The sequence below is a fragment of the Pristiophorus japonicus genome, chromosome 15 (assembly GCF_044704955.1).
Source record: "Pristiophorus japonicus isolate sPriJap1 chromosome 15, sPriJap1.hap1, whole genome shotgun sequence".
Classification (NCBI taxonomy): Eukaryota; Metazoa; Chordata; class Chondrichthyes; family Pristiophoridae; genus Pristiophorus; species Pristiophorus japonicus.
In genome coordinates, this window is record NC_091991.1 from 12,051,004 (window position 1) to 12,184,144 (window position 133,141).

The 133,141-nt window shown below is 48.9% G+C and overlaps 1 protein-coding gene across 2 annotated transcripts; it reads right to left on the reverse strand.

The window, feature by feature from the left end:
• Window positions 1-4,536: 4,536 nt before the first annotated feature.
• Window positions 4,537-91,820, reverse strand: LOC139280605 (plakophilin-2-like). Of its 2 annotated transcripts, none has more exons than XM_070900154.1 (13): window positions 91,504-91,820; window positions 74,237-74,337; window positions 63,122-63,927; window positions 39,605-39,743; window positions 38,236-38,443; window positions 30,947-31,118; window positions 18,360-18,477; window positions 17,117-17,275; window positions 13,690-13,866; window positions 12,562-12,715; window positions 11,798-11,987; window positions 8,335-8,422; window positions 4,537-6,656 (listed from the first exon to the last, which is right to left on the reverse strand). In XM_070900154.1, exons 1-13 carry the CDS (start codon window positions 91,811-91,813, stop codon window positions 6,573-6,575), a joined length of 2,706 nt encoding a protein of 901 aa, XP_070756255.1. In that variant the 5' UTR covers window positions 91,814-91,820; the 3' UTR covers window positions 4,537-6,572. The 2 variants fall into 2 exon arrangements, with proteins under 2 accessions (XP_070756255.1, XP_070756254.1); XM_070900153.1 differs by having other exon boundaries at window positions 13,690-13,869.
• Between the last annotated feature and the right edge of the window lie 41,321 nt (window positions 91,821-133,141).

Genomic DNA, 133,141 nt, shown 5'->3' on the forward strand with positions numbered 1-133,141 from the left:
TCTCCACAGGTGCTGCCTGACCCGCTGAGAGTTTGCGGCATTTTTGTTTCTATTCCAGATTCTAACCCCGACAGTACGTGTGTTTATGGTTAGTTTGACATTTGCAGTCGGGTTACTCTGGGTCATGGATTGAGAAGGTTGAGAAGGTAAAAAAAGGGATGAGGTCCTACGAAACGAATTTAAGGAGCTAGGAGCTAAATTAAAAAGTAGGACCTCAAAAGTAGTAATCTCGGGATTGCTACCAGTGCCACGTGATAGTCAGAGTAGGAATCGCAGGATAGCGCAGATGAATACGTGGCTTGAGCAGTGGTGCAACAGGGAGGGATTCAAATTCCTGGGGCATTGGAACCGGTTCTGGAGGAGGTGGGACCAGTACAAACCGGACGGTCTGCACCTGGGCAGGACCGGAACCAATGTCCTAGGGGGAGTGTTTGCTAGTGCTGTTGGGGAGGATTTAAACTGATATGGCAGGGGGATGGGAACCAATGCAGGGAGACAGAGGGAAACAAAAAGGAGGCAAAAGCAAAAGACAGAAAGGAGATGAGGAAAAGTGGAGGGCAGAGAAACCCAAGGCAAAGAACAAAAAGGGCCACTGTACAGCAAAATTCTAAAAGGACAAAGGGTGTTAAAAGAACAAGCCTGAAGGCTTTGTGTCTTAATGCAAGGAGTATCCGCAATAAAGTGGATGAATTAACTGTGCAAATAGATGTTAACAAATATGATGTGATTGGGATTACGGAGACGTGACTCCAGGATGATCAGGGATGGGAACTCAACATCCAGGGGTATTCAACATTCAGGAAAGATAGAATAAAAGGAAAAGGAGGTGGGGTAGCATTGCTGGTTAAGGAGCAAATTAAGGCAATAGTTCGGAAGGACATTAGCTTGGATGATGTGGAATCTATATGGGTAGAGCTGCAGAATACCAAAGGACAAAAAACGTTAGTGGGAGTTGTGTACAGACCTCCAAACAGTAGTAGTGATGTTGGGGAGGGCATCAAACATGAAATTAGGGGTGCGTGCAATAAAGGTGCAGCAGTTATAATGGGTGACTTTAATATGCACATAGATTGGGTTAACCAAACTGGAAGCAATACGGTAGAGGAGGATTTCCTGGAATGCATAAGGGATGGTTTTTTAGACCAATATGTCGAGGAACCAACTAGGGGGGAGGCCATCTTAGACTGGGTGTTGTGTAATGAGAGAGGATTAATTAGCAATCTCATTGTGCGAGGCCCCTTGGGGAAGAGTGACCATAATATGGTGGAATTCTGCATTAGGATGGAGAATGAAACAGTTAATTCAGAGACCATGGTCCAGAACTTAAAGAAGGGTAACTTTGAAGGTATGAGGCGTGAATTGGCTAGGATAGATTGGCTAATGATACTTAAGGGGTTGACTGTGGATGGGCAATGGCAGACATTTAGAGACCGCATGGATGAACTACAACAATTGTACATTCCTGTCTGTCGTAAAAATAAAAAAGGGAAGGTGGCTCAACCGTGGCTATCAAGGGAAATCAGGGATAGCATTAAAGCCAAGGAAGTGGCATACAAATTGGCCAGAAATAGCAGCGAACCCGGGGACTGGGAAAAATTTAGAACTCAGCAGAGGAGGACAAAGGGTTTGATTAGGGCAGGGAAAATGGAGTACGAGAAGAAGCTTGCAGGGAACATTAAGACGGATTGCAAAAGTTTCTATAGATATGTAAAGAGAAAAAGGTTAGTAAAGACAAACGTAGGTCCCCTGCAGTCAGAATCAGGGGAAGTCATAACGGGGAACAAAGAAATGGCGGACCAATTGAACAAGTACTTTGGTTCGGTATTCACTGAGGAGGACACAAACAACCTTCCGGATATAAAAGGGGTCGGAGGGTCTAGTAAGGAGGAGGAATTGAGGGAAATCCTTATTAGTCGGGAAATTGTGTTGGGGAAATTGATGGGATTGAAGGCCGATAAATCCCCAGGGCCTGATGGACTGCATCCCAGAGTACTTAAGGAGGTGGCCTTGGAAATAGTGGATGCATTGACAGTCATTTTCCAACATTCCATTGACTCTGGATCAGTTCCTATGGAGTGGAGGGTAGCCAATGTAACCCCACTTTTTAAAAAAGGAGGGAGAGAGAAAACAGGGAATTACAGACCGGTCAGCCTGACATCGGTAGTGGGTAAAATAATGGAATCAATTATTAAGGATGTCATAGCAGTGCATTTGGAAAGAGGTAATATGATAGGTCCAAGTCAGCATGGATTTGTGAAAGGGAAATCATGCTTGACAAATCTTCTGGAATTTTTTGAGGATGTTTCCAGTAGAGTGGACAATGGAGAACCAGTTGATGTGGTATATTTGGACTTTCAGAAGGCTTTCGACAAGATCCCACACAAGAGATTAATGTGAAAAGTTAAAGCACATGGGATTGGGGGTAGTGTGCTGACATGGATTGAGAACTGGTTGTCAGACAGGAAGCAAAGAGTAGGAGTAAATGGGTACTTTTCAGAATGGCAGGCAGTGACTAGTGGGGTACCGCAAGGTTCTGTGCTGGGGCCCCAGCTGTTTACACTGTACATTAATGATTTAGACGAGGGGATTAAATGTAGTATCTCCAAATTTGCGGATGACACTAAGTTGGGTGGCAGTGTGAGCTGCAAGGAGGATTCTATGAGGCTGCAGAGCGACTTGGATAGGTTAGATGAGTGGGCAAATGCATGGCAGATGAAGTATAATGTGGATAAATGTGAGGTTATCCACTTTGGTGGTAAAAACAGAGAGACAGACTATTATCTGAATGGTGACAGATTAGGAAAAGGGGAGGTGCAAAGAGACCTGGGTGTCATGGTACATCAGTCATTGAAGGTTGGCATGCAGGTACAGCAGGCGGTTAAGAAAGCAAATGGCATGTTGGCCTTCATAGCGAGGGGATTTGAGTACAAGGGCAGGGAGGTGTTGCTACAATTGTACAGGGCCTTGGTGAGGCCACACCTGGAGTATTGTGTACAGTTTTTGTCTCCTAACCTGAGGAAGGACATTCTTGCTATTGAGGGAGTGCAGCGAAGGTTCACCAGACTGATTCCCGGGATGGTGGGACTGACCTATCAAGAAAGACTGGATCAACTGGGCTTGTATTCACTGGAGTTCAGAAGAATGAGAGGGGACCTCATAGAAACGTTTAAAATTCTGACAGGGTTAGACAGGTTAGATGCAGGAAGAATGTTCCCAATGTTGGGGAAGTCCAGAACCAGGGGACACAGTCTAAGGATAAGGGGGAAGCCATTTAGGACCGAGATGAGGAGGAATTTCTTCACCCAGAGAGAGTGGTGAACCTGTGGAATTCTCTACCACAGAAAGTTGTTGAGGCCAATTCACTAAATATATTCAAAAAGGAGTTAGATGAAGTCCTTACTACTAGGGGAATCAAGGGGTATGGTGAGAAAGCAGGAATGGGGTACTGAAGTTGCATGTTCAGCCATGAACTCATTGAATGGCGGTGCAGGCTAGAAGGGCCGAATGGCCTACTCCTGCACCTATTTTCTATGTTTCTATTTTCCAGTTTTTCCAGTGAGATTTCCGTCAATCTGCTCACTTTTTGAAACCTGCTTTACAAGTTTTGTGAGGTTTGGAGAAACGCCTCAGTCTGAACCCTCGGGGACAATGTGACGAATTTAGCCCCACTCGCCCAGCCTGAGCCGGGACAGTGACTCGGCCTTGGCCCTCGCTGGACCATGCACAGCCGCTCACTGAAAGTGAAAATACACCGCCAGCTTTTGCCTGTTGCCTTGTTGTGATTAAGCCGCTTGCAACGATGTGGCGTGAAGCAGTTTCGAATACAGCTCATTGCGAAAACATGGTGGCTTCCTAGAATGATTGAGACGCGTCATTGGGGAAAATTCCCCAAGGGGTCACTTTCCACCTCGAATAGAATGATAGAATCTCACAGTGCAGGAGGAGGCCATTCGGCCTATCGTGCCCGTGCTGGTTCTGTGAAAGAGCGATCCGATTAATCCCACTCCCCCTGCTCTTTCCCCACAGCCCCTACACATGTTTCCTTTCCAAGTATTTATCCAATTCCCTTCTGAAAGTTACTATTGAATCTGCTCCCACCGCCCTTTCAGGCAGCGCGTTCCAGATCATAACAACTCGCTGCGTAAAAACATTCTCCTCATTTCCTCCTCTGGTTCTTTTGCCAGTCACCTTCAATCAGTGTCCCCTGGTTACCGACCCTCCTGCCAGTGGGAACAGTTTCTCCTTAGTTACTCTGATCAAAACCCTTTTTGATTTTGAGCACCTCAAATAAATCGCCCCAATCGAACCACCGCATAATTTTGCAGGCCTCGATTGGGTGATCCCTCTGCGTCTCTGTCAGAGTGAGGAGGCCAATCCTGCTCCCCTCCGCTCCAAACGACACACACGTATATAACATCAACCCATGAGTCACGATCGCCGTGGGCCAGAGCGAGTCTCAGCATGTGGTGGTGTGTGCTCAGGTAATGCGGGACAAGCTCACTGTGTACATTTACAGATCGGGGACACCTGCAGCATTACCCAACCGTGAAGGAGGCGTTGTTTATTAAGCCTGTGCAACTCTGACAGACTGTACAGGATACAACTGCAAAAATGCCTATTCATCTCTTAACACCAAAAACAAACACCCAACTCCAGCTTTGGAGGCTCGGAAAATACATCGACTTAAATATTATTCCCCGCTTATACAACCCCTCTTGCAACCCCCCCCCAAAATAATCCCATCGGAAAAAAAACGCAAGCTTAAAAAAAATAGGAAATGTCTCGTTGAACGAGAGTGGGGATGTCAGCGATCTTTACACAGTGTCAGAGGGAAGGGTCTCGGCACCAACCCCTCCTGCTCAGAATTGCTACTGTCACCCGTCAGCCTGCCGCCAGACACGGGGGCCAGGAATTGGATCGCGTTGTGCCTGTTTTACAAGCGTCCGAGAGGCCAATATTGATGTTGCGGGATTTGTCACAGATGCTGTACTTGGTTCGGGGATTCCTAACGCAACTATTGTAGTCGTGGACATTGATCATAATATTACAACGGGCAACTTTGGTGATACCCACCGATTGCTTGTACCAGGGGCCGACAACATAACGGTTGTTGCACAAGGTTACGTGCCTGAGACATTGAGGTGGTTGAGAGCCCAGCCACGCAATGTAATTTCACGCTTCAACCTCTGATATGTGCGCCGCCCGCCATATTGGCCAAGGCTCCTCCGGGGCGCGCAGCCGAGCGAGGCGATTGGCGCCTTTCATGTTTGCGAATTGGCGGCCTAACGCCCGCTGAGGCACCCTTTGCGAAATGCGTTGGCGGCTGATCTCACAATCCTCAGCCGTTCAGCAACCGATCCAGCGGTCAGTCCTTACAGGTTCATCGGACACCGTCACTGGAAAGAGCTGGATCACTTTTTTTTTTTAATACTTATCTTGTTGGGATTAACTTATGTTTGCCAGCCCCCACATGTCCCCTCCCCTCCCGCCTGAATCGTGGCACGATCCACTTTCGCGGCCGTCGACACTTACAGTACAGGAGGCCATTCGGCCCATCCTGCTTGAACCGGCTCAGTGAAAGAGCAATCCCATTGTTCCCACTCCCCACATCTTATAGTTTTCTATTTCAAATGGCAGCACCTCCCAAACCCGCGACCTCCACCACCTAGAAGGACAAGGGCAGCAGGCGCATGGGAACACCACCACCTTCACGTTCCCCTCCCAGTCACACACCATCCCGACTTGGAAATATATCGTCTGTTCCTTCATCGTCGCTGGGTCAAAATCCTGGAACTCCCGCCCTGACAGCACCTTCACCGCACGGACTGCAGCGGTTCAAGAAGGCGGCTCACCACCACCTTCTCAAGGGGCAATTAGGGATGGGCAATAAATGCCGGCCTTGCCAGCGACGCCCACATTCCGAGAATGAAAGACAACTTCCTCATTGAAGACTAATTGCTAAAAAATGTAAATACAGTAAATTTGCATATTCTAAAAGGCATAGGCATTCGCGAAAATTCTAACTCGGTCGATGCTAGCTGAGTATCACTAACAGTTTGACAAGACATGTTCTAAATCGCTACATCATGCCTCCAAAGCAGGGTGAGGACAGACACTGCTGGAGCCATGGATACTCTTCGTATACAATGTCCTGTACAATAATGGTCCTTGCTCTCCTCCTCCCGGAAGGTGTTGACCAGTTGCTGGAGTGCCAATCCATTGTCACTGGTTGCCTAGATGGCGAGTGTTAGCAGGATATGCGACAGTAGGGCCATGCACGCAGTCAGGATTTACTGAGCTGTGGCTGATTTTCTAGTCCAAGGGGCGTGAAGACCAGGACAGTGGGAGGTCAGCTCACTCAGCGCAGACCAGAACTTGGGATCATCCTGGTCGGTGTGGCCCTGAGACTCAGTGTGGATAAAGCTACCGAGCCATTGCGGGAATTCCACAGAATGGAGATTTATACACCCGACATCCAACTTCCTCATTAAAGCCTCCTTGTGTCCATTTGGATGGCATAGTCTATCTGGGCAGAGTCTAACTGGGCACAGTCTATCTGGGCAGAGTCCGTCTCAGATAGATACGATCCGCTCGCGGGCCGCATGGTATGCCTTGGTCGTCCGGTTATTGATGAAATCTGTCTTTGTGAATCCAGCCTTCAAATAAAACAGAAAAAACATTTCACAATAACCGATGGACAGCGCCTTTCACGACCACTGGACGTCCCAAAGCGCTTTACGGCCAATTATACTTTTTGGAATGAGTCACGGTTGGAATGTAGGAAATGCAGCAGCCAATTTGTGCACAGCAAGCTCCCACAAACAACAACATGATAATGACCAGATCATCTGTTTTAATGATGTTGGTTGAGGGATAAATATTGGGCAGGACACTGGGGAGAATGCCCCTGCTCTTCTTCGAAATAGTGCCACGGGATCTTGGACATCCCCCCCCCGAGAGGGCAGACGAGGCCTCGGTTTAACGTCTCATCCAAAAGACTGCACGACCGACAGTGCGGCACTCCCTCAGTACTGCCCCTCCGACAGTGCAGTGCTCCCTCAGTACTGCGCTCCCTCAGTACTGCGCTCCCTCAGTACTGGGACAATTTTCCCCTTTGGTGCAGAGAGGAAAGGTGGGAGGGAGAAATTTAGCTGGGGGCGGGTTTGTCAGCCAGGAATCGATGGGGATAGGGCGGTAAAGTCTTTACGTAGCTATTTTATCTGCGCGCCCGTCCCATGCCCTTGGGCGGGGTGGGTTAAAACTCCCCCCACAACAGAGCCATTAACCTATAGGGAAGGAGAATGTGCTCGGTTATTGTAGTTGGCCTTGTTTGTGAGGCGGAGGGTTGGCGAGGCAGTGCCGAGGGATATTAAGAGTCAATCGCACAGAGTGGGACTGGAGTCACGTGTAGGCCCAGCCTGGGTAAGGACGGCAGGATTTTCTTCTCTCAAGGCCATTCGGGAACCAGTTGGGTTTTTACGACAATCCAGCAGCTTTCATGGTCACTTTCCCCGGAGCTAAGCCGCAAATCACCCGGTTTATTGAATTCAATGGCATGGTGAGATTTTAACCTGCTGGCCCCGACATTCCCCCGGAGTGGGTCGGGGGGGGGGGGTCCGCTGATCTCTTGCTGTAATTTTGGGGTGCCCCCTCCCAGGAAAACAAGGGAGACCTGGTCCAGCTGGACTTTCCTGGTTCACTCCGAACCTCTGTCTTCCCCTCACAAGGCAAAGGACAGCCACGGGTTGGGGTAGAGAGGCGGAGAGGTTTAGGGAGGGAATTTAACCGATAAGGAGTTAAAGGGAGCGGGGCAGGGAAGTGGACCCGAGTCCATGATCGGATCAGACATGATCGTATTAAACGGCGGAGCTGGCTCGAGGGGCCATACGGCCTACTCCTGCTCCTATTTCTTATTCATTCCGGAGTTTGGGGCCCCGGTGGCTGAAGACACTGCTGCCAATGGCTGGGTGATGAAATCGGGGGATGCACAAGAGGCCAGAATTGGAGGAGCGCAGAGATCTCCGTGGGAGAGAGGGGGGAGGAGGGGCTGGTGGAGATGACAGAAATAGGGAGGGGCGCGTCCATGGAGGAATTTGAACCCAAGGATGAGAATGATTTAAATTGACACTCACAAGCGCAATGGGTTCCCTGAGCCCAAGAGTTGCTGTGTAACGGGGCACCCGACTGGATCCGACTAGCGGTGTGACACGACCTTGGGGTCTTCCCTTAGAGGTCAGCTCAGGGTTGGCCGCTGGATTGGGACAACGCAACATTAGCACCTCACCCCAACACTCGGCGCTACCCAAATAATCCCAGGACAGTTGGACAATGCACCTTTTTATAAGCACCATGAAGTTCCCGGTGCAGCCACAAACTGTACAGCATGTTGGAGGCAGCCTTCGCGGCACTGTTGGGAACAGTACTGGAAAACAAGAGCACAGAATTATCGTCTCCGCGCATTTGTTACAGCCTGACTAACAGACACAGAATTTACAGCACAGAAACTGCCTATTCGGCCCAACTGGACTATCCCGGTGTGTGTGCTCCAGACGCGCCTCCTCCCACTCCCACCCTGACCCCCCCCCCCCCCCACTCTTCGTCTCACCCCATCAACATTTCGCCGCACCATGTGCCTTCTCTCGCCTCCATCTCTGCAACCTTCCCTTCCTCTCTAAAGTTCCTATTTGACCGAGTTCTTTGATGAAGTAACGGAGAGGGTCGATGAGGGTAGTGCGGTGGATGTTGTGTTCATGGACTTTCAAAAGGCTTTTTGACAAAGTATCACATAATAGACCCCAGCATCGAAGCACTGACCACACTCGACCAGCTCAGTTGGGCGAGCCACATTGTTCGCATGCCCAACACGAGACTCCCAAAGCAAGCACTCTACTCGGAACTCGTACACGGCAGGCGAGCTCCAGTTGGGCAGAGGAAATGTTTCAAGGACACCCTTAAAGCCTCCCTGATAAAATGCAACATCCCCACCGACACCTGGGAGTCCTTGGCCAAAGGTTGCCCTAAGTGGAGGAAGTGCATCCGGGAGGGCGCTGAGCACCTCGAGTCTCGTCGCCGAGAGCATGCAGAAATCAAGCGCAGGCAGCGGAAGGAGCATGCAGCAAACCAGACTCACCACCCACCCTTTCCTCCAATGACTGTCACAGGTGGGACAGACAGAGATTGTAATTCCCGTATTGGACTGTACAGCCACCTGAGAACTCACTTTTAGAGTGGAAACAAGGCTTCCTCGATTCCAAGGGACAGCCTATGATGATGATGACATAATAGAATGATTTAAGAAAGAAAGACTTGCAATTATACACCAGACGTCTCAAAGCGCTTTACAGCCAATGACGTACTTTTGGAGTGTAGTCACTGTTGTAATGTGGGAAACGCGGCACACAGTAAGCTCCCAGAAATAGCAATGTGATAATCACCAGATAATCTCTTTTTGTTAAGTTGATTGAGGGATAAATAATGGCCCCAGGTCACCGGGGAGCACTCCCGTGTTCTTGTTCAAAATAGTGCCCTGGGATCTTTTACGTCCATCTGAGAGAGGAGACGGGATTAAAGCCCATGGGATTAAAAAGACAGTGGCAGTGTGGATATAAATTTGGCTAAGGGACAGAAAGCTGAGAGTAGTGGTGAACAATTGTTTTCCAGACTGGAGGGAGGGATACAGTGCTGTCCCCCAGGGGTCACTATTAGGACCATCATCTTTTTGATATATATTAATGACCTGGACTTGGGTACACAGGGCATAATTTCAGAGTTTGTTGATGATACAAAACTCGGAAATGTAATAAATAATGAGGATAGTAACAGACTTGAGGAGGACATCGACAGTCTGGTGACATGGGCAGGCACATGGCAGATGCAATTTAACGCAGAGAAATGTGAAGTGATACTTAAGGGGGTGCAGGAACAGAGACCTGAGGGTGTATGTACACAAATCTTTGAAGGTGGCAGGGTAAGTTGAGAAGGCGGTTAAAATAGCATCCGGGATCCTGGGCTTTATTAAGAATGGCACAGAGTACAAAAGCAAGGAAGTTATGCTTTTCCGTATATATTAATGACCCGGATTTGCGTATATTTTCAAAGTTTGCAGATGCCACAAAGCTTGGAGTGTTCAAAATGACGAGGGGCTTTGATCGAGTAACTAAGGAGAAACTGTTTCCAGTGGCAGGAGGGTCGGTAACCAGAGGACGCAGATTGAAGGCGATTCGCAAAAGAACCAGAGGGCGAGAGGAGAATGTGTTTACGCAGCGAGTTGTGATCTGGAACGCGCTGCCTGAAAGGTCGGTGGGAGCAGATTCAATAGTAACTTTCAAAAGTGAATTGGATAAATACTTGAAACAGAAACATTTGCAGGGCTGTGGGGAAAGGGGGAGTGGGGGGGAGGGGGAGTGGGACTAATTGGATCGCTCTTTCAAAGAGCCGGCACAGGCATGATGGGCCGAATGGTCTCCTGCGCTGTTTGATTCTACGATTCCATCGCTGAGAGTTTTTTTATACCTTGGACTGGGTGCAGCGCCCACTGATCGGGGGATGGGCTTTAATCGGCTATCCCGCCCGTTGCCTGCATTCGGGGTGTGGGGAGGGATGGCGGGGTTTCATAGAAACATAGAAAATAGGAGCAGTAGTAGGCCATTCAGCATTTCGAGTATGATCATGGCTGATCCTCTATTTCAACACCATATTCCCGCTATTTCCCCATACCCCTTGATGCCTTTTGTTTCTAGAAATCTATCTATCTCCCTCTTAAATATATTCAGTGACTTGGCCTCCACAGCCTTCTGTGGTAGAGAATTCCACAGGTTCACCACCCTCTGAGTGAAAAAATTTCTCCTCATCTCAGTCCTAAATTTCCTACCCTGTATCCTGAGACTGTGACCCCTTGTTCTAGACTTCCCAGCCAGGAGAAACATCCTCCCCGCATCCAGTCTGTCCAACCCCGTCAGAGTTTTATTCGTTTCAATGAGATCCCCTCTCATTCTTCTAAACTCTAGTGAATACAGGCCGAGTCAACCAATCTCTCCTCATACGACAGTCCTGCCATCCCAGGAATCAGTCTGGTTGCTAGTCAAAAAAGACCCAGGTCCATTGAGCTCACCTTGTCTCAGCCTGGGAGTCACATGATACAACGATAATGGGGTTGTTGACCAATCACAGCGATCACTCTCTATCGAGGAGTCTACAACAGACCCAGACATGAGGCGAGGAAAACCCCCAGTGGGGGAGAGCTTCGGGAACCACAGGTCCAACGTCCCCTGTTCTCCCCGAGCTCGCTGCACTCACCACGCGGCACGTCACAAAATTCTCGTTTAACTGTGTCCCAAAGAGCCGGCACAGGCACGATGGGCCGAATGGCCTCCTGTGTGATGTTGTTCTATGACTCTAGTAGGCCAAGAGTTTCCAGCAGGAATGGCCCCACGTGGGGCTCTGGAGAGGCCGTCTCTCCCGGCCAATTCAGCCCAGCACCAACCTGCTGGAGAACTCGGCCCTGACCAGGGCATTCAGCGAGTCTCGGTAAACCAATAGCCGGCGATTCCCGTTAGTAGCTGGCGGGAATCCTGCCGGAAGCTCATTGCAGGCAACGGGAATGAAGATCAAAAGAGATGTAAAAACAGTTGAACTGCCAATTGGCTATGGCTGGCTTTACACCATCGGACCAGGCAAAGTGACCCCAAGTGTCGGGGGGGTGTGGGACACACGTTCAACGTTAGGACCTGTGTAGGCCCCTGTGCCACGCCGGATCACCGTCTCTCACCCCGCGCCGTCTCCCATTACCGCCACTCACCGCTCACTGTTGCTGATGCCGACAACTTTACTCAAGCCTCCATTCTGCACGAAATTGCGGGCACTTTGCACGTTGCTTTGGATCAGGTTGTTGAGCACGTGGCAGTTGTAAGTGACCGCCTCATTGGGCAGCGGACTATCCTTGTTGGTCTCGGGGAGGATCGCGATCAGATCAGGCATGATCAGGGTAGCTGGGGGCAGGAAAAGAGAAAAAGTTAACTATCCCAGCAATAAAACACCATGGCCGGGAAATTCCTTCTCCCCTTCCCGCTCCCGTTCCTGCTCCACTCTAGCTCCCAGTCCCCTTCACGTTCCTGCTCCCGCTCCTAGTACCGGTCCCTTCCCTCTCCTGGTCCTTCTCCCGCTCCCAGTACCGGTCCCCTTCCCATTCCCGTGCCTGATCCCGTTCCCCTTCCCAGTCCTGCTCCCGCTCACGGTCCTGTACCCGCTCCAGTTTCTGCTCCTAGTCCTTCTCGTGGTCCCCTTCCCGCTCCCGTTCCCAGTCAGGCAACTTCTGACTCATTGGCCGAGCAACTGGATCCCATCGTGCGCCTCGGGGTCCAACATGATGGGCGACGCACGCCGGTTCATTGCGTGCCGGGAGCGCGTCGGCCGCCATTTTGGTTAGGGCTCCTCGGTAGGCGCCCGGGACACCCGCCTGAATCTGGCCCTTGGCATGGGCGCCAGGCAGGGGGGGGGGCCCCACCCTTGGCTCAGACCCCTCGGCGAGGTCGGACTGCCCGAACCGACAGCGGTCCCACTCACCAAGCTCATCGTGCACCTTGGTGTTCCGCGACATGTTCCTCACCAACGAGACCGCGGCTTTCTGCACGGCAACTTCTTTGGAGTACAGCATCCGCCGGATGTGCTGCAGCCCGTTCTCCTTCGACGTGATGGTCTCGGAAATGGTGTGTCCCATCTATTAACCAAACACCCTGCATTAAACCCCCAGACCTCGGGCACATCGCTTAACAAAATGCTTCACCTGGGAAAACATCCACAGCTCTCTGCCAGGGTAGGTACAAACTTCCGGAAATCACAGAGTAAAATAAATAAAACATTTCGGGGTAAGTTTCACCTGACGACAACTTGCTCGATAATAATATCTGTAATGTAACAGTATTTAATATCAGAACTGTATAAGACACTAGTTAGCTCACAGCTGGAGTACTGCGCGCAGTTCTGGTCACCACATTACAGGAAGGATGTGAGTGCACGAGAGAGGGTGCAGAGGAGATTTACGAGGATGTTGCCAGGACTGGAGAATTTTGGCAATGAGGAAAGATTGGATAGGCTGGGGTTGTGTTCCTTGGAACAGAGGAGGCTGAGGGGAGATTTAATTGAGATGTATAAAATTGAGGGGCCTAGATATCCATCGCATGCCCAGGAACAGTTCGGTCTGCTCTCCCCACCCACAGTGTAAAACGTGTATGTGTTGTGTGATGTGTGATGTGCTGACGCCGATCCTCCTTATTCTTGCTCGACAGGGTCGATTCAGAGAGGATGTTTCCCCTCGTGGAGGAATCTAGCACTAGGGGCATAGTTTCAGAATAAGGGGCCGCCCATTTAAAACGGGGATGAGGAGGAATTTCTTCTCTCAGAGGGTTGTAAATCTTTGGAATTCTCTGCCCCAGAGAGCTGTGGAGGCTGGGTACTTCAATATGTTTAAGGTGGAGCTAGACTGATTTTTGAATGATAAGGGAGTCAAAGGTTATGGGGAGCGAGCAGGGAAGTGGAGTTGAGGCCAAGATCAGAACAGCCATGATCTTATTGAATGGCGGAGCAGGCCCGAGGGGCCAAATGATCTACTCCTGCTCCTATTTATTATATTCTCATGTTCCAGCTACTCTTGCTGTTCCTTATCCCAGCCACCATTGCAGGGTTTGATCTTACAGGGCCATTGCTGGCGGTGAGGTTTTGCAGGGCCCCGAGGGAGGCCTCCTGGGTGTAGTTCCTGGTGCTCCGTGCGACAAGCGAGAGATACATCCTGACGACCAAGCTGTGCCACAGCCACTCCACACCCCGGGGGTTCCTCTTCTCCTCGATACACGGAATGTTGATCGCTCCCTGCTGCTGGAGGAAGATAGAGAAGCACTCAATTAGTCCGCCAGGAATCCCCTCCCCCCCCACACACCATTGCAAATGGTGGAAACACAATCGACGAATCGAGGTTCAATATCAGGAAGCAAATGAGCGAAGTGGGTGGTTTTAACGCTCCCCGATTGGTGGGAAAGGAGGAGTCATGTTTAACAAATTTGCTGGAATTTTTTGAGGATGTAATGAACAGGGTGGATAAAGGGGAACCAGTGGATGTGGTGTATTTAGATTTCCAGAAGGCATTTGGTACGGCGCCACATAAAAGGTTACTGCACAAGATAAAAGCTCACGGGGTTGGGGGTAATATATTAGCATGGATAGAGGATTGGCTAACTAACAGAAAACAGAGAGTCGGGATAAATGGTTCATTCTCTGGTTGGCAACCAGTAACTAGTGGGGTGCCGCAGGGATCAGTGCTGGGACCCCAACTATTTACAATCTATATTAACGACTTGGAAGAAGGGACTGAGTGTAACGTAGCCAAGTTTGCTGACGATACAAAGATGGGAGGAAAAGCAATGTGTGAGGAGAACACAAAAAATCTGCAAAAGGACACAGGCTAAGTGAGTGGGTAAAAATTTGGCAGATGGGAGTCTAATGTTGGAAAGTGTGGGGTCATGCACTTTGGCAGAAAAAAATCAAAGAGTAAGTTATTATTTAAATGGAGAAAAAATGCAAAGTGCTGCAGTACAGCGGGACCTGGGGGGGTACTTGTGCATGAAACACAAAAGGATAGTATGCAGGTACAGCAAGTGATCAGGAAGGCCAATGGAATCTTGGCCTTTATTGCAAAGGGGATGGAAGATAAAAGCAGGGAAGCCTTGCTACAGTTATACAGGGTATTGGTGAGGCCACACCTGGAATACTGCGTGCAGTTTTGGTTTCCATATTTACGAAAGGATATACTTGCTTTGGAGGCAATTCAGAGAAGGTTCAAAAGGTTGATTCCGGAGATGAGGGGGTTGACTTATGAGGAAAGGTTGAGTAGGTTGGGCCTCTACTCATTGGAAATCTGAAAAATGAGAGGTGATCTTATCGAAACGTATAAGATTATGAGGGGGCTTGACAAGGTGGATGCAGAGAGGATGTTTCCACTGATGGGGGAGACTAGAACTAGAGGGCATGATCTTAGAATAAGTGGCCGCCCATTTAAAACAGAGATGAGGAGAAATTTCTTCTCTCAGAGGGATTCACTGCCTCAGAGAGCTGTGGAAGCTGGGTCATTGAATATATTTAAGACAGAAATAGACGGTTTCTTAACCGATAAGGGATTAAGGGGTTATGGAGAGCGGGCAGGGAAGTGGAGCTGAGTCCATGATCTGATCAGTCATGATCGTATTAAATGGCGGAGCAGGCTCGAGGGGCTGTATGGTCTACTCCTGCTCCTATTTCTTATGTTCTTATTAAACTAGGCGGGTTTTCCGCTCCCACTCCCCATTTTAACCGGTGGATCGGGGTAGCCCCTGGCGGGAGCCTTATTAATAAATGCAAATTGGGGGGGTGGGGTCCTGTGACATTTGTGGTTTAACCCGTGCACGAGTGAGGTGCCCCCCCCCCCCCCCCCCAATGACCCCCCCCACCACACCACATCCCTCCCACCACCCCGCCCCATCCGAGCAGCCAGCTGGCGGTATTTCCAGTGAGGATGGCTTTGCCGGGGATTCCCGCGCAGGAGTGCGGTCCGCTTGCCATCGGGAGGTTATACTGCCTGCGTGGACTGCCTGTGGGATCCCGTGCTTCCTGTGCACAAGCTCCGATTCCCCTGAAGGTGCTGACCCCCACGAAGGCAAAGCTAGCTCGCACCCAGTGGGGTGGTGGTGGGGGGTGGGTGCGGCAAGCCATGCCTGAGCGAGGAGGGGGAGTCGGAGAATTGACGCTAGTCTCGTAGGCCTACCTGGGACCTGTGCTGAGAACCCTCGCCTGGTGCACTAGGTACGTTTACCCGCGTTATCATGCCACACAGACCTGTGGCCCTCTGGAAACTCACTCCGAGTGGTCACGGAGCACAGGAGCCATCACAACCCAGCCCGGTACGGTCCTCATCGTTGTGTTCTCATTCCCAGGATGTGGGCGTCGCCAGGGAGACTGGCATTTATTACCCATCGCCCAGCTGCCCCGAGAAGGTGGTGGTGAACTGTCTTCACAAACTTCTGGTGCGATGGAATGGAAGGACTCTGTGAGGGCAGTTAAATCGACAACCAAATTGTTGTCCCATAAAGGCAGACGGGGCAAGGACGACATTACTGAACTGGTTGGGTTTTTAAACAACAATTCGACTGCTTCATGGTCATTTTCACCGATACCAGATTTTTAATCTGCAACATCTTCCGGTTCTGACGGAAGGGTCGCCGACCTGAAACGTTAACTCGGTTCCTCTCTCGCCACACATGCTGCCCGCCAGCCTGAGTGTTTCCAGCATTTTCTGTTTATATTCCAGATTTTTAAAATTGAATGCAAATTCTCAAACTGCCAACAGTGGGATGTGAACTCACGTTCCTTGAATCACGAATCCAGTCACATAACCACCACACTCCTGAACCCGTACCCGACGTCAACGTGCTTGGATTTGGTCAATGTTGCTCTCCCTGTCTGGGGCTGCCAAACTCTCCCACAGTTGGCAGGAATCTGGCACCTCATGGCTCGGTCAATATTCACTGCCACTGTACCAAACCGCAAGGCGAGAGTTCTGCGTGTTTCTTTAATCACAAAATTTAATGCATCTACTGTATCCTGTCTTTCGGATGAGACGTTAAACCGAGGCCCTGTCTGCTCTCTCTCAGGTGGATGTAAAAGAGTCCATGGCACTATTTCGAAGAAGAGCAGGGGAGTTATCCCCGCTGTCCTGGGGCCAATATTTATCCCTCAATCAACATCACTAAAAACTGATTATCTGGCCATTATCTCTTTTCTATTCCTGGAACCTTGCTGTGTGCAAATTTTCTGCCGCGTTTCCTACATTACAACAGTGACCGCACTTCAAAAATACTTCATTGGCTGTAAAACGCTTTGGGACATCCTGAGGTTGTGAAAGGCGCTACAGAAATGCAAATCCTATTCCGTGACCTGACTGATTTTGCCGATTTAATCTCGTGCTGCCGCCACACTCATGAATATATTTCCCTGCAATTAAAAGTTTAGAGATTGTGTGTGAAGCCACTTCACGAGATCTTCTCAAATTCGAAAACAGGCGATGAGTAGGTTGAGAGTGAGAGTCCCGGCCTACCTCTTTCAGCCTTGAACTGCGAGCTCCAAAGCAGCCTGCCGACTTCTTGTGTGCCGACGAGCTGTTTTTCCAGGCAAGGTTCTGGGAATGGTCGCCGGGCAGCTCATTTTCCAGCTGGAAGGAGAGGTTGTGCAGGATGCACATGCAGTTCTCCGTGGACTGAGAAGAAAGGAAGAAGATTTATTCCCGCCCAGTGAGGAGGACGAAGCCATTCGGGGGAGGTGATCCCCATCGCAAGTGGGTTTAACCCCCAAAAACCGGGGGCCCCTGAGGTTTCTGTCTTTATGCCACGGGTGGGGGGGGGGAGTGGAATGGGGGGACCCGATAGGGCCACCTGTCGGGTAGATCTCTGCCTCCGTTGCCTCTCTAACCTGGGCGCAGAGGTGGTGTGACAGACCAGGAGGTCCGTCGGCACGGAGTTCCACCGGACCCGTGTCTTTTTATTTCGATTCATTTACAGGGATGTGGGCGTTGCTGGCAAAGCCGGCGTTTATTGCCCATCCCTAGTCGCCCTGGTGAACCGCCGCCTTGAACCGCTGCAGTCCGTGTGGTGAAGGTGCTCCCACAGTGTTGACTTTGCCGTAGCGGTTTGGTACAACTGAGTGTCTCGCTGGGCCATTTCAGAGGCCAGTTAAGAGGCGACCACACTGCTGTGGGTCTGGAGTCACATATAGGCCCAGACCGGGTAAGGGCGGCAGATTCCTTCTCTGAAGGACATCAGTGAACCAGATGGGTTTTTAGCCATAATCTGATCCACTTTTACTGAGGCTGGCTTTTTATCTCTAGATTTTTAAAACAGTGTTCCAATTCTCAAACTGCCCTGGTGGGATTTGAGCTCACGTTCTCTGGATTATTAGTCCAGGAACCACTGACCCTTTCGGCGGGAGACCCTACCGAAGGTCCTCCAGGGGGCGAGTGTTTCGAGTGTGGTTCTGGGCCACCGTTGCAAGGTTTGGTGGTTTATTTACTGCGGACACGTTGGTTTGAAGGAACCTTTGCGCCGGTTGTTTGCCAATTGTTTATTTTGGGGCCTCCGGAGCCCGTGACCTGCCCGGGTGGAAACGCCAGGCGGAGTGTCCGGAGGAGCAGGAGGATTTGGGGAGACGGTAAACGGGGGTTCCCGAGGCATTCCCGGCGAGGGAAAGTCCGCGGGGTGGGGGGGGGGGCGAGCGACTCGCCGGAATCTCCGGGCTCGGTAACGTTCCACATCGCGCCGTGGTTCCACTGCACGTGTTGCGTTTACCTTGTCATCCTCCTGATTGTTGGCGATGGTGAACTGAATGTAGTGCACAAGCGAGTCGATCAGCCCCTCGCATTCTCTCATTTGCTTCCGACCCTCGGGACTGGCTGAACTTAGGTTCCTGTTAAAAGAGGGGGAAGTGAGCAGGAGGAGGAGGCTCAGGATACTCACAACACCCAGGAGCACACAAAGAAATCTGCACAAGACGCAATCGATTCAGGGCAGTGCCGACTCGACGCTGGACTGCTTTACCACCTGGGCCTGACCGAGAGCGAGCGGGCGGGCGCCGGGGAGTCTGAGCCCACACTGGGGGGGAGCAGTCGCTGCACATCAGTTATGATGAGGTGTGAGGGGGGCGGGTGAGGGATTAACGGGAGAGCTCGTGCAACATGTGGGGGAGGGGGTCCGAGCATTTCTGCTCCTCCTGGCCCCACAACAAACATTAAAGGGCTCACCTTCCATCCCCTTCGGCCACGCAACAACAATGTGCATTTAAATAGCGCCTTTAACATAGTAAAATATCCCAAGGTGCTTCACAGGTGAGATTAGCAAACAAAACAAGATTCTAGAACTAAGGGACATAATCTAAAAATTAGAGCCAGACCTTTTAGGAGTGATAGTTGGAAACACGTCCACACACAAAAGGTGGTAGAAGTTTGGAACTCTCTTCTGCAAACAGCTATTGATGTTAGGTCAATTGTTAATTGTAAATCTGAGATTGATTGTTAACCAAAGGTATTAAGGGTTATGGGCCAAAGGCGGGTAGATGGAGTTAGTCGCAGATCAGCCATGATCTCACGGATTGGCGGAACTGGCTCGAGGGGCTCAATGGCCTCCTGCTGTCCCCATGTTCCTAGCTCAGGAGATCCCAAAGCACTTTACAGCCAATGAAGGGCATTTGAAGTGAAGGGGAGCAGCTTAAATATCAAACTGACGGGATCGGAGAGGTACGGTGCCGGGTAAGTCACCCGGCCGCAATTAACCGGCTGCCTGATTTCCGCCAAAGCGTTTGGGTTAAAATGGCCCTCACATATTGTCCAGTGATGTCATTCTGACTACAGTGATGCCTGCACATCAGTTATGAGCCGCCACGTTCGATAAACCACAGGGGGGGGGGGGATACATCACGGGGGGGGGTGGGATACATCACGGGGTGCGGGGGGGGGGGACGATTAAAATAATTGCGTGTTTTTTTTTCATTTTCTTTGGACACTTTTGTTTATTAGTTATAAAAATATTGGAGATTGGGGAAAAGTGACAATTTACGAACTATATGCCGAGGAAGAAGTGACTGTGGTAGATGTGACCTTTATAAGTTTGTAACAAATTTAACGTTGAGAGCCAAGAGTCATCCAATCGAGTAACGAAGCGTCTTTTTACTTTCCAATTGGATATGAAATGCGGGAGGGGGCGGGGCACCGCAATGATGGACATGTCGGGCGACCAATGGCGGGAGAGGGGGCGGAGCACCGCAAGGATGGACATGTCGGGCGATCAATGGCGGGAGAGCGGGCGGGGCACTGCGATGATGGACATGTCGGGTGACCAATGGTGGGAGAGGGCGCGGAGCACCGCGATGATGGACATGTCAGGTGACCAATGGCGGGAGAGGGGGCGGGATCGGTTGGAGGCCATCGAATGAAACGTTCAGGAATACATCCACAGAGTTGGTGACAACAACAACCTGTATTTATATAGCACCTTTATTGTAGTGAAACGTCCCACGGCGCTTCACGGGAATATTATGCGATAAAGATTTGACCTGAGACCAGAGCGGGTCGGGTGCAGGGACCAAACACTGGTTTTTGGTGAATTTTGTTCCCAGTGGGTTTGCTGCTCACTAATTTTAGTCTCTCAGTTTGACAACGAGGATTGCACAGCAAGAGGGAAACAAGATCATTTAAAATGTTAGTGGCTGGGATCCAGCATTTAGCAGATAGGAATGTTGAAATGAAGCCAATTGGATTAATAATTGAGAGAGAGTGAGGAGCAGAGGTTAGCCTGCGGGGCAGAGGAACACCCAACCTTGCCACACCATCTGTGCAATGATTCCATGGAGACGGATGGAGGGGGAGGACATTTAAACAACAGCACAATACAATGGCTCTATTCTCAGACTATTTCAACAGATGGGATTGTTCAATTATTGACACAGTGAAATGCCAGGCATTTTTACATTGTCATTCACCAGCTCAGCATGGCCCAAGTCAGTGAATTTGTTTCAAACTGCAGTCCTTGGGACAGATCCTGATGGTGTGCGATAGTATGAAACTGGTGAGAGCAAAGTCAGCGGAGAGAGAGATGGGGAGAGACGGAGATTCCCCATCATCGCACAAAGTCAAAATCTACCCCAGAGTTCTTTAAATGTAGGGACGCAGAGCAGCCAATGAGATGAATGACCAATTAAACTGTTTTCACGACAGATAAACATTGGTCAACACACCGGGAGACTCTTAAACCCACCCGAGAGGGTAGTACTACCCTCCGACAGTGCAGTGCTTACTGCCCCTCCGACAGTGCAGCGCTCCCTCAGTACCGTCCCTCCGACAGTGCAGCGCTCCCTCAGTACTGCCCTTCCGACAGTGCGGTGCTCCCTCAGTACTGCCCCTCCGACAGTGCGGCGCTCCCTCAGTACTGCCCCTCCGACAACGCGGCGCTCCCTCAGTACTGTCCCTCCGACAGTGCAGCGTTCCCTCAGTACTGCCCCTCCGACAGTGCGGCGCTCCCTCAGTACTGCCCCTCCGACAGTGCGGCGCTGCCTCAGTACTGCCCCTCCGACATTGCTGCGCTCCCTCAGTACTGCCCCTCCGACAGTGCGGTGCTCCCTCAGTACTGCCCCTCCGACAGTGCGGCGCTCCCTCAGTACTGCCCCTCCGACAGTGCGGCGCTCCCTCAGTACTGCCCCTCCGACAGTGCAGCGCCCCCTCAGTACTGCCCCTCCGACAGTGCAGCGCCCCCTCAGTACTGCCCCTCCGACAGTGCAGCGCTCCCTCAGTACTGCCCCTCCGACAGTGCAGCGCCCCCTCAGTACTGCCCCTCCGACAGTGCAGCGCCCCCTCAGTACTGCCCCTCCGACAGTGCAGCGCTCCCTCAGTACTGCCCCTCCGACAGTGCAGCGCCCCCTCAGTACTGCCCCTCCGACAGTGCAGCGCTCCCTCAGTACTGCCCCTCCGACAGTGCAGCGCTCCCTCAGTACTGCCCCTCCGACAGTGCAGCGCTCTCTCAGTACTGCCCCTCCGACAGTGCTGCGCTCCCTTAGTACTGCCCCTCCGACAGTGCTGCACTCCCTCGGTGTATCTGGCTGGATTACATGTTGGAGTGGCTCAGCGTTCTGACTCAGAGGCAAGGGTGCTGCCCACTGAGCCATGGCGGACACCAGATAATAGTTGGTTGTGCACAATGGATTGCAATTGGACAACCTATCCCCTCGTCTACACAGCAGTTTGAAAATCTGTCGGTTCTGTACCCTGGTGCACACGTGACCCTGGTGTAGTGTAAGGAACACACCAGGAAATCTCCTGATCTTTGCAGATGATCAAATCTCAGCGTAGCCCATTACATAAATGACTGAATGTGATCAGGCATGTGGTGTGCATGTCTGGCTCTTTGTAATGTTTTATCCGTTGCCAATATTTATCCCTCACCGAACATCACTAAATCAGATTATCTGGGTCATTATCGCATTGCTGTTTGTGGGAGCTTGCTGTGCACAAATTGGCTGCCGCGTTTCCCACATTACAACAGTGACTACACTCCAAAAGTATTTAATTGGCTATAAAGCGTTTTCGGACAGCCTGAGGTGGTGAAAGGCGGTGTATAAATTCAAACTCTTTCTTCCTTGCCTCTCGCTGTGCTAGACTGGACGACATTGTCCTGGAGGGCAGACCGATGAGTAGGAACGAGAGTTCTCGCCCAGCAGCGGGGAGCTGTGTCTGCCTGCAGTGTGTGCTGACCTCAGCCGGTGGGGCACCTCGGGCAACAGGACTCTCTGCCTCCTCAAACCAAGCGTCTCCATGCTGGCTGAGCCAGCTTTGGTCCATCCACCCACCCCGACACCCAGCAGGGCCCCCCAACCGCCCCCGACACCCAGCAGGCCCCCCCACCCACCCACCCAGAGGCCACCCACCTACTCACCCACCCAGTGGACCCCCCCTCCCACCCCACCCACCCCCGACACCCAGCAGGCCCCCCCACCCACCCACCCAGAGGCCACCCACCTACTCACCCACCCAGTGGGCCTCCCCTCCCACCCCACCCACCCCCGACACCCAGCAGGCCCCCCCACCCACCCACCCAGAGGCCACCCACCAACTCACCCACCCAGTGGGCCCCCCTCCCACCCCACCCACCCCGACACCCAGCAGGCCCCCCCACCCACCCACCCAGAGGCCACCCACCCACTCACCCACCCAGTGGGCCCCCCTCCCACCCCACCCACCCTGACACCCAGCGGGCCTCGCACCCACCAGCTGCCCACCCACAGTCAGGAGTGCCTACAACCTGTAGTAACAGGTCCAGCAGCACTATGGTTACAGCATCGCCACAGTTACAGTGACAGAGCAGCAACACGTGGGTTTTCATCCCAGAGACGCTTTGCAACTACTAAAAACTTAATTGGAGGTGGGCGTCACTGGCAAGGCCGGCATTTATTGCCCGTCCCTAATTGCCCCTTGAGAAGATGGTGGTGAGCTGCCTTCTTGAACCGCTGCAGTCCGTGTGGTGAAGGTGCTCCCACAGTGCTGTTAGGGAGGGAGTTCCAGGATTGTGTCCCAGCGACGATGAAGGAACGGCCGATATATTTCCAAATCAGGATGGTGTGTGACTTGGAGGGGAACGTGGAGGTGGTGGTGTTCCCATGTGCCTGCTGCCCTTGTCCTTCTAGGTGGTAGAGGTCGTGGGTTTGGGAGGTGCTGCCGAAGAAGCCTTGGCGAGTTGCTGCAGTGCATCTTGTAGATGGTACACACTGCAGCCACGGTGCGCCGGTGGTGGAGGGAGTGAGTGTTGAAGGTGGTGGATGGGTTGCCAATCAAGCGGCTGCTTTGTCCTGGATGGTGTCGAGTTTCTCGAGTGTTGTTGGAGCTGCACTCACCCAGGCAAGTGGGGAGTGTTCCATCACACTCCTGACCTGTGCAATGCGGTATAGCCACAGATCGCAATGCAAATAAATAGTTACGTTCTTCGAATGCCTTAATCCAGGGGCGACTGTAGGATTTGATGATAGGAATCATAGATTTCCATGAAGGTGATGGATTAAATGAGACCATGTAACTGCTTATCTTTGAGATAACTAAACAGCAGGCAGAATATAACCATGTTAACATTCTTTTATCTCCTAGTGCGGGAGTGTGGAATTCACATCACTTTCTGATGATTAGATAATTGCTCAACCACAATTCGAAGAGATATCAGTTTATGAAAACAAAATGTTATCACTCAGCACTCCAGTGACCTGGAGCTTACGTTGCAATTATCTTCAGCTTCACTTTCCGTGTATCTCGCATTCTCTTTTTCCCCTGATGTATCCAGCTTGCTAGGAACCATCAAACCCACGACCTGTCGATTCCACTGGAATGGCAAGTCGGAATCGCGGCGACCAGCAGTGCGTTTACCATATGGGACACGCAGCTTTCACAGAATCATGGAACGATGAGCACGGGGAGCCATTCGGCCCATCGAGCCTGTGCCGGCTCTGCGAAAGAGCGATCCAGTTGCATTCCGCCCTGCCCTTTCCCCGCAGTCCGACACATTTTTCCTCTCCAAGTATTTATCCAATTGCCTTTTCAAAAAGTTGCAATCGAATCTGTTCCCACTGCCCTTTCAGGCAGCGCGTTCCAGATCATCACCGCGTAAAAATATCCTCCATCTCACCCCTCTGGTACTTTTGCCAATTACCTTAAATCGGTGTCCTCTGGTTACCGATTCTCCTGCCACTGGAATAAAAACAGAAAATGCTGGAAGTACTCAGTGGCTCGGGCAGCATCTGTGGAGCGAGAATCAGAGTTAACGTTTCAGCTCGACGACCTTTCTGTGTTCTGACGATAGGTCACCGACCTGAAACGTTAACTCTCTCTCTCTCTCTCCACAGATGCTGCCCGACCTGCTGAGTGTTTCCAGCTCTGCCTGTTTTTATATCAGATTTCCAGCATCCGCAGTGTTTGGCTTTTGTACTTCAGCTTATTGGAAACAGTTTCTTCTTCATTAATATATCAAAACCACTCATGATTCTGAACACCTCTATTAAAATCTCCCCTTATTCTTCTCGGCTCTATCCATGTCTCTCCATGTATGAGTGGTTTGCCGGAAGGTATTCCTCTAACGGAAGCAGCAATCAACCACTTTTTGCTCGATTTAAAAAGCACTCACTTCCCACAACTGCCGTTCTGACAGCCCTGCCCCTACTGCTCTGCTTTGCATTTCACTAAACAGGAACCGGCTCTACTCGTGCAGGAAAGTTGCTGATCGCTGATCATAAGCCCTGTCAGGACATGCCGACAGTGAGGGAGAGTCCCTCGTAACTGGGAATCAGTGAGGCCAGGCACAGACTGGGGACGGATAAAACACTAGGTCCGCTGGGGCCGCCCTGGGGGGGGACCCCGCCCCCGAGGGGCAGCTGTGGGGGGGTCTCCGCCCCCGAGGGGCAGCTGCGTGGAGGGTCTCCGCCCCGGGGGACGGTGAGGAACTTCGCTCCAGGGCTCGGTGCAGACTCGCGGCACCAGCAGCGACTACAAGACCTTTGGGCTGACACTGTGCAGTGCAATCTTCGCAAGGAGGGTCACCTCGCCACAACTCCGTTAAAACACAATCGTTAAGTTAGCAGACAAAGGAGTTTGGAACAAATGCACTGGCCCAGAATTTGCTGCCAAACTCACGGTGCGTTTAATGGCGCTCGACGCTTTCGACATGTAAATCGCCCGGCACCTTGTGGCGAGGGAGAGATTCCCCGCGAGCTATGAATCACCACAAATCGCTGGACGATTTGCGCCTTTAGCCTCGTGAAATGGGCAGCTCGCCCTCAGCCTCCCTCCACAGACGCTGCCGCACCTGCTCAGTTGTTCCGGCATTTTTCTGGTTTTTTTGGTTATCGGACAGCCAATTTGCGCACAGCAAGCTCCCACAAACTAAATTGGCTATTTCCTGACCAGTCCAAATATCCAAACGCGCGCATGGGGTTCACGCCGGCCTGTCCCTTTCAGGAGGCGAGAGCAGGTGTGCCGCTCAGGGCAGGCAGGCAGATGGTTGTCCGGATTCACAGACCCACACTCTGCGGCAACTCAACCGTTCAACCACGGCACAACGGCAGCTACCGTTGTTGCTACAACCAGTGACTCCCACGGGCATGGTCTGTGTCTGAACGAAAATCCGCATAATTGCTGTTTACTTAATTCACCTGTGGCTATGCATTCATATCGCTAACTCCCCGACACAAGGAAGAAAAAAAGACTTGCATTTATATAGCGTCTTTTACGACCATCAGATGTCTCAAAACGCTTTACAGCTAATGAAGTACTTTTGGAGTGTAGTCACTGTTGTAATGTTGGAAACGTGGCAGCCAATTTGCACACAACAAGCTCCCACATACAGCAATGACCCAGATAATCTGTTTTGTTATATTGATTGAGGGATAAATATTGGTCCCAGGACACTGATGATAAAATTCTGCTCTTCTTCGAAATAGTGCCGTGGGAACTTTTACCTCCACCCGAGAGGGCAGACAGGGCCTAGGTTTAACGCCTCATCCAAAAGACGGCAACTCTGACAGTGCAGCGCTCCCTCAGTACTGCCCCTCCGACAGTACAGCGCTCCCTCAGTACTGCCCCTCCGACAGTGCAGCGCTCCCTCAGTACTGCCCCTCCGACAGTGCAGCGCTCCCTCAGTACTGCTCCTCCAACAGTGCAGTGCTCCCTCAGTACTGCCCCTCCAACAGTGCAGCGCTCCCTCAGTACTGCTCCTCCAACAGTGCAGTGCTCCCTCAGTACTGCACTGGGAGTGTCAGCCTAGATTCAAGTCCCTGAAGTGAGACTTGAACCCACAATCTTCTGGCTCAGGGATAAGAGACCTATGCACTGAGCCACAGCTGACACCTCTCTGTATAGAATCCAAACCCCTGGTGAGAACCGAGAGATTCTACCCATCAGGAAAGACTGAATGGGTTGAGGCTCTTTATTCTGGTAAATAGGAGGCCGAGGGTAGACCTGATATACGCCTTTAAAATTTTGATGGGATTCGATAGGATAGGCGTAGAGAACATTACATGGAATCATTTAAATATTTAGAAAGGGAGGGGGAAGCTGTACTCTTTAAGTATTTAAATTGAGGCTAGGTGGAGTTAGAATCACACAGCATGGAAGGAGGCCATTCAGCCCATCGTGCCTGTGCCGGCTCTGTGAAAGAGCGATCTAATTAGTCCCACTCCCCCCTGCTATTCCCTGTAGCTCTGTATTTTTTTTCCTTCCAAGCATTTATCCAATTCCTTTTTGAAAGCCACAATTGAATCTGTTCCCACCGCCCTTTCAGGCAGCGGGTTCCAGATCACAACAACTCGCTGCGTAAACAAAAGATTCCTCATCTCCCCTTCTCGTTCTTTGGTTCATCACTTTAAATCTGTGACCTCTGGTTACTGACCCTCCCAGCCAGTGGAAACAGTCTGTTTATTTACTCTATCAAAACACTTCATGATTTTGAGCACCCCTATTAATTCTCCCCTAAACCTTCTCTGCATCTTCAGTCTCTCCATGTAACTGAGGTCCCTCACCCCCGGAGCCGTTCTGGTAAATCTCCGTGCCCTCTCCAAGGCCGCGACATCCTTCTTATCGTGTGGTGCCCAGAATTAATCCAGCTGAGGTCTAACCAGTGTTTCAGAAAAGTTTAGCATAACGTCCTTGTGTTTGTACTCTACGCCTCTTTTAATAAGGCCCTTGCTGAACAAAAATCTACCAATCTCAGTTTTGAAATTTCAATTGACCCCCGGCCTCAACAACATTTTTGGGGGGGGGTGTTCCAGATTCCCACCACCCTTTGTGTGAAGGCGTGCTTCTTGACATCACCCCTGAACGGCCTGGCTCTAATTTTAAGGTGATGCCCCCTTGTTCTGGATTCCCCCCCCACCAGAGGGAATAGTTTCTGTCTCTCTACCCCATCAAACACTTTCGTTGTCTTCAGCATCTTGACTCATCATCATAGGCAGTCCCTCGGAATCGAGGAAGACTTGCTTCCACTCTAAAAGTGAGTTCTCAGGTGACTGAACAGTCCAATATGGGAATTACAGTCTCTGTCACAGGTGGAACAGACAGTGGTTGAAGGAAAGGGAGGGTGGGACAGGTTTGCCACATGCTCCTTCCGCTGCCTAAACTTGTTTTCTGCATGCTCTCGGCGACGAGACTCAAGGTGCTCAGCGCCCTCCCGGATGCACTTCCTCCACTTAGGGTGATCTTTGGCCAAGAACTCCCAGGTGTCGGTGGGGATGTTGCATTTTATCAAGGAGGCTTTGCGGGTGTCCTTGAAACGTTTCCTCTGCCCACCTGGGGCTTGCCGTGTAAGAGTTCCGAGTAGAGGGCTTGCTTTGGGAGTCCTCGACTAAATGACCCCGAATCTTCTGCATTTACAGGAACACACGGCAATGTGTTGAAAGCATTGCAGCTCCATAGTCATCAATGGCCCAAAACAAGCCAAGCCATGCGTTGCAGATTCGAATAAAGTCTTGGCTTTCAACTAACCCATAATGATGCTTCAAGGCAGAGCGGTGTTGCTGGGCAACCCAGCCCCACAGATCCAGATAAACTGCCTTGCGATTGGCACTGGGTCAATTCTTCAAATGAAAAGCGAGAATGACTCCAGTGTTGCCAATGTCAAAATAAACCCACTGCCAAGACAACACCTTCTAATGCGGTTATCAGTGAACCACAAAGTTAATTTGTTCACTTGGAAAAACATTCATTAACAATGTTTGATTTTGGTTTGTCTTGTGCTTCAGGACTAAAGTTATAACAAACAGTGACGTAGAATCTCACAGTACAGGAGGAGGCCATTCGGCCCATTGTGCCTGTGGAAGTGCTGTCCGATTAATCCCACTGCCCCTGCCCGCCACCCCGCTCACACTATGGAGGACAGGTTGCAGGTTTTAAGACACACAGGGGAATTGGGAAGTGAACCCGATGGGATGTCAGTCAGATCTCAACAGTGGCACTAATAACGTCTTGCAAACAAACCACGCAAGTGCAGCCTAGTGCTGGTTTAACTGGAACACAAATTAGAGGGAGTTATGCTGCAGTTGCATTTTAAAAAAAAACGCATGTAGAGTAACTGGGTTCAATTCTGGCCCCGCACCTCAGGGAGGATATATCGGCCTGGGAGGGAGAGCAGCAGATTCACCATGTTATGTATGTAAACACTACCAATATGTAAAACTGCTGGGTGTGTCTTATCCCCCAATCAGCAATCAGGTCATGTGATCATAGAGACCCAATTAGAGCATTTCTCTAGTGCAAATAACTATATCTCCGACACAAACTCTCTGACAACTGTCTGAGGCCAAACCAGACATTCACAACCGTGGTGGTAATTCTTACCCCGAGGTGAGCTTCCGACCACTTCACTGGGTCCACATATTTTATCTCCGTATCGCCCGACTGCGTCCCTCCCTCAGCTCATCTGCTGCTGGAGCCCTCACCCATGCCTTTGTTACTTCTAGACTTGACTATTCCAATACTCTCCTGGCCAGCCTCCCATCTTCCACTCCCCATAAACTTGAGTTCATCCAAATCTCTCTTGTCCATATCCTAATTCGCATCAAGTCTGGACCTGCATGTTTCATGTTCAGCCATGAACTCATTGAATGGCGGTGTAGGCTAGAAGGGCTGAATGGCCTGCTCCTGCACCTATTTTCTATGTTTTTCTATGTTTCTAAGACTTGCCACAAGGGGGAGCACACCCTGGGCAAGCAGGTATAAAAGGCAGTCTACCATGCTGTCTCCTCACTCTGGAGTTACATTAAAGAGACCAAGGTCACAACAGTTTGAGCTTAAGATGTACAATCGTGTGGAGTTATTCTAAATGCAACACAACGGATGATAAAAGGGTTAAATTATGAGGACAGTTTGCACAGACTGGGCTTGTATTCCCTCGAGTGTAGATTAAGGGGTGATCTAGTCAAGATGTTTAAGATGATTACAGGATTCGATAGGGTAGAGAGAGAGAGAGAGAGAGAGAGACTATTCCCTCTCGTGGGGGGAGTCCAGAACAAGGGACAGAACCTTAAAATTAGAGCCAGGCCGTTCAGGGGTGATGGCAGGAAGCACTGGGTGTGGTCACACCGAATTCTCCTGACTGTATGTTACGGAGAGCGGTGTACTGTGGGAGTACCGAGCGTGGGCAGCCGACAGCTCTTCCCTGACTCATAGATGGTTCAATTAATCCAGCACTATCGAGAACTAAAAATCACACTGGAACCCCAAGATTTGCGAGAGATAGAAACCAGCCTGAAGGGTAAATAGAAGCTTGTACGTTTACAAGAAAAAGACTTGCATTTTCTACAGTTGCTTTCATGACCTCTTGACCTTCCCAGCACTTTACCAATGAAGTGCTTTATGAAATGTGGTCACTGTTGTAATGTAGGAAGTACGACGGCCAATTAGCGCACAGCAAGCTCCCACAAACAGCAACGTGATAATGACCAGATCATCTGTTTTTAGTGATGTTGATTGAGGGATAACTATTGAGCCAGGACACCGGGGAGAACTCCCCTGCTTTTCTTTAAAATAGTGACATGAGATCTATGATGTCCACCTGAGAGAGCAGACGGGGCCTCGGTTAAACAAGTCATCTGAAAGACGGCACCTCCGACAGTGCAGCGCTCCCTCATTACTGCCGCTCCGACAGTGCAGCCTTCAATACTGCCCCTCCGACAGTGCAGCCTTCAATACTGTCCCTCTGACAATGCGGCGCTCCCTCAGTACTGCCCCCCCGACAGTGCGGCGCTCCCTCAGTACTGCCCCTCTGACAGTGCGGCACTTCCTCAGTACTGCCCCTCCGACAGTGCAGCACTCCCTCAGTACTGCCCGTCCGACAGTGCAGTGCTCCCTCAGTACTGCCCCTCCGACAGTGCGGCGCTGCCTCAGTACTGCCCCTCCGACAGTGCAGCACTCCCTCAGTACTGCCCCTCCGACAGTGCAGCACTCCCTCAGTACTGCCCCTCCGACAGTGCAACACTTCCTCAGTACTGTCCCTCCGACAGTGCGGCGCTCCCTCAGTACTGCCCCTCCGAGAGTGCGGCGCTCCCTCAGTACTGCCCCTCCGAGAGTGCGGCGCTCCCTCAGTACTGCCCCTCCGAGAGTGCGGCGCTCCCTCAGTACTGCCCCTCCGACAGTGCGGCGCTCCCTCAGTACTGCCCCTCCGACAGTGCAGCACTCCCTCAGCACTGCACTGGGAGTGTCAGCCTAGATTTTGTGCTCTAGTCTCCGGAGTGGGACTTGAACCCTGTGATTGAAGGGCGAGTGCTTGACTCACTGAGCCATGGCTAAGACGGTTATGACAACTTTGTAGGTCTTGCTTTCCACAGCTATGTAAACTGTGTCCGAGAATCAGAAGCAGCTCACCTCATGCAGCCAGTGGTGTTGTAGAAGATGTCGGGATCCACATCTAAGTGCTTGACATCGCCATCAGGCCAGCCGGCGAACGGAATGATGATTGATGTGGTCAAGGGATTGAGAGCACTCTCGATCAGATCAGCTTTCAGATGCTCATTGGACGACAGGTTCCACAGTAATCCTGACATGTGCACAAAGGAAGAGTGAAACATCAGTCAGACGCAGACAGCCTTTCACTCTGAACAACGGACCTGCATTAACTGCTTAAACTTTCCTCACTGGAACTGTCCAGCTTCACAACAACTTAAATTCTATTTTACCAGAAGGCACAGTGGTGTGACCAGATAATCAAATCTTCAACTGCAAGAAAGGATATCGAGGCACTGGAGCAGGTGCAAAAAAGATTTACAAGGAGGATACCTGAACTGAGTATCAGAAAAGATTGAACAGGCCGGGGCTCTTTTCTCTAGAAAAGAGTAAGCTGAGGGGTGAACTGGTAGAGGTCTTTAAGATGATGAAAGGGTTTGAGAGGGTAGACGTAGGGAAGATGTTTCTACTTGTGGGAGGCCAGAACCATAGAGCATAAATATGATAGTCACTAATAAATCCAATGGGGAATTCAGGAGAAACTTCTTAACCCCGAGAGTGGGGAGAATGTGGAACTCGCTATCACCGGGAGTGGTTGAGGCGAATAGTATCGATGCATTTAAGGGGAAGCTGGATAAACACATGAGGGAAAAGGAATAGAAGGATATGGTGATGGGGTGAGATGAAGAGGGGTGGGAGGAGGCTGGTGTGGAGCGTAGACGCCGGAATCGACCAGTTGGGCCGAATGGCCTGTTTCTGTGCTGTAAATTCTCTGCTTCCAGATGATTATGTACATAAAACAGGATGCGAGGGATTCGGAGAATTTATCTCTGCAGAGGCTCGAACGCTTTGCACAAAGCAATAGGTGAGGCAGAGACCATTGCATCTTTTGGGGGGGGAAAGTGGATTAATATTTGAAGCAAGGAAGATACAGGGCTCTGGGGAGATCGCAGTGAAAGGGAACTAGTGTTAGATTGTTCTCGCAAAGAGCATGCACAGATAAATGGGCCGATTGGCCTCCTTCTGTGCTGTAAAATATAGTTCCATGGCTGTTCTTAAAAGCAAGCAGTGACAGTGACACAAGTCAGCAACCCCAATAACCATTTCATTTCCCGCTCTCTCTCAGGTCTCCACCGAACCTTCGCAGCTATTTTTTCCACCCTCCGTAAACTTGAGCTCATCCAAAACTCTGCTGCCCCGTGTCCCAACTTGCACCTAGTCCCGCTCACCCATCACCCCCCGTGCTCGCTGACCTACATTGGCTCCCGGTACAGCAACGCTTTGATTTTAAAATTCTCATCCTTGTTTTCAAATCCCTCCATGGCCCTCGCTCCCTCTCCATCTCTGTAATCTCCTCCAGCCCCACAACCCCTCTGCGATCTCTGCACTCCTCCAGTTCTGCCCTCTTGAGCATCCCTGACTCCCTTCACTCCAACATTGATGGCCGTGCCTTCAGCTGCCGGGGCTCCAAGCTCTGGAACTCCCTCCCTAAACCTCTCCACCTCTCTCTCCCCCTAAACCTCGCCACCTCTCTCTCTTCCCTTATGATGCTCCTTAAAGCCTACCTCTTTGACCAAACTTTTGGTCGCCTGTCCCAATATCTTTATGTGGATCGGAAATATTGTTTGATAACATTCCTGTGAAGCGCCTTCGGATGTTTTACTGAACTCTACTCGGAACTCCTTCACGGCAAGCAAGCCCCAGGTGGGCAGAGTAAACGTTTCAAGGACACCCTCAAAGCCTCCCTGATAAAGTGCAACATCCCCCACCGACACCTGGGAGTCCCTGGCCAAAGACCGCCCTAAATGGAGGAAAAGCATCTGGGAGGGCGCTGAACACCTCGAGTCTCGTCGCCGAGAGCAAGCAGAAAACAAGCGCAGGCAGCGGAGGGAGCGTGTGGCAAACCAGTCCCACCCACCTTTTCCCTCAACGGCTGTCTGTCCCACCTGTGACAGTCTGTAATTCCCGTATTGGACTGTTCAGTCACCTGAGAACTCACTTTTAGAGCGGAAGCCAGTCTTCCTCGATTTCGAGGGACTGCCCATGATGATGTTAAAAGATGCTATATAAATGCAAGGTTTTGTGTTGTACATCCAACTTCCTCCTCCCTTCCCCCTGGGTGGGAGAATCCATAAGACCCCCATTCATAGAAACATAGAAACAAAGAAAATAGGTACAGGAGTAGGCCATTTGGCCCTTCGAGCCTGCACCACCATTCAATAAGATCATGGCTGATCATTCACCTCAGTACCCCTTTCCTGCTTTCTCTCCATACCCCTTGATCCCTTTAGCCATAAGGGCCATATCCAACTCCCTCTTGAATATATCTAACGAACTGGCATCAACAACTCTCTGCGTTAGGGAATTCCACAGGTTAACAACTCTGAGTGAAGAAGTTTCTCCTCATCTCGGTCCTAAATGGCTTACACCTTATCCTTAGCCTGTGACCCCTGGTTCTGGACTTCCCCAACATCAGGAAAATTTTTCCTGCATCTAATGTGTCCAATCCCATCAGAATTTTATATGTTTCTATGAGATCCCCTCTCATTCTTCGAAACTCTAGTGAATACAGGCCCAGTCTATCCAGTCTCTCCTCATATGTCAGTCCTGTCATCCTGGGAATCAGTCTGGTGAACCTTTACTGCACTCCCTCAATAGCAAGAATGTCCTTCTTCAGAGTAGGGGTTCCAAAACTGAACACAATATTCCAGATGAGGCCTCACCAAGGCCCGGTACAGCTGCAGCAAGACCTCCCTGCTCCTATACTCAAATCCCCTAGCTATCAAGGCCAACATGCCATTGCCTTCTTCACCACCTGCTGCACCTGCATGCCAACCTTCAATGACTGATGTACCATGACACCATGATGTACCAGGTCTCGTTGCACCTCCCCTTTTCCTAATCTGCCACCATTCAGATAATATTCTACCTTCATGTTTTTACACCAAAGTGGATAACCTCATATTTAGCCATATTATACTGCATTTGCCATGCATTTGCCCACTCACCTAACCTACCCAAGTAACCCTGCAGCCTCTTAGCATCCTCCTCACAGCTCACACTGCCACCCAGCTTAGTATCATCTGCAAACTTGGAGATATTACTCTCAATTCCTTCATCTAAATCATTGATGTATATTGTAAATAGCTGGGGTCCCAGCACTGAGCCTTGCGACACCCCACTAGTCACTGCCTGCCATTCTGAAAAGGGCCCGTTTATCCCGACTCTCTGCTTCCTGTCTGCCAACCAGTTCTCTATCCACGTCAGTACATTACCCCCAGTGCCATGGGTTTTAATTTTGCACACCAATCTCTTGTGTGGGACCTTGTCAAAAGCCTTTTGAAAATCCAAATACACCACATCCATGGGTTCTCCCTTGTCCACTCTGTTAGTTACATCCTCAAAAAATTCCAGAAGATTTGTCAAGCATGATTTCCCTTTCATAAATCCACGCTGACTTGGACCGATCCCGTCACTGCTTTCCAAATGCGCTGCTATTTCATCCTTCGTGATTGATTCCAACATTTTCCCCACTACTGATGTCAGGCTAACCGGTCTATAATTACCCATTTTCTCTTTCCCCCCTTTCTTAAAAAGTGGTGTTACATTAGCTACCCTTCAGTCCATAGGAACTGATCCAGAGTCGATAGACTGTTGGAAGATGGCCACCAATGCATCCACTATTTCTAGGGCCACTTCCTTAAGTACTCTGAGATGCAGACTATCAGGCCCCAGGGATTTATCGGCCTTCAATCCCATCAATTTCCCTAACACAATTTCCTGACTGATAAGGATTTCCTTCAGTTCCTCCTTCTCGCTAGACCCGCCGTCCCCTAGTATTTCCGGAACGTTATTTGTGTCTTCCTGCGTGAAGACAGAACCAAAGTATTTGTTCAATTGGTCTGCCATTTCTTTGTTCCCCATTATAAATTCACCTGATTCTGACAGCAAGGGACCCACATTTGTCTTCACTAATCTTTTTCTCTTCACATATCTATAGAAGCTTTTGCAGTCAGTTTTTATATTCCCAGCAAGCTTCCTCCCATACTCTATTTCCCCCCTCCTAATTAAACCCTTTGTCCTCCTCTGCTGAATTCTAAATTTCTCCCAGTCCTCGGGTTTGCTGCTTTTTCTGACCAATTTATATGCCTCTTCCTTGGATTTAACACTATCCTTAATTTCCCTTGTTAGCCACGGTTGAGCCACCTTCCCCGTTTTATTTTTACTCCAGACAGGGATGTACAATTGTTGAAGTTCATCCATGTGATCTTTAAATGTTTGCCATTGTCAACCCTTTAAGTATCATTCGCCAGTCTATTCTAGCCAATTCACGTCTCATACCATCAAAGTTATCTTTCCCCAAGTTCAGGACACTAGTCTCTGAATTAACTGTGTCACTCTCCATCTTAATAAAGAATTCTACCATAGTTGGGCCTTGCACAATTAGATTGTTAATTAGTCCTTTCTCATTACACATCACCCAGTCTAGGATGGCCAGCCCTCTAGTTGGTTCCTCGACATATTGGTTTAGAAAACCATCCCTATATACACTCCAGGAAATCCTCCTATACAGTACTGCTACCAGTTTGGTTAGCCCAATCAATATGTAGATTAAAGTCACGCATGATAACTGCTGTACCTTTATTGCACGCATCCCTAATTTCTTGTTTGATGCTGTCCCCAACCTCACTACTACTGTTTGGTGGTCTGTACACAACTCCCACTAGCGTTTTCTGCCCGTTGGTATTCCGCAGCTCTACCCATACAGATTCCACATCATCCAGGCTAATGTCCTTCCTTACCATTGCGTTAATTTCTTCTCTAACCAGTAACGCTACTCCACCTCCTTTTTCTTTCTGTCTATCCTTCCTGAATGTTGAATACCCCTGGATGTTGAGTTCCCAGCCTTGGTCACCCTGGAGCCATGTCTCTGTAATCCCAATTGTATTGTATTCGTTAATAGCTGCCTGCGCAATTAATTCGTCCGCCTTATTACGAATACTCCTCGCATTGAAGCACAGAGCCTTCAGGCTGGGAACAATGAGTACTATTTTCTGATTGGCACTGTTTAAATGATTAATGTGCCCATCATAAATTATTCATTTGGTCATCTTTAAATGTTAATTTTGACAGTAAAAATACAGAGAAGGATTTAGAAGATGCCATTTGACAGTCAATGACTATATCCCATAGAGAAAATCAACAAAGGTCCAAATATTCCCAACGTAGTCTACGATTGATGAGAAAAAAGACTTGCATTTCTATAGCTCCGTTCACCACCTCAGGACGCCCCAAAGCGCTTTACAACCAACAAAGTACTTTTGAAGTGTAGTCACCGTTGTAATGTAGGAAACACAGCAGCCAATTTGTGCACAGCAAGGTCCCACAAATTTACAGCACAGAAGGAGGCCATTCGACCCAGTGTGTCTGTGCCCGCCGAAAAACAGCTATCCAAACTAATTGCACTTTGTATAGGTGCAGTAGCTTGGTTGTGTAGGTTACAATACTTCAAGTGCATATCCAAGTATTAAATGTACTTGCAATGTGTTAAATGACCAAATGATCTGTTTTAGTGATGTTGATTGAGCGATAAATATTGGCTACGAGAACTCCCCTGCTCTCAAAATACTGCCATGGGATCTTTTACATTCACTCGAGAGACCACTCGATTTAATGTCTCATCCAAAAGACGGCCCTCCAACAGTGCAGCACTCCCTCAGTACTGACCCTCCGACAGGGCAGCACTCCCTCAGTACTGCCCCTCCGACAGGGCAGCACTCCCTCAGTACTGACCCTCCGACAGGGCAGCGCATCCTCAGTACTGCCCCTCCGACAGTGCGGCACTCCCTCAGTGCTGCCCCTCCGACAGTGCAGCACATCCTCAGTACTGCCCCTCTGACAGGGCAGCACTCCCTCAGTACTGCCCCTCTGACAGGGCAGCACTCCCTCAGTACTGCCCCTCCGACAGTGCGGCGTTCCCTCAGTACTGCTCCTCCGACAGTGCGCCGCTCCCTCAGTACTGCCCCTCCGACAGGGCAGCACTCCCTCAGTACTGCCCCTCTGACAGTGCAGCGCTCCCTCAGTACTGCCCCTCCGACAGTGCAGCGCTCCCTCAGTACTGCCCCTCTGACAGTGCAGCGCTCCCTCAGTACTGCCCCTCTGACAGTGCAGCGCTCCCTCAGCCTGTATTATGGGCTCAAGTTCCTGGAGTGGGACGATGAACCTACAACCTTCTGTCTCAGAGCTGAGCCATTAACCAGAGCTGGATTCCCCCCTGGTGGTCACTGTTTATTTCGGTGGTCCGTGAGATCCCCTGTTCTGACCAGCCTATACTAACCGTACGCAGAGAGTACAGGGGCTCCCGATACAGGGGGACCCCACCCCCATCATTACATCGATGGCAGGTTGAGGCTCCGTTCCCCCCCACCAGGTCATCGCGGGTAGCTTCATGCAAGGCATGGACTCAGCCTGTACAGCCCCTTGCCTAACCTTTGAACGTTACGATCGATTCACGCCCAAGTCACGGTGGGAGTGTGTCGCAATGGCCACAGAATTTTGAAATTTGGGGTTTTATATTTAAGTTTGGCAGTGGGGGCAAAATGGGTAGGAATGTATCAGCCGCTTGTTATCCACCACCTTCAACACTCACTCCCTCCACCACCGGCGCACCGTGGCTGCAGTGTGCACCATCTACAAGATGCACTGCAGCAACTCGCCAAGGCTTCTTCGGCAGCACCTCCCAAACCCACGACCTCTACCACCTAGAAGGACAAGGGCAGCAGGCGCATGGGAACACCACCACCTCCACGTTCTCCTCCGAGTCAGACATCATCTTAACTTGGAAATATATCGGCCGTTCCTTCATCGTCGCTGGGTCACAATCCTGGAACTCCCTCCCTAACAGCACTGTGAGAGCACCTTCGCCACACGGACTGCAGCGGTTCAAGAAGGCGGCTCACCACCACCTTCTCAAGGGCAGTTAGGGATAGGCAATAAATGCCGGCCTTGCCAGCGACGCCACATCCCAAGAATGAATTAAAATAAATATACACCCTGAATCAGGCAAGAGGAAATCGGGTGGTGTGTATAAAGGAGGGATGCCAGGCCTCACTGCTCTACCCCCTCCTCCCTGATGTTAGGTTTAAGCCCCCTTAACGTTGAAAGTTGGAAAATGTTGTTCAGAAAGCGAGAGTAAATGCTGATGAACAGACCGGTGATCTGTTTCTTTGTATCGATGTCGCTGGATTGCCCGAGGAGCTGCACCAGTTTCTGGAGTCCGTTGTGCTCCTTCACTTCAAGCTTGCTATCATTCTCCTCAAACACGCCGTTCCGGATTGCCCCACAGGCCGCCCTTTGAACCTCGACATCCTCGTTGCTCAGCAGAGCGATGAGTTTCTCAATTCCATCCAAAGCGTAAAGCTGTGTAAAGTAGGCAATTTTGAAACACTCAGCAGTGGGTCACAGTACATGGTAGACAACACACAACACGCATTCATATAGCGCCTATAACGTAGGGAAAAGTCCCAAGGCGCTTCACAGGAGTGCAACCAGATAAAATTTGATACTGAGCCACAAAAGGGGACATTAGGACAGGTGACCAAAAAGCTTGGTCAGTGAGACAACTTTTAAGGAGCATTTTAAAGGAGGGACAGAGGCAGAGAGGTTTAGGGAGGGAATTCCAGAGCTTGGGGCCCTGGCTGCATGGGGAAACGTCTCTTTAAATATCTCTCCTCCTTAAAAATTTCCTCTTTGACCAGGCTTTCAGTCACCTGCCCCAATCTCATCTTCTGTGACTCGGTGTCAATTTCTGTCTGATTACGTTCCAGCAAAGTATTTTGGGACATTTTATTACGCAACCAGCGCTACATAAATTCTCAGGAAGGCAAATTCCATGTTGGCCTTTATTGCAAGGGAGTTGGAGTACAAGACTAAGGAAGTTTTGCTGCAACTGTACAGGGCCTTGGTGAGACCATACCTGGAGTACTGTACACAGTTTGAGGAAGGATATAGTTGCCTTAGAGGCGGTGCAACAAAGGTTCACTGCATTGATCCCTGGGATGAGAGGGTTGTCCTACGAGGAGAGACTGAATAGATTGGGCCTATACTCTCTGGTATTTAGATGAATCAGAGGTGATCTCATTGAAACATAAGATTCTGAAGGGGATTGACAGGGTAGCTGCAGGGAGGATGTTTCCTCTGGCTGGGGAGTCCAGAACCAGGGGGCACAGTCTCGGGATAAAGGGTCGGCCATTTAGGACCAAGATGAGGAGACACTTCTTGACTCAGAGGGCTGTGAATCTTTGGAATTCTCTACCCCAGAGGTCTGTGGATGCTCAGTTGTTGAGTATATTCAAAGCGGAGACAGATAGATTTTTGGACTCTAGGGGAATCAAGCGATATGGAGATTGGGCGGGAAAGTGGAGTTGAGGTGGAAGATCAGCCATGATCTTATTGAATGGCAGAGCAGGCTCGAGGGGCCCAATGGCCGACTCTTGCTCCCAATTCTTATGTTCATTAGTTCAGTCCTTTTGAACGCCATGAAACTCTACCCATTACTTTAAAAGATGAACTCTGACTTACTTCTTTCTTTGCGTCAGGTCTGTGGAAGCATTCGTGTTGGATGAAATTCGCCCCGTACACCGCGTAGTCGATGTTGTCATGTGACAGGGCGGCAACTGCAGTTTCCATTGTCCACTCGACATCTACTTCCCCATAGATACTAAAACACAACACATGCACCGAATCAGAACAATCCCATAGACACTGACACAACACATGCACCGAATCAGAACATCCCCATCGACACTGACACACAACACAGGCACCAACATCAGAACATCCCCACAGACACTGACACAACACATGCACCGAATCAGAACATCCCCATCGACACTGACATACAACACAGGCACCAACATCAGAACATCCCCATAGACACTGACATACAGCACATGCACCGAATCAGAACATTCCCATAGACACTGACACAACACATGCACCGAATCAGAACATCCCCATCGACACTGACACAACACAGGCACCGAATCAGAACATCCCCATAGACACTGACACAACACATGCACCGAATCAGAACATCCCCATAGACACTGACACAACACATGCACCGAATCAGAACATCCCCATAGACACTGACACAACACATGCACCGAATCAGAACATCCCCATAGACACTGACACACAACACATGCACCGAATCAGAACATCCCCATAGACACTGACACACAACACAGGCACCGAATCAGAACATCCCCATAGACACTGACATACAGCACATGCACCGAATCAGAACATCCCCATAGACACTGACACAACACATGCACCGAATCAGAACATCCCCATAGACACTGACACAACACATGCACCGAATCAGAACATCCCCATAGACACTGACACACAACACATGCACCGAATCAGAACATCCCCATAGACACTGACACACAACACAGGCACCGAATCAGAACATCCCCATAGACACTGACATACAGCACATGCACCGAATCAGAACATCCCCATAGACACTGACATACAACACAGGCACCGAATCAGAACATTCCCATAGACACTGACATACAGCACATGCACCGAATCAGAACATCCCCATAGACACTGACATACAACACAGGCACCGAATCAGAACATTCCCATAGACACTGACATACAACACATGCACCGAATCAGAACATCCCCATAGACACTGACACAACACATGCACCGAATCAGAACATCCCCATAGACACTGACACAACACATGCACCGAATCAGAACATCCCCATAGACACTGACACAACACATGCACCGAATCAGAACATCCCCATAGACACTGACATACAACACATGCACCGAATCAGAACATCCCCATAGACACTGACACACAACACAGGCACCGAATCAGAACATCCCCATAGACACTGACATACAACACAGGCACCGAATCAGCACATTCCCATAGACACTGACATACAGCACATGCACCGAATCAGAACATCCCCATAGACACTGACATACAACACATGCACCGAATCAGAACATCCCCATAGACACTGACATACAGCACATGCACCAAATCAGCACATTCCCATAGACACTGACACAACACAGGCACCGAATCAGCACATTCCCATAGACACTGACACAACACATGCACCGAATCACAACATCCCCATAGACACTGACATACAACACATGCACCGAATCAGAACATCCCCATAGACACTGACACAACACATGCAACGAATCAGCACATCCCCATAGACACTGACACACAACACAGGCACCGAATCAGCACATCCCCATAGACACTGACACACAACACAGGCACCGAATCAGCACATCCCCATAGACACTGACACAACACATGCACCGAATCAGCACATCCCCATAGACACTGACACAACACATGCACCGAATCAGCACATCCCCATAGACACTGACACAACACATGCACCGAATCAGCACATCCCCATAGACACTGACACAACACATGCACCGAATCAGAACATCCCCATAGACACTGACACAACACAGGCACCGAATCAGAACATTCCCATAGACACTGACACAACACATGCACCGAATCAGCACATCCCCATCGACACTGACATACAACACAGGCACCGAATCAGAACATTCCCATAGACACTGACACAACACATGCACCGAATCAGCACATCCCCATAGACACTGACACACAACACATGCACCGAATCAGCACATCCCCATCGACACTGACATACAACACATGCACCGAATCAGAACATCCCCATTGACACTGACATACAACACAGGCACCGAATCAGCACATTCCCATAGACACTGACACAACACATGCACCGAATCAGCACATCCCCATAGACACTGACACAACACAGGCACCGAATCAGAACATCCCCATAGACACTGACATACAACACAGGCACCGAATCAGAACATTCCCATAGACACTGACACAACACAGGCACCGAATCAGCACATCCCCATAGACACTGACACACAACACAGGCACCGAATCAGAACATTCCCATAGACACTGACACACAACACATGCACCGAATCAGAACATTCCCATAGACACTGACATACAACACAGGCACCGAATCAGAACATTCCCATAGACACTGACACACAACACAGGCACCGAATCAGCACATCCCCATAGACACAGACACACAACACATGCACCAACATCAGAACATCCCCATAGACACTGACATACAACACATGCACCAAATCAAAACATTCCCATAGACACTGACACACAACACATGCACCGAATCAGAACATTCCCATAGGCACTGACACACAACACATGCACCGAATCAGCACAGCCCCATAGACACTGACATACAACACATGCACCGAATCAGAACATCCCCATAGACACTGACACAACACAGGCACCGAATCACAACATCCCCATAGACACTGACACACAACACATGCACCGAATCAGCACATTCCCATAGACACTGACATACAACATAGGCACCGAATCAGAACATCCCCATAGACACTGACATACAACACATGCACCGAATCAGAACATTCCCATAGACACTGACATACAACACATGCACCGAATCAGCACATCCCCATAGACACTGACATACAACATAGGTACCGAATCAGAACATCCCCATAGACACTGACATACAACACATGCACTGAATCAGAACATCCCCATAGACACTGAAACAACACATGCACCGAATCAGAACATTCCCATAGACACTGACATACAACATAGGTACCGAATCAGAACATCCCCATAGACACTGACATACAACACATGCACTGAATCAGAACATCCCCATAGACACTGAAACAACACATGCACCAAATCAGAACATTCCCATAGACACTGACATACAACATAGGTACCGAATCAGAACATCCCCATAGACACTGACATACAACACATGCACCGAATCAGAACATCCCCATAGACACTGACATACAACACATGCACTGAATCAGAACATCCCCATAGACACTGACACAACACAGGCACCGAATCAGAACATCCCCATAGACACTGACACACAACACATGCACCGAATCAGCAAATCCCCATAGACACTGACATACAACACAGGCACCGAATCAAAACATTCCCATAGACACTGACACAACACAGGCACCGAATCAGAACATCCCCATAGACACTGACATACAACACAGGCACCGAATCAGAACATCCCCATAGACACTGACATACAACACAGGCACCGAATCAGAACATTCCCATAGACACTGACATACAACATAGGCACCGAATCAGAACATCCCCAGACACTGAAACAACACATGCACCAAATCAGAACATCCCCATCGACAATGACATACAACACAGGCACCGAATCAGAACATCCCCATAGACACTGACACACAACACATGCACCGAATCAGCACATCCCCATAGACACTGACATACAACACAGGCACCGAATCAGAACATTCCCATAGACACTGACACAACACATGCACCGAATCAGAACATCCCCATAGACACTGACACAACACAGGCACCGAATCAGAACATCCCCATAGACACTGACACACAACACATGCACCGAATCAGCACATTCCCATAGACATTGACACACAACACATGCACCGAATCAGCACATCCCCATAGACACTGACATACAACACAGGCACCGAATCAGCACATCCCCATAGACATTGACACACAACACATGCACCGAATCAGCACATCCCCATAGACACTGACATACAACACAGGCACCGAATCAGCACATCCCCATAGACACTGACACACAACACAGGCACCGAATCAGCACATCCCCATAGACACTGACATACAACACATGCACCGAATCAGAACATCCCCATAGACACAGGCACAACACAGGCACCGAATCAGAACATCCCATAGACACTGACACAACACAGGCACCAACATCAGAACATCCCCATAGACACTGACATACAACACATGCACCGAATCAGAACATCCCACAGACACTGACACAACACAGGCACCGAATCAGCACATTCCCATAGACACTGACATACAACACTTGCACCAAATCAGAACATTCCCATAGACACTGACACACAACACAGGCACCGAATCAGAACATCCCCATAGACACTGACACACAACACATGCACCGAATCAGCACATTCCCATAGACACTGACACAACACATGCACCGAATCAGCACATCCCCATAGACACTGACATACAACACATGCACCGAATCAGCACATTCCCATAGACACTGACATACAACACAGGCACCGAATCAGCACATCCCCATAGACACTGACACAACACAGGCACCGAATCAGCACATCCTCATAGACACTGACATACAACACATGCACCGAATCAGAACATCCCCATAGACACAGACACAACACAGGCACCGAATCAGAACATCCCATAGACACTGACACAACACAGGCACCAACATCAGAACATCCCCATAGACACTGACATACAACACATGCACCAAATCAGAACATTCCCATAGACACTGACACACAACACAGGCACCGAATCAGAACATTCCCATAGACACTGACACAACACAGGCACCGAATCAGAACATCCCCATAGACACTGACACAACACATGCACTGAATCAGAACATCCCCATAGACACTGAAACAACACATGCACCAAATCAGAACATCCCCATAGACACTGACACAACACAGGCACCAAATCAGAACATTCCCATAGACACTGACACAACACATGCACTGAATCAGAACATCCCCATCGACACTGACACACAACACATGCACCGAATCAGAACATCCCCATAGACACTGACATACAACACATGCACTGAATCAGAACATTCCCATAGACACTGACACAACACAGGCACCGAATCAGCACATCCCCATAGACACTGACACACAACACATGCACCGAATCAGCACATCCCCATAGACACTGACATACAACACATGCACTGAATCAGAACATTCCCATAGACACTGACACAACACAGGCACCGAATCAGCACATCCCCATAGACACTGACATACAACACATGCACCGAATCAGAACATCCCCATAGACACTGACATACAACACATGCACTGAATCAGAACATTCCCATAGACACTGACACACAACACATGCACTGAATCAGAACATCCCCATAGACACTGACACACAACACAGGCACCGAATCAGAACATCCCCATAGACACTGACACACAACACATGCACCGAATCAGAACATCCCCATAGACACTGACATACAACACATGCACTGAATCAGAACATTCCCATAGACACTGACACAACACAGGCACTGAATCAGAACATCCCCATAGACACTGACACAACACAGGCACCGAATCAGAACATTCCCATAGACACTGAAACAACACATGCACCAAATCAGAACATCCCCATAGACACTGACACAACACAGGCACCAAATCAGAACATTCCCATAGACACTGACACAACACAGGCACCGAATCAGAACATTCCCATAGACACTGACATACAACACAGGCACCGAATCAGAACATTCCCATAGACACTGACACAACACAGGCACCGAATCAGAACATCCCCATAGACACTGACATACAACACATGCACCGAATCAGCACATCCCCATAGACACTGACATACAACACAGGCACCGAATCAGAACATCCCCATAGACACTGACATACAACACATGCACTGAATCAGCACATCCCCATAGACACTGACACAACACATGCACCGAATCAGAACATTCCCATAGACACTGACACAACACAGGCACCGAATCAGAACATCCCCATAGACACTGACATACAACACATGCACCGAATCAGCACATCCCCATAGACACTGACATACAACACATGCACCGAATCAGCACATCCCCATAGACACTGACATACAACACAGGCACCGAATCAGAACATCCCCATAGACACTGACACACAACACATGCACCGAATCAGCACATTCCCATAGACACTGACATACAACATAGGCACCGAATCAGAACATCCCCATAGACACTGACATACAACACATGCACCGAATCAGAACATTCCCATAGACACTGACATACAACATAGGTACCGAATCAGAACATCCCCATAGACACTGACATACAACACATGCACTGAATCAGAACATCCCCATAGACACTGAAACAACACATGCACCAAATCAGAACATCCCCATAGACACTGACATACAACACATGCACTGAATCAGAACATCCCCATAGACACTGACACAACACAGGCACCGAATCAGAACATCCCCATAGACACTGACACACAACATAGGCACCGAATCAGAACATCCCCAGACACTGAAACAACACATGCACCAAATCAGAACATCCCCATCGACAATGACATACAACACAGGCACCGAATCAGAACATCCCCATAGACACTGACATATAACACATGCACCGAATCAGCACATTCCCATAGACACTGACATACAACACATGCACCGAATCAGAACATCCCCATAGACACTGACACAACACAGGCACCGAATCAGAACATCCCCATAGACACTGACACACAACACATGCACCGAATCAGAACATCCCCATAGACACTGACATACAACACAGGCACCGAATCAGCACATTCCCATAGACACTGACACAACACATGCACCGAATCAGCACATCCCCATGGACACTGACACACAACACATGCACCGAATCAGCACATCCCCATAGACACTGACATACAACACAGGCACCGAATCAGCACATCCCCATAGACACTGACACACAACACAGGCACCGAATCAGAACATCCCCATAGACACTGACACACAACACAGGCACCGAATCAGCACATCCCCATAGACACTGACATACAACACATGCACCGAATCAGAACATCCCCATAGACACAGGCACAACACAGGCACCGAATCAGAACATCCCATAGACACTGACACAACACAGGCACCAACATCAGAACATCCCCATAGACACTGACATACAACACATGCACCGAATCAGAACATCCCATAGACACTGACACAACACAGGCACCGAATCAGCACATCCCCATAGACACTGACACAACACAGGCACCGAATCAGAACATCCCCATAGACACTGACACACAACACATGCACCGAATCAGCACATCCCCATAGACACTGACACACAACACATGCACCGAATCAGCACATCCCCATAGACACTGACATACAACACAGGCACCGAATCAGCACATCCCCATAGACACTGACACACAACACATGCACCGAATCAGCACATCCCCATAGACACTGACATACAACACATGCACTGAATCAGAACATCCCCATAGACACAGACACAACACAGGCACCGAATCAGCACATCCCCATAGACACTGACACAACACAGGCACCGAATCAGCACATCCCCATAGACACTGACATACAACACATGCACCAAATCAGAACATCCCCATAGACACTGACACACAACACATGCACCAAATCAGAACATCCCCATAGACACTGACATACAACACATGCACCAAATCAGAACATCCCCATAGACACTGACATACAACACATGCACTGAATCAGAACATCCCCATTGACACTGACATACAACACAGGCACCGAATCAGAACATTCCCATAGACACTGACACAACACAGGCACCGAATCAGAACATTCCCATAGACACTGACACAACACAGGCACCGAATCAGAACATTCCCATAGACACTGACACAACACAGGCACCGAATCAGAACATTCCCATAGACACTGACACAACACAGGCACCGAATCAGAACATTCCCATAGACACTGACACAACACAAGCACCGAATCAGAACATCCCCATAGACACTGACATACAACACAGGCACCGAATCAGCACATCCCCATAGACACTGACATACAACACATGCACTGAATCAGAACATCCCCATAGACACTGACACAACACAGGCACCGAATCAGAACATCCCCATAGACACTGACACACAACACATGCACCGAATCAGCACATCCCCATAGACACTGACATACAACACAGGCACCGAATCAGAACATCCCCATAGACACTGACATACAGCACATGCACCAAATCAGAACATCCCCATAGACACTGACACACAACACAGGCACCAACATCAGAACATCCCCATTGACACTGATGCACAACATAGGCATCCCCGTCATCATCATAGGCGGTCCCTCGAACGAGGATGACTTGCTTCCACAAGAGTTCACAGATGTTTCAATGAAGGACCCGATGTTCCCGTCCTGAACTCCAATTGAGGGGGTGGAAGATGCCTGTGTGTGGATTTTTTTAACGTGTGGTGACCGTTGCACACCAGCCACCACACCGGCTCGACAGCTCGGCCTTTTATCCAGTGGCAAGGGTTAACCAGGACCACTGTAGACCTGCTCTGCTGCACAGACCTAGTGCACACACATATCGCAGTGTGGGCTGGCCCGTGCTGCCCCTGGCCTTCGCCTCTTCTGGGCCCCGTACCCTCATTCGCCGCACCTTCACCCACGATGTTCCATGGCCCGGCGCTCCAGCTCTATAGCTCTGACCTGCAGTGGTGTTCTCACAGGCATGGACATTAGAACATCCCCATAGACACTGACACACAACGCTCAAAAGACATTAACGACAAATCTTAGACTGGCAGCGTGTAACGACCAGTAGCTATAGTATCTCCAACATCGCTCCACGCTACAAATATATCGTTAAACCATCCTGGCGGCATGGGGCCGTGCTCCTCCCAATACCCGAGTGACGATACAGGGGCCTGACTCTGTGACTCCAACGTGCAGAGGTGCTGCCAGAGGGAGCAGGTCAGGACGTCACAGGGCTACGATTTCCCAACCTATGCTCTCTGGGATCGACGCCGCACTGGAATCACATGGAGACACACAGAATCACAACACACTCACAACAATAAAAACTGGCATTTTTGTTGTTTTATTCATTCCTGGGATGTCGCTGGCAAGGCCGGCATTTATTGCCCGATCCTAATGGCCCCTCGAGAAGGTGGTGGTGAGCCGCCTTCTCAAACCACTGCCGTCTGCATCGTTTATTCTGATTATTGTTTCTTGTAGCGGTTTGGTACAACTGAGTGTCTCGCTGGGCCATTTCAGAGTCAACCACACTGCTGTGGGTCTGGAATCACATATCGGCCCAGACCGGGTAAGGGCGGCAGATTTCCTTCCCTAAAGGACATCAGTGAACCAGATGGGTTTTTACAACAATCCGATGGTTTCATGGTCACCATTATTGATGCTAGCTTTTTATTCCAGATTTATTTAATTCACTGAATTTCGTGGTGGGATTTGAACTCGCTTCTCCAGATCATCGGTCCAGGTCTCTGGGTTACTCAGCCCAGGAACATAATCACTAAGCTAGCATACCCCAGTAGGCTGGCCGAGTGATTATGGCAATGGACTGCTAATGCGTTGTGTATTTATGCAGCGCCTTTAATGCTGTAAAAACACACCAAGGAGCTTCACAGGAGCGATATGGGACAGAAATTGACACCGAGCCACAGAAGGATATATTAGGACAGGTGAAAGAGGTAAGGTTTTAAGGAGCGTCTCAAAGGAGGAGAGAGAGAGATAGAAAGGTGGAGGGGTTTAGGGAAGGAATTTCAGAGATTAGGGCCCAGGCAACTGAAGGCACGGCCGCCAATGGTAGAGTGATGGAAATCAGGGATGTGCAAGAGGCCAGAGTTGGAGGAACGCAGTGTCTATGCTCCACACGAGCCTCCTCCCAGTGTCCTTCATCTCACCTCATCAACATATCCTACGAAAAATCATCGACAACGTTGGTATTCACACACATACGCGCAATGCATTAGCAGTCCATCGCCAGAATCAGTTGGCCACCTCGTCTCGTGGGCTGAGGGGCTGGAGGAGGTTACAGAGATAGGGAGGGGTACAGGGCTGGAGGAGGTTACAGAGATAGGAAGGGGTGTAGTGCTTGAGGAGGTTACAGAGATAGGGAGGGGTGTAGGGCTGGAGGAGGTTACAGAGATAGGGAGGGGTGTAGGGTCTGGAGGAGGTTACAGAGATAGGGAGGGGTGAAGGGGCTGGAGGAGGTTTCAGAGATAGGGAGGGGTGTAGGGGCTGGAGGAGGTTACAGAGATAAGGAAGGGGTGTAGGGCTGGAGGAAGTTAAGAGAGAGAGGGAGGGGTGTAGGGAAGGAGAAGGTTACAGAGATAGGGAGGGGTGTAGGGCTGGAGGAGGTTACAGAGATAGGGAGGGGTGTAGGGCTGGAGGAGGTTACAGAGATAGGGAGGGGTGTAGGGCTGGAGGAGGTTAGAGAGATAGGGAGGGGTGTAGGGCTGGAGGAGGTTAGAGAGATAGGGAGGGGTGTATGGGCTGGAGGAGGTTACAGAGATAGGGAGGGGTGTAGGGCTGGAGGAGATAACAGAGATAGGGAGGGGTGTAGGGCTGGAGGAAGTTAAGAGAGAGAGGGAGGGGTGTAGGGCAGGAGGAGGTTACAGAGATAGGGAGGGGTGTAGGGCTGGAGGAGATTACAGAGATAGGGAGGGGGCTAGGCCACGGGGGGTGGGGGGGGAGGGGGGAGGATTTGAACACGAGGCCCAGATAGACTGTGTTAATGTTTACCCTCCAGCGAGCAAACAGTTCTAATCACACGCCCTGCTCCTGTGTCCATACAATGCCTTCCCCCTTCACTCACTGATGCAATCTAATCTGCAATGTTTACATGGCTTCTGCCTCAAACAGTGAGCCCGGAAACCGATCCCATGGCCTCACAGCTCTCTGTGTGTGAAGCGGTTTCCCTTGCCCTCTGATCCAAATCTTAACCTTGTATCTCTGTCGCCTCGTTCCTGACCCCTCAACTATAGGAAACTGCCTGTTGCTATCTCCCCTGCCCCATCCTTTCATAACTTAAAAACCTTGATCAAATATCCCCATAATCTGCACTGTTTTGGTGAAAAAGGCCCCATCGTTTAATTCAAAAGCAAAATACTGCGGATGCTGGAATAAAAACAGAAAATGCTGGAAATCTCAGCAGGTCAGGCAGCATCTGTGGAGAGGAAGCAGAGTTAACGTTTCAGGTCGATGATCCTTCGTCAGCACTGGTGTTTGGAAAGAACAGATTCTTATCAAGCACTGAAAGGGGGAGGGGAGGAAAGGACAAAAAGGAAGGTCTGTGATAGGGTGGAAGACAGGAGAGATTAGAGAGACAAAAGGGATGATGGGCCAAATTCAAATGGTAATGGCAAGAATTAGAAAATCATTAGTCAAGATAGGGTGTGACCAACTGCCATTAGAGACAAGGGGTAGGAAGCCAAAGATTGGCAGCGGTTATGCTCTGAAATTGTTGAACTCGATTTTGAGTCCAGAAGGCTATAAAGTGCCTAAACGAAAGATGAGGTGCTGTTCCTCGAGCTTGCGTTGAGCTTTGTTGGAACAGTATAGGAGACCGAGGACGGAGAGGTCAGAGTGGGAGTGGAGAATTAAAGTGACAGGTGACCGGAAGCTCAGGGTCACACTCGCGGACTGAACAGAGGTGTTCCGCAAAGTGGTCACCCAATCTACGCTCGGTCTCCCCAATGTAGAGGAGACTACATCGTAAGCAGTGAATACAGAATACTAACTTGAAAGAAGTACAAATAAATCGCTGTTTCACTTGGATGGAATATTTGGGGCCCTGGACAGTGGGAAGGGAGGAGGTAAAAGGGCAGGTTTTGCATCTCCTGCGCTTGCACGGGAAGGTGCTGTGGGAAGGGGAGGGGGTGCTGGGGGTGACTGCGGAATGGACCAGGGTGTCACGGAGGGAGCGGTCCCTTCGGATTGCTGAGAGGGAAGGGGAGGGGAAGATGTGATTAGTGGTGGGATCACGCTGGAGGTGGCGGAAATGGCGGAGGATGATCCATTGAACATGGAGGCTGGTGGGGTGAAAGGTAAGGACAAGGGGAACCCTGTCATGGTTCTGAGAGGGAGGGGAAGGGGAGAGCAGCAGTCCGGGAAATAGAACGGACACGGTCGAGGGCCATGTTAACCACGGCGGAGGGAAATCCTCTGTTGAGGAAAAAGGAAGGCATGTCAGAGGCACTAGTGTGAAAGGTAGCGTCGTCAGAGCAGATGCGACAGAGATGGAGAAACTGGGAGAATGGAATGGAGTCCTTACAGGGTGCGGGATGGGAGGACGTGTCGTCCAGGTAGCTGTGGGAGTCAGTGGGCTTATAGTGGATACTGGTCGATAGCCTATCCCCAGAGATGGAGACGGAGAAGTCAAGGAAGGGAAGGGAAGAGTCGGAGATGGACCATGTGAAGGTGAGGGAAGGGTGGAAATTGGATGCAAAGTGAATGAAATTTTCTAGTTCAGGGCGAGAGCAGGAAACGGCACCGATACAATCATCAATGTACCAGAAAAAGAGGTGAGGGAGGGGACCCGAGTAGGACTGGAACAAAGAATGGTCCAAATATCCCACGAGAAGGCAGGCATAGCTAGGACCCATGCGGGTTCCCATAGCAACACCTTTAATTTGGAGGAAGTGAGTGGAGTTAAAGGAGAAGTTGTTCAATGTGAGAACAAGTTCAGCCAGGTGGAGGAGGGTGGGGTTGGGGACTGGTTGGGCCTCTGCTCGAGGAAGAAGCGGAGTGCCCTCAGACCATCCTGATGGGGGATGGAAGTGTAGAGGGATTGGACGTCCATGATGGAAAGGAGACGGTTGGGACCGGGAAACTGTTAAAGTGATGGAGGGCGTCGGCGGAGTCGCGGATGCAGGTGGGGAGAGAGTGGACAAGGGGAGAAAGAAGAGTCGAGATAGGAAGAAATAAGTTCCGTGGGGTGTTGGAGCGGATTTTTGGACATATACTGGACTAGTATACGGGACCAAACATTTGTTTTATTTTCCCTTTTAATGAATTTTGTAAGGGACAATTTAATGCATTATATAAAAAAACCAGTTAGACTTTAAGGTATGCTGGCCTTGAGTTAATGATGAAGATAGGAAAGTGAGATAATGAACACTGGAGAGTTAAGTGCTGTGTATGTTTGTTTATACCGGTGTCAAAAGCCTGCATTTGTTTATACTGCCCTGTCACAATGCAGGATGGGTTATATCAAAAGCTTAGCCTTCGATAGTAAAAGCTTTATAGTGCTAAAGCATGTGTTGTAAAGTGACGTAATTTGTAAGATAAAAGGACTTCACTGCAGATACCAATTTGAGAAGATGGTTCAAAGACAGGGGTCTTTAACACTTCTCCCAAAGCTTTGTCTCTGATTTAATAAACCTCTCTTTATATATTATACAGTCTCGGAAATATTTTTCCACAACAAAATGGCGTCACGACAGGATACTGTCTGATCAGACGTGATCACTTAAGACAGTATCTGGAATCTGGTGTTAGAGACTGAAAAGAGAGGTGTACGGGCACGACGGGATAGTGTATAAGATACGAGTAAACAGATAGCTGGAAGAGGCTGACTAACCAGTTTGAGTTGTCCCTTTAGTAAATAAGGTTGGTGCGGAAGGGAACTGATCGATCCAACCTAGAGCCGAAAACTCCGGTGGTAAGGAAACACGCTAGCTTTGTTGCGAAGACAAAGGGTCTCCACAGAGTAGTCATGGCCGTGAGTATTACAGAAACAAAGGGAAACGTCCGAGACTGGCGAACATGGAAGGTAAGGAAGGGAATGTAAAACGCGGGCTGCCCGGGTCATTAATTAATTCCTATCATTAATTGTAACTTGCGTAATTACGTAATAATAAAAGCTGATAGTGACTATCTTAAGTGACATATGGATCCAGACATAAGCTTTGTTGAATGAAGAGAGACTTTTGTGAGTGTCTATTTTGAATGAAGAGAGTACTCGAGTAATTTTGACTGTGGAATGACTGAAAGCCTGTTTTAAGAAGGTGTGGAGTTGCCTGCCTGTTTTAGCTCCACCCACTCTTTCCAAACAGAGTGAAATGTTTTTTTTTAAACCCTTCGTAGTGTTGTGCTGTATGTGGGAAGTTTAAGAAACTGTGAACCTTATGGTATTACATTTTAAGTTAGAAACGAAGGGTGTGGATATATTCGGATGATAAGTTACGGAGCTAGGAAATGCACAAAGGATAGGTTTGTTGAGTAAAAGATAAAAATACATGGTCCCGGTAGTAAAAAAAAAAGAATTTGACACGCTCACTTACTTGTCGAAAGAAAACATGCAATTGGGTTGAAAGACATAAATTTAGTCTAGGAATGAGATAAAGAATGCCTTTTAAAACACTCCCATTTTCCTTCGTGTAAAACCTTGACACGAAAGCTTCTAGCTCAGTAAAAAAAAAAGTTTTAAATTTAGAAATACCTTCAGGGATCAGGTCAAACTCCTGGGCAAGTGGTGAGCTATCTGTGAAGGTGTAAAAGGGACTTTTGAAAAAGGCTAAAACAGTAAGCTTTAGCAGTTTAGAAAAGAAAAAGATAAAGCAGGAAACGGTCTCTGCCACGGGAACAGGAGGAGGGCAGAAAAGGGGGACTTGCCATAATTGTGGAAAACCGGGCCATTTTGCCAGGAAATGCAAAGGGAAAGGCAGTGAAAAGCAATGTACGTATTGTGGTAAGAAAGGGCACCTGGAAGCGACATGCTATGGTAAAAATGGCTATCCTGATAAGGCAAGGACCCTGTCAGAACAGGAATACCAGCAGTGGCAGGCGTACAAAGCCACCCGGTGATGTCCGGCGGCCCCTGTACAAAGTAAAAAGGAGGGGAGGATATATGTGTCTGCACTAGTAGGGGGCCGACAGTGTGAGATGCTAGTGGACACGGGAGCCTCAATATCCATTACCAATCCAGATGTATAGCTGCGCTAGATTGCGCAGCTTGGGTGGTAAAAAAATTAAGCGAGTCTGTGGTGATGACTGGAAACATCATTCTCCACACTAAACACACATTGATAGAAATGTTAAACACAGGAAAACTGAGAACCGTATCTAATATGAGATGGGCAAAGTGGGAAGCAGTCCTCTTAACACCTAACAAAGCGGTAGCCATAATTAGGGATGTAGGAAACAACCCCGCAGAAGGTATGATAGGTGAGGGGGAACCCCACTTTTGCGAAGAGGTATGTGAGGATATGGAAGAGGATAGAATAAAAGACGCCCCCCTTCAAACCGCAGAACAAACCTTGTTTGTGGACGGCTCACGAAAATACGTAGAGGGACTATCTCGTACCGGATGGGCTGTAGTTAACCAGGATCTAGAGACAGTTGAATCAGGGCGAATTAATGGGGGGTCGTCAGCTCAAGTGGCAGAACTGGTAGCCCTCACCCGGGCACTGGAATTATCGGAAAATTATATGACAGCATGGGGGAGAAGGGGTGTTTGCGATGGATAAAGACATAACTTACTAAATACCAGTTGATATCAGCTGTGAAAAAGATATTGGTTTAATTGAAAAAAAAAAGAATTTGAAGAGGTAAAAAACACTGTCCATTGATAATGATTTTAAATTATTAAAATTAAGTCAGTGCTGCTGGGGCCCGAGACCAACAGGTAAGTATTGAGAAACTACACCAGGACACTTCTGAGGAAGAAATAGGTATGTGGACAAAGCAGGGCGCAACGCAAGGGAAGGATAACGTTTGGAGACGAAACGACAAGGTAATGGTGCCTGAATGCTTACAGAATACCTTATTGGAGTTGCATCATGGCCTGTCTCATTCAGGATGAGAGGCCATGACCGGGAGTCTTGGGAGAGATTGGTGGTGGAAAGGGATGGAGAGAGATATCGCCAAATATTGCCATCGATGCGTTACGTGCGCACAATATAATCCAGGCAGGCCCATTAAAATTAAAATGGGACACCAGCCCTGTCCACGGGGGCCATGGGAACACGTACAAATGGATTTCACAGGACCTTTGCCCCCATCCCATGGAAAAAGATATTGCCTAGTGATTATAGATCAATTTACCCGATGGGTGGAAGCTTTCCCCACACCTGATTGCACTGCCTCAACAGTGGCAAGGATATTGACCGAGCAGGTGATTCCCCGATGGGGAGTGCCTCTTCAAATAGATTCCGACCAAGGCACCCACTTCACCGGAAAAACTGTAAAAGCAATATGCCAGCTGATGGGCATAAAACAAAAACTCCACATCCCCTACCACCCGCAGAGTTCTGGGATGGTAGAGCGCATGAACCGTACCCTTAAGAACGCCCTGGCAAAGGCCATGCAAACATCAGGAAAAACGTGGACAGAAATATTACCCATTATATTGATGAAGTTAAGAGCCACGACAAACCGACAACCGGATTAACTCCTTATGAACTAATGACAGGAAGGGCGATGCGATTACCAGAGAACATCATAACAGGGAGGGGCCGATGTAGGCCCATTAAAAGACAAAATAAAACGGTATGTTTTGGAACTAAGTACTCAATTAAAAGGGATGCGTAAATTAGTTAGGGACAATCAGGAAGAAAGAGACGCGGAAGCAGGGCTTACAAAGCTCCCTGAAGTCCCGTTGGCGGGAAGTCGCGTTATGGTAAGGGTCCTCCCGGGAAAACCGGGGTTTGCCTCAAAAATGGATAGGACCATATGAGGTTATAATCAGCAGGGACACTTGTGCCTGCATCGATGTTAAAGGGAACGGACAATGGAAGCATTGAACCCAGCTGAAGGTTTTTGAACCAGCCGTTTAGCACACGTATTAGTTGTTGTTGTTTGTCTATTTACAGATTGACAGCGAGAGATTCTTCAAGCAAGCCATACGGCCATTTTGCCTTTGACTATTTGTTAATTATAGAGTAATAAGATGAAACTATATATTGCGATCGGTGCGATTATCATAGTTCGTGTTAGGTCCGGCCTGCTAGCTAGACCGAAACGAGAGTTACATGTGAATACCTTTTTGTACATGTCTTATGTTTATGCGCAAAATGAGAACTTTTCCAGTTGCTGGGTATGTTCGCACATCCCCATACATAGCAAAGGAGGCATCCCCTTGAGGTCAATCTCCCTTAACATTTCGGAAGTAGCGGAGTGGGTAAGGCGACAAAATGATACAGGGGAAGCAAATGATACTTGGAACCAGAGTGGGTAATAAAGAAACGTGGAGATCGGGGGGTTACCTTTTGGATGCATTTGACGGATGGTACCAGCCGGAATACAATAGGTCGGTACGACCCCCGTTCCTGGTTTTGACCAACACCTCAGGAGTTGGAAGGCCCACCGCTGACATTTGTTTCACTAGAGACCTGACTGGTGAGGAAACAGGTTTTGTAGCAGGATATAGCAATTGTACGCAATACTTTAACCTCACCAGGTGGAACATAATAGCCAGCGAAACAACAAGACAGGGGTTCTTTGAAATAGAGGGTTTGAAGAATCAGACAAGTAGCCAGGACTGGGACCCTAAGATTAGGTGGTGACGGGGGCTGAGAGAGAGATTGGGATCGAATCTAACAGCATACAATGGCACTTATTTTGTGTGCGGGCATAAGGCCTACCCCTGGTTGCCTCAGAACTGGAGGGGGTCCTGTTATTTGGGATATGTGGTCCCTTTTGTCAGACGGGTACGTACTTTAGCAGAAGTACAGACACCAGGTCGACTAAGACGAGATCTTACCCTGGTAGAGAGGCTATTTGGGGTCATGATGCTCCCATTCGGGATAGGACGCACCATGGATGAATTACATAACCTAGAGAGGGTACTGGAACAGATAGTTAATGACACTGCTGAAGCAATAGAGGGCATAACGGCTGAAATGGTAGCCATACTCACAATGTGCCTTAATTGGAGCTGAATGTTGCACTTACATTCCTGATAATTCAGAAAACATAACCAACCTCGCTGATCACATAAGAAGGGAGGTAAAGAAGTTATCCATAACAGCAGGAGTATCTGGCTGGTTTGACTGGCTGTTAGGGGGATCCTGGGGGTCCTATCTTATGCATGGAGTAATTATTCTGGTTGTAATAATAATTACTTGCTGTCTGATTATCGGGTGTTTGAATATCTGCTGTAAAGTTATGATGGCTCGACTGATGCCAGTAGCCAGTGTAATCGCCGAAGAAGAAGCACACCTGATGGAAATACCTGAAGACACCAAGGATGAAGAAACAGACGGCAATGACACCGACCACTATCTTTGAAAGGTAGCCTAGAGCTACAGGCAAGGTGGACATATGGAACATCAGGGAAGTAACATACCCCAAAGGACGAATATATGCTACTATCATTGTGGTCATCTGGATTTCGTAAACATCCTCCAGGACCAAAAGGGGGAATATTGTTGGAGCGGATTTTTGGACATATACTGGACTAGTATACGGGACCAAACATTTGTTTTATTTTCCCCTTTAATGAATTTTGTAAGGGACAATTTAATGCATTATATAAAAAAACCAGTTAGACTTTAAGGTATGCTGGCCTTGAGTTAATGATGAAGATAGGAAAGTGAGATAATGAACACTGGAGAGTTAAGTGCTGTGTATGTTTGTTTATACCGGTGTCAAAAGCCTGCATTTGTTTATACTGCCCTGTCACAATGCAGGATGGGTTATATCAAAAGCTTAGCCTTCGATAGTAAAAGCTTTATAGTGCTAAAGCATGTGTTGTAAAGTGACGTAATTTGTAAGATAAAAGGACTTCACTGCAGATACCAATTTGAGAAGATGGTTCAAAGACAGGGGTCTTTAACACTTCTCCCAAAGCTTTGTCTCTGATTTAATAAACCTCTCTTTATATATTATACAGTCTTGGAAATATTTTTCCACAACAGGGGCAAGAACAGGCTGAAACGATGGGTCTACTGGGGCAGTCCTGTTTGTGGATCTTGGGAGGGAGGTAGAAGCGGACTGTGCAGGGTTGGGGAATAATGAGTTTGGTGACTGTGGAGGGAAGATCTCCAGAGGAGATGAGGTCAGTGACAATCTGGGAAATGATGGCTTGATGTTCAGTGGTGGGGTCATGGTTCAGGGGGAGGTAGGAGGAGGTGTCAGAGAACTGGTGGTCAGCCTCTGCAAGGTAGAGGTCGGTGAACGCTGAATATCTCGGAGATATCTGTAATGCTGGGTGGATCCAAAACTGATGGGTGGAATTTCTGTTGGAATCCAGGCGGATTAAGTCCGAGGCGGAGACCGTTACTGAGGAAAGAGATGTGGCCATGAAAGCGAGTCTTGGCAGAAACTGGATCAAATACAAGAAGGGAAACAGAAAGCAAAGATGAACAAAGTGAAAGAGACAAACGGAAATCCCGTCTGAGGGACGAGCAGAACTTCTTCAAGGTGGACAATCCTGGAAGAGAAGTGGTGGTGAATTACACACTAATATAAAAGCAAAATACCGCGGATGCTGGAATCTGGAATAAAAACAGGAAATGCTGGAAATCTCAGCGAGTCAGGCAGCATCTGTGGAGAGAGAGCAGAGTTAACGTTTCAGGTCGATGACCCTTCGTCAGAACTGGAGAGTGTTCGGAAAGAGCAGATTCTTAACAAGCACTGAAAGGGGGAGGGCACATTTCCTTCCCTTAAAGGGTATTTGTGAACCAGTCGGGTACTTAACGATAATCCGACAGCTTTATGGTTTCTTTTACCGAGCTTTTTATTTCTAGATTTTTTAAAAAGGAATTTGAATTCTCAAACTGCCCGCGCTGGGATTTGAAGTCACATTCTTGGGATCATGACTGCAGACCTCTGATTAAACCATTGTCAAACTTTCCACCGACACCAACTCCAGAGACTGCAGCATAGCTGGCAGTAACATATCCACAAGGCCACCATACCGATTGGGTCTCTGCTCCACCAGGAGAGGTTCTGCACCCAACTGATGCAGAGGAAAGTCTGCCCCAATGTAACTTCACTCTGATATAAACTGGGGAACAGTTAGGCCTGTACTCATTGGAGTTTAGAAGAATGAGAGGTGATCTTGTTGAAATGTGCAAGATTCTGAGGGGGCTGGACAGGGATGCAGAGAGGATGTTTTCCCTCGTGGGGGAATCTAGAACCAGGGGGCATAGTTTCAGAATAAGGGGTCGCCCATTTAAGATGGAGATGAGGAGGAATTTCTTCGCTCAGAGGGTTGTAAATCTGTGGAATTCTCTGTCCCAGAGAGCTGTGGAGGCTGGGTCATTGAATATATTTAAGCCGGAGATAGACAAATTTTTGAATGATACGGGAGTGAAGGGTTATGGGGAGCGGGCAGGGAAGTGGAGTTGCGCCCAAGATCAGATCAGAGATGATCTTATTGAATGGCGGAGCAGGCTCGAGGGACCAATGGCCAACTCGTGCTCCGATTTCTAATGTTCTTATGTTACGTTCCTGACCGGCACTGCTCCAGTTTACCCCGCACTCCATCGCTCTTTGCTCGGTTTGTTTCGCGGACATTAACCTTTTGTAAAATACGGAATCGTCCTCCAGCCTCAGGCGGCATATTGACGGAGTGGGGAAATGTCCTATTTACAGAGTGCCCCAAACTTAAAAACATTCGTAGGATGAAGTAACATTGGCATTCCTGTGGGAAACACCTGAAAATAATCCAACCCCTAATCAGTCAGAGAATGTAAAAGCTTCAAAGTCAAAGAAAGATTCCCCTCAGCAGTTCAGTCCTTCACTCCATAAAAGACCAAACCTCCTTTAATGTGGTATTCCCAGCCCCGGCTGAACTATTTGAAGTTGGGATTCACCCTTATCCATGCACACAGGGACCAAATGTACAAAGGTCAGCTGTGGCTCAGTGGGTAGCACTTTCGCCCGAATCAGACGGTTCATAGTCTCACTCCAGAGAATTGAACACAAAATCCAGGCCGATAGGCCAGTGCAGTACTGAGGGAGCGCGGCACTGTCGGAGGGGCAGTACGGAGGGAGCGCCGCACTGTCGGAAGGGCAGTACTGAGGGAGCGCCGCACTGTCGGAGGGGCAGTACTGAGGGAGCGCTGCACTGTCGGAGGGGCAGTACTGAGGGAGTGTTGCACTGTCGGAGGGGCAGTACTGAGGGAGTGCTGCACTGTCGGAGGGGCAGTACTGAGGGAGCACCGCACTGTTGGAGGGGCAGTACTGAGGGAGCGCCGCACTGTCGGAGGGGCAGTACTGAGGGAGCGCCGCACTGTCGGAGGGGCAGTACTGAGGGAGTGTTGCACTGTCGGAGGGGCAGTACTGAGGGAGCGCTGCACTGTCGGAGGGGCAGTACTGAGGGAGCGCCGCACTGTCGGAGGGGCAGTACTGAGGGGACGCTGCACTGTCGGGTGTGCCATCTTTTTGATGAGATGTTAAACCGAGACCCCATCTGCTCTCTCAGGTGGACGTAAAAGATCCCACGGCACTTTATAAGAACATAAGAAATAGGGACAGGAGTAGGCCATACAGCCCCTCGAGCCTGCTCCGCCATTCAATAAGATTATGGCTGATCTGATCATGGACTCAGCTCCACTTCCCCACCCGCTCCCCATAACCCCTTATCATTTAAGAAACTGTCTATTTCTGTCTTAAATTTATTCAATGTCCCAGCTTCCACAGCTCTCTGAGGCAGCGAATTCCACAGATTTACAACCCTCAGAGAAGAAATTTCTCATCATTTCAGTTTTAAATGGGCGGCCCCTTATTCTAAGATCATGCTCTCTAGTTCTAGTCTACCCCATCAGTGGAAACATCCTCTCTGCATCCACCTTGTCAAGCCCCCTCATAATCTTATATGTCTCGATAAGATCACGTCTCATTCTTCTGAATTCCAATGAGTAGATGCCCAACCTACTCAACCTTTCCTCATAAGTCAACCCCCTCATCTCCGGAATGAACCTTCTCTGAATTGCCTCCAAAGCAAGTATATCCTTTCGTAATATGGAAACCAAAACTGCATGCAGTTTTGGTCTCCTAACTTGAGATGGGACATTCTTGCTATTGGGGGAGTGCAATGAGACTGATTCCTGGGATGGCAGGACTGACGTGTCAAGAGGGACTGGATCAACTGGGCTTGTATTCGCTGGAGTTCGGAAGAATGAGAGGGGATCTCATTGAAACGTTTAAAATTCTGATGAGTTCAGACAGGTTAGATGCAGGAAGAATGTTCCCGATGTTGGGGAAGTCCAGAACCAGGGGTCACAGTCTAAGGATAAGGGGTAAGCCATTTAGGACCGAGATGAGGAGAAACTTCTTCACCCAGAGAGTGGTGAACCTGTGGAATTCTCTACCACAGAAAGTTGTTGAGGCCAATTCACTAAATATATTCAAAAAGTAGATAAGATGTAGTCCTTACTACTAGGGGGATCAAGGGGTATGGCGAGAAAGCAGGAATGGGGTACTGAAGTTGCATGTTCAGCCATGAACTCATGGAATGGCAGTGCAGGCTCGAAGGGCCGAATGGCCTACTCCTGCACCTATTTCAATGTTTATGTTTCTAGTCCAGGTGTGGCCTCACCAATACTCTGTATAGCTGTAGCAAGACTTCCCTGTTTTTATACTCCAACCCCTTTGCAATAAAGGCCAAGATACCTTTTTCATACCTGTGCCGGCTCTATGAAAGAGCGACCCAATCAGTCCCACTCCCCCCGCTCTTTCCCCACAGCCCTGCACATTTTTCACCTTCAAGTATTTATCCAATTCCCTTTTGAAAGTTATTATTGAATCTGCTCCCACCGCCCTTTCAGGCAGCGCGTTCCCGATCACAACAACTCACTGCGTAAAAAAAAAATTCTCCTCATCTCCCCCCTCTGGTTGATTTGCCAATCACCTTCAATCTGTGTCCTCTCGTTACCGACCCTCCTGCCACTGGAAACAGTTCCTCCTTACTTACTCTAACAAAACCCCTCGTAATTTTGAACACTTTTATTGAATCTCCACTTAGCCTTCTCTGCTCTAAGGTGAACAACCCCAGCTTCTGCAATCTCTCCACACAACTAAAGTCCGTGATCACTAATATATCATTCCAGGATTATAGCTCCCATTTAGATTCAGGAATGCTAGTCACAGTATTCAGAAACACGGGACAATTCAGTCAGAATTCTTCCCCTCCGATATTGGTGCACAAAATAACCGACACTGCGGCAGCTACCCTGCTTTAGCGGAAAGTATCATTGTGAGTCATGTCAGGTGATTAAATGGTCTTCCTGGCTAGCTTTCTCCCTCACCGCTGGCGTTAGTTAACACTTTACCTTTCCGTGAAGTTTGAACGCGATGTTTGTTTTCCAATGCTTTCTTGGGAAGCAGACGTCTGCTGGCTGCTTTGGGCCTGAGCCTGGGCCTGAGCCTGGGCCTCGATTATCGAACATTCCACCGGCACGATCTCTTGAGTGACTGCAGCGTTGCCGGCAGTAGAATAATTCGTCTGGTAAGTGGTTTGCTTCCAGTTGGTCGCCACGTGGGCCTGCTTTCTGCGAGACATACCGTGGAAACTTGAGGACTCTTCGGCCGGCTGCAGGTGCAAGGCCCCGATCTGGTCCCGCTCGTAGAGTTGCGACGTGCTTTGACTGAGGCCCGGGTGCAGCTTCACGGCGGGGCTGGTCGGAAAAACCTCGACAAAGACGCCGTCGGGGGTTATTGGCTCTCGGCCCCGGGCCACCGCGTGCCTCTGGGCGCTGTGGGAAGCGGCCCTGCTGAGCAGCACTGGGCGGGGAGCGGTGGCCACCAACTCCGATCGGGCGTAGCGTGAGCTGCTGCGCAAAGCGGGCCTGGCGCCGATCAGACGAGCGCCGGTGTTCGCCTCGCCGTAGCTGACCCGGCGGCTGAAGACCATTGTCGTGTCTCGCCCCCTCAGCCCCCTCCCCGCGTATCCGGATTCCATCCGCAGAAGGCTGCGGAGCAGGACGGGGCTGCTATCGGGGGAAATCTCGATCCGGCGGGTTGGTTTGATCGTCTGGCTCTGCAAACCCTCAGACAGGAAGCGGCTGGTCCCCGATGAATACCGAGCACCTCCATTCATTAGTCCTTGTTTCGTTGTGTAGCTCGTCAGTTTGGTGCTCTGGCAAAAGAAAAATGGAACCCAATTTAGGAACAAAATCAAGAACAACTAGTATTTCTACTGCAGCTTGAAGTTAGTAACACGTTCCAAGGCACTTCACAGGAGGGGGTTCTCAAAGAAAATTTCACACCGAGCCGCGTAAGGAGGTATTGGGACAGGCGACCAAGAGCTTGGTCAAAGAGTTAGGTTTTAAAGGAAGAGAGAGAGGTAGAGAGGCGGAGAGGTTCAGGCAGGGAGTTCCAGAGCTTAGGGCTCAGACAGCTGAAGGCATGGCCACCGATGGTTGAGCGATTATAATCAGGGATGCTCGAGAGGGCAGAATTAGAGAAGCGCAGGCATCTCGGGGGGATTGTGGGGTTGGAGGAGATTAGAGAGATCGGGAGTGGCGAGGCCATGGAGGGATTTGAACACAAGGATGAGAATTTTAAAATCGAGGCGTTGCCGAAACAAAAGACATAAATAACAGATTGGCTAAAAGCCACAAAATAATATGAAGGCAAGGGAGGGCATTTGGAGATCATTCCACAGGAAGCTGCACCTTCCAGTTTCAGGTGGTCTTTACTCCCCATGCCCCGATTCCCCGTTCCCCGGCCTGTTACCCCATTCCCCGGCCTGTTCCCCCATTCCTCGTTCCCTGTTCCCCCATTCCTCGTTCCCTGTTCCCCCATTCCTCGTTCCCTGTTCCCCCATTCCCCGGCCTGTTCCCCCATTCCTCGTTCCCTGTTCCCCCATTCCCCGGCCTGTTCCCCCATTCCTCGTTCCCTGTTCCCCCATTCCCCGGCCCGTTCCCCCATTCCTCGTTCCCTGTTCCCCCATTCCCCGGCCCGTTCCCCCATTCCTCGTTCCCTGTTCCCCCATTCGCCGGCCTGTTCCCCCATTCCTCGTTCCCTGTTCTCCCATTCCCCGGCCTGTTCCCCCATTCCTCGTTCCCTGTTCCCCCATTCCCCGGCCCGTTCCCCCATTCCCCGGCCCGTTCCCCCATTCCTCATTCCCTGTTCCCCCATTCCCCGGCCCGTTCCCCGTTCCCATCCCATCCCCAACCCATTCCCCGGCCCTCCCCCGTCCCCGGTTCCCTACCCGTCCCCCGGCCTGTTCCCCATTCCGGATCACTCAACGTGAGCAAGGGCTTTCTGACGTCGGTTCTGCAGCTCCCTTTGACCATTCTGGTATCTATGCTCCCTTGTCCTCCAGTCACGGGTTAACCTGTAATTCTACTTATTATGGACAATTTTAACTCCCCCGCTGCTCCCGCCCCACCCCACCTCACTGGGGAAGGGGCAAATAAATTGCAGCTGGGGCCGACACTCTCAGTGCAGTACTGAGGGAGTGCCACACTGTGGGAGGGGCAGTACTGAGGGAGTGCCGCACTGTCGGAGGGGCAGTACTGAGGGAGTGCCGCACTGTCGGAGGGGCAGTACTGAGGGAGTGCCGCACTGTCGGAGGGGCAGTACTGAGGGAGTGCCGCACTGTCGGAGGGGCAGTACTGAGGGAGTGCCGCACTGTCGGAGGGGCAGTACTGAGGGAGCGCTGCATTGTCGGAGGGGCAGTGCTGAGGGAGCTTTGCACTGTTGGAGGGGCAGTACTGAGGGAGCACTGCACTGTCGGAGGGGCAGTGCTGAGGGACCATTGCACTGTCGGTGGAACAGTACTGAGGGAACGCCGCACTGTTGGAGGTGCAGTCTTTTGAATCAAACATTAAACCGAGGCTCCGTCTGTCCCCTCAGTAGGATTAAAAAGATCGCACAGCCACTATTGGAAGAAGAGCAGGGGAGTTATCACCAGGTGTCCTGGGGTCAATATTTATCCCTCAACCAACATCACTAAAACATATTACGTGGTCATCGCATTGTTGTTTGTGGGAGCTTGCTGTGCGCAAATTGGCTGTCGCGTTTCCCACATTACAAAAGCGGCCACACTTCAAAAGTACTTCATTGGCTGTAAAGCGCTTTGGGATCTCCTGAGATTGTGAAAGGCGCTTTAGAAATGCAACTTCTTGCTTGGACTGTGCGAAGATCCCAGGCGGGACTGTCCGTTCAATCGCTATCTGCTTGGGGTCCTTTCTCAGTGTTTGGCCCCCATTTTATGGGTCGACTGAATGAATCAGATGGGCACTTCAACATCCCAGGAAAACACTGACGTATCAAAGTAAATTGAGCACTAACCGGACTGCTTTATTTAATGCCTGTTCCTCCTGGTTTCCGCCAGTCAAGAGGGGAATTATAATCCTCCTTGTGATTTCACACGTAGAATCACAGAATGGTTACAGCACGAAGGAGGCCATTCGGCTAGTCGAGCCTGTGCCGGCTCTCTGCAAGAGCACCTCAGCCAGTCCCACTCCCCCACCCTTTCCCTGAAGTCTGACAAATTTTTTCCCTTCAGATACTTATTCAATTCTCTCTTGAAAGCCACGATTGAGTCTGCCTCCACCACCCTCTCAGGTCGTACATTCCAGATCCTAACTCCTCGCTGCGTAAAAAAGTTTTCCTCATGTCGCCTTTGGTTCTTTTATCAATCACCTTAAATCTGTGTCCTCTGGTTCTCAACCCTTCCGCCAATGGGAACAGTTTCTCTCTCTCTATTCTGTCCAGACCCCTCATGATTTTGAACACCTTGATCAAATCTCCTCTCAACCTTCTCTGCTCCAAGGAGAACAACCCCAGCTTCTCCAGTCTATCCACGTAACTGAAGTCCCTCATCCCTGGAATCATTCTCGTAAATCTTTTCTGCACCCTCTCTAAGGCCTTCACATCCTTCCTAAAGTGCGGTGCCCAGAATTGGACACAATACTCCGGTTGAGGCCGAACTAGTGTTTTATAAAAGTTCACAACTTCCTTGCTTTTGTGCTCTATGCCTCTGTATATGAAGCCCAGGATCCCGTATGCTTTTTTAGCCGCTTTCTCAACCTGCCCTGCCACCTTCAAGGATTTGTGCACATATACCCCCAGGTCTCTCTGTTCATGCACCCCCTTTAGGATTGTACTCTTTAGTTTATATTGCCTCTCCTCATTCTTCCTACCAAAATATATCACTTCGCACTTTTCTGCGTTAAACATCATCTGCCACGTGTCCGCCCATTTCACCAGCCTGTCTATGTCTTCTTGAAGTCTATCGAACGGCAGTAGTTATAGGGGATTTTAACCGACATATCGATTGATCAAATCAAATCACAGGGGGTAGCCTGGAGAATGCATATGGGATTGTTTCTTAGAACAGTATGTAACAGAGCCTACAAGGGAGCAAGCCATTTTGGATCTGGTCCTGTGTAACGAGACAGGAAAAATAAACGATCTCCTCGTAAAAGATCCTCTCGGAATGAGTGATCACAATATGGTTGAATTTGTAATACAGATTGACGATGAGGAAGTTGTGTCAGAAACGAGCGTACTATGCTTAAACAAAGGGGACTACAGTGGGATGAGGGCAGAGTTGGCTAAAGTAGACTGGAAACAAGGACTAAACGGTGGCACAATTGAGGAACAGTGGAGGACTTTTAAGGAGCTCTTTCATAATGCGCAACAAAAATATATTCCAGTGAAAAAGAAGGGCGGCAAGAGAAGAGATAACCAGCCGTGGATAACCAAGGAAATAAAGGAAAGTATCAAATCAAAGACCAATGCGTATAAGGTGGCCAAGGTCAGTGGGAAACTAGAGGATTGGGAAGATTTTAAGCAACAGCAAAGAATGACTAAAAAAGCAATAAAGAAAGGGAAGATAGATTACGAAGGTAAACTTGCGCAAAACATAAAAACAGATAGTAAAAGCTTTTACAGATATATAAAACGGAAAAGAGTGACTAAAGTAAATGTTGGTCCCTTAGAAGATGAAAAGGGGGATTTAATAATGGGAAATGTGGAAATGGCTGAGACCTTAAACAATTATTTTGCTTCCGTCTTCACAGTGTAAGACACAAAAACCATGCCAAAAATTGCTGGTCATAGGAATGTGGGAAGGGAGGACCTTGAAATGATCACTATCACTAGGGAGGTAGTGCTGGACAGACTAATGGGACTGAAGGTAGACAAGTCCCCTGGTCCTGATGAAATGCATCCCAGGGTATTAAAAGAGATGGTGGAAGTTATAGCAGATGCATTTGTTATAATCTACCAAAATTCTCTGGACTCTGGGGAGGTACCAGCGGATTGGAGAGCAGCTAATGTAACGCCTCTGTTTAAAAAAGGGGGCAGGCAAAAGGCAGGTAACTATAGGCAGGCAAAAGGCAGGTAACTATAGGCCGGTTAGTTTAACATCTGTAGTGGGGAAAATGCTTGAAACTATCATTAAGGAAGAAATAGCGGGACATCTGGATAGGAATAGTGCAATCAAGCAGACGCAGCATGGATTCATGAAAGGGAAATCATGTTTGACTAACTTACTGGAATTCTTTGAGGATATAACGAGCATGGTGGATAGAGGTGTACCGATGGATGTGGTGTATTTAGATTTCCAAAAGGCATTCGATAAGGTGCCACACAAAAGGTTACTGCAGAAGATAAAGGTACGCGGAGTCAGAGGAAATGTATTAGCATGGAAAGAGAATTGGCTGGCGAACAGAAAGCAGAGAGTCGGGATAAATGGGTCCTTTTCCTGTTGGAAATCAGTGGTTAGTGGTATGCCACAGGGATCAGTGCTGGGACCACAACTGTTTACAATATACATAGATGACCTAGAGGAGGGGACAGAGTGTAGTGCAACAAAATTTGCAGATGACACTAAGATTAGTGGGAAAGCGGGTTGTGTAGAGGACTCAGAGAGGCTGCAAGGAGATTTGGATAGGTTAAGCGAATGGGCTAAGGTTTGGCAGATGGAATACAATGTCGGAAAGCGTGAGGTCATCCACCTTGGGGAAAAAAAAAAATAGTAAAAGGGAATATTATTTGAATGGGGAGAAATTACAACATGCTGTGGTGCAGAGGGACCTGGGGGTCCTTGTGCATGAAACTCTTTTTGATCCTTGTGCATGAATCCCAAAAGGTTAGTTTGCAGGTGCAGCAGGTAATCAGGAAGGCAAATGGAATGTTGGCCTTCATTGCGAAAGGGATGGAGTACAAAAGCAGGGAGGTCTTGCTGCAACTGTATAAGGTATTGGTAAGGCCGCACCTGGAGTACTTCGTGCAGTTTTGGTCACCTTACTTAAGGAAGGATATACTAGCTTTGGAGGGGGTACAGAGACGATTCACTAGGCTGATTCGAGAAATGAGGGGGTCAACTTATGATGATAGATTGAGTAGACTGGGTCTTTACTCGTTGGAGTTCAGAAGGATGAGGAGTGATCTTATAGAAACATTTAAAATAATGAAAGGGATAGACAAGATAGAGGCAGAGAGATTGTTTCCACTAGTCGGGGAGACTAGAACTAGGGGGCACAGCCTCAAAATACAGAGGAGCCAATTTAAAACCGAGTTGAGAAGGAATTTCTTCTCCCAGAGGGTTGTGAATCTGTGGAATTCTCTGCCCAAGGAAGCAGTTGAGGCTGGCTCATTGAATGTTTTCAAGTCACAGATAGATAGATTTTTAAGCAATAAGGGAATTAAGGGTTACGGGGAGAGGGCGGGTAAGTGGAGCTGAGTCCACGGCCAGATCAGCCATGATCTTGTTGAATGGCGGAGCAGGCTCGAGGGGCAAGATGGCCTACTCCTGTTCCTAATTCTTATGTTCTTATGTTCTATCACTCTCCTCCTCACTGTTCACTATACTTCCAAGTTTTGTGTCATTGCAAATTTTGAAATTGTGCCCTGTACACCCACATCCAAGTTATTTATATATGCCAAGAAAAGCAGTGGTCCTAGAACCGACCCCTGGGGAACACCACTGTATACCTTCCTCCAGTCCGAAAAACAACCGTTCACCACTACTCTCTGTTTCCTGTCACTGAGCCAGTTCCCCATCCATGCTGCCACTGTCCCTTTCATTCCATGGGCTTCAACTTTGCTGGCAAGCCTATTATGTGGCACTTTACCAAACACATTTTGGAAATCCATGTATACTACATCAACCGCATTACCCTCATCAACCCTCTCTGTTACCTCATCAAAAAACTCGATCAAGTTGGTTAAACATGATTTGCCTTTAACAAATCCACGCCGACTTTCCTTAATTAATCCGCACTTGTCCACGTGACTGTTAATTTTGTCCCTGATTACGGTTTCTAAAAGCTTCCCCACGACCGAGGTTAAACTGACCGGCCTGTAGTTACTGGGTTTATCCTTACACCCCATTTTTTGAAAAAGGGTGTAACATTTGCAATTCTCCAGTCCTCTGGCACCCCCCCTGTATCTAAGGAGGATTGGAAGATTATGGCCAGTACCTCTGCAAATTCCACCTTTGCTTCCTTCAGCATCCTGGGATGCATCCCATCCAGTCCTGGTGACTTATCTACATTAAGTACAGCCAGCCTTTCTAGTACCTGCTCATCATCCATTTTTATCCCTTCCAGTATCTCCTCTACCTCCTCTTTCACTAAGACTTTGGCAGCATCCTCTTCCTTGGTGAAGTCAGATGCAAAGTACTCATTTAATACCTCAGCACACCCTCTGCCTCCATGCGCAGGTCTCCCTTTTGGTCGCTAATTGGCCCAAACCCCTCTTACTACCCGTTTATTATTCATATGCTATATTAGACTTTTGGATTCCTTTTTGTGTTAGTTGCCAGACTATTCTCATACTATCTTATTTCCTTTTTCACTCCTCCTCTGAACTGTCTATAATCAGCCTTGTTCTCACGTGTATTCCCAACCCGACATCTGGCAAATGCCCTATTTTCTGCTTTAACTTACTCTCTATTTATTTCGTCATCCAGGGAGCTCTGGCTTTGATTGCCATACCTTTTCTCCTTGTGGGAATGAACCTCGACTGTACCCGAACCATCTCCTCTTTAAAGGCAGCCCATTGTTTGATTACAGTTTTACCTGCCAATTTTCGATTCCAATTTACCCAGGCCAGGTCTGTTCTCAACCCACTGAAATTGGCCCTCCTCCAATTAAGTATTTTTAATCTAGATTGCTCCCAGTCCTTTTCCATAGCTAATCTAAACCTTGTGATACTGTGATCACTGTTCCCTAAATGATCCCCTACTGAATATGACCCATCTCATTCCCCAGAACCAGATCCAGCAATGCCTCAATTCCTAAAATAAAGCGCGGAAACTACAAGGGACTCCCGTGCAATTATTCTCTCTGCGCAGGAGCTGAGCTGCCCAAATACTTGACTCCAGGTCCAGCTCAGAGCTCCGAGCAATATTCGCACAGTCTCTTCCGTCAAGCTCGCTGTTTCATGTGGACAGATCAACAGGCCAGGCCCATCATCGGAAGCAAATTCACACGCACAAACTGAGAGACTGGCTGTCAGAAAACTTGGTTACACCCAAAGGCGAATTACAAACATTTCTTTGATTGATATCTAATTCAAACTGGCTCACTTGTGTGTGTCACAAAACTGCCCCAGGGTGGGAGCAGTGTTAAAACAAGTTGGATCTGTATTCAGGCACGGACGCATCGAAAGTTCGCACAGGACTTAGATTTTAGTGACCCATTGTCTGTGTGTGAAGCGGTCTGATATTAGATTACAATCTGGTGGAGGTTTTTCATTCAAAAAGACCAGGACTCGGTAAAAGAGGCCAATCCCTCTGGCCAATCCCTCTTAAAAGGCGTGACTCTATGATTCAATGCTCCCGGGGCAGATTCACACAAGGGGCCTTTGGAACCCGGGCAAATATGGGGCACCCAGTAAAACCCACCATAATGCAGATAATCGGTGTACAACTAACTGCTGGCTCAAAATATTGTAGTATTTTAAAATACTTATATAGAATTACAAATAACGTAACGGACAGCACAGAAACAGGCCATTCGGCCCAACCGGTCCGTGCCGGTGTTTATGCCCCACACGAGCCTCCTCCCACCTCTCTTCATCTCACCCCATCAACATATCCTTCTATTCCTTCGCCAGAAGGGACCGAGACGCAAAGGGTTTAAAGGGTTAAATTATGAAGTTGAATTACAACGGACAGGCTGCCTAGCCTTGTCGTGTATCGCGTTGTGTTTAGAAGGTTTAGGGGTGATCTGATCGAGTGTTATAAAATGTTAAAAAGATTCGATAGGGTAGATAGAGAGAAACGACGTGTGAAAATCAGTCCTTATATCGATGAGGCCCATATCCTTCCATATCAATAAGGTGTGTAACATTTTTAAACCTTGTGTTAGTCATGTGATATATTTGTTTCAGTATTCAGTCGGCCATGACTCAGTGGGTCGCACTCTAGCCTCTGAGTTAGAAGGTTGTGGGTTCAGAGTCCCACAGACTTGAGCACAGCATTCGAACTGACACACCCAGTGCAGTCAGAGGGGCAGTACTGAGGGAGCGTCACACTGTCGGAGGGGCAGTACTGAGGGAGCGCTGCACTGTCGGAGGGGCAGTACTGAGGGAGCGCTGCACTGTCGGAGGAGCAGTACTGAGGGAGCGCTGCACTGTCGGAGGGGCAGTACTGAGGGAGCGCTGCACTGTCGGAGGGGCAGTACTGAGGGAGTTCCACACTGTCGGAGGGGCAGTACTGAGGGAGCTCCACACTGTCGGAGGGGCAGTACTGAGGGAGCGCCGCACTGTCGGAGGGGTAGTACTGAGGGAGCGCTGCACTGTCGGAGGGGCAGTACTGAGGGAGCGCTGCACTGTCGGAGGGGCAGTACTGAGGGAGCGCTGCACTGTCGGAGGGCAGTACTGAGGAACGCCGCACTGTCGGAGGGGCAGTACTGAGGGAGCGGCGCACTGTCGGAGGGGCAGTACTGAGGGAGCGCTGCGCTGTCGGAGGGGCAGTACTGAGGGAGCGCTGTGCTGTCGGAGGGGCAGTACTGAGGGAGCGCCGCACTGTCGGAGGGGCAGTACTGAGGGAGCGCCGCACTGTCGGAGGGGCAGTACTGAGGGAGCGCCGCACTGTCGGAGGGGCAGTACTGAGGGAGTGCCGCACTGTCGGAGGGGCAGTACTGAGGGAGTGCCGCATTGTCGGAGGGGCAGTACTGAGGGAGCGCTGCACTGTCGGAGGGGCAGTACTGAGGGAGCTCCGTACTGTCGGAGGGGCAGTACTGAGGGAGCACTGCACTGTCGGAGGGGCAGTACTGAGGGAGCGCTGCACTGTCGGAGGGGCAGTACTGAGGGAGCGCTGCACTGTCGGAGGGGCAGTACTGAGGGAGCGCAGCACTGTCGGAGGGGCAGTACTGAGGGAGCGCTGCACTGTCGGAGGGGCAGTACTGAGGGAGCTCCACACTGTCGGAGGAGCAGTACTGAGGGAGTGCCGCACTGTCGGAGGGGCAGTACTGAGGGAGCGCGGCACTGTCGGAGGGGCAGTACTGAGGGAGCGGCGCACTGTCGGAGGGGCCCTACTGAGGGAGCGCCGCACTGTCGGAGGGGCCCTACTGAGGGAGCGCCGCACTGTCGGAGGGGCCCTACTGAGGGAGCACTGCACTGTCAGAGGGGCAGTACTGAGGGAGCGCTGCACTGAGGGAGTGCCGCACTGTTGGAGGGGCAGTACTGAGGGAGCGCTGCACTGTTGGAGGGGCCGTCTTTCGGATGAAACATTAAACCGAGGTCTCATCTGCTCTCTCAGGTGGACCTAAAAGATCTCATGGCTACCATTCGAAGAAGAGCGGGGGAGTTATCCCCGGTATCCTGGCCAATATTTAACCCTCAGCCAACATTAAAAAAAACATTAGCACATTGCTATTTATGGGAGCTTGCTACATAGGGTTCCTACATTGCTACAGTGACTACATTTCAAAAAAAGTACTTCATTGGCGGTGAAGTGCTTGTGACGTTCTGAGGTCCCATTACAGCCACTAGTGAACCAAGTTAGATTGCTGAGGTTACCATGGTAAGTAACAGAGATAGCGCTCTGTATCCCGGACTAGCCATGCCTGATGCATGGCAAGGAACAACCAGTCTTTTTTAAGTCACTGAAGATGTATATTTAACAGAACATATTGTAACTGCAGTGTTAGGAACACAGGAACAGGAGGAAGCCATTCAGCCTCTTAAGCCTCTACCGCCATTAAATGAAATCATGGCTGATCTGTATCCTAACTCTATCCACCAGCCTTGGTTCTAGATACCCTTTTCTACCGAAAATCGATCTCAGATTTAAAATTATTAATTGAGTTGGCATCGACTGCTTTGTGTGGCAGAGAGTTGTGTGGAAGAAATGTTTCCTGACTTCTCTCCTGAACGGACTGGCTCTGATTTTAAGGTGATGTTCCCTTGTCCTAGACTCCCGCCACCAGCAGCAAAGGTTTCTCTCCATGTAGCACGTTCATTCGCCAATGACCTACCTTGGAGTAACCACCCAGCAGTGGAATTGTGGGATAGTCAAAGAGACTCCTCGCTGTGGGGCTGACATAGTTGGGGGCACTGAATGTTCGCTGCACACGATCTGGAAATAAAATGGAACGCTTAGCAATTCTGTAAGAATATCATGCAGACCACACACAGGGGGTCGGGTTTTGTAAACTCCATAGAGTGTAACATATGCAACTGGCAAAATATTGCTCTGGAGTTCAAGCTTTGCAATGGAAGGGAACAGTGATTTTACGCACAATAACTTGCATTCATATAGCGCCTTTAACATAGTAAAACATCCCAAAGCGCTTCAAGCGATTATGGAGAACTACCACCAACGATGTCTCCGCAAGAAACATAGAAACAAAGAAAATAGGTGCAGAAGTAGGCTATTCGGGCCTTCGAGCCTGCACCACCAGTCAATAAGATCATGGCTGATCATTCCCCCAGTACCCCTTTCCTGCTTTCCTTTGATCCCCTTAACGGTAAGGGCCATATCTAACTCCCTCTTGATATATCCAATGAACTGGCATCAATAACTCTCTGCGGCAGGAAATTCCATAGGTTAACAACTCTCTGAGTGAAGAAGTTTCTCCGCATCTCAGTCCTAAATGGCCTACCCCTTATCCTAAGACTATGTCCCCTGGTTCTGGACTTCCCTAACATCGGGAACATTCTACCCGCATCTAACCTGTCCCGTCCCGTCAGAATCTTATATGTTTCTATGAGATCCCCTCTCATCCTTCTAAACTCCAGTGTATAAAGGCCCAGTTGATCCAGTCTCTCCTCATACGTCAGTCCAGCCATCCCTAGAATCAGTCAGGTGAACCTTCGCTGCACTTCCTCAATAGCAAGAACGTCCTTCCTCAGATTAGGAGACCAAAACTGAACACAATATTCAAGGTGAGGCCTCACCAAGGCCCTGTACAACTGCAGTAAGACCTCCCTGCTCCTATACTCAAATCCCCTAGCTATCAAGGCCAACATACCATTTGCCTTCTTCAACGCCTGCTGTACCTGTATGCCAACTTTCAATGACTGATGAACCTTGACACCCAGGTCTCGTTGCACCTCCCCTTTTCCTAATCTGCCGCCATTCAGATAATATTCTGTCTTCGCGTTTTTGCCCCCCAGAGTGGATAACCTCACATTTATCCACACTATACTGCATCTGCCATGCATTTGCCCACTCACCTAACCTGTCCAAGTCACCCTGCAACCTCCTAGCGTTCCCCTCACAGCTCACACTGCCACCCAGTTTAGTGTCATTTGCAAACTTAGAGATATTACACTCAGTTCCTTCATCCAAATCATTGATATATATTGTAAAGAGCTGGGGTCCCAGCACTGAGCCCTGCGGCACACCACTAGTCACTGCCTGCCATTCTGAAAAGGATCCGTTTAACCTGACTCTCTGCTTCCTGTCTGCCAACCAGTTCTCTATCCACATCAGTATATTATCCCCAATACCATGTGCTTTGATTTTGCACACCAATCTCTTGTGTGGGACCTTGTCAAAAGCCTTTTGAAAGTCTAAATACACTACATCCACTGGTTCTCCCTTGTCCACTCTACTAGTTAGATCCTCAAAAAATTCCAGAAGATTTGTCAAGTCCCTTTCATAAATCCATGCTGACTTGGGCCGATCCTGTCACTGCTTTCCAAATGCGCTGCTATTTCATCTTTAATAATAGATTCCAACATTTTCCCCACTACTGATGTCAGGCTTACCAGTCTATAATTACCCACTTACTCTCTCCCTCCCTTTTTAAAAAGTGGTGTTACATTAGCTACCCTCCAGTCCATAGGAACTGATCCAGATTCGATAGACTGTTGGAAAATGATCACCAATGCATCCACTATTTCTAGGGCCACTTCCTTAAATACTCTGGGATGCAGACTATCAGGCTCCAGGGATTTATCGGTCTTCAATCCCATTAATTTCCCTAAAACAATTTCCCATCGAATAAGGATATCCTTCAGTTCCTCCTTCTCACTAGCCCCTTGGTCCCCTAGTACATCCGGAAGGTTATTTATGTTTTCCTTCGTGAAGACAGAACCAAAGTATTTGTTCAATTGGTCTGCCATTTCTTTGTTCCCCATTATAAATTCACCTGAATCCGACTGCAAGGAACCTACGTTTGTCTTCACTAATCTTTTTCTCTTCACATATCTATAGAAGCTTTTGCAGTCAGTTTTTATGTTCCGGCAAGCTTCTTCTCGTACTCTATTTTCCCCCTCTTAATTAAACCCTTTGTCCTCCTCTGCTGAATTCTAAATTTCTCCCAGTCCTCAGCTTTGTAGCTTTTTCTGGCCAATTTATATGCCTCTTCCTTGGATTTAACACTATCTCTAATTTCCCTTGTTAGCCACGGTTGAGCTATCTTCCCCGTTTTATTTTTACTCCAGACAGGGATGTACAATTGCTGAAGTTCATCCATGTGATATTATATGTTTGCCATTGCCTATCCACCGTCAACCCTTTAAGTATCATTTGCCAGTCTATTCTAGCTAATTCACGCCTCAAACCATCGAAGTTACCTTTCCTTAAGTTCAGGGCCCTAGTTTCTGAATTAACTGTGTCACTCTCCATCTTAATAAAGAATTCTACCATGTTATGGTCACTCTTCCCCAAGGAGCCTCCCACAACAAGATTGCTAATTAGTCCTTTCTCATTACACATCACCCAGTCTAGGATGGCCAGCTCCCTAGTTGGTTCCTTGACATATTGGTCAAGAAAACCATCTCTAATATATTCCAGGAAATTCTCCTCCACTGTATTGCTACCAGTTTGGTTAGCCCAATCAATATGTAGATTAAAGTCACCCATGATAACTGCTGTACATTTATTGCATGCATCCCTAATTTCTTGTTTGATGCTGTCCCCAACCTTACTACTACTGTTTGGTGGTCTGTACACAACTCCCACTAGCGTTTTCAGCCCCTCAGTATTCCGTAGCTCCACCCATACCGATTCCACATCATCCAAGCTAATGTCCTTTCTTACTATTGCAGTAATTTCTTCTTTAACCAGCAATGACATGCCACCTCCTTTTCCTTTCTGTCTATCCTTCCTAAATGTTTAATACCCATGGATGTTGAGTTCCCAGCCTTGGTCACCCTGGAGCCATGTCTCCGTGATGCCAATCAAATCATATCCGTTAACTGCTGTCTGCGCAGTTAATTCGTCCACCTTATTCCGAATGCTCCTCGCATTGAGGTACAGAGCCCTCAGGTTTGTCTTTCTAACACACTTTGCCGCTTTAGAATTTTGCTGTAATGTGGCTCTTTTTGCTTTTTGCCTTAGGTTTCTCTGCCCTCCACTTTTACTTTTCTTCTTTCTATCTTTTGCTTCTACCCCCATTCTACTTCCCTCTGTCTCCCTGCATAGGTTCCCATCCCTCTGCCATATTAGTTTAACTCCTCCCCAACAGCACTAGCAAACACTCCCCCTAGGACATTGGTTCCGGTCCTGCCCAGGTGCAGACAGTCCGGTTTGTACTGGTCCCACCTCCCCCAGAACCGGTTCCAATGCCCCGGAATTTGAATCCCTCCCTTCTGCACCACTCCTCAAGCCACGTATTCATCTGAGCTATCCTGTGATTCCTACTCTGACTAGCACGTGGCACTGGTAGCAATCCTGAGATTACTACTTTTGAGGTCTTACTTTTTAATTTAACTCCGAGCTCCCTAAATTCATCTTGTAGGACCTCATCCCGTTTTTTACCTATATCGTTTGTACCTATATGCACCACGACAACTGGCTGTTCTCCCTCCCTTTTCAGAATGCCCTGCACCCGTTCGGAGACATCCTTGACCCTTGCACCAGGGAGGCAACATACCATCCTGGAGTCTCGGTTGCGGCCGCAGAAACGCCTATCTATTCCCCTTACAATTGAATCCCCTATCACTATAGCTCTCCCATTCTTTTTACTGTCCTCCTGTGCAGCAGAGCCACCCACGGTGCCATGAACTTGGCTGCTGCTGCCCCCGCCCCCCCGATGAGTCATCCCCCTCAACAGTACCCAAAGCGATGTATCTGTTTTGCAGGGGATGACCGCAGGGGACCCCTGCACTACCTTCCTTGCACTGCTCTTCCTGTTGGTCATCCATTCCCTATCTGGCTGTGTGCCCTTTACCTGCGGTAAGACCAACTCACTAAACTTACTATTCACATCATTCTCAGCATCGTGGATGCTCCAGAGTTCATCCACCCACAGCTCCAGTGCTGCAATGCAGTCCGTCAGGAGCTGCAGGCGGATGCACTTCCTGCACATGTAGTCGTCAGGGACACCAGAGGCATCCCTGACTTCCCACATAGTACAGGAGGAGCATAACACGTGTCCAAGCTCTCCTGCCATGACTTAACCTTCAGATACACTTAAATTGGCAACAACAATGCTAAAGGTTACTTACTGATATAGAAAAGAAAAAGAAAAACTACTTACCAATCACTAGCCAATCACTTACCCCCTTGGCTGTGATGTCACCTTTCGATCCTGCAAATCCCTGGGAGGATGTAAGCAGCCTCGACTAGGCCAACATCCCCAGCATCGAAGCACTGACCACACTCGATTAGCTCCGCTGGGCAGGCCACATTGTTCGCATGCCAGACACAAGACTCCCAAAGCAAGCGCTCTACTCGGAACTCCTTCACTGCAAACAAGCCAAAGGTGGGCAGAGGAAACCCTCAAAGTCTCCCTGATAACGTGCAACATCCCCACTGACACCTGGGAGTCCCTGGCCAAAGACCGCCCTAAGTGGAGGAAGAGCATCCGGGAGGGCACTGAGCACCTCGAGTCTCGTCGCCGAGAGCATGCAGAAACCAAGCGCAGGCAGCGGAAGGAGCGTGCGACAAACCAGTCCCACCCTCCCTTTCCTTCAACGACTGTCTGTCCCACCTGTGACAGGGACTGTGGTTCCCGTATTGGACTGTTCGGTCACCTAAGAACTCATGTTAGCAAGTCTTCCTCGATTCCGAGGGACTGCCTATGATGATGAGAGTGCAACATATGCAACTGGCAAAACATTACCCTGGAGTTCAAGCTTTGCAATGGAAGGGAACAGCGATTTTACACACAACAACTTGCATTCATATAGCGCCTTTAACATAGTAAAACATCCCAAAGCGATTATCGAGCAAAATGTCTCACCGGCCAACATATATTTTATTCATTCCTGGATGTGGGCGTCGCTGGCAAGATCAGCATTTATTGCCCATCCCTAATTGCCCTCGAGGAGGTGATGGTGAGCCACCTTCTTGAATACAACTGAATGGCTCGCTATGCCATTTCAAAAGGGCACTTTGCTGTGGGTCTGGAGACACATGTTGGCCAGACCAGGTCAGGACAGTGTTAAGGAAGCGATATCCTTCCCTAAAGGACATTAGTGAACCAGACAAGATGTGCCAAAATGGCCTCCTTCTGCACTGTAGATTTCTATGTTTCTGTTTCGATATTCGACAGGTTGGTCAGAGGGAGGTTTTAAGGAGCTGCTGAAAGGAGAGGAGAGAGATAGAGGGGCAGAGAAGTTTAGGGAAGGAGTTCCAGAGCTGGGGGCCCCAAGCAGCTGAAGGCACGGCTGCCAAAGGTGGAGCGATTAAAATCAGGGACGCACAAGAGATCAGAATTGGTGGAGTGCAGACATCTTGGAGGATCGTAGGGCCGGAGAGGTTACAGGTTTGGGAGGGAAGAGGCCATAGAGGGTTCATACCAAGGTGTAGCCCATTATTTCACTATATTCACTAAAAGGTAACCCTGGTTACACTTCACCGTAGTACAAAACTGGGAAGTGGTTACTTATAACAGTTTTCCAAAAGCTTTTCTCACTCCATGACATTATAAAAGTTGTCAGCTGTGGTTCAGTGGGTAGCAGTCTCACCTCTGAGTCCGAAGGTTGTGGGTTCGGGTCCCGCTTCAGAGACTTGAGCATAAAATCCTGGCTGATACTCCAGTGCAGTACAGAGGGAGCGGCGCACTGTCGGAGGGGCAGTACAGAGGGAGCGGCGCACTGTCGAAGGGGCAGTACAGAGGGAGCGGCGTACTGTCGGAGGGGCAGTCGAGGGAGCGGCGCACTGTCGGAGGGCCGGTACAGAGGGAGCGGCGCACTGTCGGAGGGCCGGTACAGAGGGAGCGGCGCACTGTCGGAGGGCCGGTACAGAGGGAGTGGCGCACTGTCGGAGGGCCGGTACAGAGGGAGCGGCGCACTGTCGGAGGGCCGGTACAGAGGGAGCGGCGCACTGTCGGAGGGCCGGTACAGAGGGAGCGGCGCACTGTCGGAGGGGCAGTACAGAGGGAGCGGCGCACTGTCGGAGGGGCAGTTCTGAGAGAATGCCGCACTGTCGGATTTTTGAAGTTGTCACTGTTATAACGTAGGAAACGTGGTGGCTAATTTACGCACAGCAAGCTCCCACAAACAGCAATGTGATAATGACCAGATCATTTGTTTTTTGGTGTTGGTTGAGGGCGAAATATTGACCAGGACACTGGGGAGAACTTCTCTGCTCTTCTCCGAAATAATGCCTTGGGATCTTTTATGTTCACCCGAGAGAGCAGACGGAGCACCAAAATGTTAGCCTAGATTTTATGCTCATATCTCTGGAGTGGGACTCGAACCTATAACTCTCTGACTCAATGTGCAACCCACTGGGCCATGGCGGACACTATTAAAATGAGAGCAATGCCACAGGAGATATCCAAAGGCAGGGCAGAGTCTAATCTCATCCCAAAATCTGCTAGCATGGGGGAAGCAGGATTCAAGTTTACAGATAGTAACAGAATTGCTTGATTTTGTTCAAGAAGCACTTCATTGGCTGCAAGGCGCGTTGGGACGTCCGGTGGTCATGAAAGGCGCGAAAGAAATGCAAGTCTTTCTTTCTTTGGGAAGGAACCCGGTTCTCGAATTTCCACCGTGGAATACCAGCATGCAGAAGCTCATCTGTCGAAATTCCTCTTTAATTCAACAGTTTGTACGAAACACGTTAATGTTCAAAATAACGGCAGGAGGCATTTAGAACAAACACGTCTAGAGCTCAGACACCAGTATCCCACCATGTTACTTCAGGTTCGGCAAGAGGTTGAGGCAGTACAGAGGGAGTGCCGCACTGTCAGAGGGGCAGTTCCCGACACTGGATGGAGTGGGACTGATGAGGGGGAGGTAAGATTCAGGCCCAGACATGTGCAATTTATTATGTCTCTAATGTACTTATGAATGACTCCACGAGGCAATGTGTTGTACTCAAACTCCAAACTCCAGAGTGAGGCACAAGCATGGTGGGCAGCCTTTTATACTGGGCCCTGCACACCTATGCAGGTGACCCTCAGGTCTCCTACCGCAGTGCCCTCTGGTGGACAGCCTCTGCCACAGGGGCAGGAAACCCCGGTCTCCACCAGTTGTACCCTCTAATGGTGCCAGCATAGTATGTACACAGTGTAAGCCTTATTGTTAGTACATCAGGTAACAAGTCTCCATCTTATGCAACTATACAGTGACTACACAGAGAGTGTATCTATAGTCTGCATCTATAACACAATTAACATTCAGAACCAGTTCAGCACCACAGCGAATGTACTGATGATTGTCAGCAGGCACAATCCAGTGGTAACCTATCTCTGCTGCAGATGATGTGAGTCTCCATTTACTTCCTACCCCTCTTGTTAGTGATCTCCACTGACAAAATCTTCCCTGAGAATGATCCACATTAGGCACGGGAGTTTCTGAAGTGCCTCTGACTATCTCCTTTGGCTGCAGAGTCATCACCAGTCCCTGTTTCACAATACAACAACAATGATGTAGAAAAATGTCCCAGGTTCTTCACAGAGGTTACACATGGATGCTGAGCCAAAGGAGAGATCAGGAGGGATGGCCAAATCCTTGGTCAAAGAGGTGGGTTTTAAAGAGGGTCACTGAAGAGGAGCGGGAGGGGGAGTGGAGGATGGATTTAGAAAGGAAATTGTCAATTCACCTCAATAGCCGAGGCACTCCGGGTACTATTACACTGCACCAGCTGGTCTGACACTTGTAGCATCAATCTAGGATCCAACCAGGCAGAATCACATTGGCATGGCTTGACTTCTACCCGAGTGATGCTGGCTGCAAAAGGTTTGAAATGATGAATGTTTACTGAGCTGAAAGGGGATAATTGCCATTCTTCAAATATTTGAAGTAAAATTGATCTGTTTACAAAGTCTCCCGAGCAGGAGAGTCCAACAAGCCTCCATGGTGTTTCGCAAACTATGTCCGCACTGAATTTATGCTCCATGCAATGCCAAGGACTTTGAACAAAATAGTGGGGGGGGGGGGAAATCCGGTGAGCGGAAATTAAAAAAATCAAAGAGAAAGGAGAAGGCAAAAGTGCAGGATAGCGATAGGGGTAATGAGAAACAGAGTGTGACATTCATTCATAGGCGGTCCCTCGAACGAGGATGACTTGCTTCCACGAGAGTTCACAGATGTTTCAGTGAAGGACCCGATGTTCCAGTCCTGAACCCCAGTTGAGGGGGTGGAAGATGTCTGTGCGTGGATTTTTTTTAACGTGTGGTGACTGTTGCAGATCAGCCACCACACGGGCTGGACAGAGATCGGCCTTTATCCAGTGGCAAGGGTTAACCAGGATGACTGGAGACCTGCTCTGCTGCACAGACCTTGTGCACACACATATCATAGAAACATAGAAAATAGGTGCAGGAGTAGGCCATTCGGCCCTTTGAGCCTGCACCGCCATTCAATAAGATCATGGCTGATCATTCCCTCAGTACCCCTTTCCTGCTTTCTCTCCATACCCCTTGATTCCCTTAACTGTAAGGGCCATATCTAACTCCCTCTTGAATATATCCAATGAACTGGCATCAACAACTCTCTGCGGCAGGGAATTCCACAGGTTAACAAATCACTGACTGAAGAAGTTTCTCTTCATCTCGGTCCTAAATGGCCTACCCCTTATTCTAAGACTATGTCCCCTGGTTCTGGACTTCCCCAACATCGGGAACATTCTTCCCGCATCTAACCTGTCCGGTCCCGTCAGAATCTTATACATTTCTATGAGATCCCCTCTCATCCTTCTAAACGCCAGTGAATAAAGGCCCAGTTGATACAGTCTCTCCTCATATGAGTCCAACCATCCCTGGAATCAGTCTGGTGAACTTTCGCTGCACTCCCTCAATAGCAAGAACATCCTTTCTCAGACTAGGAGACCAAAACTGTACACAATATTCCAGGTGAGGCCTCACTAAGGCTCTGTACAACTGCAGTAAGACCTCCCTGCTCCTATACTCAAATCCCCTAGCTATGAAGGCCAACATATCATTTGCCTTCTTCACTGCCTGCTGTACCTGCATGCCCACTTTCAGTGACTGATGAACCATGACACCCAGGTCTCGTTGCACCTCCCCTTTTCCTAATCTGCTGCCATCCAGATAATATTCTGCCTTCGTGTTTTTGCCCCCAAAGTGGATAACCTCACATTTATCCACAGTGTACTGCATCTGCCATGCATTTGCCCACTCACCTAACCTGCCCAAGTCACCCTGCAGCCTCTTAGCATCCTCCTCACAACTCACACCGCCACCCAATTTAGTGTCATCTGCAAACTTGGAGATATTACACTCAATTCCTTCGTCTAAATCATTAATGTATATTGTAAAGAGCTGGGGTCCCAGCACTGAGCCCTGTGCACTCCACTAGTCACTGCCTACCATTCTGAAAAGGATCGCAGTGCGGGCTGGCCCGTGTTGCCCCTGGGCCCTCGGCTCTTTTGGGCCCTGTACCCTCATTCGCCCTACCTTCGCCCATGATGTTCCAGGGCCTGGTGTTCCAGCTCTATTTATAGCCCCGACCTGTGGTAGTGTTCTCATCGTGGGCCGCCCTGTGTGAGAACACCACTGCAGGTTGACACTATAAATAGAGCTTTAGCGCCAGGCCCTGGAATATCACTATCACTAGAGATAAAGTACTAGGCAAATTAATGGGACTAAAGTTGGACAAGTCCCCTGGACCTGATGGCCTGCATCCTAAGGTCTTAAAAGAAGTGGCTGAAGAGATAGTGGATACATTGGTTGTAATCTACTAAAATCCTCTGGATTCTGGGGTGGTCCCAGCGGACTGGAAAACCGCAAATGTAACACCCCTATTTAAGAAAGGAGAGAGAGAGAAAGCAGGAAACTATAGACCAGTTAGCCTAACATCTGTCATTGGGAAAATGCTGGAGTCCATCATTGAGGAAGTAGTAGCAGGACATTTAGAAAATCATATTGCAGTCAAGCAGAGTCAGCATGGTTTTATGAAAGGGAAATCATGTTTGACAAATTTGCTGGAGTTCTTTGAGGATGTAATGAGCAGGGTGGATAAGGGGGAACCAGTGGATGTGGTGTAATTGGATTTCCAGAAAGCATTCGATAAGGTGCCACATAAAAGGTTACCGCACAAGATAAAAGTTCACATGGTTGGGGGTAATATATTAGCATGGAGAGAAGATTGACTAACAGAAAACAGAGAGTCGGGATAAATGGGTCATTTTCAGGTTGGCAAACTGTAACTAGTGGGGTGCCACAGGGGTCGGTGCTGGGGCCTCAACTATTTACAATCTATATTAATGACTTGGATGAAGGGACCGAGTGTAATGTAGCCAAGTTTGCTGATGATACAAAGATAGGTGGGAAAGCAAGTTGTGAGGAGGACACAAAAAATCTTCAAAAGGACATAGACAGGCTAAGTGAGTGGGCAAAAATTTGGCAGATGGAGTATAATGTTGGAAAGTGTGAGGTCATGTACTTTGGCAGAAAAAAAATCAAAGAACAAGTTATTATTTAAATGGAGAAAGATTGTAAAGTGTTGCAGTACAGCGGGACCTGGGGGTCCTTGTGCACGAAACACAAAAGGATAGTATGCAGGTACAGCAAGTGATCAGGAAGGCCAATGGAATCTTGGCCTTTATTGCAAAGGGAATGGAGTGTAAAAGCAGGGAAGTCTTGCTCCAGTTGTACAGGATATTGGTGAGGCCACACCTGGAATACTGCGTGCAGTTTTGGTTTCTATATTTACGAAAGGATATACTTGCTTTGGAGACAGTTCAGAGAAGGTTCACAAGGTTGATTCCAGAGATGAGGGGGTTGACTTATGAGGAAAGGTTGAGTAGGTTGGGCCTCTACTCATTGGAATTCAGAAGAATATGAGGTGATCTTATCGAAATGTATAAGATTATGAGGGGGCTTGACAAGGTGGATGCAGAGAGGATGTTTCCACTGATAGGGGAGACTAGAACTAGAGGGCATGATCTTAGAATAAGGGGCCGCCCATTTAAAACTGAAATGAGGAGAAATTTCTTCTCTCAGAGGGTTGTGGATCCACAGCTGCCTCAGAGAGCTGAGGAAGCTGGGATATTGAATAAATTTAGGACAGATATAGACAGTTTCTTAAACAATAAGGGAATAAGGGGTTATGGAAAGCGGGCAGGGAAGTGGAGCTGAGTCCATGATCGGATCAGCCATGATCGCATTAAATGGCGGAGCAGGCTCGAGGGGTCATATGGCCTACTCCGGCTACTATTTCTTATGTTCTTATAAAAGCAGAGAAGTCCTGCTACAACTGTACAGGGTATTGGTAAGACCACACCTGGAGTACTGCGTACAGTTTTGGTCTCCTTATTTAAGGAAGGACATACTTGCATTGGAGGCAGTTCAGAGAAGGTTCACTAGGTTGATTCCTGAAATGAAGAGGTTGTCATATTAAGAAAGGTTGAGCAGGTTGGGCCTATACTCATTGAAGTTTAGCAGAATGAAAGGTGATCTTATTGAAACATATAAGATTCTGAGGGGGCTTGACAGGGTAGATGCAGAGAGGATGTTTTCCCTCATGGGGGAATCTAGAACTAGGGGGCATAGTCTCAGAATAAGGGGTCGCCCATTTAAAACAGAAATGAGGAGGAATTTCTTCTCTCAGAGGGTTGTAAATCTGTGGAATTTTCTTCCCCTAGAGAGCTGAGGAGGCTGGGTCATTGAATGAATATATTTAAGGTGGAGATAGACAGATTTTTGAATGATAATGGAGTGAAGGGTTATGGGGAGTGGGTTAGAGAAATGGAATGGAGGTCACGATCAGATCAGCCATGATCTTATTAAATGGCGGAGCAGGATCGAGGGGCCAAATGGCCTACTCCTGCTCCTATTTCTTATGTTCTTATAAATCAAAGTGCTCTGGGGCTATGTACTCCATGAGGGAGGGGAGGGGCAGCCTCGCTACACTTCCTTCCAGGGTCAGGTTCTGTTCTGACTCTGAGTTTTTAGGGTGAGCATGAAGCTAAATTCCAACTTCTTATTTAGGAATGATAATTCTGGTTCAGATAATGCCACCTGTTTATTCAAAGTCTATGGTAGGTGTTGTTTCTGAAAGGAATAGGCCTCTATTTCCTTCCATGCTTCACAAGATGTTGTCTACCTCAGGCTCATGACTCATTCCTCAGTGAGGGAGGTCTCTTTACCGGTTAGTCAATTCCCACCAGAAAGTATCTCCTAAAGCCTTCTGGATTGTTCCTCCATGGCCTTACAGACCTTACTTTTAACCTCCTTTCACTTTCAATAATGAACGAGGATGAGGCAATCAAGTTTCTCACCGTCATACCGGACATCATTACTGACCAACTAAGCTTTGACTGCACCTTATCTCTGGGGTCACTGTGCTGTATCAGGACACTTGGGACATTTAGTTATGTTAAGGACACTATATCAGTTCAAGTTGTTGCTATTGCAGAATGCTAACCTTATCCTTCAGCTAGGGAATGTTTCACCAACAGATCAATGATGGAATCTCTGCAGAGATGGTCACCTGAATCTATCCCTAAAAGATTCTAAGACACCATTTTGAAGTCTGAAATTTATTTTAAAAAAGAGAAAATGCTGGAAATAGCGTGTCAGGCAGCGTCTGTGGACTAGGCTGAGGAAATCAAGTTTCTCACCATCATTACTGACCAACTTAGTGGAAAGAGAAAGAGAGTTAACGTTTCAGGCCATTCACCATCAACCTGAAACGTAACTCTCTCTCTCTCCACAGATGCTGCCTGACCTGCTGAGTATTTCCCGCCTTTTCATTTTATTTCTGAACAGATTACCTGGTCATTATCACATTGTTTTGTGGGAGCTTGCTGTGTGGAGATTGGCTGCTGCCTTTCCCACATTACACCAGTGACTACACTCCAAAAGTACTTCATTGGCTGTAAAGCGCTTTGGGACATCTTGAACTTGAAAGGCACTGCAGAAATGCAAGTCCTTTCTTTCCAGTCCTGACTAGCCATTTCCTTCTTGATGTTTTTGTGAATATCTATCCCGAAGTGTTAAAGGAGCGGAGGCAGTGAACAGCTGATGAAGGAATGGGAACTCCCAGCACCAGCATCTTAGAGGTTATACCGACTAGGAAAGGATGAACAGGCCGGGGCTCTTTTCTCTAGAAAGCGGAAGGCTGAGGGGTGACCCAATGGAGGACCTTAAAATTTTGAAAGGGTTCGAAAGGTTAGATGTAGAGATGTTTCCACTTGTGGGGGAGACCAGAACTAGGGGCCATTAATATCAGATAGTCACTAATAAATCCAATCGGGAATTCAGGAGAAACATCTTTACCCAGAGAGTGGTGAGAATGTGGAACTCGCTGCCACGGGGAGGGGTTGAGGCGAATAGTATCGATGCATTTAAGGGGAAGCTGGATAAACACACGAGGGAGAAAGGAATAGAAGGATATGGTGATGGGGTGAGATGAAGAGGGGTGGGAGGAGGCTGGTGTGGAGCATAAACACCGGCACGGACCTGAAGGGCCGAATGGTCTGTTTCTGTGCTGTACGTTCGATATAACTCAATAAAATAGTGGCTGTGGGATCTTTTATGCCCACCTGAGAGAACAGATGGGGGCCTCGATTTAACGTCTCATCTGAAAAGACAGCCAGCAACGAGGGAGATCATAATTCAGCATCTCCACACGGCAAAAAAAATTGTGGTTTAAAAAAAAATGAAATAAATCAATGAGAAGTCCTTCCCCGAGTCTTTCCTGACCCTTTGATAGCAAACAAAACACAGCTCACATATTTTGACAGCCTCAGTGTTGCCACCACATTGTCTGCCAACATGTCTACAGAGTTTGACCTTCAGGAGTTTGTGACACTCTGGGGGAGATTCTCTGGTGAGCGGAGGGCAATTGGCTAGGCAAGAAATGCTTCCCGATCCGGAGCCAGACACCGGTCATCTGTCCATTTAAATTAAAATTTTCCAGGCAATCTGACGCACTGGGGTGCTGGTAAATCTAGCTCTGTAAGCCTGATTTCCTGGGAGATAGGGACCCTACCTACACCTGCAAGTATCTGCCAGGGGAGTTCAATCAAACCCTCCTATCCACAGTGTTAGAACATAAGAAATAGGAACAGGAGAAGGCCACCTGGCTCCTTGAGCCTGCTCCGCCATTCAATAAGATCATGGCTGATCTGATCATGGACTCAGCTTCATTTCCTGCCCGCTCTCCATAACCCTTATCGCTCAAAAATCTGTCCATCTCCACCTTAAATATATTCAATGACCCAGCCTCCACAGCTCTCTAGGTCAGAGAATTCCACAGATTTACAACTCTCTGAGAGAAGAAATTCTTCCTCATCTCAGTTTTAAATGGGCAGCCCCTTATTTTGAGACAATATATCCTAGTTTTGGTTTCCCCTCGGAGTGGAAATATCCTCACTGCATCCACCTTGTCGAGCCCCCTCATTATCTTATATGTTTCAATAAGATCACCTCTCATTCTTCTGAACTCCAATTTGTATCGGCCCAACCTACTCAACCTATCTTCATAAGTCAACCCCCTCATCTCTGGAATCAACCTAGTGAACCTTCTCTGAACAGCCTCCAATGCAAGTATTTCCTTCCTTAAATACGGAGACCAAAACTGTACGCAGTACTCCCGGTGTGGCACCAATACCCTGTACAGTTGTAGCAGGTCTTCGCTGCTCTTATACTCTATCCCTCTTGCGATAAAGGCCAACATTCCATTTGCCTTCCTGATTACTTGCTGTACCTGCATACTAACTTTGTGTTTCATGCACAAGGACCCCAGGCCTCTCTGTACTGCAGCACTTTGCAATTTTTCTCCATTTAAATTATAATTTGCCTTTCTATTTTTTCTGCCAAAGTGGATAACCTCACATTTTCCCACAATATACTCCATCTGCCAAACTTTTGCCCACTCAGTTAGCCTTTCTATAATCCCTTTGCAGATTTTTTGTGTCCTCCTCACAATTTACTCGCCTACCCATCTTTGTATCATCAGCAAAATTCCCTTTGGTCCATCTAACCCACCTATCCACAGTGTCCCCTTGTTGTGTTTGCAATAACTCCGGATCCGTGTTTAGTACCTTCTTGAAACCCAATAATATTTCTATTTGCACTGGTAATCTGTTTCACATATTTACCAGCCTTTTAGTAAGCAGGTAACTCCGGCATTTACTATTTTCTTTCGTTGTCCTTAATTTGTAATTATAACCCTTTATATTTCCTGCTTACCTGGATCTAATTTTTCTTATAACCTTTTTTTAAACACAGGGTGTAAATACCTGTTCCTGCTCTTTGTATCTCCCCCCCTTGCCACTGCAATACACAGACATCTGGATCACCCAGACACCCCCTGCCATTCACCTGGATCACACAGACACCTCCTCGCGCCCCCCCCACCTCTCCAGCTCACCTAGATCACCCAGACACCCCCTCCCTCCCACAGGCACCCCCACCACAGTTTACCTGGATCACACCCACCTCCCCAGCTCACCTGGATCACCCCTCCTGCCCCAGCTCACCTGGATCACCCCCAACCCCCCAGCTCACCTGGATCACCCCCACACCAGCTCACCTGGATCACCCCCCCGCCCCAGCTCACCTGGATCACCCCCACACCAGCTCACCTGGATCACTACCCTCTGCCTCCAGCTCACCTGGATCACCCCCCCTGCCCCAGCTCACCTGGATCACCACCCTCTGCCTCCAGCTCACCTGGATCACCCCCCCTGCCCCAGCTCACCTGGATCACCACCCTCTGCCTCCAGCTCACCTGGATCACCCCCCCTGCCCCAGCTCACCTGGATCACCACCCTCTGCCTCCAGCTCACCTGGATCATGCCCCACCCCAGCTCACCTGGATCATGCCCCACCCCAGCTCACCTGGATCACTCCCCCCAGCTCACCTGGATCACCACCCTCTGCCTCCAGCTCACCTGGATCACCCCCCCAGCTCACCTGGATCACCCCCCCAGCTCACCTGGATTACCCCCCCCCAAACTCACCTGGATCACCCCCCCCACAGCTCACCTGGATCACCCCCACTCTAGCTCACCTGGATCACCCCCACTCCAGCTCACCTGGATCACCCCCCCCAAGCTCACCTGGATCACCCCCACCCCCCAGCTCACCTGGATCATATCTACTCCAGCTCACCTGGATCACCCCCCCCAAGCTCACCTGGATCACCCCCACCCCCCAGCTCACCTGGATCACCCCCACTCCAGCTCACCTGGATCACCCCCCCCCAGCTCACCTGGATCACCCCTCCCCAGCTCACCTGGATCACCCCCCCCCAGCTCACCTGGATCACCCCCACTCCAGCTCACCTGGATCACCCCCCCCCGCTCACCTGGATCACCCCCACTCTAGCTCACCTGGATCACCCCCACTCCAGCTCACCTGGATCACCCCCCCCAAGCTCACCTGGATCACCCCCACCCCCCAGCTCACCTGGATCACCCCCACTCCAGCTCACCTGGATCACCCCCCCCCCAGCTCACCTGGATCACCCCTCCCCAGCTCACCTGGATCACCCCCCCCCCCAGCTCACCTGGATCACCCCCCCCAGCTCATCTGGATCACCCCCACTCCAGCTCACGTGGAGCACCCCCCCTTCCCCGCAGCTCACCTGGATCACCACCCTCTGCCTCCAGCTCACCTGGATCACCCCCCCCAGCTCACCTGGATCACGCCCCACCCCAGCTCACCTGGATCACACCCCACCCCAGCTCACCTGGATCACCCCCCCAGCTCACCTGGATCAGCCACCCCCCCAGCTCATCTGGATCACCCGAACCCCCAGCTCACCTGGATCACCCCTAAACCCCAGCTCACTTGGATCACCCCTAAACCCCAGCTCACCTGGATCACCCCTAACCTGCAGCTCACCTGGATCACCCCTAAACCCCAGCTCACCTGGATCCCCCTCTCCTCCTCCTCACCTGGATCACCCCCAACCCCCAGCTCACCTGTGCTGGCCTTCCTGGAGCTGCGGGACATGCTGAGAGTGACTTGCTGCCGGAGTCGGAAGTTTTTGTCGTCCAGCTGGAGCTGGGAGCGTTTGAGCCTCTCTTCGGACGGGAAGGCCAGGCTGGAGTCTGCGAGCAGGTCCCGGGCCAGTACGGTGCGGATAAAACCCCCAGCGCTGGCTGCCATCACGGCGTCTGTCCGGGGGCCAGCGAGCGGTGTGTGAGGCCGGCTCCCTGCCCTTGTTTTTGCAGCCTCTCTGCCCCCGCCTACAGGTGCCCTTGCAGGGGGAAAGGTGTGCCTGTGCAACATGTAGTCCCACCCCGACACAATGCTCAACCAACATTGCAACACTTCCTCGTTGCACAGCCACACTGCTTCCTCCCACTGTGACTGCAATTTGCATCTTGCTGCATGTTGAGTTTATTATTGCAAACCTTATTTCAATAATGAGTATCATCATGAGTAAAAGGGAGAGAGGACACAGAATTCCTAAATTGCATTTAGGAGAACTTTTTTTTTTAGAGAGTGCTTAGCAAGATAGGTGGGAAAGCAAGTTGTGAGGACGCAAATAATCTACAAAGGGATATAGAATGGCTCCGTGAGTGGGCAAAAAATGGCAAATAGAGAATAATGTGGGAAAATGTGAGGTTATCCACTTTGGTAGCAAAAATAAAAAAGCAAATTATTATATAAATGGGGAGAGATTACAAAATGCTGAGGGATCTGGGTGTTCTTGTACATGAAACACAAAAAGTTAGCATGCAGGTACAGCAAAGAATCAGGAAGGCAAATGGAATGATGGCCTTTATTGGCAAGGGGGATGGAGTATAAAAACGGGGAAGTCCTGCTACAACTGTACAGGGCGTTGGTAAGACCACACCTAGAGTACTGCGTGCAGTTTTTGGTCTCCTTATTTAGTGCGAGTCGGTCTGGGAGGGCGACAGTTCTGAAGAGGACAACTGGATTGGACGTCACCATAAACCAGGTCGGTGATTGGAGCGTGGACAGGTACAGCAGGAGCGGCGAGGTCAGGGTGAAGGAGCGCGAGAGATTGCAGAGCGACGTGATATGGGCTCACAATAGGCGTGAGTTACGGGGCTCAGAAGAGCCGAGGGCCCAGGGGGCAGCACGGGCCCAGCCCACACTGCGATACATGTGTGCGCACTAGGTCCATGCAGCAGAGCAGGTCTCCAGTCGCCTTGGGTAATCCTTGCCACTGGACCAAGACCTGGCTCTGTCAAACCCGTGTGGTGGCTGGTGTGCAACGGCCACCCCACGTTAAAAAAATCCACCCACAGACATCTTCCGCCCTTCAATGTGTAGTTCGAGATCTGGAATATTAGGTCCTTCATTGAAACACCTGTGAACTCATCCCTTTTTGACATGGAAGCAAGTCATCCTCGATACGAGGGACCGCCTAAGAAGAAGAATATGTGCTGACTGATAGGACGGTGGAAGCAGATTCAGGAATAACCTTTAAAAGGGAATTGCATAAATACATGAAATGGAAACATTTACAGGGCTGTGGGGAAAGAGCGGGGGAGTGGGACTGATTGGATCGTTCTTTCAGTGATCCGGCACAGACAGGATGGGCCGAATGGCTTCCTCCTATGCTGTAGGAGTCTCGGCATTGAGTGAGGTTTTGCCAGGCTGCTGTTAGCTTCTGGATTAATTGACCCCAGATACCTGTTGTGTCAACCTGGCCTCAATCTATCTGTGCCCTAAACTGCTGCATTTGTGGAGTAATCTGGACAGAGAGTTTGGGACATGGAAAACGTTCAGGGGAAACTCCCATCGGATGTTGAATGAAAGAAACAGGCCCGATGGTCGTAGATAAGGTGTGTCTACGGTTACAGTGTGGAGTACAGGAATGTAAACTTAGGATGATAGCAGATTTAAAAAAATATGTTAGTAAAGGATGAGATCAGTGCACCAGTGAGAATAAAATTGGCTCAGAAGATCAAATATTGAATCAATTTGGTGGAGATAAGGAATAATAAAGAGATAAAGTTGCTGGTGGGTGTAGTCTACAGGGCCCTAACAGTAGCTACACTGTTGGATGGTGTATAAATCAAGTAATAACGGAGGCTTGTAATAAAGGAACAGCAATAATCATGTACAATTTTAACCTTCATGTTGATTGAACAAAGCAAATTGGCCAGGGTAGCCTTGAGGAAGAGTTCATAGACTGCATCCGGGATAGTTTCCTTGAACATTATTGTCATGTACCCTACATGGCTACTGTTGGTACTATCTTAAGGTGTGCCACCAGAGGGCACAGCAGTGGGAGACTTGTAGGTTACCTGTACAGGTGTGCCTGGCCTAGTATAAAAGGCAGGTCACCAGGTGTGATCCTCACTCTGGAGTTAACTAATAAAGGACTAAGGTCACTACAGTTCAAGTACAACACGCTGCCTCGTGGAGTCATTGTTAGAGCATCTAAGGACACAACAACTCCATTTTAGATTAAAAGAAATAAGTTAGTAAAGAATGAGATCAGTGCGCTAGTGGGAAATGATATTGGCTCAGAAGATCAAGATATTGAATCAGTTTGGGTGGACATAAGGAATAATAAGGGGATAAAAGTCGCTGGTGGGTGTAGTCTATCTTAGATCTGGTACTGTGTAATGAGACCAGGTTAATAAATGATCTCCTAGTAAAGGATCCTCTAGGAATGAGTGACCATAGCATGGTTGAATTTCAAATTCAGTTGGAGAGTGAGAAAGTTGGATCTCAAACCAGTGTCCTTACGTTAAACAAAGGAGACTACAAAGTTATGAGGGCAGAGTTGGCTAAAGTGGACTGGGAAAATAGATTAAAGTGTGGGGTGGTTGATGAGCAGTGGCAGACATTTAAGGAGATATTTCATAACTCTCAACAAAAATATATTCCAATGAGAAGGAAAGACTGTAAGAGAAGGGATAGCCATCCGTAGCTAACTAAGGATGGTGTCAAATTGAAAACAAGGGCATTGCTCTAGGGAAAACAGGGAATCGGGATAAATGGGTCATTTTCCGGTTGGCAAACAGAACTAGGGATCTGTGCTGGGGCCTCAACTATTTACAATCTATATTAATGACTTGGATGAAGGGACCGAGTGTAATGTAGCCAAGTTTTCTGATGATACAAAGATGGGTGGGAAAGCAAGTTGGGAGGAGGACACAAGAAATCTGCAAAGGGTTACAGACAGGCTCAGTGAGTGGGCAAAAATTTGGCAGATGGAGTGTAATGTGGGAAAATGTGAAGTTATCGATTATGTATTTAACCCCTTGTAACCTGCATCACACCTGACCACCAGAGGGGTCACCTGTTGGAGTCCCAAGGGATTTCAGCATCCCTTGGGAGCACAGTATATAAGCAGGCCACCCACGAGGTACCTGCACTCTGGAATCTTATTAAAGGAGCTAAGGTCACACTTGCTCACTGCATACAGTACTCAGTCTCACCATTTATTAAGAGTGTAACAATTGGCGACGAGGTAACAAACAATCGTGCGAAAATGCAATGATCATTCGGCATCCTGGAGAAGTTCTCAGAAGGAGGCGATTGGAAGGCCTTCGTGGAGAGACTCGACCAATACTTTGTGGCCAACAAGCTCGAAGGGGACAAGAACGCTACCAAATGAAGGGCGACCCTCCTAGCTGTGGGGCAACAACCTATGGCCTCATGAAGAATCTCCTGGCTCCGGCAAAATCAACAGAGAAATCCTACGAAGAATTGTGTACGCTGGTCTGGCAGCACCTAAATCCTAAGGAAAGCATTTTGATGGCGAGATATCGGTTCTACACATGTCAACAATCGGAGGGCCAGGAAGTGGCGAGCTATGTCGCCGAACTAAGGCGCCTCACAGGACATTGTGAGTTTGATTCCTAGAACAAATGCTCAGAGACTGTTTTGTACTGGGCATCGGACATGAGACAATCCTTCATCAACTGTTGACTGTAAAAACTCCGAATCTGAGTAAAGCCATAATGATAGCCCAGGCATTTATGTCCACCAGCGACAACACTAAGCAGATTTTGCAGAACAGAGCAGTTTCAGTCAGTACTGTGCAGAAAGTAACGCCGGTTTTAAGCAGAAATGTACATGGCAGAACATACACGCCGGTTGCTGTGGCCCAACTTCAATTGAGCCAGAGTCCGCCATCATCTGTTAATGCGAGGCAGTTAACACCCTATTGGCGCTGCAGAGGTGATCATCGGCCCCATCAATGCCGCTTTAAGCACTATGGCCCCAAGTTTCGTCCTGCGGCAAAAACGGCGCACCTCCGAGCTGGGCGCCTGTTTTTCGCGCCGAAAACTGCGCCTAAAAAAAAGTCTGATATTCTTGAGCTCCCTGAGCTCGATGTCTGCTTGGCGCGGCGCGCTCTTCGCAGCCGGGGGCGGAGCCTAAAACTCGCGCCGATTTTCTAAGTGGCAGGGGGCGGGTACAATTTAAATCAGCCTTCGTGGTGCCGGCAACCCTGCGCGTGCGCGTTGGAGCGTGCGCGCACGCGCAGTCTCATACAAACAATGGCACTCGGCCATTTTTTAAAATACTGCAGAAAAAGTGACGATTTGTTTCTTGGACCCCTGCAAAGGCTTGTAATTTAATTTTTTTTGATATTTCTGTGTGTGAGGGAGTGCTTTTAGCAGCACTGCTGAATAAATTACCTGCTGAAATCAGTGAGTTCAGCTTTTCACTGCTAAACTTGCAGAACCGGTGCTGCATTGGTGCATGCAAATTAAGGACTGTGTGTTTGGAGAAATAAGAGTGCCAATTCAACTTTGCAATAATACGTGGTGTTGACAATGCAGCACCCATTCTGCAAATTTAAATATAAAACTGTCGATGTGGCTGCCTCTCCCTGTCCAAATGGCCTCAGTCCCCCTCACAGCTCAAAGGCTGCTGCTGTATCTTCGGCTGCCGTTGAGCCACTGACGCCGCCCCTAAAGCGTGGCCGAATGGCCTCAAGCACCATAATGAGCTGCGTGTGTCCTGCGTTGATTCTTCGGCTGCCGGCCAGCCACTGACGCCGCTGATATCTCATGGCCGAATGGCCTCACATCGGTCCGCTGATTCTTCGGCTGCCGGCCAGCCACTTACGCCGCTGATATCTCATGGCCGAATGGCCTCGGGTCCGTCCGGTGCTGCTTCTTCGCGGCCAGCCACGAAGAGAATGAAGGCCTGCCTCAAGCACCGCAGCTCAGCTCGAAGCTTGCTGCCGCTGCCGTCGAGACACTGACGCCACACCCCTGCCAGTCTCCAACATGAAAGGCCTGCCTGAAGCTCAGCAGCTCGAAGGCTGATGCTATTTCACACAGGTAGGAACATGGTTTATTTAATCTTTTCTTTGCTTAGAAATTTTTATTCAGGTTGGATTTATTTGTATAATATTTGTATAAGTATAACTAAGGATTGATTGTAGAATTTAATGACTTCCCTTCCCCCCCCCCACCTCGTTCCCTATGCCTAATTTGTAACCTACGCCTGATTTTTTAAAGTGTAGACAAGGTTTTTTCGAGCGTACAAAAATCTTCACTTACTCCATTCTAAGTTAGTTTGGAGTAAGTTTTCACTCACGAAACTTTGAAATCAGGCGTAAGTGGCCGGACACGCCCCCTTTTGAAAAAAAAATTCTGTTCCAAAGTGAAACTGTTCTAACTGACTAGAACTGGAGCAAACTAAATGTCGAGAAATCCGCTTTCTAAGATACTCCGTTCTACACCAGTTGCTCCTAAAAATCAGGAGCAAATCATGTGGAAACTTGAGGCCTATGTGTGCAATGGTTGCAGAACAATGGGACACCTCCAACGAATGTGCAGGCGAGATGCAAACCCTGCAAACCACCACGTTGGAGAGGAAGATCGATCCACAGTGGATCAGACTGAATTGGAAACTCATACTGAGGAGGCAGAAGTATACAGGGCACACACGTTTATGACGAAATGCCCACCAATAATGTTGACAGTTGAATTGAACGGCATTCCAGTATCTATGGAGCTGGACACGAGGGCAAGTCAGTCCATAATGAGTAAAAAGGCTTTCAACAGGCTGTGGGGAAAGAAGACATACAGGCCTAAGCTCAGCCCATTCACACCAAACTAGGGACTTACACCAAGGAACTAATCCCTGTAATAGGCAGTGCTGAAGTCAAAGTCTCCTATGATGGAGCAGTACACGAACTCCCGCTGTGGACTGTGCCAGGGGATGGCCCCACGTTGTTTGGCAGAAGCTGGCTGGGGAAAATCCGCTGGAACTGGGACGACATCCGAGCGCTTTCGTCCGTCGACGACACCTCATGTGCCCAGGTTCTAAGTAAGTTCCCATCATTATTCGAGCCAGGCATTGGAAGCTTCTCGGGGGCGAAAGTGCAGATCCATTTGGTTCCCGGTACGCGACCCATCCACCACAAGGCTCGGGCGGTACCATACATGATGCATGAAAAAGTGGAAATCGAGCTGGACAGGCCTCAACTTGAAGGCATCATCGTGCCGGTGGAATTCAACGACTGCGGTACTCAAGGAGGACGGTACGGTTAGAATTTGCGGGGACTATAAAGTAACGATTAATTGTTTTTCGCTGCAGGACCAGTACCCACTACCCAAGGCAGACAACCTATTTGCTGGAGGGAAGACGTTCACCAAGCTGGACCTGACCTCGGCCTACATGACGCAGGAGCTGGAGGTGTCTTTGAAAGACCTCACCTGCATCAACACGCACAAAGGTCTGTTTATCTACAACCGGTGCCCGTTCGGGATTCCTTTGGCCGCAGCGATCTTCCATCGAAACATGGAGAGCCTGCTAAAGTCAGTTCCTTGCACAGTGGTCTTCCAGGACGACATATTGGTGACAGGTCGGGACACCATGGAACACTTGAAGAACCTGGTGGAGGTTCTTAGTCAGTTGGATCGTATGGGGCTCAGATTGAAATGCTCGAAGTGTGTTTTCCTGGCACAGGACATTGAATCCTTAGGAAGGAGAATCGCAGCAGACGGCATTAGACCCACCGACATCAAGACAGAGGCCATCAATAACGTAGAACGCTCCGCGACCACAGAACGTGACGGAGCTGCGGTCGTTCGTGGGACTCCTTAACTATTTTGGTAATTTCTTACCTGGGTTAAGCACCCTGCTAGAACCCTTACATGGGGAGACCACTGAGTATGGGGTAATTCACAAGAGGCTGCCTTTAAGAAAGCCAGAAATTTATTGTGTTCTAACAAACTGCTTGTCCTGTATAGTGTTAGCTTGCGATGCGTCGTCATACGGGGTCGGGTGTGTGTTACAACAGGCTAATGATTCGGGGATTTTGCAACTGGTTGCATATGCATCCAGGAGTTTGAACAAGGCCAAAAGGGCCTACAGCATGATTGAAAAAGAGGCTCTGGCGTGCGTTTACGGGGTAAAAAAAATGCACCAGTACTTATTTTGTCTCAAGTTCGAGCTTGAAACTGACCACCAGCTGCTCATATCGCTATTCTCGGAGAGCAAAGGGATTAATACCAATGCCTCGGCCCGCTTCCAAAGATGGGCGCTCACGCTGTCGGCATACAACTATGTAATCCGCCACAGACCAGGCACAGAGAACTGCGCTGATGCTCTCAGTCGGCTAACATTGCCCAGCACCGGGGTGGAAATGGCACAGCCAGCGGACTTGCTCATGATCATGGAGGCATTTGAGAACAAGAAGTCCCCCATTACGGCCCGCCAGATCAGGACCTGGACCAACAAGGATCCTTTACTGTCCTTGGTAAAAAAACTGTGTCCTCCATGGGAGCTGGACCAGTGTCCCACTGGAGATGCAGGAAACGATAAACCCGTTCCACAGACGCAAAGACGAGTTGTCCCTGCAGGCGGACTGTCTTTTGTGGGGCAATCGCGTGGTCTTGCCCAAGAAAGGCAGAGACACATTTATCTGCGAACTGCACAACACCCACCCAGACATCGTAATGATGAAAGCCATAGCCAGGTCTCACGTGTGGTGGCCTGGCATCGACTCAGATTTAGAGTCATGCATTCGCCTGTGCAACATTTGCTCTCAGTTGAGCAATGCACCCAGAGTTTGTGGTCATGGCTATCCAAACCGTGGTTGAGGATCCATGTAGACCGTGCGGGCCCATTCATAGGTAAAATGTTTTTGGTTGTCGTGGATGCTTACTCAAAACGGATTGAATGTGCAATAATGTCTGTAAGCACATCCATGGCCACCATTGAAAGCCTACGAGCCATGTTTGCCACACACGGCTTGCCCGATGTCCTAGTCAGCGACAATGGGCCGCGCTTCACCAGTGCTGAATTCAAGGAATTCATGACCCGCAACCGGATCATCTGCCCCGTTCAAGCCGGTGTCCAATGGCCAGGCAGAACGGGCAGTTCAGACCATCAAGCAAAGCTTGAAATGTGTGTCGGAAGGCTCCCTGCAGACCCAGTTGTCCGGAGTGCTGCTCAGCTATCGCACCAGATCCCACTCACTCACCGGGATTCCCCCAGCTGAGCTGCTCATGAAAAGGACACTTAAAGCAAGGCTCTCTCTTGTTCACCCTGATCTCCATGATCACGTGGAGGGTAAGCGGCATAAACAAAGTGTGTACCATGACCGCGCAAATCTGTCACGCGATATTGAGATCAATGATCCTGTGTTTGTGCTCAATTATTGACATGGTCCAAAATGGCTCACTGGCACGATCACAGGTAAAGAGGGGCATAGGGTGTTTCAGGTCAAACTGACCAATGGACAAACGCACAGAAAACGTTTGGACCAAATCAAATTGCGGTTCACCAACAGCTATGAACAACCCGAAGAGGACGCTACCAACTTTGACCCTCCAACACACACACACACACACACACAAGTGGCAACTGACATCATAGTTGACCACGAAACCGAACTCATCAACCCCAACAGCCCAGTGAAGAACTGACCAACCCACCCACACCAGCATTTGTTCCGAGATGATCGAAAAGGGAGTGCAAAGCCCCAGATCGTCTCACCTTGTAAATAAGTGTACTGTTGACTTCACGGGGGAGTGATGTTATGTATTTAACCCTTTGTAACCTGCATGACACCTGACCACCAGAGGGCCCACCTGTTGGAGTCCCAGGGGATCCCAGCATCCCTTGGGAGCACAGTATATAAGCAGGCCACCCACGAGGTACCTGCACTCTGGAACCTTAATAAAGGAGCTAAGGTCACACTTGCTCGTTGCACACAGTACTGAGTCTCACCATTTATTGTGAGTATAACAATATCCACTTTGGCAGAAAAAATAGAAAAGCAAATTATAATTTAAACGGAGAAAAATTGCAAAGTGCTGCAGGACAGAGGGACCTGGGATCCCTGTGTATGAAACACAAAAAGTTAGTATGCAGGTACAGCAAGTAATCAGGAAGGCAAAGGGAATATTGGCCTTTATTGCAAGAGGGATAGAGTATAAAAGCAGAGAAGTCCTGCTTTTGGTGAGGCCACACCTCGAGTACTGCGTACAGTTTTGGTCTCCGTATTTAAGGAAGGATATACTTGTATTGGAGGCTGTTCAGAGAAGGTTCACTAGGTTGATTCTGGAGATGAGGGGCTTGACTTATGAAGCTAGATTGAGTAGTTTGGGCCTATACTCATTGGAGTTCAGAAGAATGAGAGGTGAACTTATCGAAACATATAAGATAATGAGGGGGCTCGACAAGGTGGATGCAGAGAGGATTTTTCCACTCATAGGGGATCTAAAACTAGGGGGCATAGTCTCAGAATAAGGGGCCCCCCATTTAAAACTGAGATGAGGAGGAATTTCTTCTCTCAGAGGGTTGTAAATCTGTGGAATTCTCTGCCCAGAGAGCTGTGGAGGCTGGGTCATTGAATATATTTAAGGCGGAGATAGGCACATTTTTGAGCGATAAGGGAATAAAGAATTATGGGGAGCAGGCAGGGAAGTGCAGCTGAGTCCATGATCAGATCAACCATGATATTAAATGGTGGAGCAGGCTCGAGGGGCCAAATGGCCGACTCCTGCTCCTATTTCTTGTGTTCTTATGTTCACCGTACTTCGCTGGCAAGGCCAACATTAATTGTCCATCTAATTGAATTGGGATAAATTGAATAATCTGTCTGATGGATTTTAAGATACAGACATCATGTGCAATGTTGGAAATGGATATTTTTCAAACTCAAAATCCTTTGAGTTCTCTGTACCCTCCTCCAGCCCCGCAACCCCCGAGATGTCTGCGCTCCTCTAATTCTGGCCTCTTGAGCATCCCTGATTTTAATTGCTCCACCACTGGCGGCTGTGCCTTCAGCTGCCTGGGCCTTAACTCTAGAATTCCCTCCCTAAACTTCTCCGCTTCTCTCTCCTCCTTTAAAACGCTACTTAAAACCTGCCTCTTTGTCCAAGCTTTTGGTCACTTGTCCTAATATCTTCTTATGTGGCTCGGTGTCAAGTTTTGTTTGAAAATTGGAGCTGTGAAGCATCTTGGGATGTTTTACTACGTAAAAGGCTCTATATAAAGACAAGTTGTTGTTGCTTTGCTCAGAGAGCCATCGGAGTGCTGGGGATAGGGTAGATTTAATTAATGGCATATTTATTCCTGAAATGGAAGAAAGTGTCTTAAAAAATTAATTCCTGAGATGTGGCGTCGTTGGCAAGGCCAGCATTTATTGCCCATTCCTAATCGCCCTTGAGAAAGTGGTGGTGAGCCGCCTTCTTGAACTGCTGCAGTCCGTGTGGTGAAGGTGCTCCCACAGTGCTGTTCGGAAGGGAGTTCCAGGATTTTGTCCCAGCGACAATGAAGGAACGGCGATATATTTCCAAGTCAGGATGGTGTGTGACTTGGAGGGAACTTGGAGGTGGTGGTATTCCCATGCGCCTGCTGCCCTTGTCCTTCTAGGTGGTAGAGGTCGCGGGTTTGGGAGGTGCTGCCGAAGAAGCCTTGGCGAGTTGCTGCAGTGCATCTTGTAGATGGTACACACTGCAGCCACGGTGCGCCGGTGGTGGAGGGAGTGAGTGTTTAAGGTGGTGGATGGGGTGCCGATCAAATGGGCTGCTTTGTCCTGGATGGTGTCGAGCTTCTTGAGTGTTGCAGGAGCTGCACTCACCCAGGCAAGTGGAGAGTATTCCATCACACTCCTGACTTGTGCCTTGTAGATGGTGGAAAGGCTTTGGGGAGTCGGGAGGTGAGACACTCGCCGCAGAATACCCAGCCTCTGACACGCTCTTGTTGCCACAGTATTCATGTGGCTGGTCCAGTTAAGTTTCTGGTCAATGGTGATCCCCAGGATGTAGATGGGGGATTCGGCGATGGTGATGCCGATGAATATCAAGGAGAGTAGGTTGGACTTTCTCTTGTTGGAGATAGAAAACGGGTAATAATAGACCGGTTAGCCTGACATCAGTAGTGGGGAAAATGTTGGAGATAGTCATTGCCTGGCACTTGTGTGGCGCGAATGCAGTCCAAGCTTGAACGTTGTCCAGGTTTTGCTGCATGTGGGCACGGACTGCATTTCTGTAGGTGTTATGTAGGGTTAACAGCTGTTTAAAACGATCTTCATTTATATAACAAGACCCACTTGTATCTTATATATAAAGCCTTTACCACAGGAAAACGCCTAAAGGTGCTTCACACGAGCGTTATAAAACACAATTTGACATCGAGCCACATAAGGAGTTATTAGAGTTCTGACGAAGGATCATCGACCTGATACGTTAACTCTGCTTCTCTCCACAGATGCTGCCTGACCCACTGAGATTTCCAGCATTTTCTGTTTTTATTTCAGATTCCGGATTCCGCAGTATTTTGCTTTTGTGTTGTGTTGTAAGAAGATATTAGGACGGGTCGTTTTTAAGCAGTGTCTTAGAGGAGGAGAGAGAGGCGGAGAGGTTTAGGGAGGGAATTCCAGAGCTTGGGGCCCAGGCAGCTGAAGGCACGGCTACCAATGGATGGGCGAAGGAAATTGGGAATGCGCAAAAGGCCAGAATTGGAGGAGCGCAGAGATTGCCGAGGGTTGGAGGGGGTTACTGAGATAGGGAGGGGCGAGGCCATGGAGGGATTTGAACACAAGGATGAGAATTTTAAATTGGAGGTGTTAGGGGACTGGGAGCCAATGTCGGTCAGCGAGCACAGGGGGTGCTGTGTGAGCGGGACACTGCAGGATAGAATACAGGCAGCAGGAATGGTGTATGAGTTCTTTCAGCACCTGTGTATGTACTTTGTTGATCAGAGGTTCCAGTCCACAATGTGCCTGAACCCAAAGATTGGGTAAACGTTAGAATAGAATGGTAATTTAGGGGGTTGCATTCAACTTTAGAAATAAGGACTTCAACCTTTCCACTTTTTGTTTATTTTGTGCTGATGGTTTCAGTTTTCTGCTGTGCACTTTTGTTCAATTGGAATTTAGTTAAGTTTACTGTCAGAAACCCACCCAGTCAGGTTACGCCTACAGTGTTGCTAAATTTCTGCCACTCAAGCGGCTTAACATCCACTTAATTACCCAATTAATACTAACCCAGCAGGTAGCTGTAGAGAATTGAGCAGGGCAGCGAGTTTACACGTCCTGATTCAGTCATTTCCAGCTTTTGGAGATTGATTTACAGATCGGTGGTAATAGAATCAAACTATCTGCTTTTGTGTGCGTAGCCACAGGGAGTGGTTGAGGCACACAGCCGTGATGCCTTCAGGCGGAGAAAGGAATAGAAGGATATGCTGATAGGGTGAGATGAAGAGGGGTGGGAGGAGGCTTGTATGGAGCCAAATGATCTGTTTCTGTGCTGTAAAATTCTGTGGGACCAAAATTGGTGGACTCACCTGTTAAGTTTTTGGTACGACCTCACAAACACACAGGCTTTAAGATGGCTGATAACTTCAAGAAGCCTGTCAGGTGACCTGACCTGTTTATTCTTGTAAACAGCAATGGCTGCAATGTCACAGTAGTCCGCTGGGTGGAGCTATATATATTACACTTCTCCCTCCTTACTGAAGAAGCAATTATAACAAACAATCATCACACATAACTTGCATGGTTATACATAACAAAAGATGTGGACTTATTTTGCCACATTTACAAATCAATCTTAACCATTTGTTTTCTATTTCAAAGAGGATACCTTCGCTCTTGAACAGAACCTTCCAAACATGTTGTTGAACTTAGACTCATTTGAGGTTGATCCTGAGGAAAGTTTTCCTCCAAGGGGTGCCCTTGATTTACATTTGAACTCTTTATAACTTCAGACTGTTTGTCTGCCTGACTCGGACTCAGACTTAAATTCTGACTTTCTCTTGGACTTGTTTCCACTACATTTGATGTAGGATTTGCTACTGGTGTATCAAAACTATCTGATGAGTCAAAAATAATCGAATCATTCCAACCTTCAACTCCTTCCATGTCTGTAGGTAAATTATGATCATTGTGAACAAACCTAACCTGTCCATGATCAAACATCTTGAGCAAATATGTTCGAGGATAGAGAACTGGTTGGCAGACAGGAAGCAGAGAGTCAGGATAAATGGGTCCTTTTCAGAATGGCAGGCAGTGACTTGTGGGGTGCCGCAGGGCTCAGTGCTGGGACCCCAGCTATTTACAATATACATCAATGATTTAGATGAAGGAATTGAGAGTAATATCTCCAAGTTTTCAGATGATACTAAGCTGGGTGGCAGTGTGAGCTGTGAGGAGGATGCTAAGAGGCTGGAGGGTGACTTGGGTAGGTTTGGTGAGTGGGCAAATGCATGGCAGATGCAGTATAATATGGCTAAATATGTGGTTATCCACTTTGGTGCAAAAACATGAAGGCAGAATATTACCTGAATAGCAGCAGATTAGGAAAAGGGGAGGTGCAACGAGACCTGGGTGTCATGGTACATCAGTCATTGAAGGTTGGCATGCAGGTGCAGCAGGTGGTGAAGAAGGCAAATGGTATGTTGGCCTTGATAGCTAGGGGATTTGAATATAGGAGCAGGGAGGTCTTGCTGCACCTGTACAGGGCCTTGGTGAGGCCTCACCTGGAATATTGTGTTCAGTTTTGGTCCCCTACTCTGAGGACTCCTCCTGCAGCCCCTTTATATTCATACATATTATCCCTTCCTATCACCTTGTGGTTTACACTTACTCCAGTGCTACTCTGCTCTGTTGTCTCCTGCCTTTTGCATTCTTTCTTGGGGTCCTGTTCATCTGCACTCTCACCCACTCTAACTAGCTCCAAGCCCTCTCCTGGGTTCCGAATACTCCTCGCATTGAGGCACCGAGCTTTCAGGCTTGCCTTTTTATTACACTTTGACCCTTTAGAATTTTGCTGTACATTGGTCCTATTTGTTTTTTGCCTTGGGTTTCTCTGCCCTCCACTTTTACTCATCTCCTTTCTGTCTTTTGCTTCTGTCTCCATTTGGTTTCCTTCTGTCTCCCTGCATTGATTCCCATCCCCCTGCCATATTAGTTTATCTCCTCCCCAACAGCACTAGCAAACACTCCCCCAAGGACATTGGTTCTGGTCCTGCCCAGGTGCAGACCGTCCGGTTTGTACTGGTCCCACCTCCCCCAGAACTGGTTCCAATGCCCCAGGAATTTGAATCCCTCCTGCTGCACCACTGCTCAAGCCACATATTCATCTGCGCTATCCTGCGATTCCTACTCTGACTAGCACATGGCACTGGTAGCAATCCCGAGATTACTACTTTGAGGTGCAACTTTTTAATTTAGCTCCTAGCTCCTTAAATTCGCCTCGTAGGACCTCATCCCTTTTTTTACCTATGTCGTTGGTACCAATGTGCACCACGACAACTGGCTGTTCTCCCTCCCATTTCAGAATGTCCTGCACCCGCTCCGCGACATCCTTGACCCTTGCACCAGGGAGGCAACATACCATCCTGGAGTCTCGGTTGCGGCTGCAGAAACGCCTATCTATTCCCCTCACAATTGAATCCCCTATCACTATCGCTCTCCCACTCTTTTTCCTGCACTTCTGTGCGGGAGAGCCAGCCACGGTGCCATGAACTTGGCTGCTGCTGCCCTCCCCTGATGAGTCATCCCCCCCAACAGTACTCAAAGCAAGTGTCCAGGGCCGCGCCATGGATCTTGATGACTGGGGGTAGTGCTGTGTGGCGGGGTCAGGCTGGCGGAGGATCTTTGTCTTACGGATGTTTAGTGTAAGGCCCATGATTTCGTACGCCTTAGTGAAGATGTTGACGATGACTTGGAGTTCAGTCTCTGAATGTGCACAGACGCATGCGTTGTCTGCGTACTGCAGTTCGATAACAGAGGTTGGGGTAGTGTTGGACCTGGCCTGGAGACAGCGAAGGTTGAACAGGTTCCCACTGGTTCTGTAGTTTAGTTCCACTCCAACAGGGAGCTTGCTGACTGTGAGGTGGAGCATGGCAGCGAGGAAGATTGAGAAGGGGGTTGGCGTGATGATGCAGCCCTGCTTGACCCCGGTCCTGACGTGGATTGGGTCTGTAATGGATCCATTGGTCAGGATCACGGCCTGCATGTCGTCATGGAGCAGGCGGAGGATGGTGATGACATTTTGGGGGGCATCCGAAATGGAGGCGGACGTTCCATAGTCCCTCGCGGTTGACAGTGTCAAAGGCCTTTGTAAGGTCAAAGAAGGCCATGCACCAAGGGTTGGTGCTGCTCCCTGCATTTTTCTTGTAGTTGTCGCGTGGTGAAGATCATGTCCGTTGTACCCCGTAGAGGACGGAATCCACACTGTGACTCCGGGAGGAGCTCCTCAGCCACAGGGAGAAGACGGTTGAAGAGGATTCTAGCGACGATTTTCCCAGTGGCTGTAGTTGCCGCAGTCAGAAACGTGTCCCTTTTTAAAAGATGATCACGATTACTGCATCTCTGAGATCTCCCGGCATGCTCCCCTCCTTCCAGATGAGAGAGATGAGGTCATGCATTTGTGCCAATAGTGCTTCTCCGCCATACTTCAGTGCCTCAGCAAGGATTCCATCCGCTCCCGTTGCCTTGTTGTTCTTAAGCTGGTGGATGGCCATTTCTACCTTGTGCAGGGCTGGGGTTTTGCTGAGATGGTGGCGGGTAGCATGCTGTGGGATGGAGTCGAGGACACTCGAGTCAAAGGCAGAGGCTCGGTTAAGGAAATCTTTGAAGTGCTCTTTCCAGCGGGTCCTGACTGCCTCGGTATCCTTGATGAGTGTCTCCCCATTCTTGACCAGCAGTGGGGTGGGGCCTTGGGTGTTTGGGCAGTAGGTGGTGCAGGCTCGAAGGGCCGAATGGCCTACTCCTGCACCTATTTTCTATGTTTCTATGTTTGACTGCGGTGAAGAATCCTCGCACATCATGGCTGTTGGCCAGCTGCTGAATCTCCTGTGCTTTCTCCACCCACCACCTATTCTTTAGGTCACGGGTTTTTTGTTGGACCTCGGCCTTAAGCCATCTGTAATGCTGTTTTGCCGCTCCCGAGATAGGTTGTTGTTTTAGACTCAGAAATGCCCTGCGCTTGCGATTTATTAGCTCTTGGATCTCCTGGTCATTCTCATTCAAACCCGTCCTGGTGTTTCCTGGTTGAGTGACCGAGCATCTCTTCGCAGGTATTGATTATGGAGGCCTGGAGGACAGACCAAGCGTTGTGGGCATTCTGCGTCTTGGGGTCATCAAGGGACACCAAGTTAGCAGTGAGGCACTAGCTGTATAGGGCTCTCTTAGCTGGGTCTTTAAGTGCCCTGGCATTGACATTTTTGCGGCACTGCTTCTGCTGTCATTGCTGCTTTGGGGCTATGTTGATGTTGATGATGGATCGGATTAGGCGGTGGTCCGTCCAGCAGTCGTCAGCTCCTGTCAAGCCGCGGGTGATGTGCACATTCTTGTGATCCCTTGCTCAGATGATGACATAGTCGAGAAGGTGCCAGTGTTTGGAGCGAGGGTGTTGCCGCGATGCCTTGTATTTGTCCCTCTGGCGGAACAAGGTAACAAGGTCGTGCTCTAGGCATTTTGTCAGGCATACACATTTGACATCACTGGGTCACGTTTGGTTGCTCTACCAATCTCTTCAGTTGTGACCGACAATTCATCAATGTATGAATAATAGAACACTTCTTCCCTATCGGGTGTAACTTGTGAAGGGGAAGGCAATCTAGATATAACATCAGCATTACTGTGATCAGCTGATCGTCTGTATTCAATATCATATGTATATGCTGACAAAATCAAAGCCCATCTCTGCATTCGGGCTGCAGCTAATGTTGGAGCTGGGGACTTTGGATCGAGGATTGCTGTCAGGGGCTTATGGTCCGTAATGATGGTAAACTTACGACCATACAAGTATTTGTGGAACCTCTTGACCCCAAAAATTAATGCCGAAGCTTCCCTTTCGATTTGCGCATAATTACCCTCACTAGCACTGAGAGTGGGTGAAGCAAAAGCAATTGGTCTCTCCTCTCCACTATGTAATACATGAGAGATCACTGCCCCAACTCCATACGGAGAGGCGTCACATGCTAGCTTGATCTCCTTAGATACGTCATAGTGAACTAACATGATGCTCTCTCCAATCCAGCTTCAGCGATCCCAACCAATTTCTTCCTAGTAAGGCAGGATTATGTCCTGCCACTACTAAGAGAGGCAAGCTCTGAAATTGATCCTTGTATTTCACCGGTACGGTGATACGACATACCACCGGAATGTTCTCTCCCGAGTAACTTCACAGCTCTATCTTGGATTTCTCCAATGGGAAATCACACAATTTGTCGAGATATAGCGACTCCGGCACTACACTCACGGATGCACCAATGTCGATTTCCATGGATATCTTGGCTCCTGCAACATCTACGTGGATGATGATACTTTTCGAATCACTGTTAGTTACCCTCGTGCTCCTGATAATGTGTAGCTCTAAAACCTCCTCGTCCTGTTGTTTTTCTTCCATGCTATGTAGTCTCTGGGAATTTCTACTTATAGCTTTGAAAGTTGGTTTACTCGTCGGTCGGCATGCCTTCGCGAGATGCCCAGTTTTCCTGCAGAAGAAACACTCCACCTTCACCTATGGACAGCTTTGAGCAATGTGTTGTCCCAGGCACCGATAGCAGGACTTCAATGCTCTGTAACCATGGCCAGTTTCTGAGGCCTTGGGACCCAACTGCATTTTACTTTTAACCTGCAGGCGATTCACCTCGGTTGTCTGGCGACTGGAAATGGTACAAAATTATTGGGAATATTGTTCGGACTTGTCCATTGACATAGCTGTCTGACATGCTAAATCAAAAGTCAAGTTACGAGTTGTCAATAACTTCTGATCGCATCATTTTTCATCCCACAAATAAAGCGGTCACACATTGCTCGGACCTGAAAGTTTCCGAAATGACAGTGAATGCTACAATATACTTTCATCTGTTAACTGATCTCGTATTCCGAAATGATAACTTTCAGCAATTTCCAGGGGCTCAGGACTGTAGTACTAGAATAGAAACATAGAAACATAGAAAATAGGTGCAGGAGTAGGCCATTCGGCCCTTCGAGCCTGCACCACCATTCAATATGATCATGGCTGATCATTCACCTCAGTACCCCTTTTCTGCTTTCTCTCCATACCCCTTGATCCCTTTAGCCATAAGGGCCACATCTAACTCCCCCTTGAATATAGCTAATGAACTGGCCTCAACAACTCTCTGCGGTAGAGAATTCCACAGGTTAACAACTCTCTGAGTGAAGAAGTTTCTCCTCATCTCAGTCCTAAATGGCCTACCCTTTATTCTTAGACTGTGACCCCTGGTTCTGGACTTCCCCAACATCGGGAACATTCTTCCTGCATCTAACTGTTCAGTCCCGTCAGAATTTTATATGTTTCTATGAGATCCCCTCTCATTTTTCTAAACTCCAGTGAATACAGGCCCAGTCGATCCAGTCTCTCTTCATATGTCAGTCCTGCCATCCTAGGAATCAGTCTGGTGAACCTTTGCTGCACTCCCTCAATAGCAAGAATGTCCTTCCTCAGATTAGGAGACCAAAACTGAACACAATATTCCAGAATCTGCTTAAGAGTTGTGTCCTTTGGCTTGACAGGCACAAGCAAATTTTTCAGGGTTTCATACACCTTGGGCCCTGCTTCAGTTAAGAAAGTAGCCTGTTTTCTTTCCAACACCACCCGGTCATGGTTTTCATCATCGGGGACTTCGATGATACTATTTGCGGTGAAAAACATTTCTACCCATTCCACATATGCTCCAAAACTTTCACGGTCATGTTGAAACTCCCCCAAGCGCCCTATTATTCCCAAAGGCGCGGCCATCTGGACTCTGGCAGTTCAGCAAAGTGTGCTTGTAATTTACCTTGGATTTTTAGCTGTTAATCAAAACAGAGAAGCTCTCAAAGTCTCTCTGTCAGATGGCTGAATCACCCACCAACAAAAATTTCAGCTAGGTTATCCGATTATCCTATCCTTCATCGCCAATGTAATATTTTCGGAATGATCTCATAAACACACAGGCGTTGAGCTGGCTGATAACTTCAGGAAGCTTGTCAGGTGACCTGACCTGTTTATTCTTGTAAACAGCAATGGCTGCAGTGCCACAGTAGTCCACTGGGTGGAGCTGTATATATATATATTACATTACCGCCTGCTGCCGCCGAGTTTTCTGGGCCGTCTCTCCTGCGAGCAAGTTTGGTGAAAGCCTCCCGCCGGCGTTTGCCGGCGTGCAACACGCGTTAAGTGTCCTCCCACCCGCCGAGCTGCCGGAATGCTCCGGGCGGGAGTCCGTTGCAGCAGGGGGAAGGTGCGCCGCGTGGAGGCAGGTCTAACCGCAATGGTATGTATGAAGACCTGCAAAAAAAAGATTAGAAAACGTCTTTTCTTTATTTTTATTGCAGGGATTCAGGTGGATGGGGTCCCCTGAAAGATTTCCAATGCTTTTTTTTTTTCATTTTTTTGAACATTTTTAATTTTATCCATTCCCCTCTCCCTGAGCCCGACTCAGTCCTCGGTGACACTTTGCCGAGGATTGCATTTGCCACCGAGAATGGAAGCTCCCGCCCGCTGCGGCCCAGGATCGGCGCGTAAGTCCCACCTTTTGCCGCCGGGCGGCCTTGCCAAGATTTTTCCATGAAATCTCTGCCCTAAAGTACTGTCGGGATCCCAGCAGTCCTTTGGGCGGCACTTGGGCAGAGCAGGTCTCCAGTCGTCCTGGTTAACCCTTGCCCACTGGACCAAGGCCTAGCTCTGTCGAGCCCGTGTGGTGGCTGGTGTGCAACGGTCACCACACGTTAAAAAAAAAATCCACGCACAGGCATCTTCCACCCCCTCAATTGGAGTTCAGGACTGGAACATCGGGCCCTTCATTGAAACAGCTGTGAACTCTTGTGGAAACAGGTCATCCTCGTTCGAGGGACCGCCTATGATGATGATGATGACTTGGGCGGAACTGAGCTTTCACCAAGTTCGGGGCCTATGTAATTAACCTCTGATTTTTGAACTCAGAACCAAAAATTAAGAACATAAGAAGTAGGAGCAGGTGTAGACCATTCGGCCCCTCGAGACTGCTCCGCCTTTCAATAAGATCATGGCTGATCTTTGGCCTCAACTCCACTTTCCTGCACTATCCCCATATCCCTCTATTGATCTCCGTCTTGAGTGTGCTTGAGCGTCCAAAGCCCTCAGGGGTAGAGAATTCCGAGGTTCACAACATTTTTTCTAAACTCTAGGGAAAAATAGGCCTAGTCTACTCAATTAAACCACAATCCCGGTGAGCATTTCCTCAGTGATTCTCGCAATCGGCCACCGAAACCTCGTCGGTGACACCGAATAAAGGCACAAACCCGATACCTGCCGAACCGCTGCCAAGGTTGCCGTGGCCGATCGGGAGAGGAAATGTGTTTCTGTTCTAAAAATTGAATAGATTGTCTGCTCGTCTAACTTGGGCTGAAAATTATATTTCCATTTGAATTCATTGGCTAAGTGTCAGGAAACAGAGAGTAGTGGTGCACGGTTGTTTTTCGGACTGGAGGAAGGTATACAGTGGTGTTCCCCAGGGGTCGGTACTGGGACCACTGCTTTTCTTGATATTTATTAATGACTTGGACTTGGGAGTACAGGGCACAATTTCCAAATTTGCTGATGACACAAAACTTGGAAGTATAGTGAACAGTGAGGGGGATAGTGATAGACTTCAGGAAGACAGAGACAGACTGGTGGAATCGGCAGACACATGGCAGATGAAATTTAACGCAGAAAAGTGCAAAGTGATACATTTTGGTAGAAAGAATGAGGAGAGACAATATAAACTAAAGGGTACAATCCAGGGGTATATGTGTACACAAATCGTTGGAGGTGGCAGGGCAGGTTGAGAAAGTGGTTAAAAAAAGCTTACGGGATCCTGGCCTTTATAATGTAAGGTTATAAATCTTCAGAAAAACACAGAAGGAGTCCATGAACTAAAATTTGATTAAAACAAGGTTTTGGAATTTAATGCAAGCTTTTGGCATTAAACTGGACAATGGGAGCAAAAAGACCTCAGGGCAGGAGATGACTCACCCCAACTCTGTGGTCAGGACCCAAAACTGACTTTATGCATAACAACAATGGAATTGTTACATGAGGCCCTGAAACTGATTGACCAGGGTAGGGAAAAACCAGCTCACTGGAGACACCAAGTCTGCAAAAGGACTGGATAACAAAGGAATCACCACAGGTGCACATTTTTGGAGAACGAGGTGTTCAGATGGGGAGTCATTTTGAGTTTCGCAGACTCCATGTGCAAACTGGGAACAGGCGAGTCCATTATTGCAATCAATCAACCAGGATCACCACAAAGCAACGTATCGATACATCATCATCATCATCATAGGTAGTCCCTCGGAATCGAGGAAGACTTGCTTCCACTCTAAAAATGAGTCCTTAGGTGATTGAACGGTCCAACACGAGAGCCACAGTCCCTGTCATAGGTGGGACAGATAGTCATTGTGGGTAAGGGTGGGTGGGACTGGTTTGCCGCACGCTCTTTCCGCTGCCTGCACTTGATTTCTGCATGCTCTCGGCGTCGAGACTCGAGGTGCCTCTTATCAACAAGAGCAGGCATTGACAACAAGATTCAACACCGCCTCCAGTGCGCCAGTGCAGCCTTCGGCCGCCTGAGGAAAAGAGTGTTTGAAGACCAGGCCCTCAAATCGCCACCAAGCCCATGGTCTACAGGGCTGTAGTATCGATGCAAACACTTTATCAGAAACCACAGTGGCGGGAGATCAGTCAAAACATGGATATAAATATGCAAGCTAGAAGCAGCTCAGCAGAAGAGGTGCACAAACAGAGGGACACAGAAGGAGACGTGTACGCACAGAAGAACACGTGTACGTATAGAAGAACACGTGTACGCACAGAAGAACGTGTAAGAAGAACGTACACGGAAGGAACAGCACTGCAGAGAACGGCCAGAAGAATAACCAACCGGTCACGGAACCAATGACCAGGAACTTACAACCTACAACCAGAAAGGGTGATTGTATGTCACTACTCGATTTCTCTCAGAAGTCTAGTTCTGTAGTTTTGATTAGTTTTTCTGCGTAATAAAACTGACACTGGGTTAAGTCTAAATTTTGTGCCATGTGTTGTCCTTTTCCCCTATAAGTTCTGAGGTCTAAGAATCAGAGCAGAGTGTAAAACATATGCACACCCTACAATAAACAGAGGTATAGAGTACAAGAGTGTGGAAATTATGATGAACCTGTATAAAACACTGGTTTGGCTTCAACTGGAGTATTGTGTCCAATTCTGGGCACCGCACTTTAGGAAGGATGTAAAGGGTTTGGAGAGGGTGCAGAAAAGATTTACGAGAATGGTTCCAGGGATGAGGGACTTCAGTTACGTGGATAGACTGAAGAAGCTGGGGTTGTTCTCCTTGGAGCAGAGAAGGTTGAGAGGAGATTTGATAGAGGTGTTCAAAATCATGAGGGGTCTGGACAGGGTAGATAGAGAGAAACTGTTCCCATTGGCAGAAGGGTCGAGAACCAGAGGACACAGATTTAAGGTGATTGGCAAAAGAACCAAAGGCGACATGAGGGAAAACTTTTACACAGCGAGCGGTTAGGATCTGGAATGCACGGCCTGAAAGGGTGGTGGAGGCAGATTCAATTGTGGCTTTCAAAAGGGAGTTGGATAAGTACCTGAAGAAAAAAATGTTGGAAAATGATCACCAATGCATCCACTATTTCTTGGGCCACTTCCTTGAGCACTCTGGGATGCAGACTATCAGGCCCCGGGGATTTATCAGCCTTCAATCCCATCAATTTCCCTAACACAATTTCCCGCCTAATAAGGATATCCTTCAGTTCCTCTTTCTCACTAGACCCACTGTCCCCTAGTACGGAAGGTTATTTGTATCTTCCTTCGTGAAGACAGAACCGAAGTACTGGTTCAATTGGTCTGCCATTTCTTTGTTCCCCATTATAAATTCACCTGAATCCGACTGCAAGGGACCTACGTTTGTCTTCACTAATCTTTTTCTCTTCACATATTTATAGAAGCTTTTGCAGTCAGTTTTTATATTCCCTGCAAGCTTCCTCTCGTACTCTATTTTCCCCCTCTTAATTAAACCCTTAGTCCTCCTCTGTTGAATTCTAAATTTCTCCCAGTCCTCAGGTTTGTTGCTTTTTCTAGCCAATTTATATGCCTCTTCCTTGGCTTTAACACTATCCTTAATTTCCTTTGTTAGCCACGGTTGAGCCACCTTCCCCGTTTTATTTTTACTCCAGACAGGGATGTACATTTGCTGAAGTTCATCCATGTGATCTTTAAATGTTTGCCATTGCTTATCCACCATCAACCCTTTGAGTATCGTTTGCCAGTCTATTCTAGCCAATTCACGCCTCATACCGTCGAAGTTACCTTTCCTTAAGTTCAGGACCCTAGTTTCCGAATTCCGAAGTGGCCCAGTGAGACGTTGAGTTGTATCATCGCCTTCGCACAGGATAACTAGGGATGGGCAATAAATGTCGGCCTTGTCAGCGACGCCCACATTACGAGAATTCATTTTATGTTTATTTTTACTTCCTGAGAGGGGGTTAGAAAAATAGAAACATAGAAATTTACAGCGCAGAAGGAGGCCATTTCGGCCCATCATGTCCGCGTCGGCCGACAAAGAGCCGCCCAGCCCTCGGTCAGCAGCCTGAAGGTTACATGTGAACAATGAAAGGCAAAGAGCACCCAGCCCAACCAGTCCACCCCACACAACTGCAACACCCCTTGCACCAAAACATTCGACACTCTACCCCAACCGGAGCCATGTGATCTCCTGGGAGAGGCAAAAACCAGATAAAAACCCAGGCCAACTGGGGGGGAAAAAAATCTGGGAAAATTCCTCTCTGACCCATCCAGGCGATCAAAACTAGTCCAGGAGATCACCCTGGCTGCATTCGATTCCCTGCAGTACTTACCATCGTATCTGCACCGGTCAACAAGAGGTTATCTAGTTTAATCCCAGTTACCAGCTCTAAATCCGTAACCCTGCAGATTACGGCACTTCAAGTGCCCATCCAAGCATCTCTTAAATATGGTGAGGGTTTCTGCAGCCACCACCCTTCCGGGCAGTGAGTTCCAGATCCCCCCAACCCTATTCAAGAGGGAGTTAGATGTGGCCCTTACGGCTAAAGGGATCAAGGGGTATGGAGAGAAAACAGGAAAGGGGTACTGAGGGAATGATCAGCCATGATGTTATTGAATGGTGGTGCAGGCTTGAAGGGCCGAATGGCCTACTCCTGCACCTATTTTCTATGTTTCTATATTTCTATGTTTCTATGTTTCTGCGTGAAGAAGCCCCCCCCCCCCCAACAAATCCCTTCTGAACCTTCCACCAACCACCTTAAAACTATGCCCCCTCGTAATTGACCCCTCCACCAATGGAAATAGGCCCTTGCTGTCCACAATGTCCAGGCCCCTTAAAATTTGGTGCACCTCAATGAGTTCATGGGGATTCGAATCTGTTCTTGCCCCAGAGCTGAGCACTGCTCTGCTGTGCGTGACCTATCTCACACCACATCCCGTTTACCCATCATCCCCTGTGCTCGCTGACCTACATTGGCGCCCCCCAGTCCGGCAATACCTCGATTTGAAATTCTCCTCCTTGTTTTTCAAATCCCTCCATGGACCTCGCCCATCCCTATCTGTGTAGCCTCTTCCAGCCCTACAACCCTCCGAGATCTCTGCGCTCCTCCAATTCTGGCTCCTTGAGCATTCTCCCGCTTCCTTTGCCCCGCCGTTGATGGCCATGCCTTCAGCTATTGGCCCTAAGTTCAGTTAAGCTGCAACCCCCAGATGCCTGAAGATCGTGCAGGACCACTAAGGCTTGAGACTTGAGTTTTTGAGACTGATTTTGAGTGCCTTGCAAAATTGGTTAATTTTGCCCCCACTCTGCATCCAGTAAATTGGTGAGGCGATGACCAATTTTATGGAGCATTCATCAGATCTGCAATCAGAAATATCTACTTGTCTGTTTTCTCTATAGGCGGGACCTGACTTGCTGAATGTTTATAGAATCATAAAAATTTACGGCACAGAAGGAGGCCATTCGGCCCATCATGTCCATGCTGGTCAAAAAGAGCTACCCAGCCTAATCCCACTTTCCAGCTCTCGGTCCGTAGCCCTGTGGGTTATGGCACTTCAAGTGCACATCCAAGTACTTTTTAAATGTGGTGAGGGTTTCTGCCTCTACCGCCCTTTCAGGCAGTGAGTTCCAGACCCCCACCACCCTCTGGGTGAATAAAGTTCTCCTCAACTCCCCGTTAATCCTTCTACCAATTACTTTAAATCAATGCCCCCTGGTTATTGACCCCTCTGCTAAGGGAAATAGGTCCTTGCTATCCACTCTATCTAGGCCCCTCAAATTTTTATACACCTCAATTTGGTCTTCTCTGTTCCAAACAAAACAACCCCAGCTGTCCAATCTTTCTTCATGGCTAAAATTCTCTAGTCCAGGTAACATCCTCGTAAGTCTCCTCTGTATCCTCTCTCGGGCATCACATTTTTCCTGTAATGTGGTGACCAGAACTGCACGCAGTACTCTAGCTGTGGCCTAACTAGTGTTTTATACAGTTCAAGCATAACTTCCCTGCTCTTGTATTTTATGCCTCGGCTAATAGAGGCAAGCATTCCGTATGCCTTCTAACATATTCGGTTCTAGTGTTGGACTTCCAGCATCTGCGGTGTTGTGCTGCTGGTAAATTAATGGCTGCTTTCCACTCGGCCCAAAATGTTGACAGAACTTTGGGATTGTTTTAGCGGATGAATGATGAGGTGTGCTCTGTAACTAATGTAATACACCATGAAACTGCTGTCCCTCAAACCCTGGCAATTGATGCTGAGGCATGCACGCTATGCGTCTGGACAAGCTCAGAATAACATGATGACTTATACAAACTGAAATATGCAGAGGGAAGAGTTACAGGGTGTTTGGGCCCAATCACTGGTAGAACAGGAGGTTAGTTTACAAACTAAATTTCATTGGACACGCCATTTCATGGATCGCAATGGCAAAGGGTGTGTGGGATTTCAATGAATTTATCCAGTAATTTGCCACAATGGGTAAAATACTGTTCTGGAACATAGTAAGAAACATTCCAGGAGCAGGAGTCGGCCATTCGGCCCCTCGAGCCTGCTCCACCCTTTAATCAGATCATGGTTGATCTGTACCTTAACTCCTTTTATCCGCCTTGGTTCCGTAATCATTAATACCCTTACCCAACAAAAATCCATCAATCACAGTTTTGAAATGTTCAATTGACCCCTGGCCTCTACAGCTTTTTGAGGGAGAGAGTGTAGTATATGTAAGCACTCTAATAACGACTCCACGAGGTAAGGGTATTATACCTGAACTCTAGTGACCTTGGTCCGTTTATTGCAGCTCCTTGAGTGAGGACACCAAGAGGTGAGCTCCCTTTTATACTTGGTTACCTGCAGTGTACAGGTGACCCTTAGGTCTCCACCAGTAGCACCCTCTGGTGGTACAGGTGTGGTTTATACAGTGTGAAGATACATTCAGTGGTCTAGTGTTACAGTACACACATTAACATAATAACAGAGAGTTTCAAATTTCCACTGCCCTTTGTGTGAAGAAGTGCTTTCTGACATCACCCCTGGCTCTAATTTAAAGTTATGCCCCCTTGTTCTGGACTAACAGTTTCTCTCTGTCTACCCCATCAACTCCTCAAGTACCTCAATTAGAGAATCCCTAATCTTCTACACTCAAGGGTATACAAGCCCAGTCTGTGCAACCTGTCCTCATAATTTAACTCTTTTAGCCCCGGTATCAGTCTGGTGAATCTGCACTGCTCCCCCTCCGAGGCCAGTATATCCTCCCTGAGGGGCGGGGCCCAGATCTGATGCAGTTACTCCAGACGGGGTCTGACCGAGGCTCTGTACAACTGAAGCATCACTTCCTCCTCATTGTATTCCAGTCCAGCTGATAACTTTTGTAGGAGTGTGTAGCCAGTTAGGCCGTGGTGGTCATGGTCTACAGGGCTGTAGTAATAATCGCCCTCCTGTATGGCTCAGAAACGTGGACCATGTACAGTAGACATCTCAAGTCGCTGGAGAAATACCACCGCAAGATCCTGCAAATCCCCTGGGAGGACAGATGCACCAATGTTAGCGTCCTCGACCAGGCCACAGTATTGAAGCACTGACCACACTTGATCAGCTCTGCTGGGCAGGCCACATCATTCGCATGCTTGAACAAGACTCCAAAAGCAAGCGCTCTACTCTGAACTCCTTCACGGCAAACGAGCCAAAGGTGGGCAGAGGAAACGTTACAAGGACACCCTCAAAGCCTCCCTGATAGAGTGCAACATCCTCACTGACACCTGGCGGTCCCTGGCCAAAGATCGCCCTAAGTGGAGGAAGTGCATCCAGGAGGGCGCTGAGCACCTCGAGTCTCATCGGCAAAAGCATGCAGAAACCAAGCGCAGGCAGCGGAAGGAGCGTGCGGCAAACCAGTCCCACCCACCCTTTCCCTCAACCACTGTCTGTCCCACCTGTGACAGGGACTGTGGCTCTCGTATTGGGCTGTTCAGCCACCTAAGGAGTCATTTTTAAGAGTGGAAGCAAGTCTTCCTCGATTCCGAGGGACTGCCTGTGATGATGATGATGATGATATAGGTATGCGACGCAGTGGTTATGGTACATCACCAGTAACCAAGAAATCATAAACTGAAATAGGCATGTTGTGAGATTAATCTGTGGGCTGTCGTCTGTTGTAAAAACACAACCAGATTCACAAACGTCCTTTAGAGAACCGAGCCCAGCCTCGTGACTCCAGTCCCACACAATGTGGTTAACTCCTTAATGCGATTAGGGCTTCTGGGGCTGGGAAGTAATTGTGGTGAGACCACGACGCCAAGAACAGATTAAAAAAAAGGGCAGAACTGTGATAAGGGAAGCATAATGAATAAAAGATTGGGCCCATACTCCCTGGAGTTTAGAAAAATGAGAGGTGATCTCATTGAAATATGTAAGATTCTGAGGAGGATTGACAGGGTAGATGTTTCCCCTGGCTGGAGAGTCTACAACCAGAGGCCACAGTCTCGGGATCAGGGGTCGACCATTTAGGACTGAGATGAGGAGGAATTTCTTCACTCGGAGGGTGGTGAATCTTTGGATTTCTCTACCCCACAGGACTGTGGAGACTCAGTCGTTGAGTATATTCAAGGCTGAGATCGATCGATTTTTGGACTCTTGGGGAATCGAGGGATATGGGGATCGAGCGGGAAAGTGGAGTTGAGGTGGAAGATCAGCCATGATCTTATTGAGTGGCGGAGCAGGCTCGAGGGGCCGAATGGCCGGCTCCTGCTCCTATTTCTTATGTTCTCATGAAAGATGAAATGGCAGGCAGGCTGCCATTCTGGCACTGGGGTGATAGTTACAAAGCTCTCGTCCAAGGTCTACGATTGCATATTGAGATCTGAAGCTAGTACAGCTGATACCGTGAATTAACGGCAGCTTCGAGGGTCTGAGCTAAGTGGCACAACGTGTGTCCATGAGAGCTGAAGAACTTGACGAATTTACTAAGTGAATCTGTAATTCAAGCTGAAAGGATAGTGTTTCAGAGGCTGGAAAACTAAAGTCACATTATAGTTTGTCGATGATTCTGCCATTCCCGCTTACACTTCTTCTTGACTCATACTTTGTTTCTTTACTTGTACCATTACCATCTCCTTTTGATTTGTACTATCGTTTCTTTTGTCATTTAATCTTTTCCATCCTCCACCTGATCACAGATCCCTTTTGTTCCTCCCTTTCCCTGCTCCTACACTTGCTTAAAACCTGTCACATCTCTAACTTTTTCCAGTCCTAATGAAAGGTCATCGACCTGAAACGTTAACGCTGCTTCCTCTCCACAGAGGCTGCCCGACCCGCTGAGTGTTTCCGGCATTTTCTGTTTTTATTTCAGATTTTGCTTTTGTAAAAGATCTCGGGGACTGGGTGACGCACACAGACTGCGATATTCACTCGGCAATTCTAGCTCAGCGCATCCTGGTTTGTTGGTTCGTGTCTCCTTGTGCCTCAAACTTCCTTTGCAAATTCTTACAGCCTTAAATCTCCTCTCAATTTTGGCCTGCTCGCACCCCACCTCACCCCCCCTCGCTTGGTGTCAGGGCCAACTGCTGTGTGGGTCCCACTCTCCCTCCCAGAACCCCTCCGCCTCTCCTCCTCTCTCTCCACCTTTGAGGGAGCATCTTTATGACCCAGTTTTTGGTCCGTTCTCCTGACTTTTGTGCTCTCCTTTAAACCTTTTATCATTTTTTATTTTACTTCTCCACTCCTGTGAAATGCCTTGGAACATTTTTTAGGCTAAAGGTGGGATACAATTGTTGTATCAAATGTAAGGACAAGAATTCACTGCCAGCCTGTGAGTTAATCAATAACAAAATCCATTCTGAAAGAAGTCAAACAAGTCAAACCCCCCGCCGCCCCTCCCCCAACCTCACATTTCTTAATGTGACTCGGGATAAATGGTTCATTCTCGGGTTGGCAATCAGTAACTAGTGGGGTGCCGCAGGGATCAGTGCTGGGACCCCAACTATTCACAATCTATATTAACGACTTGGAAAAAAGAACTGAGTGTAACGTAGCCAAGTTTGCTGGTGATACAAAGATGGGAGGGAAAGCAATGTGTGAGGAGGACACAAAAAATCTTCAAAAGGACATAGACAGGCTAAGTGAGTGGGCAAAACTTTGGCAGGTGGAGTATAATGTTGGAAAGTGTGAGGTCATCACTTTGACAGAAAAAAAATCAAAGAGTAAGTTATTATTTAAATGAAGAAAGATTGTAAAGTGCTGCAGTACAGCAGGACCTGGGGGTACTTGTGCATGAAACACAAAAGGTTAGTATGCAGGTACAGCAAATGATCAGGCAGGCCAATGGAATCTTGGCCTTTATTGCAAAGGGGATGGAGTATAAAAGCAGGGAAGTCTTGCTACAGTTATACAGGGTATTGGTGAGGCCACACCTGGAATACTGCGTGCAGTTTTGGTTTCCATATTTAAGAAAGGATATACTTGCTTTGGAGGCAGTTCAGGGAAGGTTCACTAGGTTGATTCTGGGGATGAGGGGGTTGACTTATGAGGAAAGGTTGAGTAGGTTGGGCCTCTACTCATTGAATTCAGAAGAATGAGAGGTGATCCTATCGAAATGTATAAGATTATGAGGGAGCTTGACAAGGTGGATGCAGAGAGGATGTTTCCACTGATAGGGGAGACTAGAACTAGAGGGCATGATCTTAGAATAAGGGGCCGCCCATTTAAAACTGAGATGAGGAGAAATCTCTTCTCTCAGAGGGTGTAAATCTGTGGGATTTGCTGCCTCAGAGAGCTGTGGAGGCTGGGTCATTGAATAAATTTAAGACAGAAATAGACAGTTTCTTAAATGATACGGGGATAAGGGTTATGGGGAGCAGGTAGGGAAGTGGAGCTGAGTCCATGATCAGATGAGCCATGATCTTATTGAATGGCGGAGCAGGCTCGAGGGGCCATATGGCCTACTCCTGTTCCTATTTCTTATGTTCTTATGATGATGATGAGGGAGTGCTGCACTGTCGGAGGTGCTGTCTTTTGGAGGAGAAGTTAAAACCGAGGCTCCGTCTGCTCTCTCAGGTGGACCTAAAATGTCTCATGGCACTATAGTCCCATAGTCTCAGGATAACGGGTCGGCCATTTAAGACTGAGATGAGGAGGAATTTCTTCACTCAGACGGTTGATCCTTTGGAATTATCAGCCTCAGAGGGCTGTGGAAGCTCAGTTGTTGAGTATATTCAAGACTGAGCTGGATAGATTTTTGGACGCTAAGGGAATCAAGGAAAATGGAGATCGGGCGGGAAAGTGGAGTTGAGGTCGAAGGTCAGCTGTAGCGGAGCAGGCTCAAGTGGACGATTGTCCTACTCCTGCTCCTATTTCTTATGTTCTTATTTTCCCCATTGAAAGGCCTCAGTGAAACTCACACCATTTGAAATCTGCCAGCTGTGAACCGCGTGAAAGCTTCGCAAACCTTTGCTCGGGGAGGGAGGCTCAAGCACCTTCCTCAAATACTATCTCAAATCATTCCCAATGTCATTCTTTCCCCAGCATCTTGTGAAGGTTGTATGGCCTGTGATGGAGCTCCCTCTGCTGTCATGTCAAACAACTGCAGATCTTTAAATATAAAACAGAACTTACATTTCTATAGCGCCTTTCACAACCTCCAGACATTCCAAAGCGCTTTACAGGCAATTAAGTACTTTAAAAGTGTAATGTAGGAAACGGGGCAGCCAATTTGTGCACAGCAAGCTCCCACAAAAAGCACTGTGATATTGACCAGATAATCCATTTTAGTAATGTTGGTTGAGGGATAAATATTGGCCCAGGACATCGGGGATAACTCCCTGCTCTTCTTAGAAAGAGAGCCATGGGATCTTTTACATCCAGCTGAGAGGGCAGCCGGGGCCTCGGTTTAATGTCTCATCTGAAAGACGGCACCTTCAACTGTGCAATATCCCTCAGTACTGCCCCTCCGACAGTGCGGCGCTCCCTCAGTACTGCCTCTCTGACAGTGCAGCGTTCCCTCAGTACTGCCCCTCCAATAGTGCTACGTTCCCTCAGTACTGCCCCTCCAACAGTGCGGCACTCCCTCAGTACTGCCCCTCCGACAGTGCTACATTCCCTCAGTACTGCCTCTCCGACAGTGCGGCACTCCCTCAGTACTGCCCCTCCGACAGTGCGGCACTCCCTCAGTACTGCCCCTCCGACAGTGCGGCACTCCCTCAGTACTGCCCCTCCGACAGTGCTACACTCCCTCAGTACTGCCTCTCCGACAGTGCGGCACTCCCTCAGTACTGCCCCTCCGACAGTGCGGCGCTCCCTCAGTACTGCCCCTCCGACAGTGCAGCTCTCACTGGGAGTGTCAGCCTGGATTTTCTGCTCAGTTCTCTGACGTGGGACTTGAACCCATGACCTTCTGACTCTGAGGCGAGGCACGGCCGACACAGTTTGGTAAAGTGCTGGCACAGCTCCACCGCAGCGAATCTCACCGCCGTCCTCTCACCCCACCATGGGCAGCGTACGTCTTCAACTGCGGCACTGGCAACAAACTGAGGGAATTTTCGGGGGATTGAAAATGTCCCCAATAAAGAGATGACTGTGGGAGACAAACCAAGAGATGGAATTGGTGACAGACCCATTCTATCCCAATCATTCATAGACAAGCAAATCTATGAGCTATTTGGGAAAGATATAACAGAGAACATTATCTATGCAAATAATCTGACCCAGATTTATAATGTATGTATTCTGATAACATTAAGTGCAAAATTGCTTTGGTATTCAAAAGCAGAAATCATTTATCCATATTAAATGTGACTGCACAGAACTTGAAACACATTTTTTCTGCTCAACAATGACTTGGAGAGGATATGGAGGGGATTTACTAGCATGGTTCCAGGGATGAGGGACTTCAGTCATGTGGAAAGTCGGGAGAAGCTGGGGTTGTTCTCCTCGGAGCAGAGAATCTTAACGGGAGATTTGATAGAGGTGTTCAAAATGATATGGAGTTTTGATCAAGTAAATAACGAGAAACAGTTTCCAATGGCAGGAGGGTCGGTAACCAAAGGAAACAGTTTAAGATAATTAGCAAAAGAACCAGGGGGGGAGATGAAGAGAATGTTTTTACGCAGCGAGTTGCTGTGATCTGGGACGCGCTGCCTGAAAGGTCGGTGGGAGCAGATTCAATCGTGACTTTCAAAAGTGAATTGGATAAATACTTGAAGGGGAAAAAATTGCAGTGATATGGGGAAAGAGCGGGGGGAGTGGGGTTTTATTCCGAGGGGGTTAGAGCATATGAACAAGGAAGTCTTGCTACAATTGTACAGGGCTTTGGTGAGACCGCACCTGAAGTACTGTGCACAGTTTTGGTCTCCGTAAGGAAGGATATACTTGCCTTGGAGGTAGTGCAACGGAGGTTCACTGGACTGATTCCTGGGATGAGAGGGTTGTCCTATGAGGAGGGATTGAGTAGATTGGGCCTGTACTCTCTGGAGTTTAGAAGAATGAGAGGTGATCTCATTGAAACACATAAGATTCTGAGGGGGATTGACAGGGTAGATGCTGAGAGGTTGTTACCCCTGGCTGGAGAGTCTAGAACTCTGGGGTCACAGTCTCAGGATAAGGGGTCAGCCATTTAGGACTGAGATGTGGAGGAATTTCTTCAGTCAGAATTTAGAATTCTCTACCCCAAAGATTCAGTTATGAACCTTTGGAATTCTCTACCCCAGAGGGCTATGGATTCTAAATCGTTGAGTATATTCAAGGCCGAAATCAATAGATATTTGGACTCTTGGGGAATCAAGGGACATGGGGATAGGGTGGGAAAGTGGAGTTGAGGTCGAAGATCAGCCATGGTCTTATTAAATGGTGGAGCAGGCTCGAGGGGCCGAATGGCCGACTCCTGCTCCTATTTCTTATGTTCTTATATAATTGGATAGCTCTTTCGAAGAGCCTACACAGGCACGATGGGCCGAATGGTGGGAGGGGCCAGTGCCTGTGCATTGGGTGGACCGGCTCTACAATAGAGAGACTGTGGATGGGCGGAATGTTGAACGGGCTGCAAGCCTGTTATAGGGGCAGCCAGAGGGAACGCTGATGCTCCCGATCTTTTGGGTTATTGAGTGATTTTCTGAGATTTCACAACAACACTAGTTTGGATATCCTCCCGCTCGGGTGTCCCACCCTCCTGGAGCATCCTGGACTCTCCGGGATGAAAGATTCATCTCCAGCAACCCAGGAGAAAGACAAATCCGAGGGGCGTTTATAAAAAAAACATGGTGCATTTTTTTCATTTGCTTCCTTTGAACACTTTTGTTTGTTGGTCATAAAAATATCGGCAACAGGGAAAAATGGTTGTTTGGTTGACCGTCAAGAATCATCCAATCGGGTAACAAAGATTCTGCTCGCTTTCCAATTGGCCGATGGACATGTCGGGCGACCAATGGCAGGAGTGTGGGGGCGGGGCAGTCGGAGCTCATGTGACGAAACCTCCACGAATACGTCCAACCAGTGTTGGCAACCCCTTTCAACACAGAATCATAGAATAGTACAGCACAGAAGGAGGTCATTTGGCCCACATCGAGTCTGCGCCGGCTCTATCAACGAGCAATCCAGTCAGTCCCACTCCGCTGCTCTTTCCCCATTATCCTGCCATTTTATTCTCCTTCAAGTCCGCCTCCACCACCCTCTCAGGCAGCGCATTCCAAATCTTAACCACTCGCTGCGTAAAAAAGTTTTCCTCATGTCGCCTCTAGTTCTTTTGCCAATCACTTTAAATCTGCGCCCTCTGGTTACCGATCCTTCTTTAGTTGTTTTGGGAGCATATCAAACAGTAAAATGATTCTTTCTCTCACAGTGTGCAGTGCCCATAACTGGAGACTAATCAGTTGCTTTTCCTCCTTCTGTATAAACCTTATCTGGAAGGACGTATCCACCCAGTAGTGCAATCGGCCAATGGAACCCTTTCCACGAATTGTGACATTTGAAACAAACAGGATGTGACTTCGACTAAATCTGATTTTGAAAGATTTCTGTTGAGATGTTGAACTGCATGCTTTACGCCCAAAGCCTTTAAAATGCTGCCCATTGTGTGCAAGGACCCATCGCAACACTTGCCCATTGTCTGGAACGCCCGCAGGAATGTTGATCTGGCAGTAGGTGGCATGCTTGGCAGTCACGAGAAGGAACTGGTGCCCAGAATCGCAAACTGCTTGCATGTCTAAAGAGCTGCAAAACCTTGCTGTGGAAGAAATGATGAAGATCGGCAGTTGGGGAGCATATGAGCCACAGTTGGGCAGTCAATGGCAGCTAGGACTCTGGGGTATACAACCACCCATACCTATGCCTCTATCTTCCATCATCATCATTATAGGCAGTCCCTCGGAATCGAGGAAGAGTTGCTTCCACTCTTAAGATGAGTCCTTAGGTGGCTGAACAGTCCAATACGAGAACCACAGTCCCTGTCACAGGTGGGACAGACAGTCGTTGAGGGAAAGGGGGTGGGTGGGACTGGTTTGCCGCACGCTCTTTCCGCTGCCTGCGCTTGATTTCTGCATGTTCTCTGCAATGAGACTCGAGGTGCTCAGCGCCCTCCCGGATGCACTTCCTCCACTTAGGCCAGGGACCCCCAGGTGTCGGTGGGGATGTTGCACTTTATCAGGGAGGCTTTGAGGGTGTCCTTGTAACTTTTCCGCTGCCCACCTTCGGCTCGTTTGCCGTGAAGGAGTTCCGAGTAGAGTGCTTGCTTTGGGAGTCTCGTGTCTGGCATGCGAACAATGTGATATTCAGACATATAATTATATGTCCTCGAGCTGACAATGGTGGGTCGGCCCTGTCTACCACAGTTTCACATTGATCGCACAAGAGAGGGTGCAGAGGAAATTCACCAGGATGCTGTGTGGACTGGAGTATTTTAACTGTGAGGAAGGATTGGGTAGGCTGAGGTTGTTTTTGTTATGTCTGTGACACACTTATGAATGACTCCACGAGGCACTGTGTTGTCAAACTGTAGTGACTGTCATGTAGTCAACCAGCATTGTAACCCATTTATAATCTGACCTAAGTTGTACACTGTGAGAACAATGACCACTAGGTAGTGAACTTGTGGGAGACACTCCTAACCTGGACCTTCAGGTATAAAAGGGGAAGCTCCACCCACTTTCATCACTTGAGTGCTAAGGAATAAAGGACAGGTCACAGACTGACCTTCTCTCAAGCATGGGCCTCGTGTGCATTTATACTGTACAGTAAGGACTTATCAATGGCGACAAGAAACTGGGATTTAAACCACGTGAGCATGGCCACTAGCAGAACAGACGAGAGGTACTGTGTTAAGGAATGGTTGGGACAGAGATTCAACATTGTTAAAGCAGCACACAGTTCTCCAGGCAGACAAGGGCAATCGGGCATGCCCCAACATGTAGTCGAACCCAGAGGGGGAGTTCGACAGAGACAATGGCAAGCTGAACGGCGATTCACGCCATTGCAAGGGACAATGCGGCCAGTAATGGGGCCATCAACACCTGTTAATGGCGCACTCAAGGACAGTCACAGGGGCAGTCAGGGACGATCAACTGGCAAGGGACCCTTTGTTTCCAACAACAGCTCATGCTGGAGGTATGGAGGCACACACTCAGCCGGAGAGATGAGCAAAATACCTGCAGAAATTGCAGAAATGAACGCTGGGGGAAATTGCTGGAAGCTGAAGTTCAGCGAGTTCATGTGGAGCACGTATACAGTTCATACACCAGGACGCCACCGATAATGATGAAAGTGCTCCTCAATGGCATCCCAGTATCAATGGAGCTAGACACGGGGGCCAGCCAGTGCCTGATGGTCATCAAACAGTTTGAAAAGTTGTGGGTGCCCAAGGCCAGGAGACCAAAATTATTGCCGATTGATGCACAGCTACGAACTTACACAAAGGAGATCATTCCGGTGCTAGGCAGCGCCACGGTAGTCGTGACCCACAAAGATTCAGAGAACAGGTTGCCACCCTGGGTTGCCCCAGGGGACGGTCCCGCACTACTGGGGAGGAGTTGGCTTGCTGTCATGAACTGGAAATGGGGCGATGTCAATGCAATTTCCTCTGTGGAGCGAGTATCATGCTCACAGATCCTGGACAAATTGGACTCATTATTTCAATCCGGCATTGGCACTTTCATGGGGGCCAAGGTAGTGATTCACATAAACCCGGACGCCAGGCCCGTACACCACAAGGCCAGAGCGGTGCCATACGTGATGCGGGAAAAGATAGAAGGCGAATTGGACAGCCTGCTGAGGGAAGGCATCATCTCGCCAGTTGAATTCAGTGACTGGGCGAGCCCGATTGTGCCGGTGCTCAAGGCGGATGGGTCGGTCAGGATATGTGGTGATTACAAGGCCACCATCAATCGGGTGTCACTCCAAGACCAGTACCCGCTACCGAGAGCGGAGGACCTCTTTGCGACGCTATCCGTGGCAAACTTTTTTCAAAATTGGACCTGACCTCAGCTTACATGACCCAGGAGCTGGCGAGTGAGTCGAAGAAGCTGACCACCATCACGACACACAAGGGGTTGTTTGAGTACAACAGATGTCCGTTCGGGATTCGCTCGGCTGCTGCGATCTTCCAACAAAATATGGAAAGCCTCCTCAAGTCGATTCCAGGGACGGTGGTTTTTCAGGACGACATCCATATCACGGGTTACGATACTGAAGAACACCTCCACAACCTGGAGGAGGTGCTACGCAGACTGGACCGGGTAGGGCTGCGACTGAAAAAGGCAAAGTGCGTCTTCCTAGCTCCAGAGGTAGAATTCCTGGGGATGAGGGTAGCAGCAGACGGGATCAGCCCTACTGCATCCAAGACGGAAGCGATCCAGAGAGCACCCAGACCCCGTAACACGATGGAGCTGCGTTCGTTCCTGGGGCTCCTGAACTATTTTGGTAACTTTCTTCCCAAATTGAGCATGCTGCTAGAGCCGATACACGTGCTCCTACGCAAAGGTCGCGGATGGGTCTGAGGGGACAGCCAGGAAAGGGCTTTTAATAGAGCACGCAATTTGTTATGTTCCAACAATTTGTTAACGCTATATGACCCATGTAAGAAACATGTGTTAACGTGCGATGCGTCGTCCTATGGTGTCGGGTGTGTGTTGCAGCATGTCAATGCCAAAGATCAGTTACAGCCGGTAGCTTAGGCCTCCATAAGTCAATCCCAGGCAGAACGGGGCTATGGGATGGTAGAAAAGGAGGCGGTCGCATGTGTATATGCGGTAAAGAAAATGCACCAGTACCTGTTTGGCAGGAAATTTGAGCTGGAGACAGACCACAAACCCCTAACGTCCCTTTTGGCCGACAACAAGGCCATAAATGCAAACGCATTGGCCCGCATACAGAGGTGGGTACTCACGTTAGCCGTCTATGACTATACAATTCGGCACAGACCGGGCACCGAAAACTGTGCCGATGCACTCAGCAGGCTCCCACTAGCCACCACTGAGGGGGTTACCGAGCATGCTGCGGAGATGGTCATGGCTGTTGAAGCTTTCAGAAGCGATGGCTCACCCATGACAGCCCGTCAGATTAAAGTCTGGACAAATAGAGACCCGCTATTGTCTCTAGTCAAGAAATGTGTCCTGAATGGGGACTGGGCAATCACGTACAGGACATGCCCTGAGAAATTTAAACCATTTCACAGGCGCAGGGATGAACTCTCGATTCAGGCCGATTGCCTACTGTGGGGAAACCGCGTAGACACACCCCAGATGGGCAGAGAGGTGTTCATCAGAGAACTCCACAATGAGCACCCGGGCATTGTCACGATGAAGGCAATTGCCAGGTCACACGTTTGGTGGCCAGGGATAGACGCTGATCTGGAACTTTGTGTTCGCAGGTGCAACACGTGTGCCCAGCTGGGCAATGCGCCCAGGGAAGCCCCCCTTAGTCCCTGGCCATGGCCCGCCAAGCCTTGGTCACGCATGCATGTGGACTACGCAGGTCCTTTCATGGGAAAAATGTTTTTGGTTGTAGTAGACGCCTACTCCAGTGTGACATTTTAAATTCAAATACATCCTCTGCCACGGTAGAAAGTCTACGGGCAATGTTCGCCGCCCACGGTCTACTGGACATCTTGGTCAGCGACAATGGCCCGTGCTTCACAAGCACTTAATTCCAGGACTTCATGGCAGGCAATGGAATTAACCTTGTCAGAACGGCACCGTTCAAGCCGGCCTCAAACGGCCAGGCAGAACGAGCAGTGCAGATAATCAAACAGGGGATGCTCAGAATCCAAGGGGGTTCCCGACAAAAATGCTTATCATGCTTCCTGTTGACCTACAGATCCCGACCACACTCGCTTACAGGGGTTCCACCTGAAGAGCTGCTAATGAAAAGGACGCTCAAAACCCGATTATCCCTTATACACCCCACCATGAAAGAAATTGTCGAGAGCAGGCGCCAGTCACAATATGACTACCATGACAGGAATGCGAGGGCGCGATGTATTGATGTAAATGACCTTGTTTTTGTCCTCAACTACGCTGCAGGGCCCAAATGGCTCGCAGGCACTGTGGTTGCCAAAGAGGGAAATAGGATTCTGGTAGTTAAACTTACCAATGGACAAATCTGCCGCAAACATGTGGATCAAACAAAAAGGAGGTTCAGCAACCCCATAGAAGAAACAGGAAGAATATAGAGTTCACTCCACCACAGGTGACCAAACACCGGAACCAAAGGAAGGAGAGCCCAGTCACTGTGGGCAGTCCGGATAGGCCTGAGGCACCGCAAACAGCAGACACTCAGGCCAGCGCCCAACAACCGGAGCCCCAACTCAGGCGCACTACAAGGTAGCGTAAACCACCAGAGAGACTTAACCTGTGATCCCAATAAGACTTTGGGGGGGAGGTGATGTCATGTATTCAACCAGCATTGTAACCCATTTATAATCTGACCTAAGTTGTACACTGTGAGAACAATGACCACTAGGTGGTGAACTTGTGGGAGACACTCCTAACCTGGACCTTCAGGTATAAAAGGGGAAGCTCCACATACTTCCATCACTTGAGTGTTAAGGAATAAAGGACAGGTCACAGACTGACCTTCTCTCAAGCATGGGCCTCGTGTGCATTTATACTGTATAGTAAGGACGTATCAGTGCCCTTGGTCCTTTATTCATAACTCCAGAGTGAGGCACAAGCATGGTGGCCAGCCTTTTATACTGGGCCCTGCACACCTATGCAGGTGACCCTCAGGTCTCCCACCGCAGTGCCCTCTGGTGGACAGCCTCTGCCACAGGGGCAGGAGACCCCGGTCTCCACCAGTTGCACCCTCTAGTGGTGCCAGCATGTATATACACAGTGTAAACCTTATTGATAGTACATTGGGTAACAAGTTTCCCTCTTATGCAACTATACAGTGACTACACAGGGAGTATATCTATAGTCTGCATATATAGCATCACTCTCCCCCCAAGTCCTTTGTGCCGATTACCTTTGCACTATGTGTTCTGGCTTAGCTCTCCCCAGACTTAAGTGCCAATAGCTCTTGCATCTTGGCTGTGCTTTGGCTTGGCTCTCTCCCTGTTAACCCCCAAATCCTTTTGCCACAACGTTGGGTAGTGATTACCAGTTTGGATGGTTCGATGATGCAATGGAGGTTCCAGTGGGTTCTGGGTGTGATCCATGTGTGTGTTCATGGCCACATACATCCATTCCTCCCCCCCCCCCCCACAGCGAGGTCATGCAGCAGGCCCTTTACATTAACATACAGGATCAGACACAGTGCAATTACAAAGAAAGGAAGTTACAGTTTGTATCATGACACCTTGGTTCAGTGACTTACATTCGTTACGTTTTGCGGTCGTCTGCCAGGATTGGGTAGATTGCATTCATGGTTCAGTCATGGTCAGTACTGAGGTAGCAGTACAGGTATGCGAGGACGCAGGTTCCAGAGCAGGTTCCGGACGGGGTCCTAGTCGTCTGATGGTGGCACTGCGCCCCCTGCTAGCGGTGTGGGCTTGGTTCGCTCACCTTGCCAGGACTCAGGGCCGTTGCCGTTGCCTAGTGGTGGGCGGTGCCACAGATGTGTGTGGCCTCCCTGTCCTCCTTTGAGGGCTGCAGAATCTTCTGCCTGCTCTCTCACGGTGTTGGAAACCTGGCTGTTCCAGGTCCCGTTTGGGGAACTTGTTGGTTCTGACCTTTCGCTCCCGAATATAGCTGAGGTAGCGACTGGGTCTGGGGGCTGCGCCGTCTCCGCCCGGGTGGTGGGCAACGGCGGCTGACTGCGCATATTGGCCATTTTTATTTCCAGGTCCGTGGCGAATAGTGCCATCGGGTGCCTGCAGCGTGGGATAGACCTGGGGCAGGATATCAGGATCAGCGCCTTCACCCTCCTGAGGTCGCTGGCCTATAACTTGTGGGGACACCTGGGGCAGGGCATCAGGATCAGCGTCTTTACCCTCCCGAATTCACTTGCTTGCTACTTTTGGGGACATTCCATTCTCGACATCTTGCAACAACATTTTGTTCTTTACATTAGGACTGGTACCGACATCGCGCAACAACACTTAGTTCACAATCTTAATCGGTTCATTACATTGATTGCCATGCATACAATGTCTCTTTAAGTTCAGTTGGTTGCAGGTCTCCTTTAAGAGAACACTGCTGGCTTTACCCCAATCAAATCCTTTGTTAGA

Coding starts and splice junctions, on each gene's coding strand:
- LOC139280605 (XM_070900153.1), bottom strand. CDS start 91,813: ATGTTGCACAGGCACACCTTTCCCCCTGCAAGGGCACCTGTAGGCGGG. Junction 38,444..39,604: donor GACCTGACGCAAAGAAAGAA/GTAAGTCAGAGT, acceptor TACTTTACACAG/CTTTACGCTTTGGATGGAAT. Junction 12,716..13,689: donor TCACCGCCAGCAATGGCCCT/GTAAGATCAAAC, acceptor TTTGGTTAATAG/ATGGGACACACCATTTCCGA.